Source organism: Adiantum capillus-veneris, chromosome 23 (assembly GCF_014529385.1).
Source record: "Adiantum capillus-veneris isolate H3 chromosome 23, ASM1452938v2, whole genome shotgun sequence".
Lineage (NCBI taxonomy): Eukaryota > Viridiplantae > Streptophyta > Polypodiopsida > Polypodiales > Pteridaceae > Adiantum > Adiantum capillus-veneris.
The window spans coordinates 39,761,873-39,906,051 of NC_140953.1; the positions used below are offsets into that span (position 1 = coordinate 39,761,873).

The 144,179-nt window shown below is 41.3% G+C and overlaps 1 protein-coding gene across 1 annotated transcript; it reads right to left on the minus strand.

Annotated features, from left to right (window-relative positions):
• Positions 1–116,509: 116,509 nt before the first annotated feature.
• Positions 116,510–117,141, minus strand: LOC147427676 (uncharacterized). Its single transcript, XM_086496755.1, has 2 exons — positions 116,856–117,141; positions 116,510–116,766 (listed from the first exon to the last, which is right to left on the minus strand). The coding sequence occupies exons 1-2, from the start codon at positions 117,139–117,141 to the stop codon at positions 116,510–116,512; spliced, it is 543 nt and encodes a 180-aa protein (XP_086352881.1).
• Between the last annotated feature and the right edge of the window lie 27,038 nt (positions 117,142–144,179).

Here is a 144,179-nt window from a genome sequence, read left to right on the forward strand (position 1 = left end):
ACTGCATGTGCAATGTCTGGCCTTGTCCAGACCATAGCATACATTAGAGAACCTACCGCTGCAACATATGGAACTTTAGACATATAGGCTATCTCCTCTTGTGTCTTTGGACACATATCCTTCGTTAGTTTAAAATGACCAGCCAAAGGTGTAGAAACTGGTTTTGCATTTTGCATTGCAAACCTTTCTAGTACCTTCTTGATGTAATCTTCTTGAGATAGCTTTATTGTCTTCTTCGTCCCGTCCCTTGATATTTTCATACCAAGTATCCTCTTTGCAGCACCTAAATCTTTCATTGAAAAAGATTTGGACAGCTCCTCTTTTAGGTCTTTGATGTCCTGCATGTTAGCACTTGCAATCAACATGTCATCAACATACAACATTAGGATGATGAATTTCCCATCTCCCAAATTCTCCGTATAGACGCAGTGATCCGAGTTCCATCTTGTGAATCCATGATCCAACATCCATCGATCAAACTTCAAGTACCATTGTCTTGATGCTTGCTTTAAACCATACAATCTCTTCTTTAATCTGCAAACCATTTTCTCCTTACCTTTTACTTCATACCCCTTTGGTTGAAGCATGTAGATTTCCTCCTCTAAGTCACCGTGAGGGAATGCCGTATTTACATCCATTTGCTCGAGATTTAGATCATGAGCAGCCACAAGGCTTAAGACAAGCCTAATTGAGTTCATTTTTACAACAGGAGAAAATATTTCATTGAAGTCAATACCTTTCTTTTGAGAAAAACCTTTTGCCACAAGCCTAGACTTGTACCTTTTCTTCCCACCTTCTTCTTCCTTTAGCTTGTACACCCATTTGTTTTGAAGTTCCCACTTACCTTTAGGCAACTCAACAAACTCCCATGTTTGGTTGCGATGTAGTGAGTCCATCTCCACTTGCATGCTCTTCGTCCATTCTTCTTTGGATTGATGTTGCATAGCTTCTTCATATGATTCCGGCTCTCCAGAATCTGAGATCAAGAGATGGTTGAAGGAAGGAACAAACCTTTCTGGAGGTCTACTTGCTCTTGTAGATCTTAGGGGAATAGGTTGAGGCTCCTCATTTGGTTGACGTTGTTGCACATTGTCACCGTTTGCAGTCCTTGAGTCTTCACCGTCCTCAACCTCCATGTACTCATCACCTGTTTCTTTTGTTTGTTTTCTTTCCAAGTAATCTTTGTACATATTTTGTTCGTTAAAAATTACATCCCTACTCCTTAAGATTTTACCATCTTTAGAATTCCATAGGCGATACCCAAAGTCTCCTTCTCCATAGACAATGAAGAAACACTTTTTGGACTTTGCATCTAACTTTGATCTTAGGCTTCTATCTATGTGCATGAAAGCCTCACACCCAAACACTTTGAGAAATGCATAATTCACCGGTTTACCTGTCCATGCCTCTTCTGGAACTCCCCCATCCAATGCCGTTGAGGGTGACCGATTGATTAAGTACACAGACGTACTTACAGCTTCCGCCCAAAGCTCAAGCGGTAGGCCTACATGTAGCCGCATCTTTGTGCTCGTTCCATGATTGTCCTGTTCATCCTTTCCAAAGTCCCATTTTGTTGAGGTGTCCTTGGGGTTGTCCTTTGCCTCCGAATGACATTGCTAGTACAAAAGCTTTCAAAAGCTTGGCTGCAATATTCGCCTCCATTGTCGGATCTGAGGCATTTAACCTTGGTACCTGTTTCATTCTTCACAAAGGCTTTCCACCTTTGAAATATGGAAAATACATCGGATTTATTCTTCATGACATAAACCCATGTTTTTCTAGTCGCATCGTCTATGAATGTTACATAGTACAATGAGCCACCAAGTGATGGTGTACTTGCAGGACCCCAAACATCAGAATGAACCAACTCAAGTTTTTTATTTTTTCTTTCATTTCCTGATTTTTGAAATTTTACCCTCTTTTGTTTACCATAAACACAATCTTCACAGAACTCTAAGTCCACTTATTTCAAACCTGGTAGAAGATTCTTTGTTTGAAGGATTTGCATTCCTTTGGCACTAATATGCCCAAGTCGGTAGTGCCACACCGCACTGTCAACTTCTGTAGTTGCTGCACAAGCTGAAGGTTGCGTGTTAACAGTACACAAGTAAAGTGTACCGACTTTTTCACCCTTGGCAACCAAAGATCCCTTTGATATCTTCCACCGTTTTTTTCCGAATGCAATGTTGTGACCTTCATCGTCCAATTGTCCTGTAGAGATCAAATTTTTGCGAAGAGAAGGAACATGCCTAACATCTTTAAGCTTCCATTTATTTCCGTTAGCAGTTTTGACAGAAATTGTACCTTTGCCGACAATCTCACAAGCTTCATCATCTCCCAAGTATACATACCCAAAATTACCTTTAGTGTAGTCTTGGAAATGTTGCTTGTGTGGTGTCGCATGGAATGAAGCCCCGGAATCTACTATCCAGGAATTAGACACATTGTCTAATGAGAGAATTAGAGCATCTTGCTCTACTTTACCTGCCACATTGGCCTCCGATGTTGGCTTGTTGTTTTGAGACTCTGTCTCCTTCTTCTTCTTGGACCAGCAATCCTTCTTGACGTGGCCCTTCTTGCCGCAATTCCAACATTCAAGAACTAACTTTGTGCGTGACTTGCTCCGCCTTGAGCAATCACGACCCTTTTGGTTTTTGAACCTCACCTTAAGCCTTCCTCTTGTTTCCACTGATAGTGTAGCACTTGATGATTCTCCTGTGCTTCTCCTTCGCATTTCCTCGCTTAGGAGAACACCCACAACATCATCAAACTTAAGAGTATTTGTGCCAGAGATAGAATTACTTACAGCCATCACAAGACTGTCCCAACTATCCGGTAGAGATGATAGTATAAGGAGGGCTCGCACTTCGTCATCGAAATTGATTTTCACTGATCGAAGTTGACTTATGTTTGTGTTAAAGTCATTTAGGTGTTCTGAAACTGAACCATTCTCTGCCATCTTTAGATTGAACAAGCGCTTCATAAGAAATACCTTATTGGATGCCGATGGTTTCTCGTAGAAGTTGTCAAGTGACTTCATCAAGTCCTCCGTGGTCTTCATCTCCAAAACATTGAAGGCCACCGTTGACGCCAAGCTTAACCGGATTGCTCCCAGTGCCTTTCGATCAAGGACAATCCATGCTTCATCTGCCATTGTTGCGGGCTTCTTCGCAAGACCGCCAAGTGGCAAATAGAGGTCCTTCTGGTAGAGATACTCTGCAATCTGCATCTTCCAATGTTGGTAGTTTTTTCCGTTGAACTTCTCAATCTTGAGCTTCCCTTCCTCCGCCATAACTCCCACTCAATTCAAGGAATCCTTTCCTTGAGATAATTTAGCTACGAGCAAACCTTGCTCTGATACCAGTTGTTAGGAAATAAGACGTAGCTAAATAGATAATTGAGTAGATTACTTAATGGAGAGAGACAGATTTATATACACGAGATTATAGAGTAGAGAGAGAGAGAGAGAGAGTACACACGATATACGTGGTTCACCCAATGTAGGCTACGTCCACGGGAAAGCAGCCACTCAATGGCTTTAGTACTTCAAAACAAGAAGTAGTTTACAAAGGGATTATACCCTTAATGGAGCTCCCGCCTTGCTTCACTCTCACCACCTCACACTCACCTTGTTGCATCAACTTCACACTATGAAATGTGTGTAGAAATGGCCTCCTTTTATAGGCCAAAAGGGCTGCCCTCTCTTATGAGAGACAGCCATGTGTAGCCGCCCTTGTGCGAATAAGTCCAAATCGGACCCTCCAATCCGCCCATGTGTGGCCGCCCTTGAGAAGACAAGTCTGCTTTTGAATTCGGCCACCGGCCACCGGCCATTGACTTCCGACCACCGGCCATCGGCCATTGACTATCGGCCACCGGCCCACCGATCGGTTGTTTTCCGACCACTTTCCGGCCGCCGTCCGGCCATAATATTCCTGCGAAAAAGAATATTCCTTTAAAGTTGTCCCTAATTCTTGTCCGTGAAAATTTTGGTTTCCGATGAGTGATTTTCCTTTACGCACGATGGCTTCTCCTCATAATGGGGGCCTTACAAATGTCCGCTTTTACCACAGAAAATTACAAGGGTAAATCAAGCTCCATACTTAACAGAGGGCAACGAAGACAAAATCAAGACTACCATTGTCACAACTGTGTAGAGGACGGCCATGGAATGTACTATTGTCCTCATCCAAGAAGGTAGAACTTCAATAGGGGAGTAAGGCAGAATCAAATCTCTCCACCAAGGGCGAGGCCACCACCACCCATGCAACCAAAGCCGATTCCATCGATCCAAATCCCTCGACCGCCCGTACAACCACCACTACCATCGCAACCTCTAATTCCACCTCTACCTCCACCACTTTCTAGAAACCAAGTAGTGAGTGTCATCAGTCTTGAAGCTAAGGGAAAGACGAAGGTAGAAGATCGTGTCAAAGAGAAGGACAAAGGAAAAGGAAAAGTAGAATAAGTGGATGCCATGGGAGTGAAGCATGCTAGGTACGAAGAGGCCTCGCAAAGGCACGAAAAGATGAAAGGAAAAGGAGAGCCTAGCCAACATGCGTCTAAGCCTCAACGGAAGATCAACATCGTGGATTTTTTGCTGGGTGAGTATGTTAAACCATATGACCTAGTTCAAGCTGTTTTGATGCAGGGTCCAAAAATAACCTGGCCCCAATTACTCCATCTTGCACCAAGAACGAGGAGATAATGGACAAAGATGGTAAGTACTAGAAAGTTAAGACCAAGGATAGCTGGGGCTATCTTTGGGAGGAATCTTGACAACACCTTACCTATCATGGATGCCCACATCAAGGGGCAATGCATCTTAAACATATACATAGATGGTGGCACACAAATATGCGTCATGATTAAGAAAATGATGCACCATCTAGGCCTAGAAGTAAGTAAGCTGGCACCCTTCCAAGATGAAATGGCAAATAACGTCAAAGTGAAGTGCATAGGCATAGTGAACTCAGTCAAGGTGAAGGCATTCAACACGGAAGTGAAGGTAGAGACTTTTGTCATGCCACAAAAAATCGGAGGGCTACCCTATCATTCTCAAAAGACCATGGCCCATGGCTATGGAGGCTAAGCAGGACTGGAGTACCGGAATGATCCAGATGAAGAATGCTAAAGGGAAGCCCATATTCTACAACATGAAGACTTGGAAGCAATGCAACATAATCTTGGAGATATCAAAAGATGAATTTACCAGTGACTCTTTGAGCACCTCGGGAGAAGAAACAAAAACAACTAAAGAGAGCGACATTAGCATCGAAGTGATGGGAGTCATCCTTAGAGATCCAAAGAGATTGACACAGTCTGATACCCCACCAAATAACCATGAGGAACCATCAGGTACGCAACCCTTGGTGGATACAAGTAAGTTACATTGAATACTCTCCAATGAGTTAGCTAGTGAAGAGAGAGAAGAGTACATCTCTATGCTAGGTAACTTCACCACACTTTTCATTGATGGTTATGACAAGATCATGGGATCATAGTGGTGCGACACCACATAATACTCAAGGAAGGAAGTAAGCCTATGATGCAAAAGCTCATAAGGCTTGGGTAGTTCAGCAAGAGGCATTGCTCAAAGAGGTAAGGAATTTGCTACATTCAAGTTTCATCTACCCCGTTGAAGACTTAGAGTGGGTCTCTCTAGTGGTGGTCACGCCAAAGAAGAATGATAAATGGAGAGTTTGTGTAGACTACAAACCTCTCAATGTAGCAACAAAGAGGGATCATTTTCCCCTCCCATTCCAAGACGAGATTCTCAATGAGGTAGCAGGTCATGAGCGCTACAGAGTATGTGATGGCTACTCAGGCTACTTCTAGATTAGCATTGCAAAAGAAGACCAGAAAAAGACAACCCTTAGAACACCATGGGGATGTTTTTCTTACAAAGTGATGCCTTTTGGCCTCACCAATGTTGTGGCCATATTTTAATGCTGTGTAACTTTTGTCTTCCAACCATACTTTGGTAAGTCAATATGGATTTTCATAGATGATTTATGCATCTATAGCTCTCGCTCTATCCATTTGAGAAAGGTCTATGATGGCCTGGCTAGGCTGTAGGCCTTGGGTGACCAACTTAACATAGATAAGTGTCACATTGGTGAAATCAAGGTCACTCTTCTCGGCCATGTAATTTCATCCAAAGGAATTGAGGCTGACCCAAGCAAGGTTCAAGCTTGATTATCTTTGTCATCACCCATAGCAGCTAAGAAATTGGTCTCTTTTCTTCAGAAGGTAAGGTATTTGAGTAGGTTCATTCACTTGCTCTCTCATGTGATTCTCCATTTACAACAAGTCACCCATAGAGATGTCTTCCTATGGAGTGAAGAAAATGAGCAACAATTAAGTGAAATAGATCCTGGCTTCACTTCCCACCATTGCATCCCCTAGATTGTACGAGCCATTTTATGTTAACCCCAATGTAGGAAGTGATACACTTGGGGCCGTACTAATGCAGAAGGACCCCCAAACCTCTTTCATGCTTCATATCTACTTCTCTAGTCGTGTCATGACCCCATCAGAAAAAGGATTCACCATAGTAGAGCACATGGTGCTTGCATTAATGTTTGCCACTACAAAGTTCTGCTCTTATCTATTGCCTAGGCCCTTTGTAATTCTAACAATGTAAGAAGTCTTTTCGTATGTAATGCAACACATGGATGTCTCATCTAGGATCTCTAAGTGGCTCGTTAGATTACAAGAGTTTGATTACAGTATGCAAGTGGAGAACTCCACCAGAGCTTGTCTAGCATGTATTCTTACTCATCATCACTATGAGAAAAAGCTAAAGGTCAACACAGAAGGCAAAGGAGTGACACCAATGGTGGAAGCTCCTAAGTTAGAAGGAGCTCACTCTCTTTTCTTTGATGGATCTTACAAAAGGACAGTGGACCAGGCTACAGCTGGCATTGTCATTTTCAATGAGCAAAGGGACAAGGTCTTCTCTATTGGACAGTTACTACACTCCCACTCCAACAATGAATCAGAGTATGTGGCCCTAATTCTTGGATTAGAACAATGTGTTTTGCAAGGGGTTAAGCGCCTAAATGTGTTTGGGGATGCCATGCTCTTGATAAAGCAGATAAATGGCACTTGGGTTAGTAAAAATCAAGTTTTTCTTGGCAATTATGCCAAGTTAAGGATCCTTTAAGAAAGTTTGAAGCAGTGCAGATATTTCATGTCCCTAGGGCAGAAAATCAAGAAGTAGATGCTCTAGCCAAGGATAAAATACGAGATGTTCCCATAGGAGCAATCAAATTGAAGCTAGCCCTATTTCAGGGTAGCGATGTTGTGCCTGATATCATCAGCTTCTTAGATACAGGAGAATTTCATGAAGGGTATACCAATGACCAAAAACAATGGCTTGTCTGAAAGGCAACAAGACACCACCTTAAACAACACCTTGTACTGCAAGGGCAAAGACCAGATTCTCAGACGAGTCCCAATCTCTAGAGAAATCACGAAGGTGATCTCAAGTTGCCATGATGGTGTTTGCGGTTACCACTTTGCTCTAGATATTACTAGTAAGAAGATTCTACACGTAGGATTCTCTTGGCCTAATATGAAGAGGGATGTGCATCATTGGTGTAAAACATGCACAGCTTGTCAAGTATCCAGTGATCAAACGCTAACCTATGAGCCACAGACTCCTATCATCTCATATGGCTCATTTGAGAAGTGGGGAATAGATGCAGTTGGTCCTTTACCAAGGGCCTAGTCAAGTAAACTGTACATTCTCGTTGGTTAGACTACATGACCCAATGGGCGGAAGCAGCAACCACCACACGCATTACAGCCCAAGAAGTGGTGAAGTTCATATTTGAGCACATCTGTTGCCGCTTTGGCACACCTCTGAGATAATATCTGATAGAGGGCCAGGTTTTAGAGGCGACTTGGTGGGAGAACTGATGAAAAAGCTAGGCATCACATGTTGACATTCAACTCTATACTATCCACAATGCAATGGTCTAATGGAAAAGGTAAACGGCATGATCTGTAAAATCATCACAAAACAGGTGAATAACCACACCATTGATGGGGATAAGCATCTCATGGCCGCTCTTTGGGCCTACCGCACGACATTCCGTACATGATAAGGTTTCATCACTTTCCATCCGGTATATGGAAAAGAGGCCATTTTACCCATTGAGGTGCAAATAGCCAGCTAGCGAGTCATGGCTAGCCAATTACAGAAATGCTTGGATCTAGAAAGGCTTCAGCTAGACATGGAAGATGCCATCAACTACTATGCCACGCAAGTAGAATGACGTCGGCTCACATTCAATCAAGGGCGTAAGGAAAAAGGTATGAAGAAAGGCATGTTAGTATTGAGATACGACAACAGATTTGACACTAGGAAAGATAAGAAGTTTCAACGCAGATGGGAAGGGCCATTCATTGTCAAAAGGCGATATGCCAATGGAAGCTACAAATTGATAACAGCAGATGGTCAAATTCACAAGACCAGAGTCAATGGATGGAGGCTCAAAAGGTACTTCTTTTAAGGTTTGATCCAGAGTTCATGGTAGATATTCCAGAGGAGGGAGAACCCTCCAACTCTACCCCTAGAGAATCAGAAGACAAGCTGGAGGCATGAATGCCTCTAGCTAGAAGGAGAGGGCTAATGATAGCCGATTTTTGAAGGCCTTAACCGTGGGTAATAACCCGAAGAAGGGGAGCATTATAAGTTAAAAAATATAATAAACAGAATTTTCTGTTGTTGCAGGTTGCTGCCACCAACCCCCCTCCTTGTCCTTGCGCACACAGAGGGGCCTCCACTCTGTGTGTGTGTGTGTGTGTGTGTGTGTGTGTGTGTGTGTGTGTGTGTGTGTGTGTGTGTGTGTGTGTGTGTGTGTGTGTGTGTGTGTGTCAGCACAATCAATGCAAATATATTTCTCACTCTCTTTTTCCATACACACACACACACACTAGACAAACACTTACACACACACACACACACTCATCCTCACACCTCTCTCTCCATCTCTCTCTCTCTCTCTCTCTCTCCACAAACACACACTCACACTCACAAACACATACATGTACACACACATACATACACTACAAGCATAAGCATACGCACAAACAACGCACACACACGGCACGCACAAGAAGGAAAAAGAAGCAAAGAAAACAGATATCGATGCATTGACAAACAAAGAAGGACCAAAAACACGCGATGGCAACAACGAATCAAAGAATGAGGCTGAAGGCATGTCCTAACTGGCACCAAAATGGATGAGCGCTCTACACCAACGCACCAATCAAGCCTGCGATTTTCCGTCATCTCATCCACGACGCACTTTCTTAATAATAGCTGTAGGGTAATTCATTTTCCATTTTCCAAGCCAAACTTTGTAAAAAACCATTTGTATATCCCACCTCTCTCTAGGTGATGGTCACAAAGGCCTACCTAGGAGAATATCATTTTCTTATTTCTCCCAAAACAAAGCACTAGTCAACCATTCGGGACCTGGCTACCTGCTTTGTCTCTCTAACTTAGGGCCCTAAACCTAGTTATTCTGTATTAAACTAAGTAGCTTGCACTTATAAAAGATCACTGAGAGGTCACTATGGGGAGTCAACACACTTGAAAGAGAGGTCATGCATATACACTGACTCCAAGGGTCATTATGCAGAGGAGTAGGATCTCCGCACACATGAAATTTCCCTAGAGAATACACTATGGGCTCTCTCTCTCTCTCTCTCTCTCTCTCTCTCTCTCTCTCTCTCTCTCTGTGTGTGTGTGTGTGTGTGTGTGTGTGTGTGTGTGTGTGCGGTGTGTTGTGTTAATGTTATTTGAATCGCTATTGTCCGCGTCCTAGCTGCTAAAATCTAGGTGGTGCCCCCCTTGTTCACTCCCCGTGCCGAGTTCTGCGTGCACGGTCCTGGCATAGAGGCCGCTAGGGTTCGTTTTGTGCCTGCGCTTGTCAATAGCATTTTCCAAATTTTCATTTGAAGAAGCGTCCCACAATTTTGGAAAGAAAAAGGAGAAACCTTTCAAAAGAATTGCGATTCCAAAAGAAAATCTTCAAACAAAGTGAGTCTTCAAAGAGAATGATGAAAATGGAAAGTCTTCAAAGGTTGAGAAGGGACAACACGTGAGCCACATCATCATCTGCATGCACCATTATTAATAACACCTAGCCAATGTGCATCCAATAGGCATGCAATCAAAATCATTCTCTCTATTTTTTATGGGAGGGGCATGGGATGGAAAAGGCATAGCTACCCTACCCTACTTATACGTGGTGTTCTTTTGCTTTCTCCATGTTGCTCAAGTTATCAATGGTTACCATTGTAGCATCCAAAGTGCCATCATCAATAGCTAGAGAGAGCCTCTTTAGATAGACAAGTTGCATCACTGAAAGAACTATCATTTGCTATCTTACCAAGCCCTTAATTCGATGAGAAGCCTTGCTTGCACATGTGACATTATTCCATGTACGAATTGTCTCAAAACAAGTAGCAAATCATGAAAAAATATAATGTGCTTGGTTGCACCATTGTCAACGTATCGCACCTGTTCCATAGACTCTATACTACATTCATTATGAACATTTATTGACATTGTACACAAAGAACCTATTCTAAAAAATACACAGCATTTTCCAAATTTTCAATCAAGCAAGCATCTAGTAGGTCCACACAATTTTTTTAAAAATGGGAAACCTTGCAAAAGCATGGAGATGCCAAAAGAGAATAATGAAAAATCTTCAAAGGTAGTGAGGCTTCAAAGAGAATAATGAAAATGGAAAGTCTACAAGGGTCAATAAGAAAGATCCCATGCACCACATCATCATCATCATCTACATGTACCATTAGTAACAACACCTAGCGGTTGTGCATCCAGAAGGCATGCAAGGAAAATACTTATTTCTCTTTGGGACGAGTAGGTCATGGGATGGCAAAGGTGCACCAAATTACCTTGTTTATACCCAAGTGTTCTTTTGATTCATGTATGATGCTCGAGTTGTCGATCGTTACCCTTGTACTATCAAAAGTGCCATCACAAATAGCTAAAGCTCCAAGGGGTCACTATGTATAAATTTTGTTTATCATGTGCATTCAAGGACTATTTTAAAAACTCCTTATGTGTGAATTTTTGACAAATAAAATACACCCTTTTCCTACTCAATTTGTTATTATTTTTCCCAATTTCATTTTACGATGTCGTGCAGCTTCGCTCCCATGCAAAGAAAGATGCCAAAAAAATTCACATCAAGTTTGTTTGAAGTTTACATGATTAATGAGCAGTGATTAAGGCCTGGTAACAGATCAAGTCTAATGCTGAATGTATGTCAAATGCGACAGAAAGGGCCAAAACATGCCTTAATGATGCCAAAAATAAGTATGCTTGAAATGAGCACAAATGGGATATTATGACCTAAAATTGCAGTGCTTGAAGTGCTCTATCAGACTGTCTTTACGGCTCGTTGATTGGAGCTACGTTGAAGAAGTTATGGCAGTTTGAAGTTCAAGTGGATTGTAGATCCGTATCGGAGTGGGCAACAGCATCTTAGGTGACAAAATTGAAATGAATGCATCAAGATGAAGTGCTCAATTTTTGGGGCACATCGGTCTTTTCAGATCAGTGATCGGAGTCCCGGTCGCCAAGATATTGGCCGATAAAGATTCACCGGGGGCCGGTTCCGTACTAGCCCAGCTCGCTCGATCGATGTGCCATTTGGGAATTTTTGACTTCGACCAAGTTTTGGAACATCATGCAAGAATGCGTTGGTTGATATGTTGTGCCCGACAATAATATTAGTTATTGGAGATTGCTAATGGCAGGAAAATCCCAACACGGCTATGGCTTAAACAGATACGAAGTCGAGGTTCTCTCTCAAAATGCAATCACCTATAGTAACATCTTGAAGGCTGTGTCGGGGAAAATGGTAAAAAAATTCACAATGATATTGTTAGTCAAGGACTCTTGGAGGAAGAATCCAAATGATTTTGGCCGCCCAATCGACCCATGCATACCAAATGTGGTGCCCATCAAATATTGGCCAAGGGCCATAACTAAGGCAACACTCACAATGTTGTAGCAGAGTAGTTCTCTGTGTTATCCGGAGGGAGCACCAATGAGATGATTATGAATAAAGAAAGAAGCCCAATGGACTTAACCTATGGCCGCCCACTATGGAAAGGGGTTTTTTATTTATGTGTGAATGAAAGGAGGAAACAAAGAAAGTGCAGCAGCAGGCGACGAGCAGGCAGCGTGGAAGAAAACAAAGAGACGCACAGAGCGGGGAAGCGCTCGGACGAGCTCGTGGCAGAGACGAAAAAACACTGAGGGGGCCATGGCGCACCGTTTTGGGACTGAATTGGGCGTATTTGCATCGAAGCAACGGCCGGGCTGCCACATCATTACCTTGATTCCCGCACCACGTCAGTCACGGCGCCGTGACTAATGGGTAGGGCAAAAATAAGTTTATAAAAAAAAAGAGGAGGAGAGCGTCAGGGGAAAAGGAGGGATTTTTTCTCTCTCTCTCTTTCTCGCTATCATCCTTCGCTAACCAAGGCAGATCTCGGCAAGGCGGAGCAAGCAAAGAGGAGGAGGTTCTCTCTCTTTCTCGCTATCGTCATTCGCTAACCAAAGCACAAGGCTTACTCTCGGCCTTTGCTAACCAAGGGGATACTATCTCTCTTTCGGCTTAAGCAAGGGCTTTGCAACCAAGGCAAACAAGGGGATACTCTCTCTCTTTCGGCTTAGGCAAGGAGAGACCAACCAAGGCTCGTAAGTAGTCTTCGGAGAAGAAGGCCAAGCTTCGGCATAGCAAGCAACACAAGTTTTAAGAGCTCGGAGCAAGCCAAGCATGAAGGGAAATTGGAAAGTCTAGAGCTAAAGAAAAGGCAAGATAGTGTTTGAAGACAAATCAAACAGATGGAACCAAGACAATAGGAATTTCCTCGTCAACAGGCAACCTAGTTTGATTATTTCTTTTTGATGAATTGTAGAGCCGCTAACGGCCCGGAGTGATCTTTAATGGGATTTTAAGCTCCTAAATTTTCATTAGCATTATCTAATGGTGTCCTTAACGAAACTTCTTCTTGATTGCGTATCAGTATAGTCGGTGTTACCAATTGTTCAGCAAGTTTTGTGCGTCGATAGCATTACCAAGTAATTAATTGCTGTTGTATTATGCGGTGCGACAATTTTTCACTCTCAATTTTTCCACAGCTAGCAGCCCAATGCTGACCTGGCGACACCCCTCTTAACGTGAAAATGTGAAAAAAAAATTGAAATTTTATAATAATCCCTTTTCTTGCACTCACGTGATAGTCTTAAAATTCTTAGGTGTCCCCCCCCCCCCGAGAGCTATAGAGAGCCTCTTTAGATAGAAAAGCTGCAGCACCAAGATTTCCTTCTCTCCCAACATGGGCTAGGCAAGAGGCACAAGGACAGTGACTATAGGGTAGAAAACAATTCGCTGGACGATGAGTAGGTAAGCGATGAAAGTAACTTATTGAAATTTTGAAATTGATGCACGATTACTAATGGCATGTCATATGGTTGTAGTATTGCAAGAAATATTCTAGGAATGCTCCTTCAAGACCCCCTACCTCAGATGTTGTTAGCCCCTTACACCCCCTCAGTTGGACCTGCTCAATATGCCTTGGACCCCAAGGTTGAGCTCTCAAATTAGCTCTGTACTGGCCATGGTCACAAATAAAGACCTCATTAGTTCATAAGCTAGAAGCCACAAAATATATGTGCATTATTTGCTTCTTCTTCATATGGGGCTCTTACAAATTGTGCAACATATATATATGATGATGGAAAAAATTGATATGTGTGCATTGCAGGTATACTCCCCCCTCAATCAACACCCAAAGATGCTTTATGTTGGCCATGCACCAACTCTTAGTCAATGAAGGTGTCAAAGTAGTTGGTATTCCCAATAACTCTGGTGAAGATATCTGCATAGCTATCTTCAGTAGGACAATACTCTAGCTCCACAATCTCATCCTCAAGAATCTCTCAAACATGATGACTTTTGAATCTCAATATGCTTTGTTGTTATGTTCAAACTTCCGTTTGGGAGTTATGTTCAGTTGAAGACAGCTGAAAAATTGTGGACGCTTCGCGATCACGTTTTTTTACGGATCGCTTCGCGATCACGTTTTTTTACCTTGTTCTCGCAGGTATATTGGCGCGCAAGTCGAGTCGACCGAGCGCCAAAAATAGAAAAGCGGCTATTTTAAGAGGTCGCAGGCTTTTGGAGGAGAATAGAAGGACGGGTGGTGCGTTTTGGGGGAATTCACCATTCTCTCTTATGCGAGTGCGAGTGCGAGTGCGAGTGAGACGCTGCATGCAAGCGAATTGAAGCTCGGGGGTGGTCGGGAGGTTCGAGCTCCGTACAACGGAGTGCGCCCATATATATATTTAATTGCTCCTCTGTTGTATCAAACACTATCAATACAAAGATTTCTTCCTCTGTTTTGTTGTCTATCTCTATTATTCGGTTCCCGTGACATTTCCCCTACCTCATTATCTTCCTTACTAACATGCACGAGTAGCAAGCCCATTCTCACTCATTCACCACTCCTCTCACCTTATTCTCCGACCACCCCATTCCACATTTGGGCGTGGATCTTGAAATTGTTTTCCATGGCATGCTTCATTGTGTATATGTATGCGTCCTAGCCGCATATCTTGCTAGGTGGTGCCCCTATTGTGTATCCCCCATGATGAGGCCATTGTGCATAGTCTTGGTGTAGAGGCCACCGGGTCTATTTTTCACTTTCGCCTCTCAATTGCTAGGTGTTATTACTAATGGTGCATGTAGATGATGATGTCGAAGATGTGGCTCATATGTGATCTCTCTTCTTGACCCTTTGTAGACATTTCATTTTCATTATTCTTTTGAAGCCTCACCACCTTTGAAGGATTTTGACTATTCTCGTTAGGAATCGCGATGCTTTTGCAAGGTTTCTCATTTTTTCAAAATTGTGTGGACCTGCTAGATGCTTGCTTTAATGAAAATTTGGACAATGTTGTATAGAATGCAGAATGGGCTCTTTGAGAACGGTTTCACAATAAATGTTCATGATGAATGTAGAATAGAGTTTGTGGAGCATGTGTGATACTTTGAAAATGGTGCAACCATGCACATTACATCTTTTCATGATTTTTTACTTGTTTTGTGACAATTTGTAGAGGGACTAATGTCACATGTGCAAGCAATGCTTCCCATCTTATTAAGGACTTGGTAAGATAGCAAGTGATAGTTCTTTGAGTGCTGCAACTTGTCTATCAAAAGAGGCTCTCTTTAGCTATTGGTGATTGCTCTCTTTAGCTAGTTTGTTGCACTTTCCAATTAAATGTGATATGGCTTCTTACTTGCTCTTGCAACTTGAGGAAACAATGACACATGCATGGAAAGACTATAATTTAGGCAACATGTAATGTCCTGAGTTTCTTAAGAATGGTTCTGTGTGATGGCTCTCCTCACTAATTATAGCGTGTCTAAAGTGATGTTTGTAGTCCAATGTGGGTATACATGATATTTTGGGAGTTATGTTCAGTTGAAGACAGCTGAAAAATTGTGGACTTATAAAATAAAATAAAATAAAAAAAAAAAAAAAACTAACCTCTACGGATCGCTTCGCGATCACGTTTTTTTACCTTGTTCTCGCAGGTATATTGGCGCGCAAGTCGAGTCGACCGAGCGCCAAAAATAGAAAAGCGGCTATTTTAAGAGGTCGCAGGCTTTTGGAGGAGAATAGAAGGACGGGTGGTGCGTTTTGGGGGGATTCACCATTCTCTCTTCTGCGAGTGCGAGTGAGAGTGAGAGTGCGAGTGCGAGTGCGAGTGAGACGCTGCATGCAAGCGAATTGAAGCTCGGGGGTGGTCGGGAGGTTCGAGCTCCGTACAACGGAGTGCGCCCATATATATATTCAATTGCTCCTCTGTTGTATCAAACACTATCAATACAAAGATTTCTTCCTCTGTTTTGCTGTCTATCTCTATTATTCGGTTCCCGTGACATCTAAGTCCATGAGATCTCTCCTAACCCAAAGTATTTCACAAGTTACAAAACAAGGAACTTTGTACTCCACTTTTGTTAAATAAAGAGCAATGGCTTGCTGCCTTGTGCTAATCCAAGAAAACACTCCAAAAAAAATATCTAGAAATCAACGTTCTAGAATCATAGTTTCATGTCCAATCAAAGTCACAATAACAATTTAGTGTATTCAGGTCAATGCCATAGAAAATGCCATGGCCCAAAGTACCAAATCAATCATGCCATAACTAAGTTATACCTATATTGTAGTTACTATAAGTGTAGAGACCTTGTAAACCTTATTGTATCTTACTCCCTTTTCCATTGTATTGCCTTCACCAAGTCTTTTACTCCAATTTGTATGACACAAACTTCAATGCCACGATCAGTGATTGCAACAATCAAGAGTAGATTCTTCTTGATTTGTGGCACATACAACACATTAAAGAGTTTCCTAGTTTGACGTGTAGCTGCTAAGAAAGAAAAATTTCAAGACCCTTTGGGAACTATACGAATCTTTATTAATAGTGATATGTCAAGATGTTCCACTATTTAGAATGCAAGAACCATCAACAAATGGGGTTTGAGCTGATGAGCATACCTCTTCTATGGTAGCCCATAGTTCAAGCTCTATTTTGGCATTGTTGGTGGATTCTCTTTCCTTCCAAGAAGCTTTCATGGTGCCATTCTTCTCATCTGCTTTCTTCTTTCTGTGATCTTTAACAACGTGACATTTCTTATCACAATGAAAATAGCTACCTATAAATTTCGTATTCTTGGGATTCTCTTAGAGGTATGATGTATTACGAATCCCCCTTTCTTTTTGTGTTGGCCCCATGAAAGTAGCATCACCACCACCATCGCTAGTCTTGAATCATACCTCCTCTCCAAGAAATATTGCACTCAGTTCTTCAAATGTAAGAGGGGTTGGATGAACCTCAATGTTGAGTGTTGTAACAAGACCATCATATTTAGCTGAAAGTATGCAAAATGAAACACCAAGCTAGCTCTTTTGAATAAATGAACACACCAATAACATCTAATTGATCTCATACATCCTTAATTTTATTAATAAAGGACCCAACCTTATTGACAATAGCAAGTTTCTTAATAGAAAGCTGGTTTTTCAAATTTCAAATTTTGGTGTGATTGTGTATCTCATATTGGTGAGCCAATATGATCCATGCTTCATGTCCATTAGTCTATGGAAGATAATGGTATTGAAGACCAGGATTCAGTGGAAGGATTTCACTTGATTGGAGTGCCAGAACTTAGGGCCCAGATCCAAGAAATTCAAGTGGTTGAAGGACCGAACTGGTAGGATTTTAAGAAGGCATTGCAAGAGGAATATTTTCTGGAGGATTCTCAACCGGTTACTAGACAGAGTTTTGCGAAGTGGGTGCATAAGAAGGGTAAAATTTTTTCTGGATGAGAATTGTTGCGAGAGTTTGAAAAGAAGTTTGATCAGCTATCATCAGCAGAACAACGTTCCTTGAGGGATCAAAAGGTGGAATTGCTTATTCAAGTTGCTGATCCGCGACTACAAAAGAATTTGGTGCAATTATTAGAGGATCCAGCGAGAGAATTGGGATTGACATCATATTGGAAAATATTATCTGAAGTGGTGAACATGATCGTAAAACAACAGAAGCGAGTTGATAAGAAAATCTTGAGTGAGGTACTAGATGATGATGAAGAAGAGACTAAAGAGAAGCCTCCCTCTGCATCACCCAAAGTGGAGGGGCCTGTTCTTGAAAATCTGGTTAAAGGTATTCAAGAACTGAATTTGAATTTTAAAACTGTTAAATTTAAAGGGTTAGCTGCAAAGGCGTCTACTTCTGAACCTAAGCAGCAGCAGCCACCACGTAAAAATTGGGATCTATGCATGTGGTGCGATAGTGAAGACCACACGTATGTGAGAGAGTGTAATGAGTTTGATGAAGCTTATAAGAAGAATGTGGTTTTCTCGAAAGACAAGAAGATTCATCTCAGGGCAACAGGGGAAATGCTCCGCTCGAACTTTGGCAGAGGTGGAATGAAGAAGATAGTGGAGGAAATACAACATAATGTTGCCCTTGTGGAAGCAGCTACATATGGCCTGCAAGTTTGTGGTAAGGAAGATGATGATGGTACAGGTGCAAAGGGCCAGTTGTGGCCATATGCTCTAAAGACAGCAGAAGTAGGTAAGGTAACATACGAAAAGTTATGACAGGTGGGGAATTTAATTCGAGAAACTACGTTTGGGTGGACCGATCTAGTGGATTCTCTTTCGGTATATGCTTACATTGCAAAACCTCAAGCCAATGAAGCTATGGTGGAAGAGAAGCGGAAAAGAGATGAAGAGGTGCCTGGGGCGTCAAAAAGGCCAACGAGATCCGGCAACAAGAAAGAAGAAGGGCATGCTCCTAAACCTGCTCCTGAGGTGGTTATGGAAGAGGCTCCGAAGGACAAGAAGCAAGGTAAGCCTAAAGGGCCCTCGTATAAACTCAAGTCTGATATTGGACTGGCTACAGATTTGAAGAAATTTTTTGAAGAACGTATCCTAAATAGTAAAGTGGAGCTCACCTTGGGGGATATTCTTGGAATTGCTAAGCGTGAGTTCCACGAAGAGATCATCGACATTATAAAAACAAAGCGGCAAGTACCAAGTGATCAAGAGTCAGATCCAGTTAAAAGCCAAGTGGTTCATCACATTGAAGCAATTTTGGAAGATTATGAAGAGTATTTAGTAGATCTTGAAGAAGAAGAGCCAAAGCCTATAGTGGTTTCAAGCCCGATTGTACCTAAGGTAAGAAATATGCATTTTAATGACGGTGAAGATGAAGAAGTTATACCCAAGAGTCACTTTTCGAGGACTCATTGGGCAAGAGCAACGAGAGAAACAATGGTAAAGCTTGGCAACATTGAGGAGCCGGTCTTAGCCCTCATAGACCATGGTTCAGAAATCAATCTCATGGCAAAAAATTTGCACCAAAAGGGGAAGTGGCCTATTGATGTGGATCACGGGTGGCGAATTCAAGCTACCAACATGCTTCCTGGAGATCTTTACGGTGCATGTGCAAATGTTAAGGTAACTATTGGGGATGTCTGTGACAAGCAATTTTTATATAGGAGCATTCCTCCTACCCATTGATTCTACCGGACAACCCTACATTACGGCTGTGCGGATGGAAACTAAGGTGCTAGATGATGGCTTGGCCTATGCCAGGGTTTGAAGCTGAGATGGTAAGAAAGCCGTTCAATTTCTAACTGTATGTGTTGATCATGCTAGAAACAAAGACGGTTTACGTGACCGTCCAATGCCAAAGATACGCAAGGAGTTTAAAGAACAAAGATTTGCTAAGGATTTTCTTGGGGTACCACTATAAAGCGGGACTATGGTGGTGCAAGTGAGGAGAAGTTCTCGCAAAGAGAAACCTTCTCTTCAGGATTTTTGGGGTTGACATCTGAGGGTTCAGTATTTTACAGGAAATTTAATGATTTAACTAAGTGGGAGAAACAATATGTTTCAAGCATTCAAAGTGACTTGCAGGGATGTGATGTGCTAGAACCGGATGATGTGATTTTGGGAATCTTCGAAGAGATCTCTTATGTTGATATTATGTCAGATCTTTAGGATATCAAGCAGAATAGGTTAAAATTGGAACTGAAGTTGTTAAAGTGCACTCAATGGACATGTACAAAGAGCTGGACATATACGAGGCACTTATGCATATTGAGGATGACTTGGATAAAGAAGTTGAAGCAAAGGTAGAGACGAAGTACAAAACAGTTGCAAAGAAAGTGAGACCTGTGGCTACACCTCTACTAGAGGGAAGTGATGGAGTAATTAAAGAAGCTTCTCGACAGCCTATGCTCAGAAATCCTAAGAACATTGGGCACAAATTCACTAAAGAGACATTGCAACAGCTGAAGGTGGGAGAAGATGGTTTTCTCAACGAAGAGGAAATCAAGTGTTTTCAAGGTATGCTCGAAAAACATGGTAAAGCTTTTGCCTTTGACCCAAGTGAGATTGGGTGTGTGGATCCAAGTGTTGTTGCACCTATGGTTATATTCATTGTTCCTCACATGCCATGGAGCTTACATTCTATTCCAGTTCCTAAAGCTCACTTTCCAAAGCTTATCAATTTTCTTAATGAGAAGATACAAATGGGAATCTTGGAACCATCATGTGCACCATACTCTAACCGATGGTTCACTGTTTCGAAGAAAAATGGTACTTCAAGGTTCATACAGGATATGCAACCTGTTAATAAGGTAACAATCCGCAATGTGGGTATCGGCCCAATTGTGGATGAATTTGTTGAGGCTTTTGCAGGTAGGTTAATTTACTCTATGGGTGATTTTTATTCTGGATATGATCAATTTCAGTTATCTTTGGAGAGTAAGGATCTTACTATGATGCATACACCTCTCGGATTGGTAAGGATGTGCACTCTACCAGAGGGTGCTACAAATTTTGTAGCTCATATGATGAACGGCATGAATAAGGTATTAAGGGACTTTATCCCACATGTTACTGTGCCTTTCATTGATGATCTACCGATTAAGGGCTGTGAGGAAGGCTCAAAAGATGAAGTAAAAGATCAGAGGGGTGCCAACAGTTTGTTGCTCAACATATTGCTGACTGTGATGCTATTTCATCCAGGCTTGAAAAAGTTAACTTAACACTTTTAGGGCAAAAATCAACTTTTGGTGTCAAAGAGGTTCAAATTGTAGGGCACATGTGTAGTTTAGAAGGAAGAAGGCCAAGTCTGGCTAAAGTTGAAGCTATTCAAAAGATGAAAGAAACGTGCTTTTCGGTTACTGAAGTTCGTCGATTTCTGGGTGCATGCGTATTCTATCTTATTTGGCTGCCACATTTTGCTCATGTTGCAGAAGTGCTTTACCAACTATTGAGAAAAGGTAAAAGATTTGTTTGGGAAGAAGTTCACACACAAGCTATGAGTAAATTAAAGAAGATGCTCCTTGAGGCTCCGACCTTGAGGAAAGTCCACTACAAATGCAGAAGGCCAGTAATCTTAATAATTGACACTAGCCCGATAGGTATTGGATGGGCTATAGGTCAAGATGATGAAGAAGGGAACGGGTATGCGGTTCGATTTGGAGCAAAAGTGCTCAATGCTCGCCAAAGAGGCTACCCACAGGTTAAGAGAGAACTTTGGGGCGTTGCTACTGCTCTAAGGTCTGATAAATAATACTTTATTGGAGCTTCACTCATGGTAGAGACAGATTGCTTGCCACTGATAGGGATGATTGTAAATTTCTCTACTCCGGATATTGCTATGCTACAATGGATAGCCTATATTAAATCTCTTAATCCTGAATTTTGTCATATTGCAGGTAGAGATAATCCTGTTGCAGATATGTTATCAAGAGCTAGATTTGAAGATGAAGAAGAGATGCTGACCACAAGTGATGATGTTGGCTTGAAGCTCTATTCGTCTTCTTATCTGCATGCAAATTGTGGAAATATTGCTCATACTTTTGAGGTATTTTCTAAAGAGTTCTATGAAGGAGAATGGATTTTGATTGGTCGCTACCTTAGCACTCTTACTAAGCATGAAGGGTGGACGGATCAAGAGTACAAAAAGATCAGGAAGAAAGCTTACAGCTATTTTCTAAAGGATGGGCATTATGGAAGCAGCCAAAACGCTCTAAATGAGTACCGCAGCGGGTTGTTTGTGATAAAGTGACTCAACAGGAGGTTATCAAAGAGTTTCATGAAAGTTTATGGGCTAGACACAGAGTGGTCTGGGTAACTTTTGTCAAGATTAAGGATCTTTACTAGTGGAGAGGTATGTATAAAGATGTGGGTCAGTTTGTGGAGACATGCCTAATATGCCAACAGTATTCTAACGTACGACATCAAGATGGATTGCATCCCACCTATCCACTGACTATGCAATACAAGTGGGTGATGGACCTGATTACCATGCCAGTAGGCGTCTGGCAGATGCGGTATATTGTTCTTGCCAGAGAGGATCTTACTATCAGGTGAAAGGCAGATCATTGCATACCAAAGCTACCAGTTCCGTATGCAAGTTCTTGCTTGAGGATTTTGTTTCCAGGTATGGATGTGTTGGTAGAATTACTGATGATAGAGCTAGATGCAGATGAAGCTGGGGATTTCTTTGCTCGCATGGGCATTAAATTGGCTCTCACTACATCATACAATCCAGAGGGTAATGGTAAAAGTGAAAGAGGGCATCCGCCTATTGTTAAAGATTTAGCAAAGGCATGCCAGGGACATATTGGTGATTGGCCTAAACTCCTACCATTTGCTTTATGGGCTAATCGAACTACACATAGTTCTGTTACAGGTTTTATGCCATTTGAGCTAATGTACGGGCAAAAACCCATTATGCCTACAGAGGAAGCGGTTATTTCTTGGACCGTAATGCCATGGGAAGAATGTATGTCTACAAAAGATTTTCTTGCATTGCGCATTCGCCAACTTGAGAGGCGTCAGGAAGATATTGAACAGGCTAAAGTAATGCTTAAGGAAGCAAGGTTGATGAACAAAATAGCGTTTGATGGTAAGCACAGACTACAACCTCGTGCTATTAAAGATGGGGATTGGGTCCTTGTATAGGACAGTAGCCTGGAGAACGAGTACACTACTATGCGGAAAATGGTTAAACGATGGTTTGGACCATATGTAGTACTTCATGTTTATGATAATGCAACCTACGTGTGAGCTTGATGGCACTGAGCTCAAGGTGCCTATTGCAGGGAAAAGAGTTAAGTTGTTTACGCAACGAGATGGTGAGATTAATATTGGAGACTTCAACATAGATCAACCTCCTAAAGACAATGTTATGTATGCATCAGACGATGAGTCTGATGATGCTCTTGAAGATGCTTTATAAGTACGGTTGGCACAGACTTGAGGTTGTGCAGGTTCAGAGGGGTTCGATGTCGTGTAGCTCCGCTCCCATGCAAAGAAAGATGCCAAAAAAATGCACATCAAGTTTGTTTGAATCTTACATGATTAATGAGCACTGATTAAGGCCTGGTAACAGGTCAAGTTTAATATTGACTGTATATCAAATGCAGCCGAAAGGGCCAAAACATGCCTTAATGATGCCAAAAATGAGTATGCTTGAAGTGAGCACAAATGGGATATTATGACCTAAAACTGCAGTGCTTGAAGTGCTCTACCGGCCTGTCTTTACGGCTCGTTGATTGGAGCTACGATGAAGAAGTTATGGCAGTTTGAAGTTCAAGTCAATTGTAGATCCGTACCGGATTGGGAAACTGTAGGTGAGGTGACAGAATTGAAATGAATGCATCGGGCTGAAGTGCTCAATTTTTGGGGCGCGTCGATCTTTTCAGATCAATGATCAGAGTCCCGGTCGCCAAGATATTGGCCGATAAAGATTCACCGGGGGCCGGTTCCATTCCAGTCCAGTCCGCTCGATCGATGTGCCATTTGGGAATTTTTTACTTCGACCAAGTTTTGGAACATCATGCAAGAATGCGTTGGTTGATATGTTGTGCCCGATAATAATATTAGTTATTGGAGAAAACTAATGGCAGGAAAATCCCAGCACGGCTATGGCTTAAACAGATACGAAGTCGAGGTTCTCTCTCAAAATGCAATCACCTATAGTAACATCTTGAAGGCTGTGTCGGGGAAAATGGTAAAAAAATTCACAATGATATTGTTAGTCAAGGACTCTTGAAGGAAGAAGCCAAATGATTTTGGCCGCCCAATCGACCCATGTATACCAAATGTGGTGCCCATCATATATTGGCCAAGGGCCATAACTAAGACCACACTCACAATGTTGTAGCAGAGCAGTTATCTGTGTTATCCGGAGGGAGCACCAATGAGATGATTATGAATAAAGAAACAAGACCAATCGCCTCAACCTATGCCCGCCCAAAGGAAACCAAAGGGAGACGGCCCGCCCACTATGGAAAGGGGTTTTTTGTTTAAGTGTGAATGAAAGGAGGAAAGAAAGAAAGCGTGCAGCAACAGTCGACGAGCAGGCAGCGTGGAAGGAAACAAAGAGATGCACAGAGCGGGGAAGCACTCGGACGAGCTCGTGGCAGAGACGAAAAACGCTGAGGGGGCCATGGCGCACCGTTTCGGGACCGAATTGGGCGGATTTTGCATCGAAGCAACGACCGGGTTGCCACGTCATTACCTTGATTCCCATGCCACGTCAGTCACGGCACCGTGAGTGATGGGTAGGGCAAAAATAAGTTCATTAAAAAAAAGAGGAGGAGAGCATCAAGGGAAAAGGAGGGATTTTTTCTCTCTCTCTCTTTCTCACTATCATCCTTCGCTAACCAAGGCAGATCTCGGCAAGGCAAAGCAAGCAAAGAGGAGGAGGTTCTCTCTCTTTCTCGCTATCGTCCTTCGCTAACCAAAGAACAAGGCTCACTCTCGGCCTTTGCTAACCAAGGGGATACTCTCTCTCTTTTGGCTTAAGCAAGGGCTTTGCAACCAAGGCAAACAAGAGGATACTCTCTCTCTTTCGGCTTAGGCAAGGAGAGACCAACCAAGGCTCGTAGGCAGTCTTCGGAGAAGAAGGCCAAGCTTCGGCATAGCAAGCAACACAATTTTTGAGAGCTCGGAGCAAGCCCAGCATGAAGGAAAATTGGAAAGTCTAGAGCAGAGGGAACCGAGACAACAGGAATTTCCTCGTCAGCAGGCAACCTAGTTTGATTATTTCTTTTTGATGAATTGCGGAGCCGCTAACGGCCTGGAGTGATCTATAATGGGAGTTTAAGTTGTTAAACTGTCATTAGCATTATTTAATTGTGTCGTTAACAACAATTGAGTCTTGATTGCGTATCAGTTTTGTCGGTGTTACCAATTTTCGAGCAAGTTTTGTGCGTCGATAGCATTACCAAGTAATTAATTGCTGTTGTATTGTGCAGTGCGACAATTTTTCGCTCTCAATTTTTCCACAGCCAGCAGCCCGGTGCTGACTTGGATCAACTTTCGAACTCTTATAGTCATAAAATTCTTAGGTGTCCCGCCCCCCCCCCCCCCCCCGAGAGCTATAGAGAGCGTCTTTAGATAGAAAAGCTGCAGCACCAAGATTTCCTTCTCTCCCAACATGGGCTAGGCGAGAGGCACAAGGACAGTGACTATAGGGTAGAAAATGATTCGGTGGCCGATGAGTAGGTAAGCGATGAGAGTAATTTGTTGAAATTTTGAAATTGATGCACAATTACTAAATGTCTCAAAAGCCATCTTGAATTAACCCAAAAGGAAACTAATCCCATCAACCACTAGACACCGTCCATATTACTCATGGCATGTCATATGGTTGTAGTATTGCAAGAAATATTCTAGGAATGCTCCTTAAAGACCCCCTACCTCAGATGTTGTTAGCCCCTTACACCCCCTCAGTTGGGCCTGCTCAATATGCCTTGGACCCCAAGGTTGAGCTCTCAAATTAGCTCTGTACTATCCATGGTCACAAATAAAGACCTCATCAATTCATAAGCTAGAAGCCACCAAATATATGTGCATTATTTGCTTCTCCTTCATATGGGGCTCTTACAAATTGTGCAACATATATATATGATGATGGAAAAAATTGATATGTGTGCATTGCAAGTATACTCCCCCCTCAATCAACACCCAAAGATGCTTTATGTTGGCCATGCACCAACTCTTAGTCAATGAAGGTGTCAAAGTAGTTGGTCTTCTCAATAAATCTAGTGAAGATATCTGCATAGCTCCACAATCTCGTCCTCAAGAATCTCTCAAACATGATGATATTGAACCTCAATATGCTTTGTGTAAGCATGGAAGCGAGGATTCTATGTAACTCTGGTTGTCACATTGAAGTGTTTTTTTTGAGTTAATGAGATCTCTAAGTCCATGAGATCTCTCCTAACCCAAACTATTTCACAAGCTACAAAACAAGGATCTTGAAGTGTTATTTTTGAGTTAACGAGAGCTCTAAGTCCATGAGATCTCTCCTAACCCAAACTATTTCACAAGCTACAAAACAAGGAGCTTTGTACTCCACTTTTGTTAAATAAAGAGCAATGGCTGGTTGCCTTGTGCTAATCCAAGAAAACACTCCAGAAACAATATCTAGAAATCAATGTTCTAGAATCATATTTTCATGTCCAATCAAAGTCACAATAACAATTTAGTGTATTCATGTCAATGCCATAGAAAATGACATGGCCCAAAGTACCAAATCTCTCATGCCATAACTAAGTTATGCCTATATTGTAGTTATTGTAAGTGTAGAGACCTTGTAAACCTTATTGTATCTTACTCCCTTTTCCATTGTATTGCCTTCACCAAGTCTTTTACTCCAATTTGTATGACACAAACTTCAATGCCACGATCAATGATTGCAACAATCAAGAGTAGATTCTTCTTGATTTGTGGCACATACAATACATTAAAGAGTTTCCTAGTTTGACCTGTAGCTGCTAAAAAAGAAAAATTTCAAGACCCTTTGGGAACTATACGACTCTTTATTAATAGTGATATGTCAAGATGTTCCACTATTTAGAATCCAAGAACCATCAACAAATGGGGTTTGAGCTGATGAGTGTACGTCTTCTATGGCAGCCCATAGTTCAAGCTCTATTTGCGCATTGTTGGTGGATTCTCTTTCCTTCCAAGAAGCTTTCATGGTGCCATTCTTCTCATCTGCTTTCTTCTTTCTGTAATCTTTAACAACGTGACATTTCCTATCACAATGAAAATAGCTACCTATAAATTTCATATTCTTGGGATTCTCTTAGAGGTATGATGTATTACGGATCCCCCTTTCTTTTTGTGTTGGCCCCATGAAAGTAGCATCACCACCACCATCGCTAGTCTTGAATCATACCTCCTCTCCAAGCAATATTGCACTCAGTTCTTCAAATGTAAGAGGGGTTGGATGAACCTCAATGCTGAGTGTTGTAACAAGACCATCATATTTAGCTAAAAGTATGCAAAATGCAACACCAAGCTAGCTCTTTTGAATAAATGAACACACCAATAACATCTAACTGATCTCATACATCCTTAATTTTATTAATAAAGGACTCAACCTTATTGCCATTAGCAAGTTTCTTAATAGAAAGCTGGTTTTTCAAATTTCAACTTTTGGTGTGATTGTGTATCTCATATTGGTGAGCCAATATGATCCATGCTTCATGTGCTTTAGTGATGTGCTCACTACTGAATCAAAGTGAGAACAAAATCACTTACACACATGGAAATGGTGCACATCGCATCTTCATTCCTTCTCTTACAAGCATGTGGAAGAATAGCATTTGGAGGAATTACAAGACTTGGATTTTTGGATTAGTTGTTGGAGTAGGCTCTGGTCGGCACCATTTTGCCCCAACACTTTATATAGTAACATACAAATCTGTAAGGACCAAATCTGTAAGGAATCCACCAAATATATGTGCACTATTGGCTTCTTCTCATGTGGGGGCCTTACAAACGTGCAAGATACATGATGGTGGAAAAAACTGGCAGGTGCGCATTACAAGTATGGTAATACAAAACACCTAACCATGTAGTAGCTTTAGCATTCACCACCACACTAAAGACAAAGAAACCAATGTAGATTGATCATGCATCAGACTTGTTAAACACTCTCAAGATCACAAAGAAAAGAACGGAGTTTAGTACATTGGAGCTCCAAAAATTTTGACTAGAAGAACTTGCTACGGTGTCAGCATGGTAGAAAATCTACCACCAACACCTGATCAAAATTTTAGGCTCGTAGCTAGAGTGAATAATGAAGAAGCAAGAGATGAAGAAGTTGAAGAGGCTAGATCCATGGCTACTTGCTCCAAGAGAAAGGTTCCTAGTGCCTTTCGATCAAGGCCAATCCATGCTTCATCTACGATTGTTGCGGGCTTCTTCACAAGACCACCTAGTGGCAAATAGAGGTCCTTTTTGTAGAGGTAGTCTTCAATTTGCATCTTCCAATGTTGGTAGTTTTTTCCGTTGAACTTCTCAATCTTGAGCTTCCCTTCCTCCGTCATAACTCCCACTCAATTCAAGGAATCCTTTCCTTGAGATACTTTACCTACGAGCAAATCTTGCTCTGATACCAGTTGTTACGAAATATGACTTAGCTAAGTAGGTAATTGAGTAGATTACTCTATGGAGAGAGATAATTTACACACACAAGAGATTATAGAGTAGAGAGAGAGAGAGTACACAGGATATACGTGTTTCACCCAATGTGGGCTATGTCCACGGGAAAGCATCCACTCAATGGATTTAGTACTTCAAAACAAGAATTAGGTTACAAAGGGATTATACCCTTTTGGAGCTCTTGCCTTGCTTCACTCTCACCACCTCACACCCACCTTGTTGCATCAACTTCACACTATGAAATGTGTGTAGAAATGACCTCCTTTTATAGGCCAAAAGGGCTGCCCTCTCTAATGAGAGGCAGTCATGTGTAGCCGCCCTTGTGTAGATTAGTCCAAATCGGACCCTCCAATCTGCCCATGTGTGGCCACCCTTGAGAAGACAAGTCTGCTTTTGAATTTGGCCATCGGCCATTGAATTCGACCACCGGCCACCGGCCATTGACTTCCCCAACCACAGGCCAACCGACCGGTCGGCTGATTGGGCGTTAACATTTTTGGTTTCCGGCGAGTGATTTTTCTTCACGCTGTGAGCAGGACGAAAACACACACAACGCCTCTATAACGACCCGCCATACACTCTTGGGAAGATACACACACACACTATGGGGAACCACTCGGCTTACACAACACACGTGGCCGAGATAGGGAACACACCTCTGGAGTGAGAGGAGAGAGACTATCCACTTGCCCACTCCACACACACACACACACACACACCCAAAAAACTCAGCTCAAAAGAAGAGAATTTCTGATGTTTAGATACAATTGAGCTTGGCCCAACACCAATGGGGCAAATAGCTCACACAATATGGGTAAAATAAGCCAGATACAATCACAAACTAGAGAAGAAACTTCGCTCATAGGAGAAACTTATAGAGAAAAATAGAAGGAAAAGAGTGAGGAATCTAGAAAAATGAACAGCGCCATCATGTCTGGAACGGCCCAAAACCCCAGTCTACAATGTCAAAGTGCTCAAATCCGACCTCGCATGAGCAGTTTACGGCCAAAACAAGCTCCAAAATGAGCAAAAACACACCTGCGGCTGTTCCTCCTCTCTTCTCCACGTTTTTCCTAGTCTTCTGTAACATTTAATGGCCTAATAACTTATGTGTAGCGGAAATTAGCATGAACATAGTGGGCATTTCATTAGAGTAGATTCCTAATGAGAATTACAAGAGTGCTTGGGTGGAGAGAGCAACAAAAATCATAACACCTAGTTAGATAGCATCGACAATACTTTCAAAAGAGAGAGCAATTAAGCTATTGACAACAGTTGAGGACCGGATTTTCATGGAGCCGGTCCCCCCTCCAAACGGCTTTGTATTATGGTTTCTCCCATCAAGAGAGACATTGTACAATACAATTCTTTGTGTTCCTTCAAGACTAGCTAGTGCAATGAAGATGGAAACTTCATGCACTAAGCAAAACACTTAACAAACAAAGCTTGAATTATCCCCGTTCTCAGACCCAAGACCTCACACACCTTCGAAGATGGTGAGAGCTACCAGGGTATGAGAGTAGATTGAGAGGAAGAAGGAGTATCTTACGAGAAAGATGCACATCTCCTCACATAATCACTCATATGTAGCATAGCTTAGCTTAGTAATTATCTTGGTAGAGGAGATGAGCATGCATTGAAGCTTGGCTCTTGGTTGGATTTGCATCCACATGCCAAGAGAGTGTTGATGTAGGCTTCTATCTCACAAGCTTGGAGTAGGTGATGAGTTCTCCATTAAAGCTTGGGAAGAGATAGTCTTCTCTTTCTTCACACATGAGCTTGTGTGAGTGTGTGTGATAATGCCTTGAAAAAATCAGCCCCCTCTCTCTCTTGGGCCAGCCCTCTTGCTAAATGCTCTTCCTGAAGCCTCATTTGCCCTCCCCAAGTCAAGCCAATTACAATTAAGCAGCATAAGTGATAGCCTTCTCACATGTGTCCCCCTTTCCCCTTTTGTGAGAGATTTAGGTAATTAAATAATTAAACTAAACTCTTATTGGACCCCTTTGCCTCCTGGCCAATAGGAATCAGGCAAGCCATGGGGCTTCTGAATTCTCATTGGACCCCTTGGGAGACTGCCCAATAGTCTTCTAGGAGACTTAATTCTCATTGGTTTCTTTTATTAAATGTTTTTAAATTAATTAAACTAGATTTACTCTAGCTTAATTTTCATTGGTCCACTTCAAGGGTCATCCAATAGAAATTGGGCACACCTTGTGGGCATCTGGCCTAGGGAGCTGACATGTGTCCCTCATTCCCTTTGTGTAAAGGGATCCTGTGTGTGTGTGTGTGGCTTTCTCTCTCATCCCCTACCTTTAGGGCTCGCCCCCTCCCATGTAGGGATGTGCAAGAATTTTAGGGCACACACAAAGCATCCAATTTTCCATAGGGTTGACCTTTGGACACAACCTTTGAATTTTGAAACCTTAGCATTTTGGAAGTCTTAATGGGCTGAACCTTAGGGTCTTTTTAGCCCATTGTTGCACATGGATCTTTTGCAGATGGCCCCCCCTTTGGATCCCTATTTTCCCTCCTTTGGATCCCTACTGTGGCCGGTCTGCTAGCTTAACCAATATTCTAGCTTTTTCTCCCCTGGCCTTCCCCACATTAAATGATTAGTTTAATATCAGAAAATCATCTAGGAGAATTAGATATTGATTATTATGACATTACCTCTCTCTTGAAATCATAGTCGTCCTCGACTATGGTGTAGAGAAGATAAAGCATGTTCATGAGTCCTTTTCTTAGGGGGTAGAGGATCCCTATGTTACCCTACGACATCATTCCACAATGGATGACTAGTCCATTTGGCGCTTGAGAGCCTGAGGCTGCCGCAAGCATGTCTGCACATTAGTCCTATCAATCTTCCATAGTAGAGTGACAAGCTCTACTTGGTGTTTGGGAGACGTCCTCTCTGCAAACTTGATCTAAGCATGCATACTACTTCATTTTTGCGCACAAATAAAGAAAAAGAGAGTCTTATAAGACAAAAATTTTGTTCATTTTGTACATTTTGTACATTTTCTTACTCTTGGGAAGCATTGTAAGCATTGACAAGGTTTAGGTTATCCTTTAATTGTATGCCTTGCATCCATCTAGCATCTTCAAAAGGATAATTCTTAAACTTAATAAGATATCATCGGATAGTACTACCGCCTCTTAGTACCTTGTCTTCATGTCGGAGAATGGACTTGGGCTGCAGCACCTCTTCTTGGTCCTCGATCTCCGGTGGGTCTTCAATAGTTGGTTCTTGAGGTGGCTCTCCTTTGTAAGGCTTTAATAGTCTCACATGAAAAGCATTGTGTATGAGCCAATGATTGGGCAACTTAAGTTGATAGGCCATCTCATTGATTGGCCTAAGAATCTGAAAGGGACCATAGTACCTTTTTGCTAGTTTAGCATAGTACTTTTGATGACCCGTAGGATTCTTGCCCGTTGTGTGCCTTATTGGAGCCTTGGGAAACTTTAACAAGACCCAATCGTTTTCTTTAAAGGCTTGGGCTCTTCTATGCTTGTCAGCAGTAGCCTTTTTCCTTTGCTGTGAGATAGAGATAGCATCCGTAATATTTTGGAAAGATTCTTGTAGGTCTCGGCTATACTCATCTGCAGCGAAGATCTTCCCATGTACCTTAAGTAGCAAGGGACTTTTTGATCTTCCCTCAATTACCTCGAAAGGTGCTTTTCCTGTGGAAGTATGTACAGTGTTATTGTAAGCATACTCCACTAAGGGTAAGTACTTCTCCCATTGGGATCTTTGATCTACTTCCGTTACATAGGCTTTTAGTAGATCGAGAATGGTCAGGTTAGCTATTTCACTTTGGCCATCAGTTTGTGGATGATAGGCCGAAGAGAAGTTTAGCCTTGTTCCTAAATTCTCAAAGAGACCCTTCCAGAAATTACTGGTCATTCTAGGATCTCTATCCGACACTATGGACATGGGCAAGCCATGGTACTTGAAAATTTGTGAAATAAAGAGGGTTGCCATTTGATGGACTTTGATAGTCTTTTTGATAGGTATAAAATGAGCTTGTTTACTAAACCTGTCTACTATCATCCATATTCCCGTATTCCCATGGATAGACTTAGGCAATCCAAAGATAAAATCCATGGATATGCTCTCCCATGGTGAATTAGGGATTGGCAAGGGTTGAAGCAATCCAAGTTTCTTCCCTCTATTAAATTTTGTCTTTTGGCATACCACACATTTGGAAACATACTCTTGTATGCTCACTTTCATGGTATGCCAATAGAAATATGTTTCAATTCCCTTTAAGGTAGATTGAATCCCTCAATGCCCCGCATAAGGTGGAGCATGAGATTCATACATTACTTTCTCACGTAGTGAGTTAGTAACCCATAGTCTATTGCCATAGAGAAGATAACCATCTTGTAAAGTAAATGGTTCTTCTTTCTTCCCTAATGCAAGGGCTGAAATCACATCTCTAAAATCGGGATCAATAGCATACTCATCTATCATTGAAGATAGATCATTGTGAGTTGCTATGGAAACCGCATTCACTCTCGGCCGTCTTGAGAGTGCATCAGCTACTTGATTATGCTTGCGAGCAATGTGAGCAATATGAAAATGAAATTGCGACAGGAAGTTTGCCCACCTCATTTGTTTGTCGGAGAGCTTGGTCTGTGTCATGAAGTACTTAAGACTTTGGTGATCCGTTCGCAGAATGAAAGGAGTCCCCAATAAATAATGCTTCCATGAGTCTAAGGCATGTAGAACTTCAAGGAGTTTTTTTTCGTATATGCCTAGAGCTTGCTCAACAGGGTCGAGCCTTCGACTCTCATAGCCTATGGCATACCCTTCTTGGAGCAAAACAGCTCCAAGGCAATCACCACAAGCATCGCATTGGACCTCAAATGGTTTTGAGAGATCCGGTAGTGTAAGCACAGATTGAGAGATAAGCTTTTCTTTAAGCTTTTTGAAAGCATTGTTCTCCTTAGCAGACCATGTATACCTAACGCTTTTCTTTGTTAGGTCATTTAATGGTCCCGCAATTTGTGAGAACTTTTCTATGAAGCATCGATAGTATGCACACATACCTATGAAGCTTCTTAGTTCATGCAGATTCCTTGGTTTAGGCCATCCTTTTATTACCTCTAACTTGGATGGATCCATTTGGATGCCATCTTGAGAGATAATGTGACCTAAATACTGAATCTCTTGCAAGAGAAATTCACTTTTCTTTCGATTAACTTAAAGTTTAGTCTCTCTTAAAACTTGAAATATTACCTGGAGGTGTTGCTTGTGTTCCTCCAATGAATTAGAGTAGATGATAATATCATCAAAGAACACTCCAGTGAAGGTTTGATGAGGCCTGAACAGCTTCTCCATCAAGCGGTTGAATGTGGCTGGTGCATTGGTCAATCCAAAAGGCATGACAATGTATTCGTAAAGACCAAATGTAGTACGAAATGCGGTCTTTACAATGTCTTGATCAACTATCCTTATTTGATGACAACCACTTTTTAGGTCAACCCTACTGAAGTAGGTCGATCCTTGTAGCTTATCAAATAGGTCTTCTACCCATGGAACGGGAAACCTATTCTTGATAGTGATCCTATTTAGTGCTCTATAGTCGACACACATACGATATGTGCCGTCTTTCTTTTGCACTAATAGCAGAGGTGAGCAAAATGGAGATGAGCTTGGCCTAACCATACCCTTCTCAACTAACTCATGCACTTGCCGCATAATCTCCTCTTGTTGAGCTTGAGAAAATCTATAAGGAGGTTTATTAGGCAGTGAACTTCCTGGAAGAAGTTCAATTGCATGGTCATCATTGCCTCGTTTAGGAGGTAGCTCACAAGGGATGTCGTCAATAAAAACATCTTGAAACCCCTTGAGAAAATTGGATAACTCTAATTCCTTTTGGTTGCTTTTATTTTCTTTTGCTAAAGCATTAGGTTCATTTTGAGATCTTTAACAAAAATCATGTACACGGAAATAGAGCTCTTTATTGACTTGTTGAAAGCTGGTGTATGTACAATGGGGATGGTGTTACCCATTTCCTTAGCATCTATATACATGTCTTTTTCCTGAACTTAAAGAGATTCTCCTTTCAGCAAATTTAACATCGGCAGCCAGCGGTCAAACCATGGTGCCCCTAGGATTACATCCTCATGCTTGAGAGGAGAGATAAAGAAGTCCTCTTTGTCCTCATAGCCTTGGACATGAAGCCTCAATTTCCAAATTAAGGGAGTGATTGAAGCTTCTTGCCCCTTGAAGGCACTATCTGCGGGTAGGACATCTCCCATCTCGTAGGATTGTATTCCTAGCTTGGTGGCCAACTCTATAGATATAAAATTGTGAGTAGAACCAAGGTCAAAGAGAATAAAAGCATCATGTTCTCTTACCTTTCCCCAAGCATGGCATAGAGGAGATCCTTTGTGGTGAGTTTGGTGAGTCTCCTCCTCTTGGATTTCAACTAAGGAAGCTCTAGGAGGATCTTGGCGGTTGTTCTTTTGGGGACAAGCGCGGTACGCATGCCCTTGTTCGCTGCACTTGAAATACCGGTTATCCTTACGATAACGCTCAAGCTCTTCAGGAGAGAGTTTATTCTTACCTTTGTAAACTCCCTTCTCTGTAGCTTTGTTGGAGTTGCCGTTCGGAGACTTTTGGACATTGTCCTTCCCCTTAGGCTCATTGGAACCCTTATTTTCCGGGGGCTTATTATTTCTTTTTGCCCCCGTTTGGAAAGTGATTCGAGAGGCGACCATAGTGTGGTGTATTACCGCCGATATGGTACGTGGTCTTTGGGAGTTGACATACTCCGCCATTTCTTCAGTTAAGCCCGCACAAATTCTTGCTTTTGCTCTCCAAAATCCAACTTTTTGAAGACAGTGGCTTTGAGTTGTAGGTCCCAAAACTTGTCTACATATTTGTGGATAGATTCATTGGGAGAGAGCTTTAAGCTTCGCCATTCGGTGAGTACTTTGTCTTTGGCAGCTCTTAATGGAAGCTCTTAAAGCTTTCCATGTTCGTGGAGCTTCACCGTTGGCTCGTAGGCTAGACCACCATTGTCTGGCGGACTTTTGAAAGTGCATAGCTACATGGCGTAGCTTAGAGGACTCCGTGAAGCCCTCATCTCCAAACGCCGCATCGAATTGTTGGATAAAGGCCAAGAATTTGTCCGTAGCACCAAAGGTACCATCATACGTAAGGAAAGAGATGCTCTTCCCTCCCTCTTTGAATTTCTTCAACTTGGACGACCTCTTCCATGCGGCATAGGATTTCCTATGACCTCTTCTTTTTGATGGTTCAAAGGTTGCACCATCACTTTCTTCAGAAGGTGAAAAATTTGAAGAAGGTGGAGAAGAGGGTGACCTCTTTCTCCCCTTTTTCTTGTCTTGATCTTTGTCGTCTTCACCATAGCTTTCATAAGAGGAAGAGGATGAAGAAGATGGAGAAGAGGGTGTCCTCTTTCTCGCCTTTTTCTTCTCTTGCTTTTTATCACCCCTCTTTGAATTATGGCGTGGAGAAGAGTGTGATGGTCTTGTCCGCTTTGGTGGTGATGGAGAGCGTTTAGCCCGCCGTCTTCGTGGAGCCATCTCCGCCGAGGTGGCGGGAGCCTCGTTTCTTCAGTGGAGGCTCTTGAGTTCTCCTTTGGGAAGGAGATGCATCATCAAGAAGTAAATTCTTGAGCCCTTCATATGGATTCTCTTTCTTCCCGAATCGGAGAGAGACCTCTTTGGTAGTCTCACAAGGAGGCTTCCTAGGTGTTCTCTCGTCATGGTGATGAGCTTGGAGAATCCCGTGAGCACGGAGCTGCCGTTGCACTTCACTTTGAAGAGATGGATTGCCCATGGCTTGTTGAAGCCTAGAAACAAGATAGTTAACAAGCATTGAAGCATCATTAGTAGCTTGCTCATGAGCAAAATCAAAGTTATCAACATTAATTTCACTCTCTTTACTATTGTCAGCCATTCTAACAACTTTTAGGTGTACTTTGGCACTTCAAGCCATAGTTGCTACTCCTCTTTACCCCTTTACCCGCGGCTCAAATACCATTAATTGCAAGGAATAGAAGAGAGGGTCTTTCGACACCAAAACAGCACCGGCTCTAGTGATGCTTCTAATAGCTCAGTAGTGGTTAAAGCTGTAGGCAAGCCCCGTAGGAGTCCACTATTAAGACCATAGCTCTCGACGGTGATGCCCTGTTAACTGCACGAAGGCAGGCGCACTGCAAGGCCGAATAATCCCTATTCTACTTACTCACCAACCATTTGTAGCTAGCTTGAGGACCTCCCTTCTTGAGCAAGAAAAGAGAAACCTTGAGCTCGACGGTCACACAATTTCATACCACATTTTCGTAGAACGTCAAGCGTTCTAGTGCATATCTTACTTTAGCACAAAAGATTCAAGAGTGCTTCGGTGGAGAGTGGAACAAAAAACATAACACCTAGTTAGATAGCATCGACAATACTTTCAAAAGAGAGAGCAATTAAGCTATTGACAACAGTTGAGGACCGGATTTTCATGGAGCCGGTCCCCCCTCCAAAAGGCTTTGTATTATGGTTTCTCCCATCAAGAGAGACATTGTACAATACAATTCTTTGTGTTCCTTCAAGACTAGCTAGTGGAATGAAGATGGAAACTTCATGCACTAAGCAAAACACTTAACAAACACAACTTGAATTATCCCCGTTCTCAGACCCAAGACCTCACACACCTTCGAAGATGGTGAGAGCTAGCAGGGTATGAGAGTAGATTGAGAGGAAGGAGTATCTTATGAGAAAGATGTACATCTCCTCACATAATCACTCATATGTAGCATAGCTTAGCTTAGTAATTAGCTTGGTAGAGGAGATGAGCATGCATTGAAGCTTGGCTCTTGGTTGGATTTGCATCCACATGCCAAGAGAGTGTTGATGTAGGCTTCTATCTCACAAGCTTGGAGTAGGTGATGAGTTCTCCATTAAAGATTGGGAAGAGATAGTCTTCTCTTTCTTCACACATGAGCTTGTGTGAGTGTGTGTGTGATAATGCCTTGCAAAAATCAGCCCCCTCTCTCTGTTGGGCGAGCCCTCTTGCTAAATTCTCTTATTGAAGCCTCAATTGCCCTCCCCAAGTCAAGCCAATTACAATTAAGCAGCATAAGTGATAGCATTCTCACATGTGTCCCCCTTTCCCCTTTTGTGAGAGATTTAGGTAATTAAATAATTAAACTAAACTCTCATTGGACCCCTTTGCCTCCTGGCCAATAGGAATCAGGCAAGCCATGGGGCTCCTGAATGCTCATTGGACCCCTTGGGAGACTGCCCAATAGTCTTCTAGGAGACTTAATTCTCATTGGTTTCTTTTATTAAATGTTTTTAAATTAATTAAACTAGATTTACTCTAGCTTAATTTTCATTGGTCCACTTCAAGGGTCATCCAATAGAAATTGGGCACACCTTGTGGGCATCTGGCCTAGGGAAAATCATAGTCGTCCTCGACTATGGTGTAGAGAAGATAAAGCATGTTGATGAGTCCTTTTCTTAGCGGGTAGAGGATCCCTATGTTACCCTACGACATCATTCCACAATGGGTGACTAGTCCATTTGGCGCTTGAGAGCGTGAGGCTTCCGCAAGCATGTATGCACATTAGTCCTAACAATCTTCCATAGTAGAGTGATAAGCTCTACTTGGTGTTTGGGAGACGTCGTCTCCGCAAACTTGATCTAAGTATGCATACTACTTCATTTTTGTGCACAAATAAAGAAAAAGAGAGTCTTATAAGACAAAAATTTTGTTCATTTTGTACATTTTGTACATTTTCTTACTCTTGGGAAGCATTGTAAGCATTGACAAGGTTTAGGTTATATTTATTTGTCCATTTTAAAAAATATATTCATATAAAGGCCATTATATGCCATATTCTTGAATAATGATCGTATACCCGCTTTTTTTCCTTTTGATCGAATTCTATTTCAATTGAAGAATACTGCGATCAAAGAAAGAACTTAAAAAAGAAACAGTTACAGATTTCGATCCAAATCAACGACAGCTACTTCAATTGCCAGATTTCTAGAGACTGCCTAGAGGAGTGGTCACCTAGCTGCAGTGTAGTCACCGACGTGCAAAGCACTACTGAGGTATATTTTTTCACTTATTTTTGCATGCTAACTTGTTTTTATCTGTTGTGTCAAAATCATGTGGTGCAGTAGTTTCTCTCTCACCACAGAGTTGGCTTGCAGGCTATAGGCCACTTCTTGGTGTGGAGCCATACGGCTCACTCCAGAAGTGAGTACGATTTATTCACTCTTCCCATGATGTGTAGCCGCATGGATCACTTTAGGGAAGGGTTTTAGGACAAAGTTATATTCTAACTCGTGGGGTGCAGTAGTTTATCTCTCACCACAGAGCTGAGTTAGAATTTAGTGATCGACTCATGGAGTGCAGTAGGCATGATGCTACACCTCTCACTTCATAGTGACCTATAGGATTCTTGATTTTAGATCAGGAAACATCATTGTTTGTACACAGAAACGCAAGAGAGAATCTTATCAAAGAGACAGTGGCGAAATGCATACTTCATGCCCTTTTCATCTTTGTGTGACGCATTGTTTACCCTTGTGCTTCAAACTCCATACACACATCATTGTTCATCACTAGATGACTTGGTGTTGTCTTGGATGTAGATATATACGATATTTGGCTTGTATCTAAGGAACTTTGGCCCTTAGTTAAGAGATTGGTAGGTAAATTACACTGTCATTGTGCTAGGCTATGGTCATATGTGGCTAACTCACTTCAATATTCTTTATCCTCATATATGGTTAGCAATAATAATCAAAGCCTATTAGTATTCCTCTACCCTAACTCATGTGCTATTCTGGTATGCAAAGATGACAATATTGTACAATTGGTCTCATAGGTGTAAAGCATGCAAGGAAATTGAACAACAAATAGTCCACTTTGGGCCATCTTCAATTTTTATTGGTAGAGTAGTTTATTGGCTTGGACATCTTAGTTACAAAATTGTGTTAGTCAATCTACCAAAGAGGCTGAGTATGTTGCTACATGTTGTTGGAGCTATATATACCAACCCCTATGCTATATATACCTAGGAGTCCCCACTATATATGTGTCCTCAGTGTGTGCTCTCTAAACACTTTGGGGTTTGCATATGATGGTGTCGTCTGTCTCTCTCTCTCTCTCTCTCTCTCTCTCTCTCTCTCTCTCTCTCTCTCTCTCTTCTTGTCTACCTGCGCTCTCTCCCTTTGGTTCAACATAGTATGAGGGTTGCGGAGAGCACGACCATAAGAAGACCATAAAGAGGAAATGTTTGGTCTCAACAAATCATGAAGATAAGTTAATACTTGTACAAATTATCGTTCAATATTCTGTCTAAAATTGATGTTGTAGTGCTCAATTTTATCTCTATTTTGGGTTCGAAACTTATGAGCGACCACGAGATCATACAATTCTGTTGTGGGCTCTCCAAAGTAGTGTTGTGGGTGATGGTAATCTCCAGATGATACAAAACCGGAAAAAACGGGCTCTACATAAAGATAATTTGATTGAAAACCAAAAGCAGTATATAGAAAAACTCCAAATCATACTTATGGGCTAGCGCAAAATTAAGCAGACAACACCACGTTCGAAACTTATAAGCGACCAGGAGCAGGTGTCTATGTGTGGAAGCGCTTGCAAGAGTGTGTGTAGCTCTGAACATGAGCAGACATCTATGTTTGCAAGTTGTTGCAAGAGAGTGTTGGAGCACCGATAAGCTCACAAACTCATAGTCCTATTCTAGGGGAAGCAGATGGAACCCAAGGAATGTGGTGACGCAAGAAAAAGAATTTAGAACAAACGAGCAGTTTGAGAGTTTGTAGGAGCAAGTAGAGGTGGTGGTAAAAATAGAAATAGTATGTCCCTATTCTGAGCGTGCACCCCTATTTTTGAGAGTCTGGAGCAATGAGCAAGGGTAGAAACAGTACGCCCCTACTTTTAGTGTGCGCTCCTATTTTATTTTCAATGTGTGTCCCTATTTTCAACAAAGGCAAGTTTAGTTAAAGTGTTTGGCCATTTCTTTTGCCATGGTTTGGATGTGATGATACGCCTGCTATGTTTAGGGTCGTCTCTTGTGGAGGCAATTGGAGTTGTGTAACTTTTTTATTTGTCTTCTGCTAGATATAACTTTTAGGAAACAATGTGCTTCAACAAACATAAACTTGTGGCCATAGCCCCGTGCTGCTTTTCTGATTAAAAGAGGGACTCAAGAAACCTGCACCACCTCGTTTTGATAGTGATGGACTGTGTTTTATTCAGTTGAAGACCTACCCACCTTTGATCATGGCATGTTTGCGTCGTATTGTCACGTAGAGGAAATTTGGCCTTTAGGTGAAAGTCCACCGTCATTGTGCTAGGCCAAGGAGGATCCCATATGTTGTTTGAGACTACTACTGCCCACTTTGCCTCAGGCCACTGTAGCATCCAATGTTTGTTAACAAGCATCCAAGCCACAAGGCATTACCAACTAATGCAAGCTCACTCTTCATTTGTAAAGTTCTTGAGAATAACTACATCCAGGTTTCAAGATTTATATGAGGGACAACCCATGGATCTTTTCACAAGGGGTACTCTATCCTTTGAGTATTTTTCATCCTGCATGCCTCCCTCTATGATTATGGCATATTTGCGTAATATTGTCACGTATAAGAACTTTGGCCTTGAGGTAAGAGATTAGTAGGTAAAGTCCACTGCCATTGTGCTAGGCCAAGGAGGATCCCATATGCTGTTGTGAGAACCAATCCGCATTAATTGTAGCTTTTCATTTGATGTGTTATTAATTGTAGATTTCTGGGTGGAAACTGATAAATGCAACGTTGAGTTTTTGAAGGTGAAAAACTCTACCAAAACTCTTGCCTTTGAAAACCAGCTACGCCACTAGATGATTCCCGATGGCCTTAATAACGTGCCGGGTACGTTTCAGGACTGCGTGTGCTTTTCTAGCCCTAAATGTAAAGAAATGGGGTTTAGCTCCACAAGGACGTCGTCGACAAGGCCCTGCGTAAGCTGTGGACAGATCACTGTCGTCCGGATTTAGCGCAACTTGCTGCTGCTGCTGAAGCTGAAGGCCACCATCGCCACATCATGGACCGTCTCTAAGTCATCGTGCTGCATGGGCTCCTCATGTGGTTGGGCATGGGACTATGCATGCCTCTTGGCGTCATTCTCATTCGATTCCTGAGGAACGCTCGCCAAGAAGGTAATGCGTTGTTGAGCGGACGCATAGCTAAAGGCCACATCGTTGTGCAAAGTTTGGGGTTGCTTCTGGCGGTGGGGGGCGGAGGGCTGGCCTTGGCCGAGTTTGGGGCGGTGGGGCTTGCTCACACACATGGGAGGTTGGGCTCGGCTCTGCTGTTGGCGCCTTTGGTGGTGGCGTTTCTGGGGGTGGTGCGGCCGGATGTGGGAGCTGGGTGGAAGAGGGGTATGTGGTACGCCGCCCATTGGATCCTTGGCACTTCGCCAGGTGCAGTGGGCCCTCCCTCAGGCTGCTGCTTCTACAGCGGCGCCATTGACGGCCCATGATGAAGAAACAGGTATAAGCAAAGGAGATCAGCTGGCCGTGCAGGAAGTGAGCATATCATGCGGCTCAGGATCTGCGCCAGCTGCTGCATACTGAAGAACTGTGCATGCTGCCTCCAACATTAATAATATTTAAATTTATTCTCTATTAATAACCCTGTACTAGCTAGCCATGGCGACAGCAGCCAGCTTAAATTTTGCGTACAAACATCATCGTTGGTGGCTCGTAGCTTGTAAAAACTCATGATGAAGCAATATACAACGCTGATTTTTGTGGCAGCAATTTTGTCATCCCCCTTAATTATTGACATTATACTGAGAATTGAGTTTTGAACACAATCTATGTATTGCAGCTTTACTTGTAGATTGTCTCCGTGGGTCCTTGTGAGAGAGAGAGAGAGAGAGAGAGAGAGAGAGAGAGAGGGGGGGGGGGTAACTATTGTCAAGTTGTCGATGGTTACCCTTGTATTGTCAAAAGTGCCATCACCATTAGCTAAAGAGAGCCTCTTGAGTAGACAAACAAGTTGCAGCACCAAGATTGCCTTCTTCCTACATGGGCTAGGCGAGAGGCACAAGGACAATGGATGTAGGATAGACGGAGATTCTGTGGCTGATGAGTAGATAAGCGATGAAAGTAAGTTGTTGAAATTTTCAAATTAATGCACGATTATAAGTGAATGTCTCAAAATTCATCTTGAATTACCACCAAAGGAAACTAATCTCATGGACTAGTAGCCACCAACCATAGTACTAATGGCATGTCATATGGCTTTAGTATCGCAAGAATGATTCTAGGAATAATCGTTTAAAATTTTCCTGGAGAGAGCTACACATGAACCCCTACCGGCCTCGGGTTAATTACAACTTAATTGTTGATTGTCTCCTTGCATCACACACACACACACACAACTAATTTCAAGTTGTGATGCATTGAGCATGCATTGGCACTCATGTATGTGTGCCTCATTGGGACTTACATCTGTACTCCCACCATTAAACAAAGTCAATGATGTATCATACACATTCTTTGAGCTCACATCTGTTTCCATGGTGTATGCTAATAAAGATTGAACTGCATCTTCCAACCAAATCTTGTCAAATCACTTTCCCCTTAGTTTGCAAATGATACAAACTCTATCCTTTTCTTTCTGAACAATAACCAATAAAACTATATTGCATTGGCTTAACATCCAATTTTTTGGCTATGAATTTATCATGCATTAAACCATAAGCCACACGGCCAAAGACGTACTATAGTTGGCTTCTTGCCTGCATGTCAAGATCTAAATGGAATGTCCTCATGGAATACTATATTGCTTCATTGCACACCTGTTTAATACATATCAATATACATCTAATATCCTCAAGCCAAAACACATTTAGCTTTTGACCATGCATTTTATGATCTCTATGACATGTTTTTCTCCTCATTAATGTCATTTTTCTGAGGGGTGTGTGGCACTACACATTGGTGCTTTTTTCAATCACTCACCAAAATGAATTTCTCCATTCATAACATAGACTCGGGCCCTCCTCAAACAGAATAGAGAATATGAACACTTTTGACTCAACCTTGAACACTAGATACACACATACATACCTTGAGAGATTCTTACTACATTTAAAAATTTAAAAAAATTGCTCCCAAAATATGATGTATACCCACATTGGACCACAAACATCACTTTAGACACGCTATAATTAGTGAGCATAGCCATAGCACACAAAACCATTCTTAAGAGACTTAGGACATTGCATGTTGCCTAAATTATAGCCTTTCCATGCATGTGTCATTGTTTGTCAAGTTGAAAGAGCAAGGAATAAGCCATATCACATTTAATTTGAAAGTGCAACAAACTAGCAAAAGAGATCCATCACCAATAGCTAAAGAGAGCCTCTTTTGATAGACAATCTGCAGCACTAAAAGAACTATCACTTGCTATCTTACCAAGTCCTTAATTGGATGAGAAGCATTGCTTGCACATGTGACATTAATCCCTCAATAAATCGTCACAAAAACAAGTAACAAAACATGAAAAGATGTAATGTGCATGGTTGCACCATTTTCAAAGTATCACACATGCTCCACAGACTCTATTCTACATTCATCATGAACATTTATTGTGAAACCATGTTCAAAAACCCCATTCTGCATACTATATAACATTGTCCAAATTTTCATTAAAGCAAGCATCTAGTAGGTCCACACAATTTTGAAAAAATCAGAAACCTTGCAAAGCATCGAGATTCCAAAAGAGAATAGTCAAAATCCTTCAAAGGTGGTGAGGCTTTGAAAAGAATAATGAAAATGAAAAGTCTACAAAGGGTCAAGAAGAGAGATCACATATGAGCCACATCTTCGACATCATCATCTACATGCACCATTAGTACTAACACCTAGCAAATGTGCATCCAAAAGGCATGGAAGGAAAATCCTTCTCTTTCTTTGTGATTGAGCGGTCATGGAATTGCAAAGTTGCATGACACTACCAAGTGTTCTTTTTCTTCCTCCATGATATTGCTCAGGTTGTTGATGGTTACCCTTGTAGTGTCAAAAGTGCCATCACCATTAGCGAAAGAGAGCCTCTTGAGATGAACAAGTTGCAACACCAAGATTGCCTTCTTCCTACATGGGCTAGGCGAGAGGCACAATGACAGTGGATGTAGGGTACACGGCGATTCTATTGCCGATGAGTAGATAAGCGATGAAAGTAAGTTTTTGAAGTCTTGAACTTAATGCATGATTAGTGAATGTCTCAAAATTCATCTTGAATTACCACAAAAGGAAATTAATCTCATGGAGTAGTAGCCACACCACAAACGTCACTTTGGATGCGCTATAATTAGTGAGGAGAGCAAGCACATAGAACCATTCTTAAGAAACTTAGAACATTGCATTTAGTCCCAATCATAGCCTTTCCATACATGTGTCATTGTTTCCTCAAGCAAGAGCAAGCACGAAACCATATCACAATTTTGAAAGTGCAACAAACTAGAAAAATTTAGATGAACAAATTTTGCATGCCAAAGTTTTGCATCAAAAATAGCCTTAGAATTAAGAACACACATGCCAAAATTTTGACATATTTATTATAATAATTGAGCTTATACAAACTATCAAATTAAGTATTGGCCAACATCGTAGTATCATGCATATATTACATCTATTATCCCCAAATCTCACTATAAGGTCAATTTCTGCAAGTGTATATTTAGACTAAAGATTCTTCTTGATCCTTAATACATAAAAAGTATTAGGAAATCTAAAGGGATTGATCCCTGATACATATAAACTAGTGGTAAGTCTAAAGATTCTTCTTGATCCCTGATACATATAAAGTATTAGTAAGTCTCAAAGAACTATCACTTGTTATCTTACCAAGTCCTTAATTGGGTGAGAAGCATTGCTTGCATATGTGACATTATTCCCCCTACAAATTGTGTCAAAACAAGCAACAAATCATGAAAAGATATAATGTGTTGGGTTGCACCATTTTCAAAGTAGCGTTCCATAGACTCTGTACTACATTCACCGTCAACACTTATTGAAACTAAGCACAAAGAGCCCATTTTGAATATTATACAACATTCTCCAAATTTTCATTTGAAGAAGCATCTACTAGGTCCCCACAATTTTGATAAAAATGGAGAAGCCTAGCAAAAGAATTGCAATTCCAAAAGAAAATAATGAATAATCTTCAAACACGGTGAGGCTTCAAAGAGAATGATGAAAATGGAAAGTCTTCAAGGGTAGAGAAGAGAAGAGAGAGCACATGAGCCACATCATCATCTACATGCACCATTACTAGTACCATGCCACCTAGCCAATGTGCATCGGTAAGGCATGCAAGCAAAATCCTTCTCTCTGTTTTTGATCAAGCGGGTCATGAGATGGCGAAGGCATAACTGCCCTACTCTGCTTATGCCACGTGTTATTTTGCTTCCTCCATGTTTCTCGAGTTGTCGATGGTTTCCCTTGTAGCATCAGAAGTGCCATCACCAATAGCTAAAGAGAGACTCTTTAGATAGAAAAGTTATAGCAATGAAATAACTATCACTTGTTGGGTGATAGCATGTTTAGGTGGTACCAAAAAGGAGTGTCTTGGACACTCCTTTGGGAGGAGATGAAATGGGTGGTGGGTTGTTCATTTGAATTTTATGTAAAGGAAAGATAAAATCTTTTTGGCTAAGAGGTTGGTAGGCGGGATGGAAATTCCATTTCACTTTAATACTAAATTTTGAAGTAGCAAACTGCCTGCACATTTAAATTACCTCTTGCCGCCACGCCTCTGGGCTCTCTGCAGCGTTTCCTCAATGGGTCCTTCCGCCTCTTGTGCCCATTCTCTTTCGCCCCCCCCTCTCTCTCTCCATAGCCTCCGTTGTCGGGCTCGTGCAGCATCTGTAGGGTTGCGGGCTCGGTGCTCTCTCTCTCTCTCTCTCTCTCTCTCTCTCTCTCTCTCTCTCTCTCTCTCTCTCTCTCTCTCTCTCTCTCTCTCCTTCTCTCTCTCTCTCTCTCTCTCCTCCATAGCCGCTATAGGTGCTTGCGGGTGTAGCACAAAGCCATATCAGCCAGCTCCTCATTGCCAACCATATTCAGCTTCAATGAAGCCTCTCTCTCTCTCTCTCTCTCTCTCTCTCTCTCTCTCTCTCTCTCTCTCACACACACACACACACACACACACACACACACACACACACACACACACACACACAGAGTACTATGACATTGTTTTGAATGTCTTCATTTTTGTGTCAATAGAATCCTCTCACGTTCCACATGGAGTCACATAATACTGATACTGGCAGTACAAACCCACTTTACCTTCCTCCATTATCTGCTACACAGCATATCCCAAGGGATCTTCTATCGAGTGTACAAAACTACTGGGCTGCAATGAAGAGGGGACAAAGAAACTTGCGAAAAAGGATGGCACTAGTGCAAGAGGATGGTGACATTGATGAGCAGGAGGCTTTTCCAGGGTCTTCAATGGAGCATTCTACAGCAACTTCTCAGTCATCCAACGTTCTCAGTGTTGAAACCCATATCGGAGATAGTTGGGAAGTTAATTTTCTCTAACATTTTTCATACATTGTTTGAGGTGAAGACTCCTCATTCAAACAATGAGCTATTTTTGAAATGGGCTACTATCATGACATGCCTCAATGGAGTCAATGGGGCTGACAATGTAATGAGCAATGAAACTAGCAAAGACTACTGAAACTAGCAGGAAAATGAAATCAGCCCGATTGGAGCTCTGTGGAGAATAAATAATGAGATGTTGTATTTGCAAAATATGAGGAAGAAGTAGACAACCTGCCACAATGAGATAGGCTAATAGAGAGTAGAAACCAAAGAAGGCCCACCAAATCTAGCCAGTTTTCTTCAAGGCAACCTCCCAGCTAGCTTGGAAGTTTTGCTTTTCTTCCTTGGAAAATACACTAAAGCCGATCCTATGTGACCATTGGAGGGTAGGGATGAGAGGGTGTGAGGGTAGGGGCGAGGGATGGTGAGGGGGTGGGTAGGGTTAGGGCAAAAGTGGGTAGGGATTAGGGGTGAGGGGGGGTGGGTACAGTCGAGGAAAGGGTGGGTAGGGACGAGGGATGAGCGGGGTGGGTAGGGGCAAGAGATGAGGGGGGTGGATAGGAACAAGAGACGGTAGTGAGGGGCGAGGGATGAGGAGGGGAGAGCTAGGGGGTGGGGGAAGGGACATCATAGGATGCACATAGTGCAGTGGTGCAGAAAGCTGACTTTTTCCAGATTTTGAATAAAACACACCATTTGTGGTATGCCTATCCTAGACAAGCCAAGATAGCCGTACACTTACTAGTCTTCCTAAAGGTTTGAGGAAACAGTCTCTTTCAAAGCCATGAGTGCTTGAATTTGCTCTAACTTTGAGTGAGTCTATCCTATCTTATGTGACACAGACCATGAAATATAAGACTTTTTTATATGCATCTTGTCTAGCAGTGAGGGGTAGGCATCAGAAACACCAAAGTTTGATCCCTTTTTTGGGTCTCTAGATGGCGTTGCTGAATATTTCACTGCTGATGAAGAAGTTTCCACGTCTAGGAGTAGAGAAACATCATGAGACAGGTCCTATACTTTGAAATCAACATCTTTTTGCGCTAAACCTCCTTGAAGAAGCTTGGTGAAGGGTAGTACACCAGGCACAGAGAAGAATTTTGGCTTGATCAAAAAGTCTGACACAGATGGGACTGAGGTTGAGTTGTGTATGGACTCTAGTAGATCCTCCACAATTGTTGTTGGCTCACGTGGCTCATTGGGCTCAGGTATTGTTTCCTTGGGCAAATATTGAATAGAGACTCCATAACAAGGCATACACTTGGTAGCTTCCAACCACTACAATAGGTCTTCTTCTAACCTTTCAAGTGGAGTAGGCTGTTCTAATTCAAGGTGGGTTTCCATTGTCAAAGAACTATGTTGCACTACGGGATCCATGCCTCCTTCTAGGCAAATGGGTTGCATTGGGGTGCCAGGAGTGCGTATCCACATTGCGTCATCTCCCCAATCATGCAGTGCTTTAGTGTGTCGTAGACATGGTCTACCGATGAGTAAAGGAAATATTCCCCCAACCTGGGGAAGACGAACCACAAAAAAATCCAAGCTAAAGGTGAAGTCTTTACCTGCAGAGGCACCTTGTCCACTATGACCAATGGATAGACTGTCCAATGGTCGCCCAACGTCACTGTGAAGAGAGCAGGTCATGTAGGGTGCAAACCTAAATCCAACATAGTGAACTTAGGCATCAAGATGATGCCAGATCCACCATCCACTATCACTCCTGAGAATTTCCACCCCAAGATGGACACAGTGAGATGAGGGCTTATATAGTCAATGAGGCGAGCAGCAGGATGTGATATCATATAGGACTTTGATGGTTGCACTGGGAGGTGCCCGCCATTAGTACCTACTCTAGGGTAAAGCAATTGAATAACTGCATATCTACAGCACCCGGTGCACGGAGGTGGAGGTGTAGGCGAAGAAGCTTTGAGGGGCTGAGGGAGCATTTGCATGATAAAAGCTTTGAGAGGGAAAAGTGCCCTACATATCTTGGATAGGAGGGGTTGTCAGAAATGGAGGCCTCTGGTTTGGATGGCCATAGGAGGAAACCATGTTGGATGCAGGTGCTAACCATTGTTGAAGAGTAGGACCTGTTCGGAGTCCGCTTGAGGTCATCTAAAAGGCCAAGGTGACCAACTAATAAATCTAAGTGTGGGAACTGAAAAAACAGAGAGAAGATGTCATAATAATCAATATCTAATTCTCCTAAATGATTTTCTCATATTAAACTGATCATTTAATGTGGGGAAGGCCAGGGGAGAAAAAGCTAGAATATTGGTTAAGCTAGCAGACCGGCCACAGTAGGGATCCAAAGGAGGGAAAATAGGGATCCAAAGAAGGGGCCATCTGCAAAAGAGCCATGTGCAACAATGGGCTAAAAAGACCCTAAGGTTCAGCCCATTAAGACTTCCAAAATGCTAAGGTTCCAAAATTCAAAGGTTGTGTCCAAAGGTCAACCCTAGGGAAAATTGGATGCTTTGTGTGTGCCCTAAAAGTCTTTGCACATCCCTACATGGGAGGGGGCGAGCCCTAAAGGTAGGGGATGAGAGAGAAAGCCACACACACACACACAGGCTCCCTTTACACAAAGGGAATGAGGGACACATGTCATCTCCCTAGGCCAGATGCCCACAAGGTGTGCCCAATTTCTATTGGATGACCCTTGAAGTGGACCAATGAAAATTAAGCTAGAGTAAATCTAGTTTAATTAATTTAAAAACATTTAATAAAAGAAACCAATGAGAATTAAGTCTCCTAGAAGACTATTGGGCAATCTCCCAAGGGGTCCAATGAGCATTCAGGAGCCCCATGGCTTGCCTGATTCCTATTGGCCAGGAGGCAAAGGGGTCCAATGAGAGTTTATTTTAATTATTTAATTACCTAAAGCTCTCACAAAAGGGGAAAGGGGGACACATGTCAGAAGGCTATCACTTATGCTACTTAATTGTAATTGGCTTGACTTGGGGAGGGCCAATGAGGCTTCAGGAAGAGCATTTAGCAAGAGGGCTCGCCCAAGCAAGAGAGGGGGCTGATTTTTGCAAGGCATTATCACACACACACACACTCACACAAGCTCATGTGTGAAGAAAGAGAAGACTATATCTTCCCAAGCTTTAATGGAGAACTCATCACCTACTCCAAGCTTGTGAGATAGAAGCCTACATCAACACTCTCTTGGCATGTGGATGCAAATCCAACCAAGAGCCAAGCTTCAATGCATGCTCATCTCCTCTACCAAGCTAATTACTAAGCTAAGCTATGCTACATATGAGTGATTATGTGAGGAGATGTACATCTTTCTTGTAAGATACTCCTTCTTCCTCTCAATCTACTCTCATACCCTGCTAGCTCTCACCATCTTCGAAGGTGTGTGAGGTCTTGGGTCTGAGAACGGGGATAATTCAAGTTGTGTTTGTTAAGTGTTTTGCTTAGTGCATGAAGTTTCCATCTTCATTGCACTAGCTAGTCTTGAAGGAACACAAAGAATTGTATTGTACAATGTCTCTCTTGATGGGAGAAACCATAATACAAAGCCTTTTGGAGGGGGGACCGGCTCCATGAAAATCCAGTCCTCAACTGTTGTCAATAGCTTAATTGCTCTCTCTTTTGAAAGTATTGTCGATGCTATCTAACTAGGTGTTATGATTTTTGTTGCTCTCTCCACCCAAGCACTCTTGTAATTCTCATTAGGAATCTACTCTAATGAAATGCCCACTATGTTCATGCTAATTTCCGCTACACATAAGTTATTAGGCCTTTAAATGCTACATTGGTATCAGAGCTCAAGGTTTCTCTTTTCTTGCTCAAGAAGGGAGGTCCTCAAGCTAGCTACAAATGGTTGGTATTATTAATTGCCTGTGAGTAAGTAGAATAGGGATTTTTCAGCCTTGCAGTGCGCCTGCCTTCGTGCAGTTAACGGGGCATCAGCGTCGAGAGACATGGTCTTAATAGTGGACTCCTACGGGGCTTGCCTACGGCTTAACCACTATTGAGCTATTAGAAGCTTGACAAGAGCCGGTGCTGTTTTGGTGTCGAAAGACCCTCTCTTCTATTCCTTGCAATTAATGGTATTCGAGCCGCGGGTACAGTAGCTTGAGTGCTTTTTCTAAAGGGGTAAAGAGTAGTAGCAACTATGGCTTGAAGTGCCAAAGTACACCTAAAAGTTGTTAGAATGGCTGACAATAGTAAAGAGAGTGAAATTAATGTTGATAACTTTGATTTTGCTCATGCGCAAGCTACTAATGATGCTTCAATGCTTGTTAACTATCTTGTTTCTCGGCTTCAAGAAGCCATGGGCAATCCATCTCTCCAAAGTGAAGTGCAACGGCAGATCCGTGCTCACGGGATTCTCCAAGCTCATCACCATGACGAGAGAACACCTAGGAAGCCTCCTTGTGAGACTACCAACAGAGGTCTCTCTCCGATTCGGGAAGAAGAAGAGAATCCATATGAAGGGCTCAAGAATTTACTTCTTGATGATGCATCTCCTTCCCAAAGGAGAACTCAAGAGCCTCTACCGAAGAAACGAGTCTCCCGCCCCCTCGGCGGAGATGGCTCCACGAAGACGGCGGGCTAAACGCTCTCCATCACCACCAAAGCGGAGAAGACCATCACACTCTTCTCCACGCCATAATTCAAAGAGGGATGATAAAAAGCAAGAGAAGAAAAAGGCGAGAAAGAGAACACCCTCTTCTCCATCTTCTTCATCCTCTTCCTCTTATGAAAGCTATGGTGAAGACGACAAAGATCAAGACAAGAAAAAGGGGAGAAAGAGGTCACCCTCTTCTCCACCTTCTTCAAATTTTTCACCTTCTGAAGAAAGTGATGGTGCAACCTTTGAACCATCAAAAAGAAGAGGTCATAGGAAATCCTATGCCGCATGGAAGAGGTCGTCCAAGTTGAAGAAATTCAAAGAGGGAGGGAAGAGAATCTCTTTCCTTACCTATGATGGTACCTTTGGTGCTACGGACAAATTATTGGCCTTTATCCAACAATTCGATGCGGCGTTTGGAGATGAGGGCTTCACGGAGTCCTCTAAGCTACGCCATGTAGCTATGCACTTTCAAAAGTCCGCCAGACAATGGTGGTCTAGCCTACGAGCCAACGGTGAAGCTCCACGAACATGGAATGCTTTAAGAGCTTCCATTATGAAGCAGTTTTCGGCCACCGATGCCAAAGACAAAGTACTCACCGAATGGCGAAGCTTAAAGCTCTCTCCCAATGAATCTATCCACAAATATGTAGACAAGTTTTGGGACCTACAACTCAAATCCACTGTCTTCAAAAAGTTGGATTTTGGAGAGCAAAAGCAACAATTTGTGCGGGCTTAACTGAAGAAATGGCGGAGTATGTCAACTCCCAAAGACCACGTACCATATCGGCGGTAATACACCAAACTATGGTCGCCTCTCGAATCACTTTCCAAACGGGGGCAAAAAGAAATAATAAGCCCCCGGAAAATAAGGGTTCCAATGAGCCTAAGGGGAAGGACAATGTCCAAAAGTCTCCTAACGGCCACTCCAACAAAGCTACAGAGAAGGGAGTTTACAAAGGTAAGAATAAACTCTCTCCTGAATAGCTTGTGCGTTATCGTAAGGATAACCGGTGTTTCAAGTGCAGCGAACAAGGGCATGCGTACCGCTCTTGTCCCCAAAAGAACAACCTCCAAGATCCTCCTAGAGCTTCCTTGGTTGAAATCCAAGAGGAGGAGACTCACCAAACTCACCACAAAGGATCTCCTCTATGCCATGCTTCGGGAAAGGTAAGAGAACATGATGCTTTTATTCTCTTTGACCCTGGTTCTACTCACAAGTTTATATCTATAGAGTTGGCAACCAAGCTAGGAATACAATCCTACGAGATGGGAGATGTCCTACCCGCAGATAGTGCCTTCAAGCGGCAAGAAGCTTTAGTCACTCCCTTAATTTGTAAATTGAGGCTTCATGTCCAAGGCTATGTGGACAAAGAGGACTTCTTTATCTCTCCTCTCAAGCATGAGGATGTAATCCTAGGGGCACCATGGTTTGACCGCCTGGCTGCCGATGTTAAATTTGCTGAAAGGAGAATCTCCTTTAAGTTCAGGGAAAAAGACATGTATATAGATGCTAAGGAAATGGGTAACACCATCCCCATTGTACATACACCAGCTTTCAACAAGTCACTAAAGAGCTCTATTTCCGTGTACATGATTTTTGTTAAAGACTCTCAAAATGAACCTAATGCTTTAGCAAAAGAAAATAAAAGCAACCAAAAGGAATTAGAGTTATCCAATTTTCTCAAGGGGTTTCAAGATGTTTTTATTGACGACATCCCTTGTGAGCTACCTCCTAAACGAGGCAATGATGACCATGCAATTGAACTTCTTCCAGGAAGTTCACCGCCTAATAAACCTCCTTATAGAGTTTCTCAAGCTCAACAAGAGGAGATTATGCGGCAAGTGCATGAGCTAGTTGAGAAGGGTATGGTTAGGCCAATCTCATCTCCATTTTGCTCACCTCTGCTATTAGTGCAAAAGAAAGACGGCACATATCGTATGTGTGTCGACTATAGAGCACTAAATAGGATCACTATCAAGAATAGGTTTTCCGTTCCATGGGTAGAAGACCTATTTGATAAGCTACAAGGATCGACCTACTTCAGTAGGGTTGACCTAAAAAGTGGCTATCATCAAATAAGGATAGTTGATCAAGACATTGTAAAGACCGCATTTCGTACTACATTTGGTCTTTACAAATACATTGTCATGCCTTTTGGCTTGACCAATGCACCAGCCACATTCAACCGCTTGATGGAGAAGCTGTTCAAGCCCATCGAACCTTCACTGGAGTGTTCTTTGATGATATTATCATCTACTCTAATTCATTGGAGGAACACAAGCAACACCTCCAGGTAATATTTCAAGTTTTAAGAGAGAATAAAATTTATGTTAATCGAAAGAAAAGTGAATTTTTCTTGCAAGAGATTCAGTATTTAGGTCACATTATCTCTCAAGATGGCATCCACATGGAGCCATGCAAGTTAGAGGTAATAAAAGGATGGCCTAAACCAAGGAATCTGCATGAACTAGGAAGCTTCATAGGTATGTGTGCATACTATAGACGCTTCATAGAAAAGTTCTCACAAATTGCGGGACCATTACATGACCTAACAAAGAAAAGTGTTAGGTATACATGGTCTGCTAAGGAGAACAATGCTTTCGAAAAGCTTAAAGAAAAGCTTATCTCTCAAACTGTGCTTACACTACCGGATCTCTCAAAACCATTTGAGGTCCAATGCGATGCTTGTGGTGATTGCCTTGGAGCTGTTTTTCTCCAAGAAGGGCACGCCATAGGCTATGAGAGTTGAAGGCTCGACCCTGTTGAGAAAGCTCTAGGCATATACGAAAAAGAACTCCTTGCAGTTCTACATGCCTTAGACTCATGGAAGCACTATTTATTGGGGACTCCTTTCATTCTGCGAACGGATCACCAAAGTCTTAAGTACTTCATGACACAGACCAAGCTCTCCGACAAACAAATGAGGTGGGCAAATTTCCTTTCGCAATTTCATTTTCATATTGCTCACATTGCGGGCAAGCATAATCAAGTCGTTGATGCACTCTCAAGACAGTCGAGAGTGAATGCGGTTTCCATAGCAACTCACAATGATCTATCTTCAATGATAGATGAGTATGCTATTGATCCCGATTTTAGAGATGTGATTTCAGCCCTTGCATTAAGGAAGAAAGAAGAACCATTTACTTTACAAGATGGTTATCTTCTCTATGGCAATAGACTATGGGTTACTAACTCACTACGTGAGAAAGTAATGTATGAATCTCATGCTCCACCTTATGCGGGTCATAGAGGGATTCAGTCTACCTTAAAGGGAATTGAAACATATTTCTATTGGCCTACCATGAAAGTGAGCATACAAGAGTATGTTTCCAAATGTGTGGTATGCCAAAAGAAAAAATTTGATAGAGGGAAGCAACTTGGATTGCTTCAACCCTTGCCAATCCCTAATTCACCATGGGAGAGCATATCCATGGATTTTATCTTTGGATTGCCTAAGTCTATCCATGGGAATACGGGAATATGGACGATAGTAGACAGGTTTAGTAAACAAGCTCATTTTATACCTGTCAAAAAGACTATCAAAGCCCATCAAATGGCAACCCTCTTTATTTCACAAATTTTCAAGTACCATGGCTTGCCCATGTCCATAGTGTCGGATAGAGATCCTAGAATGACCAGTAATTTCTGGAAGGGTCTCTTTGAGAATTTAGGAACAAGGCTAAACTTCTCTTCGGCCTATGATCCACAAACTGATGGCCAAAGTGAAATAGCTAACCTAACCATTCTCGATCTACTAAAAGCCTATGTAACGGAAGTAGATCAAAGATCCCAATGGGAGAAGTACTTACCCTTAGTGGAGTATGCTTACAATAACACTGTACATACTTCCACAGGAAAAGCACCTTTCAAGGTAATTGAGGGAAGATCAAAAAGTCCCTTGCTACTTAAGGTACATGGGAAGATCTTCGCTGCAGATGAGTATAGCCGAGACCTACAAGAATCTTTCCTAAATATTACGGATGCTATCTCTATCTCACAGCAAAGGAAAAAGGCTGCTGCTGACAAGCACAGAAGAGCCCAAGCCGTTAAAGAAAACGATTGGGTCTTGTTAAAGTTTCCCAAGGCTCGATTAAGGCACACAACGGGAAACAATCCTATGGGTCACCAAAAGTACTATGCTAAACTAGAAAAAAGGTACTATGGTCCCTTTCAGATCGATTCTTAGGCCAATCAATGAGATGGCCTATCAACTCAAGTTGCCCAATCATTGGATCATACACAATTCTTTTCATGTGAGCCTATTAAAGCGCAGATGAATATATAAGTAGAGACTTGTGTTAGGCTAGCGGTTATCCTTAATAAAAACCTTACTGACAATGTTTCTTAGTTTCTCTCTAAACCTAAAACAAACAATGGTTCTATGAACATTGTACTCTAGTAGGAGTTGTAAAGGATTTGTGAGTGAGTATCAGGCAATGTTTTGGTGAATGTTGCAATCCCTTTGTGAGCCAATACTAGAAAGTGTTTTTCTCAGCATTATATTGGAATGGAGTTTTAAGGGTTTGTACGCTAGTATTGTATACATGTCTTGTCACATGTTTTCAATTAGAAGAAATCCTTTTTGAGTGAAGTCAAATTGATAGCTCCTACATCTTAAAACAGTACATGTCATGACATAATAATGAATGGGTAGGAATCCCTTCACAAAACATTCCACACCACCTAAGACCTTCCTACCTCCTCAAAGAAAATATTGGCAATGGGCGTATACATCATTGTGTGGTGATAAATGCTTAAGATCATTGTCTTAGCTAACTCTAAAATTTCAAGTTACCTTTGTGTCTTTAAGTGTGTGTTTTTGTTATTATCAAAATGCTTATTCATAAAAGAACGCTTTTATATGTTTGAAAGACACATAACTCCTGATTTCAGTATATCACTCCTGATATATTGAACATTTCTCTTTTGAAGATGGCCCTCCCTTTGGATCCCTACTGTGGCCGATGTGCCAGCTTAACCAATTTTCTATCTTTTTCTCCCCTGGCACTTCCCCATATTAAATGATCAGTTTAACATGAGAAAATTATTAGGAGAATTAGATGTTAGTTATTATGACATTACCTCTCTCTTGAAATCATAGTAATCCTGGACTATGGGATAGAGAAGATAAAGCATATTCATTAGTCCCTTTTCTAGCGGGTAGAGGATCCCTATGTTACCCTAGGACATCATTCCAGAATGGATGACTAGTCCATTTGGCGCTTGAGAGCCTAAGCTGCCGCAAGTATGTCTGCATATTAGTCCTATCAATCTTCCATAGTAGAGTGACAAGATCTACTTGGTGTTTGGGAGACGTCTTCTCCGCAAACTTGATCTAAGCATGCATACTACTTCATTTTTGTGCACAATAAAGAAAAAGAGAGTCTTACAAGACAAAAAATTTGTTCATTTTAAACATTTGTACATTTGCTTACTCTAGGGAAGCATTGTAAGCATTGACAAGGTTTAGGTTATCCTTTAATTGTATGCCTTGCATCCATCTAGCATCTTCAAAAGGATAATTCTTAACTTAATAAGATATCATCGGATAGTATTACAGCATCTTAGTACCTTGCCTTCGTGTTGGAGAATGGATTCGGGCTGCAACACCTCTTCTTGGTCCTCCATCTCCAGTGGGTCCTCAATAGTTGGTTCTTGAGGTGGCTCTGCTTTGTAAGGCTTTAGTAGGCTCACATGAAAGTCATTGTGTATGAGCCAATGGCTTGGCAACCTGAGTTAATAGGACATCTCATTATTTGGCCTAAGAATTTGGAAGGGACCATAGTACCTTTTCACTAACTTAGCATAGTACTTCTGGTGTCCCATAGGATTCTTGCCCGTCGTGTGCCTTAATCGAGCCTTGGGAAATTTGAGTAATACCCAATCATTTCCTTTAAAGGCTTGGGCTCTTTTGTACTTGTCAATGACAAACTTTTGCCTTTGCTGTGAGATAGAGATAGCATCCTTAATATTTTGGAAAAATTCTTGTAGGTCTCGGCTATACTCATCTGTAGTGAAGATCATCCCGTGTACCTTGAGTAGCAAGAGACTTTTTGATCTTCCCTCAATTACCTCGAAAGGTGCTTTTCCCTTGGAAGTATGTACAGTGTTATTGTAGACATACTCCACTAAGGGTAAGTACTTCTCCCATTGGGACCTTTGATCTACTTCCGTTACATAGGCTTTTAGTAGATCAAGAATTTCTAGGCTAGCTATTTCACTTTGGCCATCCGTTTGTGCGTGATAGGCCGAAGAGAAGTTTAGCCTTATCCCTAAATTCTCAAAGAGACCCTTCCAAAAATTACTCGTCATTCTAGGATCTCTATCCGACACTATGGAAATTGGCAAGCCATGGTACTTGAAGATTTGTGATATGAAGAGGGTTGCCATTTGATGGGCTTTGATAGTCTTTTTGATAGGTATAAAATGAGATTGTTTACTAAACCTGTCTACTATCGTCCATATTCTTGTATTTTCATGGATAGACTTAGGCAATCCAAAGATAAAATCCATGGATATGCTCTCCCATGGGGAATTAGGGATTGGCAAAGGCTGAAGCAATCCAGGCTGCTTCCCTCTATCAAACTTCGTCTTTTGGCATAGCACACATTTAGAAACATACTCTTGTATGTTTTCTTTCATGGTAGGCCAATAGACATATGTTTCAATCCTCTTTAGGGTAGACTGAATCCCTCTATGCCCCGCATAAGGAGGAGCATGAGCTTCATACAGTACTTTCTCACATAGTGAGTTAGTAATGCATAGTCTATTTCCATAGAGAAGATAACCATGTTTTAAAGTAAATGTATCCTCTTTCTTCCCTAGTGCAAGGGCTGAAATCACATCTCAAAAATTGGGTTCAATAGCATACTCATCTATCATAGAAGATAGATTATTGTGAGTTGCTATGGAAACCGCATTCACTCTTGACTATCTTGAGAGTGCATCGTCTACTTGATTATGCTTGCCAGCTGAGCAATGTGAAAATGAAATTGCGAAAGGAAATTTTTCCACCTCATTTGTTTGTGGGAGAGCTTGGTCTTCGTCATGAAGTACTTAAGACTTTGGTGATCCGTTTGTAGAATGAAAAGAGTCCCCAATAAATAGTGCTTCCACGAGTCTAAGAAATGTAGAATTGCAAGGAGTTCCTTTTCATATATGAATAGAGCTTGCTCAACAAGGTCGATCCTTCAACTATCATAGGCTATGGCGTGCCCTTCTTGGAGCAAAATAGCTCCAAGGCAATCACCACAAGCGTCACATTGGACCTCAAATGTCTTTGAGAGATCCGGTAGTGTAAGCACATGTTGAGAGATAAGGTTTTCTTTAAGCTTTCCAAAAGCATTGTTCTCATTGGCAGACCATGTATACCTAACATTATTCTTTGCTAGGTCATGCAATGGTCTTGCGATTTGTGAGAACTTTTCTATGAAGTGTCTATAGTATGCACACATACCTATAAAGCTTCTTAGTTCATGAAGATTCCTTGGTTTAGGCCATACTTTTATTACCTCCAACTTTGATGGATCCATTTGGATGCCATCTTGAGAGATAATGTGACCTAAATACTGAATCTCTTGTTAGAAAAATGCACTTTTCTTTTGATTAACATAAAATTTATTCTCTTTTAGAACTTGAAATATTACCTGGAGGTGTTGCATGTGTTCATCTAGTGAATTAGAGTAGATGATAATATCATCAAAGAACACTCTAGTAAAGGTTCGGTGAGGCCTGAATAGCTTCTCCATCAAGCGGTTGAATGTGACTGGTGCATTGGTCAAGCCAAAAGGCCGGACAATGTATTCGTAAAGACCAAACATAGTGAGAAATGTGGTCTTTACAATGTCTTGATCAACTATCCTTATTTAATGGTAGCCACTTTTTAGGTCAATCCTACTGAAGTAGGTCAATCCTGGTAGCTTATCAAATAGATCTTCTACCCGTGGAACGGGAAACTTATTTTTGATAGTGATCCTATTTAGTGCTCTATAGTTGACAAACATATGATATGTGCCGTTTTTCTTTTGCACTAATAACACATGTGAGCAAAATGGATATGAGCTAGGCCTAACCATGCCCTTCTCAACGAACTCATGCACTTGCGGCATAATGTCCTCTTGTTGAGCTTGAGAAACTTTATAAGGAGGTTTATTAGGCGGTGAACTTCCTGGAAGAAGCTCAATTGCATGGTCATCATTGCCTTGTTTAGGAGGTAGTTCACAAGGGATGTCATCAATAAAGTCATCTTGAAACCCCTTGAGAAAATTGGATAACTCTAATTCCTTATGAGTGTTTATATTCTCTTTTGCTAAAGCATTAGGTTCATTTTGAGAATCTTTAACAAAAATCATGTACATGTAAATAGAGCTCTTTATTGAATTATTGAAAGATTGCGTATGTACAATGGGTATGGTGTTCTCCATTTCCTTAGCATCTATGTACATATCTTTTTCCCTGAACCTAAAGTAGATTTTCCTTTCAGGGAATTCAACATTGGCAGCCATGCGATCAAACCTGACGCCCCTAGGATTACATCCTTGAGCTTGAGAGGAGAGATAAAGAAGTCTGTTTGTCCACATAGCTTTGGACATGGAGCCTCAATCTCCCAATTAAGGGAGTGACTGAAGCTTCCTGCCCCTTGAAAGCACCGTCTGCGGGTAGGACATCTCCCATCTCATAGGCTTGGATGCCTAGCTTGGTGGCCAACTCTATGGATATAAAATTGTGAGTAGAACCAGGGTCAAAGAGAATAAAAGCATCAGGTTCTCTTACCTTTCCCCAAGCATGGCATAGAGGAGATCCTTTGTGGTGAGTTTCCTCCTCTTGGATTTCGACCAAGGTAGCTCTAGGAGGCTCATGGTGGGTGTTCTTTTGGGGACAAGCACGGTACGCATGCCCTTGCTCGCCACACTTGAAACATGCAATTGTTATCCTTGCGATAACGCTTAAGCTCTTCAGGAGAGAGTTTGTTTTTGACTTTGTAAATTGTCTTCTCCTTAGCTTTGTTGGAATTGCCCTTAGGAGACTTTTGGACGTTGTCCTTCCCCTTTAGCTGCATTGAAACCCTTGTCTTCCGTGGGCTTAGAATTTCTCTTAGCCCCTGTTTGGAAATTGATTTGAGAAGCCACCATAGTATGTTGTATAACCGCTGATATGGTGCATGGCCTTTGGGAGTTGAAATACTCCACCATTTCTTTAGCTAAGCCCGCACAAAATTGCCGCTTTTGCTCTCCAAAATCCATCTTTTTGAAAACAGTGGTTTTGAGATGTAGGTCTCAAAACTTGTCTACATATTTGTGAATGGATTCGTAGTGAGAGAGATTCAAGATTTGCCATTCGGTGAGTACTTTGTCTTTGGCATCGGTGGCCAAAAACTGCTTCATAATGGAAGCTCTTAAAGGTTTCCATGTTCTTGGAGCTTCACCACTGGCCCGTAGGCTAGACCACCATTGCCTGGCGGATTTTTGAAAGTGCATAGCTACATGGCATAGCTTAGAGGACTCCGTGAAGCCCTCATCTCGAAACGCCACATGAAATTGTTGGATAAAGGCCAAGACTTTGTCTGTAGCACCAAAGATGCCATCGGTAAGGAAAGAGATTCTCTTTCCTCCCTCTTTGAACTTCTTGAGCTTGGACGACCTCTTCCACATGGCATAGGATTTCCTATGGCCTCTTCTTTTTAATGGTTCAAAAGTTGCACCATCGCTTTCTTCAGAAGATGAAGAATTTGAGGAAGATGGAGAAGAGGGTGACCTCTTTCTCGCCTTTTTCTTGCCTTGATCTTCTTTGTCTGTACCATCACTTTCAAAAGAGGAAGAAGATGGAGAAGAGGGTGTCCTCTTTTTGGCCTTTTTCTTCTCTTTCTTTTTGTCATTTCTCTTTGAATTATGGTGTGGAGAAGTGTGTGATGGTCTTCTCTCTTTAGGAGGTGATGGAGAGTGTTTTACTTGTCGTCTTCGTGGAGCCATCTCCACCGAGGTAGCAAGGGACTCACTTCTTTCTCGTTCCTTTGGTGGGGGCTCTTGAATTCTCCTTTGGGAAGGAGGTCTGTCATCAAGAAGAAAATCTTTGAGCCCTTTGTAGGGATCCTCTTCTTGTTCCCGAATCGGAGAGAGGCCTCTTTTGGGAGTCTTGCAAGGAGGCTTCCTAGGTACTCTCTCGTCATGGTGGGGATTTTGGAGAATCCCATGAGCATGAAGCTGCCATTGCACTTCATTTTGAGAGATGGATTGACCATGGATTGTCAAAGCCTAGAAAAAAGGTAGTTAACAAGCATAGGGGCATCATTAGTAGCCTGCTCATTAGCAAAGTCAAATTTATCCACATCAAATTCACTCTCTTTACTATCGTCAGCCATTCTAACAACTTTTAGGTGTAAACATTTTTAGGTGTACTTTGGCACTTCAAGCCCTAGTTGCTACTCCTCGATCTTTACCCCTTTAGGAAAAACACTCAAGCTACTATACGCGTGGCTCGAATACCATTAATTGCAACGAATAGAAGAGAGTGTTGTTCAACACCAAAACAACACCAGCTTCTAATAGCTCAATTGTGGTTAAGCCCCGTAGGACTCCACTATTTAGACCATAGCTCTCGACGGTGATGCCCCATTATCTGCACGAAGGCAGGCGCACTGCAAGGCTGAAAAATCCCTATTCTACTTACTCAATTTCAATTAATAGTACCAACCATTTATAGCTAGCTTGAGGACCTCCCTTCTTAAGCAAGAAACGAGAAATCTTGTGCTCTAATACCAATGTAGCATTTAATGTCCAAGTAACTTGTGTGTAGCGGAAAATAACATGAACATAGTGAGGATTTCATTAGAATAGGTTTCAAATGAGCATAACAAGAGTGCTTGGGTGGAGAGAGTAACAAAAATCACAACACCTAGTTAGATAGCACGAACAATACTTTAAAAGAGAGAGAAATTAAGATATTGAAAACAGTTGAGGACCGGATTTACATGGAGCCAGTCCCCCCTTCAAAAGGCTTTGTATTATAGGTTTCTCCCATCAAGAGAGACATTTTACAATACAATTCTTTGTGTTCCTTCAATACTAGCTAGTGCAATGAAGATGGAAGCTTCAAGCACTAAGCAAAACACTTACAAAGCACAACATCAATTCCCTCACGGTTTCAAACCCAAGACCTCACACACCTTCGAAGATGGTGAGAGCTAGAGGGGTATGAGAGTAAATTGAGAGGAAGAAGGAGTAGTCTTATGAGAAAGATGTACATCTCCTCACATAATCACTCATATTAGCATAGCATAGCTTAGTAATTAGCATGGTAGAGGAGATGAGCATGCATTGAAGCTGGGCTCTTGGTTGGATTTGCATCACAAAGCCAAAATTTGTTGGTTGTAGGCCTCCCTTCTCACAAGCTTGGAGTAGGTGATAAGCTTCTTATTAAATCTTGAGAAGGAGAGAGAGTCTTCTTGCTTCACACATTAAATATTGAGAAGGAGAGACAGAGTCTTCTTGCTTCACTCATGAGCTTATGTGTGAGTGTGTGAGATAATGCCTTTGAAAATTCAGCCTCCTCTCTCTCTTGGTCGACCCCTCTTGCTATTTGCTCATGCTACCACCCCATTGGACCTCTCTAGGCTTAGCCAATAGGATTTAAGGAGCATAAGTGATAGCCTTCTGACGTGTGAAATGTGTGCAAAAAATGTGTGAAACATGTGACTGTCTATTTGTAGACACTCAAGCATACACAACTCTCACTCTTGCAAGAGTGGGTACACGAACACCAAACTGTGTCCAAGCTAAAAAAACCTGACAAAAACCTGTCAAAGTGAGAGTAAACACTCGATCACTGACAAAGTGGGAATATATCAACCACTGTACAAGATGGCATAACACTGTAAACTTTTATGGCGAGAAGATGGGGAAAAACAAATAGAGTTTCCTTTGTAAAATGAACCAAAACTCAACGCAAACCAGACAAGGAAAAAAACTACAAATAACTACCAGAGTGGGAGTAAACTTGACCACTAAATCATCAGAGAGTAAACTGTGAATACGCATAAACTGTGGCAAGGATCTGGGAAAAATACCGTAGAATTTCCCTTGTATTTTGAGCAAAGACGCAAAAAATGTCACCAAAAATTGCACATTTCTACAAAACACCTATAAACCTACTACTTGCGAGCTATGCCGAGCTCAAGTTCTATCCACAAATGCATACATAGCATGAAACTACACAAGGCCGTGTCAAAAATCTCTCTGGAATGCTCCACACAATCATACATGAGTACTACATGTGCCACATAAGCTGTACTACAAAGACTGTGTGACCTGTGAGCAAAAAGGTAGCGAAACTAGCACACACTTCCTCATAAATCTATAAACTCGTCGATCGAAACACCTGCCAAGAGATGAGCACGCTCAAGGGAAAACCATCTCCGAAATGGGTCGTCAGAGGTGTATGCATGTGGTGATGTGTGTGGCCGTCAAAGACAAACACTCGAGAATTGTCAAATTAAGGCCGCTCTGGATGGGGGTTAGAGGAGAGCCGATGCCGTTCTCTCTTTATCATCTCCTTCTATGTCAAGGTTGGTAAACCGAAATTGTCCGACGGAGCCACGCCAGTTCCGAAATGGGCCATATAGCTCTCACTCACTCTCACTATGTAGAAGCCAAGGAAAATGCTCCAGGCCGCCTTCTGTTTGTTGGGTGAAAGCATGCTAGCCGAATAGCCACCTAATCGGTGTCAAAATCGATGCGTTGAGCTGTCAATGCTCAAAGTTGGTGCTAAGCTGTCAATGCCGAGTCGTAGAGGAAAACCAACAAAAGTCGATGTCGTAAAGAGTGTCGTCAAGGCCGAGCCACCAAATCAGTGTCAAAAACGCATGCCGAGGCCGCCTCCCGAGGCCGCCAAAATTGAGCCGATGTCGGGTGATGCCCGGGCTTACTCGCCACTTGTGTTTGCACACGCCTATGTATGTGTGTGTGAGCGCACACCAAGAGTGCTCTCTCTCTCTACCTCTCTGAGTGGATTGTCGTGCCTTTGATGTCGCTTATTCTCTTGCTTTCTCTTTCTCTCACTTCCTTTTTGAGAGAAGATATCTCTCTTTGTCATCTGGTGTGTACACATGTGTAAATGGGGGCTTGATTGCCATAAGTGTGTTCATTGCTCGCTGATTCGACTTCCCCCAATGTCACAAACTTGCTTCGTGCTTCTCAGAAGTGTCGAGACCTGTCGATTTCCTACTGGATATCTGCTGGTCATTGGTGGCTCCTTAGGAGATACATATGTGTGGTTGGTTCCAACTGTCAGATACACTATCATCATCTACTTTGTGTGGTCATTTGTTGAGAGTCTAGCATCTTGAGTTCACATACATCACGCCTGCACCATCTCTGCACAGTTAAGCCTCGACACCCCATTGTATCTAGGAGTTGTAGGGCTGAAGTTGAGAGTGTTGCCATGCTAGAGTCTGTATTGGTATCTTTGAGTTAGTTGATGTTTATGCCGTTTAGGTTCCATTGCTAAGTCTTGTGTTGTTGCTCTATTATTCATTTTCTTCTGTGTTTTCATTTTGAGTAGTGATATCTCATGCACATTGCACTGAGGAGCACCCACTATAGAGAGAACGACACATTATCTTTGCTACAGGTGCTCTCATTTTTGGCACACCCGATGGGACCTCAGCTGAAGTCTCACTCCTTCAAGAGTCAAATCGAGGCGTCTGTGCTAATCTGCTCGTTTTGATAGGTCTGGTGTAGGTTCAACTTTGCCATTACAAAGAGGATGGGGTATAGGAGGGCTTCTTTATTTGCCATGAGATTATGGAGGTGATTAAAAGTTTGACTAATAGATGTATGCCATGTGTGCAAGAATGGTGGGTGTGTAAGAGAGGTGTAAGAGTGGTCAAAGGATGCCCCTTCCCCCCCAAAAAGGGAATGGAAAACTTTATGATTTTCAGCCTTCCATAAGTCCTACATATGATCTCTGATTTGAGCGGAGATTGTAGATCTAAAATCTATGTTCCATGATATAGTTTTGTCCACTAGATTTTAAATTTCATTTGGGGGGAATAATTTAGATTCAAATGAACTAGCTGTTTTGCATGTTTAAATTCAAAAGTTGTCCTTTGATTGCTTTATTAATACTAGAAAGGGTTGACTCCTTTAAACTGCCGAATAAAGAGGCCCTCCTAGAGTCTATCCTCTTTCTAATGCTTGTCTAGCTTGGTCTAGACCAACTTCTTCTTCCTAGACCAGCTTCGCCTCACCCTAGACCAGCTTTGCCTCACCCTAGAGTAGTTTGGTCTAGACTAGCTTCTTTGCCCTAGTATACGAGCTTCGCCTTCTTTGCCCCAGACTAGCTTGGTCTACACCAGCTTCTTCACTATAGACCAAGTTGGTCTAGAAAAGATTCTTTGCCCTAGACCAGCTTGGTCTAGACCAACCTTGCCTTATCCAACTTGGTCTAGCAGGTCTAGTCTCTTGCCCCTATTCAACACGAGTTTTCTAGGGGGGTCAAGTCTAGCGCGTCTAGACTATCCAGCAAGTTCAAGGATCTCGACATCTAGAGGTTGTTGGATAGGTTGATGTTACTGCATGACACATACAAGGTAGTCTAAAGATCAAGAAATCCCACTACTGAGCCCTCTAAAGTACTGCCACAGATAGTGTCAACCTTTTCTGCCAAGTAGAAGTCCACTAGCCTTGTTCCCCCTAACCTCCTATGCAGCTCCCTCCATTCCTTCAACTAGTTTTTCACCTCTGAGGTCACGTTACCCAGTAAAGCTCTCAACCATTGTGTTACAATGACCTCTTGAGAAGCAAGCTCATGAGAAAATATCCATGATGGGAGAGCTTACAAGCGTTCTAGCTAAGGTGAACATCAAGTTTTTGACTTTCACAGGTCTCTCCACAGAGGATGCCGACAACCATGCTCAGAGATTTGTATCCCTCTGTAGGGGTCGTGGCCTCAACAGAGAAGATTCCTACTTAGTAACAATAAAGATGCAATTAACCGGAGGTAGGGGTTCACATGTAGCTCTCTCGAGAAAAGTTTAAAGAATTATTCCTAGAATTCTTGTGATACTTATAAAGCCATATGACATGCCATTAGTAATATGGTTGGTGGCTACTAGTCGATGATATTAGTTTCCTTTTGTGGCAATTCGTGATGAATTTTGAGACATTCAATAATTGTGCATTGATTTCAATATTTCAACCAGTTACTTTCATCGCTTATCTACTCAGCGGCCACAGAATCGCCATCTACCCTATATCCATTGTCTTTGTACCTCTCGCCTAGCCCATGTAGGAAGAAGGCAATCTTGATGCTACAACTTGGTTATCTAAAGAGGCTCTCTTTAGCTAATGGTGATGGAAATTTTGACACTACAAGGGTAACCATCGACAACTTGAGCAATATCATGGAGGAAGCAAAAGAACACTTAGATAGTGTCATGCAGCTTTGCAATTCCATGACCCGCTTAATCACAAAGAGAGAGAAGGATTTTTCTTCCATGCCTTCTGGATGCACATTTTCTAGGTGCTATTACAAATGGTGCATGTAGATGATGATGTGGAAGATGTGGCTCATATGGGATCTCTCTTCTTGACCCTTTGTAGACTTTCCATTGAAGCGGTCCGGGGCGGGCAACAAGAAGAGCAACCTCTAGACACCCTTCAAGGCTCCCGTGCTGCTCAATGGGGCTGGGGCACAACACAACACAAACCAAAACAAGAAATCCACAAACAAATCCCAACCACACAAGGGGCACCACCTAGTTTAAGAGCGAACTAGGACGCAAAAGAGGAGAATCGTTAGAGCAACCCACAAACAAGCAAGGAATTTACACTAACCCTAACACCAATGGAACACTCTCACACACTAAAACACGAGAGAGAGAGAGAGAGAGAGAGAGAGAGAGAGAGAGAGAGAGAGAGAGAGAGAGAGAGAGAGAGAGAGAGAGAGAGAGAGAGAGAGAGAGAGAGAGAGATGGTGCTCGGGCTGCTTTGAAGTGTATCGTTAATGATCAAGCAAACATAAATATATATATGTAAGAAAGAGAGAGAAGGGGGAAGGGGGTGCTTGTCGCACTAATGCCTTTTTACAAATCTGTCATGACCAATCAAAGTGAGATTAGTATTTGTTCAACATAGCCTGAGTAAATTACACCACAACACATCACAAGAAAAAAGCCACCCCAATCACTGTCTTCAGGCCAGGGGAGTCCTCTCCACCCTGTCGCCCTCTTACAGCATGTGGGATTTATGGCTAAATTGATAACAATACCCGGAGACAAGCTATCAAGAAGTTAAATAAAACACCACGACACTTACACATCATTATTGTCCATGACCTTACCTTGGAAGGGAGACAAGGTATCCATGCTTAGTCCAAATTCACCCTCCTTGATTCAACAAATGTTGGGCTTACACTAGTAGGAGAAATGATAGATTTCCTACTCTCAATTGAATGATCACTCTCTCTTACAATGGCATAGAGTTCCCTTGCTAATCACCCCTAATACAACACATACATATGTCTAATGCCAATGAGATTCCACTCAAGAGCTCCTTCTCAAGAGGTTGAGCTTGGCTTCTCAAGCTATAGCATAGTGCTCTTTCTTCTCCCCTTTTGTGCTAGCTACACCCTCCTTTTATAGCAATTTTGAAGGCTAGGGTTACTCCTCTAACCATGGTTGGGTTAGATTTTCAGCAATTTACCTAATTTCTTTTGCTTGGAATTATCAAGAAGTTGGTGGGGAAAGAGAGAGGAGAGAAATGGAGGTGATAGGACTTTATATAGTGGGTTAGTGTTAGTAGAGTTAGTATTAATTTACAAATGGAATTGGATATTTACAATGGGAGTATCCATGTAGGATACAAATAAGGAAGAAAAACTCTTAAGAGGTAAGAAAAGGTGGATTTCTTACAAAGTTGATGCTCCAAGTGTCTTGAGTAGGGCCAATTTTGACGCTTGTTGACGGTCCACTAGCTTTGACGGTACATTTTTTCTCCACTCTTGACCTTCCTTGAGAGACAAGGTAATTGAAGCTGAGTAATCAACCACCATGATGCTGTCTTTTAAGAGAAGAGACTGAATTTTGTGGTTTTTTGATAGATATGGGTAATTTGGAGGAGGAAAAATGAGACTAGGTGGTCAATTTTGGAATGGAATTGTGTGTGGGAGGTATGAGTTCACCATGGTTTCTCTTATTCTTCAAGGTTGAGGAGAAGGTGAGTAGGGTGCAGAGAGGAGTGGTGAGAGAGATGGAGATGATGAGTGGAGAAGTGTGTGTGAAAGAGGAAAATGATAAAGTGGAAGAGAGAGTGTGGCTGCATAGCATGGGAAAATTGGGGTCCACTAATAAAATCATAACTCACAGGTCGTAGCTCAAAAAAATATGAAAAAATTTGAGGCAAAATTTCAGCCCACGAGCTACAACTTTTGTTTGTATCACCTTTTCAAATTCGGAGAGCAAGTGAACTTTAAAAATTCAGCAAAACCGACTGTTTTTTTCCATTGCACAAAGTCCTTGTGGGGTCGTTCTTTGGATGATTCTTTTGAATACCTCCAAGAGTGAGCCCTCCATAGTGCATGTATGCATGCCACCTACCCTTGAGCTTATTTGGTAGGTCTATAATTGAAGATATTGTTGAGATCATGATATAAGTGAATAGTACAACTAAGAAAATCAAATATTGTGGGGTCTAAAAAATATGTACATGTCAAATATAAATAATATAAGTGGAAAAAATATAAAGGGGTCAAAAGAAATCTCTCTCATTATGAGGCTACCATAAAAAGATAAATATTTTTGGTGTTCTAATTTTTTAGAAAAAAAACAAAATAGATGTAGGAAGGGAAAAATCACAATAGTGAAAAAATATACACATAAATAAAACTAGTTTTTTTGGATTTTTGTTGGGGTGGAGTTACACCAAATATAAGAGAAGCTTACATGAAAATATTTCTATATGGAATAAAGAGTATGAAAAATGGTAAGAAAAATTGTGGTAATGGTGAGGCAATGTACAGAGCATAAATAACACACACCTAGGTAGAAATATTTAAATAAATACCAAAATAATTATGAAAAAATCTTTTATTTAGGCCCTATATACAAAGAAATATTTACATACGCATGGGCCATAATATACTTATATTTTTTATTTTTTTGGCTCAACTAGCCCAATGACTAGCTAGTTGAGGGTTTTTAATTTCAGTAAGGAGATATGAGAAAAGTCCCCTAACTCACACGCGCCTATGTACAGTGAAAGGGTGAGGGTAACCACAGTGTTTGAGTGATTTGATAGGAAAAATATGAGGTTAGAGTATGTACATATTGGCAAAAAATATAATTATGGTGTAAGAGGATGAAAGAAGGTGTACATAGGTTTAATAAAACACACACCTAAGTAGAAATATTTAAATAAAATACCAAAATAATTATAAAAAATCCCTATATTTAGGCCATATATACAATGAAATATTTACACACAAAGAGGCCATATATACTTTTATTTTTTTATTTTTTTTATTTTTTTGGCTCAACTAGCCCGGTGACTAGCTAGCTGAGGGTTTTTAAGAAGATATGGGAAAAGCCCCCTAACCCACACACGCCTATGTACAGTGAAATGGTAGGGATAGCCATAGAGTTTGGGTGAATTTGGTAGGGTGGAGTAACTTACTATGGCAATTACAAAGAGCCGAAAAACGGCTATCATTAGCCCTCCCCCAGGATGATGGTATATTCATGTACCATCATAAAGAATCTTTTCCAAAGAGAGTGCTTCAGAGTCTTTGACAAGATCTTCAATGTTTGGCCCCTTGGAATTTTGGTTTGTGTTACACTCATGCTTCATGGAACAATACTTACATGAGATAGTTGCCTTTTGCTCTGGTAGATCCTTTGGTAGAAGGCGACTCAAGTAAGGCTTCAAGCGATAGCCGTTTACCTTCCTAGAGTGCTCTTTCCCATTCAAGTCCATAAGGTTATAGTAACTTGAATTGAAAGCCTTCTTGACTATGTATGGCCCCTGCCATCTTGTTTCAAATTTGGCATCAAAACGATTATCGAGTCGATTGTCATACCTTAGCGCAAGATCTCCTTCATTGATGCCTTTGTCCTTCAGTTTCTTGTCAAGCTTCTCCTTTATCTGTGTGGCTTTCCTCTTATAGCACTCGTATGTTGCTTCTCTTTTCCACTCAAGCTCAGCTAAGGTAAGAAGTCGATCCATCCATGCTTCTTGATCATCTTGTGCTGATTTGCCATGAAGTCGCATTGTTGGAATGTTTAGCTCAATTGGCTGTAAAGCCTCTTGACCATAGACCAAGAGAAATGGTGTGAACTCCGTGGCTTCCCTATATGTGGTTCGATACGCCCACAAGGCACCATCCAAGAAGTCATCCCACAACTTTGTCTTGTTTTTCACCATCTTTCTAATGATGCCTGCAATGACACCATTAGCTTTTTCTACCAAACCATTTGATTGGGGATAGTAGGGTGTATTGTGACGATGTAGAATGTGAAGTTCTTCACAGACTTCTGTGAGCAATCCCTTTCTAAACCCTGGACCATTATCAGAAACAATCTCCAAAGGTGTGCCAAATCTACAACAAATGTGAGTGTAGACGAATTTGCTCACTGTCCTCTCATTTACCTTTGCCACACTTTGTGCTTCCACCCACCTAGTCATATAGTCTACAGCCACTAGAATGTAGAGTTTACCATTTTTTGTCCTAGGTAGAGGACCCATAGCATCAATGCCCCACTTTTCAAAGGGTCCATTTGCAAGCACGATTTGCCGTGGACCATAAATCAATCTTCTATTCCCATTTACCTGACAATTGTGACAACTTTTACACCAATGTTGGACATCCACATGCAGACTTGACCAGACATACCCCGCAAGCAAAATCTTCTTCACAGTTAATTCTTGGGAAAAATGACCACCACATGCCTCTTCATGCAAACCTTTTAGAATGGCTGGAATTTCCGCGATAGTTGGTACTCTTCTGCACACTTTATCCTTCCCTCTTTGATAGAGGGAGCCTTCTAGGAAGAGATACATGCTTGCCTTCTTCATGAGTCTCCTCTTCTGAGCTTTTGTAAAGTCTGGTGGAAACTCACCCTCCAAAATGTAGCCAATGATGGGAGCCAATGACTCCAATCCCTGGTACCTCGGTTGCTTCACAACAGCCGCCACCATGATGACCTGCACTTCTTTCTTTACACATGCAATGGCTTGTTGTGCAAGTAAATCGGCATCTTCATTTTGTTTCCTAGGAATATGATATAATTGCACCTCCTCAAATTGATTAAATAGCCTACGGATGGTATGAACTTTGGCCCTTAGTCTTTCATTTTTGCATGCCCAAATGCCTAAAATCTGCTTCACAATGAGAAGTGCATCCCCTTTTACCATGAGACGTTGTATACCATGGCCAATGCATATTTTTAAACCATGAAGTAGTGTGTCATATTCTGCTTCATTGTTGCTAGCTGAACTTGGTAGATTGAACTTCTCTTTCATGACCACCTCTCCACTTGGGTTGAGCAACACTAGCCCTCCCCCTGCTTTTCCTGTGGCTCGATGAAAAGCTCCATCAAAGAACAAGGTAAAAGCATGAGGAATACTTTTTGGTGGTGGCAATGGTAGGGTCTTTACTTCAGGCACCTTAATCTCCTTTTCATGCACCCTATAAGTGAGAATCTCTGCCAATTGTGCACGCACACTATCTTCTACCTTGAAAGAGTATTGAAACTCTTGCAACTCCATAATCCACTTTGAGATCCTAGTACTAAGATTCATTTGAGATGACACCCAAGGGAAAAAATTCTCTGCGGTGAGGATTACAAAAGGTTTTGGGAGCAAGTAGGATCTAAAATTCCTTATCGCAAACATGAGAGAAAGCATCATGAGCTCTGCCTCCGTGTAGCCTCTCTCTAAAGCATTCATGACCCTACTAGCAAAGTAGATGGGCCGCATCCTGGTACTATAGGGATCTTGTTGTAACAAAACTGCACCAATTGTTTCTTTCCCAGCACTAGAGCTAACAAAGAATGTGTACTCCCAACAAGGAGGCATGAGTGTTGGTAGCTCTGACAAAATGGCTTTATTGTTACAAAAGTACTCTTCAAGCTCATCAGACCATGCAAATTCTACTTGTTGTGTCAACTTTTGCAAAGGGTGAAGTAACTCCGAGGCTAAGTGAATGAAGCGTGACATATACTTCACCTTTTGAATGAATGAGATGACCTCCTTAAGACTCTTGGGTGATGGTAGCTCAATAAGAGCCTTTGCCTTTGAAGGATCCACTTCAATGCCTTTGTAAGAAACTTTATGACCAAGCAAGATTACTTCATCCTCACCTATATGGCACTTGTCGGGGTTGAGTTGACCTCCCATGTCGTAGAGCTTCTTTAAACCTTCTTCTACCCTTTGTAGATGCAATGATTTTGAGCTATAAATATAGAAATCATCAATGAACACCCTAATTGACTTTCCAAAGAATGCTTGAAACACCATATTCATGAAACGTTGGAATGTTGCAGGAGCATTTTTCAGACCAAATGGCATGACTCTAAAAGCATAACAACCCCAAGGAGTGATAAAGGTTGTTTTCAATTGATCCTCCAATGCAATCCCTATTTGAAAGTAACCTGAGTAACCATCGCACACAGTGTACTTCTCATGACCAGCTACCTCATTTAGTATCTCATCCTGGAATGGGAGGGGAAAGTGATCTCTTTTTGTTGCCTCATTGAGGGGACGGTAATCCACACACACCCTCCACTTGCCATTTTTCTTAGAAGTGACAACAACAGGAGAGACTCACTCTGAATTCTCCACTGGATAAATGAAACCTGCTGCTAGAAGCTTTCTTACCTCCTTGAGTAGAGCCTGCTCCTTTATAACTCCTAGCCTTCGTAGCTTCTGAGCTTTAGGTGTGGCCTCAGGCTTTAACTCAATCTTGTATTGAACAACATCTACCCCACGCACGTCGGTGTAGTCTTTAGCAAATAGCCTAGGAAACTTCCTTAGCACACATTTGAACTCCTCTCTTTCATCCTTTGTAAGTGTTGTTGATAGCATACCTTCCAGCATCCCTTCATCTTGAACACCTTCGTTCTCTTGAGGACCTACCTCCTCCAAGCCTTGACAAGAGGTCTCTTGGTTGCTTGGCTTAAACCTTACCCCCATGACTTCGATGGAAGACTCCTCTTCAGCAATGCTGCCGCTACTTTCTTCTTCTGAAGTGCTATCGGTCCAACCTTCTTCCGTCTCACTTTGAGATGATTCTTCATGGAGCTCCTCTTGGCGTTTCTCCTTCATGTCAAAGACAACCTTCTTATGATTGTCATTCCTGCAAATTAGCTTTCCACTCTCCCAATCCTGCAAAGCTCGCATTTTCATTAGCCATGGTCTCCCTAGGATAAATGGGTAACCATTTCCTTTGGTAGACATGACATAGAAATCCACTGCCTTCTTAATGCCAAAGGCCTCCACAAAAACATTTTTACAAATGCCTACGCACCTAGCCTTGCTATTGTTTGCCATCTTGACCTTAATTTCAGGTGTCTCATGGATGTGCATGCCTAGTTTTTGCATGAGTCCCTCTGTCATGATGCAAATTTGTGCACCCCCATCCACTAGACCTTTCCTAACCAATCTCCCTTTTATGTAACAATCTAGCACAGGTGTAATGTCCTCATTCATTTCAACTTGTGAAATTTTTACAACAGGCACACTCTCTTTCACCTTTCTCCTAGTGCTAATTGCCCTTGTTTAATCCCTCCTAACTTGTGGACATAATGCCAGAAATTGAGGCCATGAGATATCAAGACCCTTACCTCTCATGTCTTCCAACAGGTTGTATGGAGCCATTCCATGTCCAAGAGGAAAGTCTTAGAGGTTGATACGATGTCGAGTCCTCTTGGCTTCCTTGGTCTCCTTTGCCTTCTTTTCTCGTCCATGGTCACTTTGTGATGTAACTCCTTCTTTCTCCTTACCTTTTCCTCGGTCACGCTTAATGCCATTTGCTTCCATGTCAACCTCTCTTAAATTTGTCACCTCTACCACATGCACGTTTGGGTCTGGCAAAGGTGGAACTCCTTCCACTCCTTGTGGAGGTGGTCTTGCTCCATTTGTCCTTTGTATAAGCCGTGGTTGCTGACTAGTTCCTTCACCTGCATTCATCACTGGGTAATTCAAGTTAGGTCTCCCTAGCTCCCCACGGGGCCAAGGACAATTATACATCCCATGTTCAGACTCACCGCAATTCCAACATTGCAAGACTCTCCTAGTTCGTGGCTCTCTCTCTTCTGACTTCTTTGCTTGTCCCTTTGGACCTACAGCTTGTGCAAGGTGAATTGACAGGCTGCTTAAAGATTCATTTAACTTCTCAATCACTTCAGCCGTTACCTCAGGAAGCTCCCTAGATGTTGATGCTTGTGACTTACCTTTGGGTCTAAGACCTTCTATTGGAACCTCTCCCCTTAAGCACTTGAGTTTCCTATACTTCTCAGCAAGCCTAGTTTCCGCTGCATCAAAAGTAGCAGGTGCACCCGCCTCAACTTTTACCTTAAGGTCAGGAAAGAGTCCCGCTATGAACCTCTCCTTCTTTAAAAATTCTGCACCATCACCAGGGTTAGCAACATTTTGTATCCATAGAGCCCAAAGACGTAGAAACTCTTGCTTGTACAAGTAGTAGTCATCTAAGTCTTTTTGCTTATGAGAAACAATGTCTTGCCATAATTTCTGAGTGTTTTGGGGATCAAAGAAGTATTTCTTGAAACAATTCAAAACTTCCGTGTAATTCCCTTTAACTTCCTCAGGCAAAGAGTCAAACCAAGTGCTAGCATCTTTCCTAAGGACCACCTCAAACATTTCTACACGTTCTTCATCAGTTACTATCCTCTTGATACGGCAAGACATCTTGAAATTCGCTAGAAATAATTCTGCATCCTCTCCAGGCTCTCCAAATAAAAGAGGAAATCCCGACATTTGGCGTTGGCTCTCCATTGAATTGATTTCAAAGTGACGCGTTTTTGTTTTTTCTTTCTTTAAAAGATTTACACAATAATATTTTCTAAATTGCAATCTATTCTACAACAAAATAAAAATATTTACATCAAATGACCTATGATAATCAATAAGAGGTAGAATGACAGGGTTTGGTGACGCGAGAATTTCTCCTACTCTTTGGGCACCAAACATGAATACCATACGTTGTTGAAAATGAATTTCTCTACTAATTGCAATGTTTACTCTAATGTGTGGAGTGAAATGAAAGGGAAAAACCTGTATTCCTGGGCCATTATCCATGGTCTATGCATGACCTAATTCTTAAAACAAAACAAAAATATAGACGTCCAAACTAAGGTCGTACCTAATGAGAGGCAAAATAAAAGGATTTACTGATGCGTTTATCTCCACCAACCTAAGAGGACCTAAAATTCTACGAATTACTCGCTGAAATTGCAACTTAGTACTAACAATTATGTGTACCTTTTGCCTTGCAATGGGAATGAAGGGATCATACAAATTCTCGTGATTCATGCAAGCTACTTGATTATGCTAAAGGTTGAGCCTTCACAAAACATAGACAAAAGAGGAGAATCGTTAGAGCAACCCACAAACAAGCAACGAATTTACACTAACCCTAACACCAATGGAACACTCTCACACACTAAAACACGAGAGAGAGAGAGAGGGAGAGAGAGAGAGAGAGAGAGAGAGAGAGAGAGAGGAGAGAGAGAGAGAGAGAGAGAGATGGTGCTCGGGCTGCTTTGAAGTGTATCGTTAATGATCAAGCAAACATAAATATATATATGTAAGAAAGAGAGAGAAGGGGGAAGGGGGTGCTTGTTGCACTAATGCCTTCTTACAAATCTGTCATGACCAATCAAAGTGAGATTAGTATTTGTTCAACATAGCCTGAGTAAATTACACCACAACACATCACAAGAAAAAAGCCACCCCAATCACTGTCTTACGGCCAGGGGAGTCCTCTCCACCCTGTCGCCCTCTTACAGCATGTGGGATTTATGGCTAAATTGATAACAATACCCAGAGACAAGCTATCAAGAAGTTAAATAAAACACCAAGACACTTACACATCATTATTGTCCATGACTTCACGTTGGAAGGGAGACAAGGTATCCATGCTTAGTCCAAATTCACCCTCCTTGATTCAACAAATGTTGGGCTTACACTAGTAGGAGAAATGATAGATTTCCTACTCTCAATTGAATGATCACTCTCTCTTACAATGGCATAGAGTTCCCTTGCTAATCACCCCTAATACAACACATACATATGTCTAATGCCAATGAGATTCCACTCAAGAGATCCTTCTCAAGAGGTTGAGTTTGGCTTCTCAAGCTATAGCATAGTGCTCTTTCTTCTCCCCTTTTTTGCTAGCTACACCCGATGGGACCTCAACTGAAGTCTCACTCCGTCAAGAGTCAAATCGAGGCATCTGTGCTAATCTGCTCATTTTGATAGGTCTGGTGTAGGTTCAACTTTTCCATTACAAAGAGGATGGGGTATAGGAGGGATTCTTTATTTTCCATGAGATTATGGAGGTGATTAAAATTTTGACTAATAGATGTATGCCATGTGTGCAAGAGTGGTGGGTGTGTAAGAGAGGTGTAAGAGTGGTCAAAAAATGCCGCTTCCCCCCCAAAAAGGGAATGGACAACTTTATGATTTTTAGCCTTCCATAAGTCCTACATATGATCTCTGATTTGAGCGGAGATTGTAGATCTAAAATCTATGTTACATGATATAGTTTTGTCCACTAGATTTTAAATTTCATTTGGGGGGAATAATTTAGATTCAAATGAACAAGCTGTTTTTCCTGTTTAAATTCAAAAGTTGTCCTTTGATTGCTTTATTAATACTAGAAAGGGTTGAATCCTTTAAACTGCCAAATAAAGAGGCCCTCCTAGAGTCTATCCTCTTCCTAATGCTTGTCTAGCTTGGTCTAGACCAACTTCTTCTTCCTAGACTAGCTTCACCTCACCCTAGACCAGCTTCTTTGCCCTAGAACAGCTTTGCCTCGCCCTAGAGTAGTTTGGTCTAGACTAGCTTCTTTGCCCTAGTAGACGAGCTTCGCCTTCTTTGCCCTAGACTAGCTTGGTCTAGACCAGCTTCTTCACTATAGACCAAGTTGGTCTAGACAAGCTTCTTTGCCCTAGACCAGCTTCTCCCTAGACCAGCTTGGTCTAGACCAACTTTTCCTTATCCAACTTGGTCTAGCAGGTCTAGTCTCTTGTCCCTATTCAACACGAGTTTTCTAGGGGGGTCAAGTCTAGCGCGTCTAGACTATTCAGTAAGTTCAAGGATCTCGACATCTAGAGGTTGTTGGGTAGGTTGATGCTACTGCATGACACATACAAGGTAGTCTAAAGATCAAGAAATCCCACTACTGAGCCCTCTGAAGTACTGCCACAGAAAGTGTCAACCTTTTCTGCCAAGTAGAAGTCCACTAGCCTTGTTCCCCCTAACCTCCTATGCAGCTCCCTCCATTCCTTCAACTAGTTTTTCACCTCCGAGGTCACGTTCCCTAGTAAAGCTCTAAATCATTGTGTTACAATGACCTCTTGAGAAGCCAGCTCATGAGAAAATATCCATGATGGGAGAGCTGACAAGCGTTCTAGCTAAGGTGAACATCAAGTTTTTGACTTTCACAGGTCTCTCCACAGAGAATGCCGACAACCATGCTCAGAGATTTGTATCCCTCTGTAGGGGTCGTGGCCTCAACAGAGAAGATGCCTACTTAGTAACAATAAAGATGCAATTAACCGGAGGTAGGGGTTCACGTGTAGCTCTCTCGAGAAAAGTTTAAAGAATTATTCCTAGAATTCTTGCGATACTTATAAAGCCATATGACATGCCATTAGTATATATGGTTGGTGGCTACTAGTCGATGATATTAGTTTCCTTTTGTGGCAATTCGTGATGAATTTTGAGACATTCACTAATCGTGCATTGATTTCAATATTTCAACCAGTTACTTTCATCGCTTATCTACTCATCGGCCACAGAATCGCCATCTACCCTATATCCATTGTCTTTGTACCTCTCGCCTAGCCCATGTAGGAAGAAGGCAATCTTGATGCTACAACTTGGTTGTATAAAGAGGCTCTCTTTAGCTAATGGTGATGGCACTTTTGACACTACAAGGGTAACCATCGACAACTTGAGCAATATCATGGAAGAAGCAAAAGAACACTTAGGTAGTGTCATGCAGCTTTGCCATTCCATGACCCGCTTAATCAAAAAGAGAGAGAAGGATTTTTCTTCCATGCCTTCTGGATGCACATTCGCTAGGTGTTATTACAAATGGTGCATGTAGATGATGATGTGGAAGATGTGGCTCATATGGGATCTCTCTTCTTGACCCTTTGTATACTTTCCATTGAAGCGGTCCGGGGCGGGCAACAAGAAGAGCAACCTCTAGACACCCTTCAAGGCTCCCGTGCTGCTCAATGGGGCTGGGGCACAACACAACACAAACCAGAACAACAAATCCACAGCCAAATCCCAACTACACAAGGGGCACCACCTAGTTTAAGAGCGAACTAGGACGCAAAAGAGGAGAATCGTTAGAGAAACCCACAAACAAGCAAGGAATTTACACTAACCCTAACACCAATGGAACACTCTCACACACTAAAACATGAGAGAGAGAGAGAGAGAGAGAGAGAGATGGTGCTCGGGCTGCTTTGAAGTGTATCGTTAATGATCAAGCAAACATAAATCTATATATGTAAGAAAGAGAGAGAAGGGGGAAGGGGGTGCTTGTTGCACTAATGCCTTCTTACAAATCTGTCATGACCAATCAAAGTGAGATTAGTATTTGTTCAACATAGCCTGAGTAAATTACACCACAACACATCACAAGAAAAAAGCCACCCCAATCACTGTCCATTAGAAGAAATATGAACCTTGCATGGGCCTTGTAAGGAATCCTAATTTTTAGGGATTAAGGCTAATGTTGTGTAGGGTTAAGGGGACAAGGGCATTCAAAAAGCTAGTTTTGAGTAGACTTTTCTAGCCTTTTTTTAGACACATGTAGGATGTGGACCTAAGAGGTCACTTTCTCTCTCTAGCTTTTGGAAAGTGAAGGGAGTAAAGGGGTGTGGCCACATCAGCAAAAACGTGGGTCACTAAGACCCAAAATTTGACTTTTTTTCAAAAAAGTTATTTTTACTTATTTTTTACTTCAAATTCCCTCCCAACATATATACACATCAAAAAATCATTTTTTGACATTTTTTTAAACCTACAAACACTAAAAGTCCACTTTTTCAAAAAAAAATCCCCCCCAAAAAAAAAACCTTTGTTCTCTCCTCCTCCTTCCTCCTCTCTCCCTCTCCTCTCCCTCCCTACCCCCTTCTCTCCTCCTCCTCCCCTCTGCCCCCTTCTCTCCTCCCATGTTCCTCCCTCTCCCTCCCCCCTCTTTCTTTTCATTCTTTGCTTCCTCATGCAACAACTGCCATGGTGCTCACGGACATCACAATTCGTATCCCTCCACCACCATGTACTCCGCACAACAAAAGTGTACATATTGCTTGTCCGCGGTGTTTGCACCGAAAGCCGCACGTGAGGGTGAGCAGAGGTCATCCCAAGATCGTCATACTGTTGGTGAGACGAATGTGTATGGTTCTTCAATATCTTGGGAGGGGAGAAGTAGGCTTGTTAGGCTATTGCAATTGGTTGTGTAGGGGTGCAGGTGCTTCTTTGCATTCGTGGATGCACGAATGTCAATCTCTTCAGCTCAAAACAGTGGCATTACAAGAAACAGTGGGTGCAGGTTAGAGAGGTCAAGTGTCACCACTTTTCCTCTAAAATAGCCTTCTTTGTTACATCTTGCAGGTAGGTGCTTCAAATCCATCCTTATTAGAGGTGGGTAATCTCATCCTAATGCAAGAATGGCTCAAGGAACTAGCATAACATGAAGCTTTTACGGTGGCACAAAGCTCTCCTCAAGCAATGTGGCTCCCACTACACCAAAAATCACTATGCTAACATGGAGAGATCCCTAGTAGGACAATACAACAACTTTTCATCAGCAGCACACCCTTTCCTAACATGAGGGCACCCCCACCAGAGATATTTTTATATGATAGGTCACCCCATGAGCATACCATGTCATGGAATGGATGTAAGAACTATGACTGCACTACCCCTTGGAAGTTGTTCATGAATGTATGTTTATCAAAGTTAATGAGAAGAAGTTTGGACTTTTTTGTTTGTTGATGTGTAAGAGCACTCTTGGTCTACCATATTTTAGATTGTTTGATAAGTTAAATAAGATTTGTAGTCATTTAACGTATCATTTTTTTTTTGTAAGATTGTGTTGAGCTTATATGTGAAGCTACTCAATATATGGCTTCTCTATATATGGCACCCAGGTCCCCTCTATATATACATCATCTTATGTGTGTATTCTACACACTTTGGGTTCTACTTCTGTGCTCTCTCCTTCTCTCTCAACATGGTATCAGAGCAGTACGTTTTTGTTTTCAATTTTTCTCCTGATCGGAATCGATGTGGTCTACAACTTTGCAGAAGGAAGTTTCTTCAAATTCTGCATCGATTTTGAGTTATCGTTCACGGACTGCGTACATACCTGAAAAACAGCTTTTGCGTTTTGTTTTTTATTTTTCTGCTAATTGGAAATGATTTTGCAGAAACTACCCGCTGGAGAGAACGGAATCGATGTGGTCTACAACTTTGCAGAAGGAAGTTGCTTCAAATTCTGCACCGATTTTGAGTTATCGTTCGCGGACTGCGTACATACCTGAAAAACAGCTTCCGCGTTTTGTTTTTGATTTTTCTGCTAATTGGAAACGATTTTGCAGAGACAACTCGCGCAGGAGACTGGAATCGATGTGGTCTACAACTTTGCAGAAGGAACTGTTTTCAAATTCTGCACCGATTTTGAGTTATTGTTCGCAAACTGCGTATATACCTGAAAAGCAATTTTCGCTTTTTGTTTATTATTTTTCTGCTTATTGAAAACGATTTTGCAGAAACTACCCACGAGAGAGAGACCGAAATCGATGTGGTCTACAACTTTGCAGAAGAAAGTGATTTCAAATTCTGCACCGATTTTGAGTTATCGTTCGCGGACTGCGTACATACCTAAAAAGCAATTTTCGTTTTCTGTTTTTTATTTTTCTGCTTATTGAAGACGATTTTGCAGAAACTACCCATGTGAGAGACCGGAATCGATGTGTTCTACAACTTTGCAGAAGAAACTACCCGCGATGGGGATTGGAATCGATGTGGTCTATAACTTTGCAGAAGAAAGTTTCTATAAATTCTGCACCGATTTTGGGTTATCGTCTCGGACTGCGAATATGTTTGAAAATCAAAATTTTACTTTTTGCTTTTGATTTTTCTCATAATTGAAAACTTCTCAATTATATTTTTCTTTATCAATTATATATTTGTTACTGACGTAACTTTGCTGCAGAAGCCAGTTACACATCGTTCCGATTCAGTCGAGCCGTTGATGATCGTCCAAATTCTATCGAGCTACTGTTGGTACATGATCTTTTGTTCTATGATATACTCGTTCATTGATTCTTGTATAATTATTCTTTTAGAGATATAGTTTACATCGTTTTATTGATAATTTCTCATTGATACCATAGTGATTTTGATGGTACCATGATGATGTTTTGTTAATACTTTGGTCATGGTAATTTTCGTTGATACCATGATGATATGTCATTGATACCATGGTTATTCTCGGTGGTGCCATGATGATATTTCGTTGATACCATGGTTATTCTCGATGATTCCATGATGATATTTCGTTGATTCCATGGTGATTTTTGTTGATACCATGATGATGTTTTGTTGATACCATGGTTATTCTCGGTGATACCATGATGTTGTTTCGTTGATACCATGGTTATTCTCGGTGATGCCATGATGATGTTTCGTTGATACCATGGTTATTCTCGGTGATGCCATGATGTTGTTTCGTTGATACAATGATTATTCTCGGTGATATCATGATGCTTTTCGTTGATACCATGATCATTTATTCATTTTTATTGATATAATGATGATATTTTGTTAATACTTTGATGGTATTCATTGATCACTACATTGATAAATGTTGTTTTATGTAGTATATACACATATCATTTGTATCACGTAATCACACATTTTGTACTTTTATGTTTATACTTTACGTACCATATGTTGTCGTGCGTATATATGTCGTCAAAAGAGTGGCGTCGCGAACCATCTCTTATGGCATTGTGAACGTAATTATTTCATTAACGATGCTAATAATATTCATGACATGTTTTTTTTTTTGGAGTCTATGATCTATGTAGGATTGATCAAAGAATTGATTTTATGAAGACAAACTTGGTGACAATAAAAGATTTATGAAGATATGTTTGGTGATGCCATATTGATGACAACATGAAGACATGTTTGGTGATGCGATATTGATGACAAGCTACACAGCAGATTCACGGAGACACTTTTGATTACAAGCTAATCGATAGCTTTTACACCTCTTTATTGAACCTTTGTATTCATTATTGTATTTGATAGGATAGGAGTAATGTAACTCCTCATAAAACATTCATTGTAAAAGGAGTGATGTAGCTCCTCGTAAACATTTGTATATTCAATGATTTTTATAATATAACGGTGGGTGTATATAGAGCTGTGGGTTTTTCCCTTGATCCCCCAAGGGTTTTTTCATCCACAGTTAGGGACCCTTATTTGAGCGGGGGTGTTGAGCTTATATGTGAAGCTACTCAATATATGGCTTCTCTATATATGGCACCCAGGTCCCCTCTATATATACATCATCTCATGTGTGTATTCTACACACTTTGGGGTTCTACTTCTGTGCTCTCTCCTTCTCTCTCAACAGATTGTACATGAGAAGACATGATAAAGTACAAGAGATCTTGATGGAATAAACCTCAATAAGATTCCCACCATGCACTTGTGACACCATACCTCTCCTTGAACCCTTTGACTTCTATCGTTGTGGGGAGTCCAATGGGGGGCTATTTTCAAATTTTTAGCATAAATTTTTTTAAAAGGAAATTTTGGTTATTCTAAAGTTTATACACAGTCTAGAAGTTCATTCCGATTGTTTTTCTTCAGTTTCAAATTTTGACCGAGTACACTCCTTCGAAGCCACTTTTGAAGGTGTTAGGGCGAGATTTTGGGAAAGTTTTGTAAGTAGGAAATACAGTCCTTAACACAATAAAAAACAATGGTTCTTTGAGTATTTTCAGATTCCATGGTTTTAATGCTCGTTGGAGCCCGTAGATTAAGAAAAAAGTAAAAAATGTATGTTTTACATCATTTTTAAATAAATTGTCAACTTGCACATTGATTTTTGGAGAATGCGAGCAAGATATGATTTTTTCTCATCACATGATGGTCGAAGAACGCGATGAGACGAACAAATTCATGTGAGACAAGCCCAGACAGATTCGGAGCCGATTGAAATCTAGAAGCTGTTGAAAACAACCGAAAAGTTCAACACTTAAAAATAAAATAAAAAAACTTAACACTTGAATCATGGCCATGCATCAAAAATATGCTCACACGGTGAAGGAGGTGCTTCAAAGCTATGGAAATCAGTATAAAATGCAAGCAATAGCGTTGGAGGCTATTCAAGAAGTTGTAGAGGCTCACATCATTTCAAATGACTTTGCAATGACAAAATGATTAAGAGTTGTGTCTACTGTCTCCATAGTTATTTGGCTTTTCGGTTTATCCATGTGTTTTAAGTTAAGTGGTTTTGGCCATGAAGAGTTAAATTTAAATTAAATATTAACATTTTTGCCATCCTAAGGGGCAAACAAAGCTAGAAAATGCAAAAAAAAGGGTGGCCACAAGGGCGCGCAGATGGCCCATCCAGCAGTTTTGGATGGCTCATCTGCGCGCCCTTGTGGCCACCCTTTTTTTTTGCATTTTCTAGCTTTTTTTGCCCTTTAGGATAGCAAAAATGTTAATAGCTGATGAAACCAGATGTTTATGTAGCATGAGACTAGATTTTTATATTGTCCAATGTGATTTGGCCTTTTGGTGCAGGGAACTAGTAAGTTGAGTTGAAGGAAGGCATAATGTGCTTGAAAAGTTAAATTTTACATTCATCTCACCTTTTCCAAGGTCCTGGAGTGCAACAATAGCCTAATTATGCAAAAAAAAGGGTGGACACAAGGGCGCACAGATGGCCCATCCAACAGTTTTGGATGGCTCACCTGCGCGCCCTTGTGGCCACCCTTTTTTTTGCATTATATGGCCTTGTCTGCCCCTTATAATAGCAAGAATGTTAATATTTGATGAAACCAGATGTTTATGCAGCATGAGACTAGATTTTATACTGTCCAATGTGATTTGCCCTTTTGGTGCAGGGAACTAGTAAGTTGAGTTGAAGGAAGACATAATGTGCTTGAAAAGTTCAATTTTAGGTTCATCTCATCTTTTCCAGGGTTCTGGAGTGCAGCAATAGCCTAATTATGCAAAAAAAGGGTGGCCACAAGGGCCCACATATGGCCCATCCAGCAGTTTTGGATGGCTCACTACGCGCGCTTGTGGCCACCCCTTTTTCTGCATTATATGGCCTTGTCTGCACCCCAGGATACCAATTTTTTTTTAGATTAAGTGAAAGCAAATCTTTATGCAACATGACAGTACAAATTCCACTTCTTTTCACTCAGATGTAATTAGAGCTCCCCCCCCTTTCTTTGTGTTCAAAGGTCCAGAGCATTCACTATGTAAAATTTTCCTATATCACGTGCGTTCACTAGAATGAATTAAAAGTACCCCTTATCTACACATGTTTCTGCAAACTTTACAAGAATATAAAATCCCTTCTGTTGAACACATGTGCTATGTTACATATACTTTAGTGAACTCCCCATGTCAACGGCCTCACAAATCCTGTGCACTAAACATTAAACACTAGAAATCGACCAAACAAGGAGCCAATTTTTACTTCCTTGTGTCCACCTAGTGTTGTTGTGAAACATTGCTAATGATATATATTCAACATCCCCAAATGAGGACATCTTGACAAAGTTTATGATCCACTTTAATAAGAATAACCATTAATGATTAAACTGAAATCAAAATATTGCTTGAATTTCTTCAAGGTGGAGTGATTAAGACTTGCGACTTGAATCATCGTACAGGCAAATCAAAATATCCATAAAAGTAAACAATATTTCTCAGATCTGTATGAAACTTCAGTAATCTAAATTAAATACTCTCACTCAATGCGACACCATTTAACAAAAAAACATATTTATGTTGCATTTATAGAGGAATCCAGCCTCATGAAAAATAATTACAAATGGAGACAATGTTGTTGCTGTTAGGCTTATCTTACAAGTATTTGTCTTCCTCATCTAGAGATTCATATACACTTGAGTATTTGTGTGTCTATGACACTAGGGAAGATAGTAGTACTATATGGATGGCTTCTATGAGAGCTCCTAGAGAGTCCCTATTGGTTCAAGATTCTAAAAAACACCTACTATTCTTATCAAAATCTTTTAACATGGTAGTGAAAGGTTCCTCAAGGAACAAAAATAGAGTGATTTCCATCTCTGCACATGATTGCTTGCTCATGTCCTCTTAAAACAAGTTGAATCTGTAAGTAAACAAAAGATTATGTGAGCACAAAGTTATAAAGTACAAAATGATATCATTCCAATTATCTAATGACAATTATACGAAGAATAAATTACAAGAAAAATCTTTGACGACTCTCCATAGATAACACAACTTACTTACATTGTGAGACTCAAATCACATGCTACACAACTATAGATGGTGCACCAAAGTCATCAACAAAATAGCACCACCCATTGTTATGAGGTGTGAAGCCTAAACACTCAAATCCATAAAGAGGTTAATTCTCTCCAGCATGATAAACTTAAAGATGGAGATGATGTTAAGCTCTGAATGTAAGCTACAAGGGTAGTTTTCTTACCATTCTATCTTTATGTTGGAGATGAACCCTTGCAATGCCCACGCGATATTCACACGTCCTATTGTTGTGGTATGCAACTCATGTGAGATCATACTTTTGCCACCTTCAGGAGTAGAGGTTTCCATGTAGTGTGAGTGAATGAAAGTAGAAGGACTAGAATCTTGTTTCATGTTGTAATGGAGATGAGAGAAGGGAGAGGAGCTAGCTTGGTGTGAAACTATGTGGTGGGTAAGGGGAAGAGATGGAGGAGGAGCTTGCTTGGGGCTACAATGGAGGTGGGAGAAAGCTAGCAGAGAGATAATGATGGACTATAGGGGGTGCATGTGGTTGTTGCAGCAATGGAGAGCTTGGAAAAAGGTTTGTAGAGAGAGAAAAACACTTTTTAGCTATAGAATAGGTTTGGAAAGACTTTAGAGGGTGAAAATGATGTTTTGATTTGTTTTTTTTAAAAATCAATTTTTTGGAGTTTTTAGTGCACGTTTTTAACTTTTGAAGGTCAAAAATACTTTTTTGACCATGAAATAGGTTTGGGGACCTTTTAAGGAGGGAAAACTTGAAATTTGAAATTTTTTGAAAATTTGAAATTTTTAAATCCCGGCCAAAAAGTGGGGGAAAAGAGGTCAAAGTGGTCCCCCCTCCCCCCCCCCTTCTCTCCCCTAGCCACCTCCCTTACCTTCTCACTAGGTAAGAGACAATTAAGAGGTGTAAGGCTACCTTGTCCCCCTACTTTTTTGAGGGTATAGAGTGTGTCCACCACCCTCTTCCTATTGGCTGACCTCTAATTAACCTTAATCCCAAAGGGCCCTTAGAGGGTTCATATTTTTCCTAATGCTTAAGGCCAGGGGAGTCCTCTCCACCCTGTCGCCCTCTTACAGCATGTGGGATTTATGGCTAAGTTGATAACAGTACCCGGAGACAAGCTATCAAGAACTTAAATAAAACACCAAGACACTTACACATCATTATTGTCCATGACTTCATGTTGGAAGGGAGACAAGGTATCCATGCTTAGTCCAAATTCACCCTCCTTCATTCAGCAAATGTTGGGCTTACACTAGTAGGAGAAATGATAGATTTCCTACTCTCAATTGAATGATCACTCTCTCTTACAATGACATAGAGTTCCCTTGATAATCACCCCTAATACAACACATACATATGTATAATGCCAATGAGATTCCACTCAAGAGCTCCTTCTCAAGAGGTTGAGCTTGGCTTCTCAAGCTATAGCATAGTGCTCTTTCTTCTCCCCTTTTGTTCTAGCTACACCCTCCTTTTATAGAAATTTTGAAGGCTAGGGTTACTCCTCTAACCATGGTTGGGTTAGATTTTCAGCAATTTACCTAATTTATTTTGCTTGGAATTATCAGAAGTTGGTGGGGAAAGAGAGAGGAGAGAAATGGAGGTGATAGGACTTTTCATAGTGGGTTAGTGTTAGTAGAGTTAGTATTAATTTACAAATGGAATTGGATATTTACAATGGGAGTTTCCATGTAGGATACAAATAAGGAAGAAAAACTCTTAAGAGGTAAGAAAAGGTGGATTTGTTACAAGGTTGATGCTCCAAGTGTCTTGAGTAGGGCCAATTTTGACGCTTGTTGACGGTCCACTAGCTTTGACGGTACATTTTTTCTCCACTCTTGACCTTCCTTGAGAGACAAGGTAATTGAAGCTGAGTAATCAACCACCATGATGCTGTCTTTTAAGAGAAGAGACTGAATTTTGTGGTTTTTTGATAGATATGGGTAATTTGGAGGAGGAAAAATGAGACTAGGTGGTCAATTTTGGAATGGAATTGTGTGTGGGAGGTATGAGTTCACCATGGTTTCTCTTATTCTTCAAGGTTGAGGAGAAGGTGAGTATGGTGCAGAGAAGAGTGGTGAGAGAGGTGGGGATGATGAGTGGAGAAGTGTATGTGAAAGAGGAAAATGATAAAGTGGAAGAGAGAGTGTGGCTGCATAGCATGGGAAAATTGGGGTCCACTAATAAAATCATAGCTCACGAGCTACAACTTTTGTTTGTATCACCTTTTCAAATTTGGAGAGCAAGTGAACTTTAAAAATTCAGCAAAACCGACTGTTTTTTTCCACTGCACAAAGTCCTTGTGGGGTCCTTCTTTGGATGATTCTTTTGAATACCTCCTAGAGTGAGCCCTCCATAGTGCATGTATGCATGCCACCTACCCTTGACCTTATTTGGTAGGTCTATAATTGAAGATATTGTTGAGATCATGATATAAGTGAATAGTACAACTAAGAAAATCAAATATTGAGGGGTCTAAAAAATATGTACATGTCAAATATAAATAATATAAGTGGAAAAAATATAAAGGGGTTAAAAGAAATCTCTCTCATTATGAGGCTACCATAAAAAGATAAATATTTTTGGTGTTCTAATTTTTTAGAAAAAAAACAAAATAGATGTAGGAAGGGAAAAATCACAATAGTGAAAAAATATACACATAAATAAAACTAGTTTTTTTGGATTTTTGTTGGGGTGGAGTTACACCAAATATAAGAGAAGCTTACATGAAAATATTTCTATATGGAATAAAGAGTATGAAAAATGATAAGAAAAATTGTGGTAATGGTGAGGCAATGTACAGAGCATAAATAACACACACCTAGGTAGAAATATTTAAATAAATACCAAAATAATTATGAACAAATCTTTTATTTAGGCCCTATATACAAAGAAATATTTACATACGCATGGGCCATAATATACTTATATTTTTTATTTTTTTGTCTCAACTAGCCCAATGACTAGCTAATTGAGGGTTTTTTATTTCAGTAAGGAGATATGGGAAAACTCCCCTAACTCACTGTTACCATATACATGTGGTAGTGATGTGTGTGAACACACTAGGACCGCCGGGGCATTTTTTCCCTCTTTAGGAGGTTTTTTCCCCCGTGCATTGTATATACGCCCATCACTCTAGGGCTATCTATCTTTCCATTGCACACTAAGGAATACACTCTCTATTGTGTACCTTGAGCTTCCTTCGTCTTCTCCAAGCTGTGTGTGTTTCTCTGCAACCCTAATTCCAACAATTGGTATCAGAGCAGGTCACGTCCTCCCGGGCTTAGTCGCCAGCTGCTCCAGCACACGCCTGCTCACTTTCTCCGATTTCAGTGAGCTTTGGCAAGCGTTCGCAGGTCGACAAATATTTTGGGTGAGCTCGAAGAGCCCCGTCTGCTCAGAATTTTGATTTGGGCTCATTTCGGCCTCCGTTTCCACTACGGGCAGTACTGCACAGGTTATTTCGTCATTTAGTGCAGATTTTCAGTCAGTGCCGTTTTCTGCATAACAGGTGCCTTATAGTCTTCTACGGTTTGTGCTATATAACACAAGTTGTTCCCGCTCCATTTCTCCTATTTTCGGGCAGTTTTCACATCAGGTGCAGCATTTACCATGGCTGACAACAACAACACAGATGTGTTCAAGATGTTTGCTGCTGAGGACAGGTTGGATGGGGACAACTACCCTATGTGGGCTTATATGATGCAACACGTTCTTGTGTCAAAAGGTGTCTGGAACATTGTGCAGGGCATTGATGTACGTCCTGGTTCTGAAGATGTAGGCGATATTGAGGATGTTGCAGGTCTTGCTGCAAGGATTGCAGCTGTTAGAGTTGTTTTGCCTACAGCAGAACAAGCTCGTTGGGATGTTAAGGATGCGCAGGCTCATGCATTGATTGCGTTGTCTGTGAAGCGCACCATTATTCCTCACATCCGTTCAGCAAAATCTGCAAAACAGGCTTGGGATATTCTAGCAGGTCTTTATGCAAGCCGCAATGAGGCTAAAATTGCTTTGCTGCGTAAAGAGCTAGAGTCGAAGATTATGCATGAGGAAGATGATATGGACACTTTCCTTGCTAGTGTCAAGGATATCAATGAGCAACTCATTTCTGCAGGTGAAGTCATTTCTGACAGTTCCCTTGTGCAGACTGTTCTTGATGCCTTACCAGATTCCTACCAGACTTTTGCTAGTACTTGGAGACTGATGACCCAAGGAAATCCTGAAGTTGTCAAGTTTGATGCATTATGCACATTGCTGTTGCAAGAGTCACTTTCTAGAAAAAACAGGACTAGGCAGCGTGCAGTTGAACAGGCTTTTATTGCTTCTCAAAGAAAGGGTGGTAACAGTAATGCAGCCACTTCTTATGGTTCTGCTACGAGTGGCAAAAATTCTGTTCCTAATGCTTCTGCTGGCAGCACTTCGTCTGGAAATTCTGGTGATAAGGGCAAAAAGAAGATGCGTTGCCATTATTGTAAAGCCAATGATCACTTGATCAAGTCGTGTCCTAAGTTGAAGGCCAAAGAGGCTAAGAAGAAAGAGGGTGGTTCCACTGCAAATGCTGGTTCCACTACAAATGCAGCCATTGTTGAGTCTTCTGTGAAAGGAGATTGTGATGCTGATGTTGATGCAGAATGGGCTTTTAGCGCAGAGTGCACTTACAATCCTGCTGTCCATGATGCATGCTTGTCAGTTGCTGCAGATTCACATGTGTGGTATTTCGACAGTGGTGCTACAAAGCACATTACCTCACATCGTGAATTGTTTACCTCTCTCGAGTCTGTCCCTCATGGGAATTCAGTCACTTGTGCCAACAACGCCTCTTATCCAGTTCAGGGAGTTGGAAAGATTGTGCTCACTGCTGCTAATGGCAGTTCCTTCACACTTGTTGATGCACTTTATGTACCTGGGATCAAGAAGAATCTCTTGTCTGTATCCGCACTTGCTAGACTTGGACTTGTAGTCAAATTTGTGGATGACAGATGTACAGTTCATGATCTCAGTTTTGGTGATGAAATTGTTGCATCTAGGCTTTTGTGCCGTGGGCTGTATAAGCTCACTTTGTATGACAAGTGTGGACAAAATTTTGCAAATGCTGTTGCAGATTCAAGGGCTATTTCAGATGCAAAACTTTGGCATGCACGTTTTGGTCATCTGAATTTTGCTAGTTTGCTGCGTTTGCAGAAATCTGATATGGTTGCTTCTTTGCCGCCTCTTGAAGCACCTATCAAACATGTTTGTGAAGGCTGTATTCTGGGTAAAATGCAGCGTTCTAAGTTTCCAAAGGATGGTTCAGTTAGGGCCACATGCAGGTTGCAGCTTGTGCATAGTGACGTTTGTGGGCCCATGCAAACTCCGTCCTTGGGCAATTACCTGTACTTCGTGACTTTCATTGATGATTACTCCAGGCATGCGTGGGTATTTCCGCTTAAAGCGAAGTCCGAAGTTTTTATGTGCTTCAAACAATTTTTGGCTATGGATGAAAATGTCTCAAAATGTACTATGGGCACCCTCCGTTCCGATCGAGGGGGGGAGTATATGTCTCATGAATTTAATGCATTTCTGGCTAGTCGTGGGATAAAACACCAATGTACAGTGCCTTATACACCTCAGCAAAATGGTGTTGCTGAGAGGAAAAACAGGTCACTAACGGAAATGGCACGATGTATGGTCAAAAGTCAAGCTTTGCCGCATTCTTTTTGGCTTGAGGCCATCATGTGTGCCACTTATGTACTTAACAGGTGTCCTACGAAAGCTTTGCAGTCTATTACTCCATATGAAGCATGGCATGATAGAAAACCTTCTATTGAGCACATGCGTGTTTTTGGCTGTTTGGCATATGCTTTGGTGCCACAAGTGCAGCGCAGAAAATTGGATGATAAGGCTGTCAAATGTATTTTTGTTGGTTATAGTGCTGAAAGCAAAGGTTACAGGTTGTATCATCCGCAAACAAAACGTATTTTGGTTTCACGGGATGTAGTGTTTGTGGAAGATTCTGTTCAACCCTTGCTGTCATGTACTAGAGACAGTAATGTAAGCTCACAGGACATTTATGACACTTTGTTGCCTCTTTTCAGTGGTGGAAATACGAATGTAAGTTCCAATGAGGCAAATGTACAGCCTATGGGGGTTTCTGAAAATGTTTTAGAACAGCCTATTACTGATGCAGATGTACATAATGTACTTGATGAGGAAAGGGCTGAAAATGAGCAGGCTAGAGGTATGCCAAAATGGCTGGTGCACACTTTGCGTGACAGTAAATTGGATGCACCTTTATCTAGTCGTACTCGTTCAGGCTCTCGCCATGCATCTTATGCATCAGATTGTTATGCTTTGGCTGTGTCTAGTTTACATGATGTTGAGGAGCCTCTGTCTTTTGATGAAGCACAGAATTCAGAAAATTGGATTGCTGCCATGAAATCAGAATATGATGCACTTATAGAGAATGACACATGGACTTTATGTGATTTGCCTCCTGGCAAAAAGGCCATTGGTACCAAGTGGGTTTACAAGTTGAAACGCAAGCCGGATGGTGAGATCGATCGCCATAAGGCTCGACTTGTTGCAAAGGGTTATGCACAACAAAAAGGCATAGATTATGAAGAGACTTTTGCTCCCACTTGTCGTATGACTACTGTGCGTTTTCTATGTGCATTGGCAGCTCATTTTGGTTGGGATGTACATCAATCAGACATTGTTACTGCTTTCTTGAATGGTGACATATTTGAGGAAGTTTATGTAACGCAGCCTCGCGGTTTTGTCATAAAAGGACAAGAGGACAAAGTGTGCAAATGTAAGAAGGCTTTGTATGGGTTGAAGCAATCTCCTCGTGCTTGGTATGAGAAAGCTGACACTCATTTGGTTAAACGAGGCTTTCGTAACAGTCCAACAGAAAGCACATTGTATGTAAAGCGTGAGGATGATGTATTTCTCATTGTGGTTCTTTATGTTGATGATTTGCTGATCACTGGACCAAATGAGAGACATATTGCTGAATTTAAGGCTGATTTGAATGCTACTTTCAAGATGAAAGATTTGGGGCTGTTGCATCATTACTTGGGTATACAGTTTAAGCAGTGTGATGGTGGTATTGCCTTGTGTCAGAAAAGTTACATAGAGACATTGCTATGTAAGTTTGGACTTGAGGATTGCAAACCTATTGCCACTCCCATGGAAACAGGTTTGAAGTTGAGTCTACATGATGCTGGCGATCCTGCTGATGTCACTCTTTACCAAACTGCTGTTGGCTGCCTCATTTATGTATGCAACACGAGGCCAGATATTCAGTTTGCAGTCTCGCAGGTCAGCAGATTTATGCATAGCCCAGGGTCTAAGCATTGGCAGGCTGTCAAGAGGATTTTCCGCTACCTTAGTGGCACTTTACATCTTGGCTTGTTTTATCCCAAGGGGGGATCATTGCCGCCAGACTTACATGCTTTTTCGGACTCAGATTGGGCTGGTTGTTTTGACACGGGAGTGTCCACAAGTGGTTTTTGTTTCATGCTTGGCAGTTCATGTATATCATGGTTGAGCAAGAAGCAACCTACTGTGGCCACTTCGAGTTGTGAGACTGAGTACAGGGCAGTCTTCACAGCTACGGTTGAGTGTGTATGGCTCAGACGCCTTATGGCTGACTTGGGTGTTGGACAGGACACTGCCAACACTATCTACACTGACAGTCAGAGCGCATTGGCAGTTGCGAGGAACCCAGTTTTTCATGCTCGCACAAAGCACATTGAGGTGCATTACCACTATGTCAGGGAGAGGCTCTCAGCAGGAGAGATCAGCTTGGCTTATGTGCCAACACAGGACAACCTTGCAGATCTTTTCACAAAGGCATTGTCTCGTGAGAAGCTTGAAGCTTTCCGCAAAGCTTTGGGCTTACTCCCCTTTGTGGACTGATCCTGTCCTCAGGGCATGGCACTTCCCTTTACTCATGTGCCAGCTCTCGTTCACCGCATCACTCCAGGGGGGATTTGTTACCATATACATGTGGTAGTGATGTGTGTGAACACACTAGGACCGCCGGGGCATTTTTTCCCTCTTTAGGAGGTTTTTTCCCCCGTGCATTGTATATACGCCCATCACTCTAGGGCTATCTATCTTTCCATTGCACACTAAGGAATACACTCTCTATTGTGTACCTTGAGCTTCCTTCGTCTTCTCCAAGCTGTGTGTGTTTCTCTGCAACCCTAATTCCAACACTCACACGCACCTATATACAGTGAAAGGGTGAGGGTAACCACAGTGTTTGAGTGATTTGATAGGAAAAATATGAGGTTAGAGTATGTACATATTGGCAAAAAATATAATTATGGTGTAAGAGGATGAAAGAAGGTGTACATAGGTTTAATAAAACACACACCTAAGTAGAAATATTTAAATAAAATACCAAAATAATTATAAAAAATCCCTATATTTAGGCCATATATACAATGAAATATTTACACACAAAGAGGCCATAATATACTTTTATTTTTTTTATTTTTTTGGCTCAACTAGCCCAGTGACTAGCTAGCTGAGGGTTTTTAAGAAGATATGGGAAAAGCCCCCTAACTCACACACGCCTATGTACAGTGAAATGGTAGGGATAGCCATAGCGTTTGGGTGAATTTGGTAGGGTGGAGTAACTTACTATGGCAATTACAGAGAGCTGAAAAATGGCTATCACCATTTTCATTATTCTTTTTGAAGCCTCACCGCCTTTGAAGGATTTTGACTATTTTCTTTTGGAATCTCGATGCTTGTGGAAGGTTTCTCATTTTTTTTCAAAATTGTGTGGACCTGCTAGATACTTGATTTAATGAAAATTTAAAAAATATTGTATAGTATGCAGAATGGGCTCTTTGAGCATGGTTTCAAATAATGTTTATGATGTACGTAGCATAGAGTTCATGGAGCATGTGCAATACTTTGACAATGGTGCAACCATGCACATTACATCATTTCATGATTTGTTACTTGTTTCGTGACAATTCCTAGAGGGACTAATGTCACATGTGCAAGGAATGATTCTCATCGAATTAAGAAATTGGTGAGATAGCAAGTGATAGTTCTTTTAGTGCTGCAAATTGTCTATCAAAAGAGGCTCTCTTTAACTATTGGCGATGACACTTACATGAGTGCCGATGCATAATATATGCTGAATGCATCACAACTTGACATTAGTCACCTATCTCTCTACATCTTTCTCTCTCTCTCTCTCTCTCTCTCTCTCTCTCTCTCTCTCTCTCTCTCTCTCTCTCTCTCTCTCTCTCTCTCTCTCTCTCTCTCTCTCTCGCTCGCTCTCTCTCTCTCTCTCTCCGAGATGTGTGTGTGTGTGTGTGTGGGATGCAAGGAGACAATCAACAATTAAATTGCAATTAACCTGAGGTAGGGGTTCACGTGTATCTCTCTCTAGAAAAATTTTAAACGATTATTCCTAGAATCATTCTTGCGATACTAAAGCCATATGACATGCCATTAGTACTATGGATGGTGGCTACTAGTCCATGAGATTAGTTTCCTTTTGTGGTAATTAAGGATGAATTTTGAGACATTCACTAATCATGCATTAAGTTCAAAATTTCAAACAATTACCTTCATCGCTTATCTACTCATCGGCAACAGAATCGTCATCTACCCTACATCCACTTTCGTTGTGCCTCTCGCCTAGCCCATGCAGGAAGAAGGCAATCTTGGTTCTGCAACTTGTTCATATCAAGAGGCTCTCTTTAGCTAATGGTGATGGCACTTTTGACACTACAAGGGTAACCATCGGAAACCTGAGCAATATCATGGAGGAAGCAAAGGAACACTTGGGTAGTGTCATGCAGCTTTGCCATTCCATGACCCGCTCAATTCACAAAGAAAAAAAAAGGATTTTCCTTCCATGCCTTTTGGATGCACATTTGCTGGGTGTTAGTACTAATGGTGCATGTAGGTGATGATGTCAAAGATGTGGCTCATATGTGATCTCTCTTCTTGACCCTTTGTAGACTTTCCATCTTCATTATTCTTTTTAAAGCCTCACCACCTTTGAAGGATTTTGATTATTCTCTTTTGGAATCTCGATGTTTTTGCAAGGTTTCTCATTTTTTCAAAATTGTGTGGACCTGTTAGATGCTCGCTTTAATGAAAATTTGGACAACGTTGTATAGCATGCAAAATGGGCTCTTTGAACATGGTTTCACAATAAATGTTCATGATGAATGTAGAATAGAGTTCGTGGAGCATGTGTGATACTTTGAAACTTGTGCAAACCATGCACATTACGTCTGTTCATGTTTTGTTACTTGTTTTGTGACTATTCTTTGAGGGACTAATGTCACATGTGCAAGAAATGCTTCTCATCCAACTAAGGACTTGGTAAGATAGGAAGTAATAGTTCTTTTAGTGCTGCAACTTGTATATCAAAAGAGGCTCTCTTTAGCTATTGGTGATGGATCTCTTTTGCTTGTTTGTTGAAATTTCAAATTAAATGTGATATGGCTATAATTTAGACAACATGCAATGTCCTAAGTCTCTTAAGAATGGTTTTGTGTGTTGTGGCTATCTTCACTAATTATAGCGTGTCTAAAGTGATGTTTGTGGTCCAATGTGGGCATACATAATATTTTGGGAGCAATGTTTTTATATTTTCAAGTGTAGTAAGAATCTCTCAAGCTATGTATGTGTGTATCTAGTGTTGAAGGCAAAGTCAAAAGTGTTCATATGCTTTCAACTATTTTTGCTCATGGCCAAAAATGTATATGGTTGTGTTGTGAGCACGCTCTATTCTGATTGAGGAGGGCCCGAGTCTATGTTAATGGGGAAATTTATTTTAGTGAGTAATTGGAAAAAGCACCGATGTGTAGTGCCACACACCCCTCGGAAAAATGGCATTAGTGAGGAGGAAAACATGTCATAGAGATCATAAAATGCATGGTCAAAAGGTAGATGTATTTTTCCTTGAGGATATTAGATGTATATTGGATATGTATTAAACAGGTGTGCAATAAAGCAATATAGTATTCCATGAGGACATTCCATTTAGATCTTGGCATGCAGGCAAGAAGCCAACTATAGTGGTTTCTCGGAAGTCTTTGGTTTCGTGGCTTATGGTTTAATGCATGATAAATTCATAGCCAAAAAATTGGATGTTAAGCCAACGCAATATAGTTTTATTGGTTATTGTTGAGAAAGAAAAGGATAGAGTTTGTATCATTTGCAAACTAAGGGAAAAGTGATTTGTCAAGATTTGGTTGGAAGATGCACTTCAATGTTTATTAGCATACACCATGGAAACATATGTGAGCTCAAAGAATGTGTATGATACATCATTGTCTTTGTTTAATGGTGGGAGTACACATGTAAGTCCCAATGAGGCACACATACATGAGTGCCAATGCATGTTCAATGCATCACAACTTGAAATTAGTTACATGTGTGTGTGTGTGTGTGTGTGTGTGTGATGCAAGGAGATAATCAACAATTAAGTTGTAATTAACCCGAGGTAGGGTTTCACGTGTAGCTCTCTCCAGGAAAATTTTAAAGGATTATTCCTAGAATCATTCTTGCGATACTAAAGCCATATGACATACCATTAGTACTATGGTTGGTGGCTACTAGTCCATGATATTGGTTTCCTTTTGTGGTAATTCAAGATGAATTCTGAGACATTCACTTTTAATCATGCATTAAAATTTAAATTTCAACAACTCACTTTCATCACTTATCTACTCATCGGCCACAGAATCTCCGTCTATCCTACATCCAGTGTCCTTGGGCCTCTCACCTAGCCCATGTAGGAAGAAGGCAATCTTGATGCGGCAACTTGTTTATCTAATTAAGAGGCTCTCTTTAGCTAATGGTGATGGAACTTTTGACATTACAAGGGTAACCATCCACAGCTTGACATTAGTTACCTCTCCCTCTCTCTCTCTCTCTCTCTCTCTCTCTCTCTCTCTCTCTCTCTCTCTCTCTCTCTCTCTCTCTCTCTTTCTCACAGGGACCCACGGAGACAATCTACAATTAAAGCTGCAATACATGGATTGTGTTCAAAACTCAACTCTTAGTATAATGTCAATAATTAGGGGATGACAAAATTGCAGCCACAAAAATCAACGCTATATACTGCTTCATCATGAGTGTTTACAAGCTACGAGCCACCAACGATGATGTTTGTACGGCGCATTTTATTGGTAAGTGGCAAATTGTACTTCTTTAAACAACATCTACTAATTCAATTAGCCAGTGGTTCAACATCTAGGAGGGACAACTTAATTGCTCCACATGGAGATACATCTTCAATGATAAACGGTCCATTCCCCTTTTTCTTAAACTTGGGAATGTGTTGCTTAAGGGAATAGACTAAAACTAAGTCCCCTTTTTTGAAGATTTTTGTTTCCGTTTTTATGCATAGATTTGAGCTACAGCTGTTAGCCTTTGCTCATCAAGATTTTCTAAATCTTCAAGCCTCTCTAACAATTCAGGTCCATTCCACTCAAGATCCTTAGCTACCCTTAGTGTTGGCAATAGAAATTCTATTGGCAGTATGGCATCAAGACCATAAACAAGATTAAAGGGTGTAGCATTTAAAGCTGTCTTGAATGAAACTCTATAAGCCCATAGAGTGGCATGAAGATTCATTTCTTAATCGGTCCATCTTGAACTAACCACTTTAGTTAATACCGATCTAATAATTTTATCCGTATGCTCAGCTTGTCCATTTGCTTGTTGGTGATAGGGAGCTGACTTGTTATGGAGGACCATAAATTCATTAAGCAGATACTCAATTACTTCATTCAGGAAATGAGTTCCCCTATCACTGACAACAATTTCTATTAGCATTCCATATCTTGTGAACACATTCTCATAGAAGAATGCGGTTGTGGTTCTGGCATCATTCTTTTGGGTTGCTTTAGCCTCTGCCCACTTGATCAAATAGTCCGTAGCTACAATAATATAGTGAGCTTGGGTTCTATAAGTAGGTGGATGTATTGGACCAACGAAGTCTATACCCCATTTTTCAAAAGCTCTTGCCCCCGTCATTGGTCTTAAGGGCATGCTATCTACACGGTTTGGCATTTTAGTTCGTTGACATGCATCAAACCTTTGAACATATTCTTTTTCATCTGCAAAAAGTGTTGGCCACCATATGCTTGCCATTAATATTGCTCTTGCGGTGGTTTCACTCGAAAAGTGACCTCCAGCAAATCGAGCATGTGCTTGTTCTGTAATGGAAATATTTGCACAAAGACGCAGATGTTGATCTTTTCCTCTTCGATACAATTGGTTTCCAATAAGAGCATAGTCTCTTGCTTCAGTTTCAATTGCTCTTTGGTGGAATTTACTCATATCCTCAGGAAATGTTCGGCTTGATAAGTAAGTAACTAGATAGTTACTCCACTTAGGAACAAGTGATATTTGGAACAATGTCACATGAGATATGGGTGCTTGTTTTTGGCATTGAGGACAATTTTTTACTAATGAGTGAACATCACCCCTCACCATTGGCCAAAACACACCAAGTCTCAGGATCCGTTGCATAGTTTTCTTCCAGAAAGTGAATTCCCTACTATGGTAACATGTGCTCGACTTAGGTATTGGGATTTCTCCTTAGGATTAATACACAAAATAAATATTCCATCTCGACTTCTTTTGTTTAGCCTTCCAGCTAGTAATTGATACATAGCCGATTGCTCAATTAATCTAATTGTAATAGGAAGTGGTATTTGTGAATCCACTTGAGCTATGGTCATCAATGGTACCATGTTTTCCAACCATCGAGGTATCATTTCCACTAAGAACAGATATGCATTTGATAGATCATCATCTACTCCCTTTGGTGGTTCTCCTGATATAATCCTTGACAAATGATCTGCTTTTTGGTGAATGGTGCCCTTTTTCACAACTACAGTGAAATCAAATTCCAAAAGAATAATGAACCATCTCATGTTCTTCGTGTGTTGCATGGCTTGTTAACCAAGTACAATAAGGCGTAGTGGTCCACAAAGAACACGAATTTGTTAGCTAATAGGTAATGTCTATAGTTTTTTTACGGCATAGATCATTCCTAATCCTTCCCTTTTGGTGGTTGTATAGTTCTTCTCTTCCATATTCAACTGTCTACTAGCATAAGAAATAGGAAAATCAATTTTCTCATCTCCTGGTTTAGCTAATATACACCCAATGGCAAAATTGGAAGCATCTACATGTATGTGGAATATCTTATTCCAATCTGGTGCTTTCAATATTGGAGTTGAAGTGAAAGCTTCTTAAGCTTCATCAAGGATTCTTCACACTCATCAGTCTATTTAAAGAGTGTAATCAATCTGTACATGGGTTTTGCAATTATAGCGTACATGTAAATGAATCGTCTATAATATCCACAATGTCCCATGAAGGTTTGAATCCCTTTGACTGTTGTCAGTCTAGGCAAATGAAGAATAACATGAATTTTATCCATATCAGTAGCTATGCCATTTTTAGACACTATATGTCCAAGAAATTTTCCTTGTCTACCCATAAATGTGCACTTTTCAAGATTTAAGCAAATCCTATAAAGTCTATATTTTTTGAATACCTTTTTGAGGTGTTCAAAATGATCAGCCCGGATTGATGAATGTACACATAGATTCCATGTATACTTACAATAAATTCTAAAGATATTCTTTAAAAGCATGCCTCATCAATCTTTGAAAGGTGGAAAAAGCATTAGTTAACACAAAAGGCATAATCCGATTCAGTTGCAAAGGGATCAACCAAAAGTTGATTGTATCCCGAAAATCCATCTAAAAATCTGTAAGATTCTTTTCCTTCAACTCGTTCTAAAACATGCTCAGTGATTGGAAGAGGAAAGTTGTCTCTAGTGGTACCTGCATTCACTTTCTCAAGATTGACACACAACTCATTTTGACACATGAGGCTCCACGGGGGCTCCGCAAATCCAAATAGGTGTGTCTTTGTTCGACCAAGATGGAAGCTTAGTTTGAGTCAAAGAGACTAATTCAAATTCTTGTGTGGGCGCTTTCATGGCATCTCTATAAGTGTGATCTTTTAGATTAACCCTTGTTATTGATCCCACTTGCTTTAAATACGAATAATTGTTTTCCAAATCCTGGATAAGTTGTACTTGTCGCATGAAAGGTCTTCCCAAGATGATTTCATAATTGAGTTTCTTTTCGAAGTCGACTATTGCAAAAGTATGTTGATAATCAATCCCACAGGAATTAAATATCACTTTTTCAAGCAGTCCTAAGGGTCTTTCAATGTGTCCATCAGCCAATTGCAATTTCATTTGAGTTTGTCTAATGGATGGTTGTCCCCATGATTCCCATACTGCTTTTGTGGCTATGGCTATGCGTGCCCCACTATCCAGTATTGCCATAGTTTCTATATCATTATATCTCACTGGAAGGGTTGTGTTTACTTCTTCCCCCTCGTGGTATTCTCCGACTTTGTTCATTGGAACGGATCGAATCTCTTTGTTATCCATTTCGTGTTTCAACTTTTCTAAAATTTTCACGATTAGCCCTATTATCCCCACCTTCTCTAGAGTTTTCAGTAGATCATTCTATATATATGGTCTAATTTCTAACAATTCTCCTAAAGTAAGAGTGCATTGAATGGGTGTAGACATGATTGAATGGATGTTGTCTACCTTTAGGGTTTGCTTTGGTCTTTTTACCTGAGTGGTTTTACACACTATGGATTCATCTTCATTATCTCCCAAGTAAGAGGGTAGTGTTTTCAAAGTCAATGGTTTAGACATTCCCAAAGCTTCAAGCAATCCCCATACAAGGATTGTACATCCATGTCCATATTAGGACGTACATTGTCTAACCAAACTTCCTGTATAGGAGCTGAATTCAGAGTTAGGCTCCCATCATTAATCTCTTTAACTTTTCCCACAAATGTCCTGGCTAGTCTTCTTCTACAAATGGAATTCCATCTAAGACATCTTCAATGTCAGGCACTTTGAGTTCTGGCTCTTTTGTTTCAAGGTGGGGATCTATCAACACTTCAGATTTTTGTTTACATGTTCCTTCCACAAGCTCCTCAAGTTTTGCCATACTCTCGAGCTTGGGTTTTTGTTTTTCGAGCATCTCTTGAGTAATTCTTACCAAATTTTGATAAGCTTCAAGCTTAGCTGCTTCCATATCTAGAGAAGGATAGTTTTTCCATTTGTTTTCCATGTTTTGGCCTGCTTTAAGTTTCACTTGGTAAGCGTCCAAGGCTACATTGATTGGCTCAAAAACTTTGTCTACCAAAATTTATCCTTCAGATTTCACTGTGGTTTCCTTGATTTCGCTTCCAGCTTCTTTCACTTTTTCTTGGAATAGTTTCTTTGATTTCTCCTCGATTTCAACCCTTGTTTTTGTTTTCTCATCTCATACCTTTTACTTCTGCTTCTCTTGGTCTTTTGAGAGGAAATTTTAGTATTCTTTGAATCATCAGAGGAGTTATGTTTCTTTTTCTTAGCCTAAGATGTGGTGATTACCTTGATTTGAATAATAGGTTCACTCTCTGATGAGCTACTAGATATCACTTGGACTACGTTCACTACTAATTTACCTTTATTTAAAGGATTTTTTGGACAATCTTCAGGGAAGCGTCCTCCCTTTTTGCCACATTGCATACAAAAGGCTTCAACTCGCTTAATATTCTTGTCCGGATCTAGGCATTCACTTTTCTAGTGATCATCTGTAGCACACTTATAGTTATGGTTATGGTTATGGTTTTGAAATTTTGTGATGGTTATGGCTATGGTTATGATTATGGTTTGTAAATTATCTTACTATGGTTATGATTATGGTAGATGTCGCTCGTCTTCTTCTTCATTGTTAAACAAAGTTTAAACTAAGTGCAAGAAATGATACAACTCTTAGATGCATCCATGCAAACAAAATTATCAAGAAATAAAGAATTTTGAATATGTTTAACATTTCTTTGAGCCTATCATTTGTTATCTATGTCAAACTTCAAAAAACCCTTAGCAAACTATATCCTACTAAGTAGGAAAAAGCTTTTGTGATCAAAAGTATTAGGTATAAAACTTAATTTATTTACAATAAGCCATCAAGATGTAGTGACTACCTCTTAATATATGTTGAGGTTCCATCACTTTTCAAAGGATTTTTTGTATTTCATCTTTTTTGGTCATAAATGCTCACAAAAACTTGTTGTAAACTAGGTCTCTTGGAGAATAATATTACCTAATCTAAAAATTGTAAACATCATAACTAAAAAGTTTCCATCAACTATCTCAACTGTAGCTATAGAAGTGTCAGAACACTTATCACCGACTATCTCTACTCTAGCTGTAGAAGCATGTGGCTCAGCATCATCATCAGATACCTAGTTGGATTTGTGCTTGTTCTTGTAGAAACAGTCTTTCTCAACATAATTAGTACCACCATAAATTGAACAATTGAGCATAGATTTCTCTTCATTATCTTTGGCATTATTCTTGTAAAATTTTGGTTGCCTTGTATTTTACTCAGCACCAAGTGCAGAAGAGTAAATTCATCTCCCAATTGTGAAGTGCAGAATCTGAGAGAGAGAGAGAGAGAGAGAGAGAGAGAGAGAGAGAGAGAGAGAGAGAGAGAGAGAGAAGAGAGAGAGAGAGAGTGCACCTCCTAGACGTAAGTGCTACGTCGGCGTGATGGGAGAGAAGATAGGAGAGGAGAGGAGAGAAGAGAAGATGACATAGACCAGAGTGCTACGTCGGCATGATGGGAGAGAAGATAGGAGAGGAGAGAAGAGAAGATGAAATAGATAGTGGGTGCAATCGCCACCCGTGCAAGAGTGAGATTTTTCTCTTGCATGTTTTTATTTATAGATTGATCAATGCTAAAAAATGATTACAAATTGGATGCTTGGACATAAATTGATCTTAGCTTATAAAGAGCTCTTTAATTACAAGATACCCAAATATTTTTCTATCCTTTTTCATAGTCCATCACTTTAATTTTGAACGTATTCCTTGTAATTTCTAATGTGATTGATATGATCTATGTGGCCAAGTGAGGTTGTTTCTCTAAATGTTCTTGCCAGGCATTTGGAGTATCCAATTGGATGGAATGTCACTCATACTCAAAAAGTGGATTGGGTTATGTAACACTTGAATGTCAAATTGCATTACTGGAAATTACCCCCCTCATACTCAAAAAGTGGATTGGGTTATGTAACACTTGAATGTCAAATTGCGTTACTGGAAATTACCCCCCTCATACTCAAAAAGTGGATTGGGTTATGTAACACTTGAATGTCAAATTGCATTACTGGACATTATCCACATGACCAATACATGTTTGCCTACAAATGGTTCAATGTGTCTTGACGGCTTACATTCAATATTATTTTCCATTGTCGTATTGACGTCAACATCATCTCACTTCTCTTATGTCAAATATTTTCTCTCATTTGTGGCAAACCCATGCTCATAAAAAGGCTTGCGTTTGATGTTGATAGAAGAACTTTGCACTCCTAAGCACTTTGGTGGAATCAATAGCTTGGACTTGCGCAGGGATGTCCTTTTTAGAAAGTCCATGTTGTTTCCTACCCTTGTGCACCAAACTTAGTCTTGGACTCGTATGCTTGCTACTTTTGTCAGCATGTTACTTCAAAAGAGATTGTTAGTCACTTGCTTTGATATTACTGTTGTTAAACCCATAGTTAGTATTCTTTTACTTTGCAATAAAGTATTTGTAGACTTTCAAGCTATTTTCAGTATTTGTAAAGGAAAAAGGCCTAATGCCTCTTAAAATCAGGATACGACATTATCCTCATTGTTTGTAACATCTTGATGTGTATGGAATGAAGGAGAAAAAGGGGCTTTGCTATTGTGTGATGATGTTTACTATGTTTCTAGTTTTTAATCACGGTTCACGTTCCTGAATGTTTCCTAAATTTTGTTCCAAAATTGCAAGCTCGGGGGGTTCACCATTCAATATCCCCCTATATAATGTGCGTTCGTGGGGTATTAACAAAACCCCTCTTTAACATGTTTAAATGAATAAAATGACCCCTTCTTTTAGGATTTTTCCCCAAAATTTTAGAAAAACCCCTCCTTTCAAACTCACGTTATACATTAACATGATTACATCTAAAACAATGGCGCCTAATGTGTCCTGTGTGACCACAAGTCCAACAACATAAGTATTTGAAACCATAATTCAATGTCAAGAAACTATGGCACAAAATCCTTGGAGAAATCCTACAGAGTCTCCCCTGTAAATTGAGTAAAACCTCAAGTACAATCTCTACCATATACCATGCCAAAATGACAACAAAGTGGGAGATAACTTGACCACTACACAATCATGAAAAAAACCATGACCAATCGCATCAAGACTGATGCTTGCATATGCATAAAACAACTCCACAATCTATTATCTACAAGTATGAATTGGGACAAATTGCTCAACCAAGCGTAAAGCACATAACCATATACGCAAGTAGAGAGCAAACTAGCTCAAAACGCATCCCACAAGAGAAATTGACTGCAAAAATATGCAAAAAATGTGTAAAACATGTGACTATCTATCTATAGCCACTCAAGCATACGCAATCCTCACTCTTGCGAGAGTGGGTACACAAACACCAAACTGTGTCCAAGCTGACAAAACCTGTCAAAGTGAGAGTAAACACTCGATCGCTGTCAAAGTGGGAATATATCAACCACTGTACAAGATGGCATAACACTGCAAACTTTTATGGCAGGAAGATGGGGGAAAACAAACAGAGTTTCCTTTGCAAAATGAACCAAAACTCAACACAAACCACACAAGGCAAAAAACTACAAATAACTACCAGAGTGGGAGTAAACTTGACCACTAAACCATCAGAGAGTAAACCTACGAACCTACTACTTGCAAGCTATGCGGATCTCAAGCCTCTATCCACAAATGCATACATAGCATGAAACTACACAAGACCATGTCAAAAATCTCTCTAGAATGCTCCATAAAATCGTACATGAGTACTACATGTGCCACATAAGCTGTAATACATAGACTGTGTGACCTATGAGAAAAATGATTGGCAAACTGGCACACACTTCCTCATCGATCGAAAACACCTGCCAAGAGCTGAGCATGCTCAAGGGAAAGACCTGCTCCAAATTGGGCCGTCAGAGGTGTATGTGGTGATGTGTGTAGCCGTCAAAGACAAAACACTAAAAAATAGTCTAAGTAAGGCCGCTCCGGATGGGGGCTAGAAGAGAGCCAATTCCGCTCTCTTTCTATCATCTCCTGCTATGTCAAGTCGGTAAACCGAGGATGTCTGTCGGAGCCAAAACAGCTCTGGAATGGGCCCTATCGCTCTTGCTCACTCTCACTATGTAGAAGCCAAGGAAAATGCTCGAGGCTGCCTTCCTTCGTCAGGCGAAAGCATGCTAGCCGAATAGTGGCCTGATCAATTTCAAAACCGATGCGTCGAGCCGTCAATGCTCAATGTCGGTGCTAAGTTGTCAATGCCGAGTCGTAGAGGAAAAACACCAAGAGTCGATGCCGTAAAGAGTGTTGCCAAGGCCGAGCCACCAAATCAGTGTCAAAAATGGATGCCGAGGCCGCCTCCCCCACCGCAGATGGGAGTCTCGAATGCCGGAGCAGAACAACAAAATTAAGCTGATGTTGGGTGATGCCCGGGCTTACCTGCCACTTGTGTTCGCACACGCCTATGTATGTGTGCATGAGCGCACACCAAGAGTACTTTTTCTCTCTCTACCTCTCTATCTGGCTTGTCGTGCCTTTGATGTCGCTTATTCTCTTGTTTTCTCTTTCTCTTACTCCCTTTCTGAGAGGAGATCTCTCTCTTTCTCATCTGGTGTGTGTAAATGGGGGCTTGATTGCCATAAATGTGGGCATTGCTCGCTGATTCGACTTCCCTCAATGTCAAAAACTTGCTTCGTACTTCTTACAAGCGTCGAGACCTGTCGTTTTCCTACTGGATATCTGATCGCCATTGGTGGCTCTTTACGAGATACATATGTGTGGTTGGTTCAAGTTGTCGGATACACTCTCATCATCTACTTTTTGTGGTCACTTGTTGAAGAGTCTAGCATCTTGAGTTCACACACATCACGTCTGCACCATCCTTGCACAGTTAAGCCTCGACACCCCCATTGTATCCAGGAGTTCTAGGGCTGGAGTTGAGTGTGTTTCCATGCTAGATTCTGTATTGGTTTCTTTGAGTTAGTTGATGTTTATGTCATTTAGGTTCCAGTGCTGAGTCTTGTTGTTGTTCCTCTGTTATTCATTGTCTTATTTGTTTTCATTTTGAGTAGTGAGATCTCAAGAACATTGCACTGAGGAGCACCCACTATAGAGAGAATAACACATTACCTTTGTTGTAGGTGCTCTCATTTTTGGCACACCCGATGGGACCTCAAATGAAGTCTCACTCCGTCAAGAGTCAAATCGAGGCGTCTGTGCGAATCTGCTCATTTTGACAAGTGTGGTCTAGCTTCAGCTTTGCCATTACAAAGAGGATGCCGGTCTAGGAGGGACTCTTTATTTGCCATGAGATTATGGAGGTGATTAACATTTTGACAAATAGATGCATGCCATGTGTGCAAGAATGGTGGGTGTGAAAGAAAGGTGTAAGAGTGGTCAAAGGATGCCCCTTTTCCCCCAAAAAGGGAATGGACAACTTTATGATTTTCAGCCTTCCATAAGTCCTACATATGATCTCTGATTTGAGTGGAGATTGTAGATCTAAAATCTACACGCCGAGCTCTTTCCATAGATATGTTACATAATATAGTTTTGCCCACTAGATTTTAAATTTCATTTGGGGGGGAAAATTTGAATTCAAATGAACTAGTTGTTTTGCCTGTTTAAATTGAAAAGTTGTCCTTTGATTGCTTTATTAATACTAAAGGTTTGACTCCTTTAAACTGCCAAATAAAGAGGCCCTCCTAGAGTCCATCCTCTTCCTAATGCTTGTCTTGCTTGGTCTACACTAGCTTCTTCTCCCTAGACCAGCCTCCTCACCTCACCCTACACCAGCTTCTTTGCCCTAGACCAGCTTTGCCTCACCCTAGAGTAGTTTGGTCTAGACTAGCTTCTTTGCCCTAGACCAGCTTCGCTTCGCCCAAGACCAGCTTCTTTTCCCTTGACTAGCTTGGTCCAGAGCAGCTTCTTCACCATAGACCATCTTGGTCTAGACTAGCTTTGCCTCATCCAACATGGTCTAGCTGGTCTAGTCTCTTGCCCCTATTTAGCACGAGTTTACTAGGGTCTGTTGGGGTCTGGTCTAGCGCATCTAGACTATCTAGCAAGTTCAAGGACCTCGACACCCAGAGCTTGTTGGGTGGGTTGATGCTACTGCATGACACATGCAAGGAAGTCTAAAGATCAAGAAATCCCACTACTGAGCCCTTTGAAGTACTACCACAGAAAGCGTCAACCTTTTGTGCTAAGTAGAACTCCACTATCCTTGTTTCCCCTAACCTCCTATGCAGCTCCCTCCAATTCCTCAACTAGTTTTTCACCTCCGAGGTCATGTTCCCCAGTATAGCTCTCAACCATTGTGTAACAATGACCTCTTGAGCAGCAAGCTCATGAGAAAATATCCATGGGAGAGCTGACAAGCATTCTAGCTAAGGTGAACATCAAGTTTTTGACTTTCAAAGGTCTCTCCATAGAGGATGCCGATGACCATGCTCAGAGATTTGTATCCCTATGTAGGGGTCGTGGCCTCAATAGAGAAGATGCCTATTTAGTACTCTCCCCATCCACCTTGGATGGCTTAGCAGTAGATAAATTTTACAATCAATTTGCAGAGAACTCTTTTACGACTTGGGCCACATTATGACAGCATTTTTGTGAAGCTTTCGGACCAGGGGACTTCCAAGAGAAGGTTCTAGACGAGTTGGCCAACCTGGTGCTCTAGCCACATGAGACTTTTGTAGAACTCATGACTAGAACCAAGTCTCTAGTCTCGCTAAGCTTCCTCAATAACCAGGTGAATTTATGATTCAGAAGTGGGTGGAGAAGGCTCTTCCCAAAACCTCTCAGCAAAAACTCTGAGAGAGTCTCTAAATTGACGCCACTTTGGAGGAGTTTTGTCACAGCTGCGTCGCAGATAGAAGGGGCTAGGAAGCTATTCACCAACCCCACTCAGGTAGAGAGCACCTTAATCTTTTTGGAAAGTCCTTCTAATCCTTTGATGTCTTTATGCAGGGAACTCAAAGCCCTGAAGTTACAACGAGCTCTTCAAGAGGAAAGATATTTCTCTCTTCAACAGAAGAAGCCTCCACATCACCAGACTTTGGACCAGATCAAGCGTGAGATAGGGGAGCTCAGGTCTCAGCAGAAGACTAAGGCTATGGTAGGGTGTAGCTCATGCAGCTCTCCATGGCACACTCCACAAGAATGTGCCCTTCGGGCTTAGTGCCACTTCTATGAAATGTCTAGACATGAGGACAAGGATTGCTACTACCTCAAGGGATTGCAAACAACATGGTTTGCCCCTATGGCCATCCAAACCACATGCCACCATTTCTGAAAACGCCTCCTATACAAGATATGTAGAGCACTTTTCCCGCTCAGAGCTTTTATCATGCAAATGCTCCCTCAGCCCCTCAAAGCTTCTTCGCCTACACCTCCACCTCCATGCACCAGGTGCTGTAGATAGATGTGAATTTTTGGAGTAATGGCCTTGTAGTTATTCAATTGCTTTACCCTAGAGCAGGTACTAATGGCAGGCACCTCCCAGTGCAACCATGAAAGTCCTATATGATATCACATCCCGTTGCTCGCCTCATTGACTATAGAAGCCCTCATCGCACTGTGTCCATCTTGGGGTGGAAATTCTTAGGAGTGATAGTGATGGTGGATCTGGAATCATCTTGATGCCTAAGTTCACTATGTTGGCTTTAGGTTTGCACCCTACATGACCTGCTCTCTTCACAGTGACGTTGGGCGTCCATTGGACAATCTATCCATTGGTCATAGTGGACAAGGTGCCTCTGCAGGTAAAGACTTCACCTTTAGCTTGGATATTTTTGTGGCTCGTCTTCCCTAGGTTGGGGGAATATTTCCTTTGCTCATCGGTAGACCATGTCTACGACACACTAAAGCACTGCATGATTGGGGAGATGAAGCAATGTGGATACGCACTCCTGGCTCCCCAATGCAACCCATTCGCCTACAAGGAGGCATGGATCCCGTAGTGCAACATAGTTCTTTGACAATGGAAACCCACCTTGAATTAGAACAGCCTACTCCACCTGAAAGGTCAGTAGAAGACCTATTGTAGTGGTTGGAAGCTACCAAGTCTATGCCTTGTTATGAAGTCTCTATTCAATATTTGCCCAAGGAAACAATACCTGAGCCCAATGAGCCACGTGAGCCAACAACAATTGTGGAGGATCTACTAGAGTCCACACACAACTCAACCTCAGTCCCATCTGTGTCAGACTTTTTGATCAAGCAAAAATTCTTCTCTGTGCCTGGTGTACTACCCTTCACCAAGCTTCTTCAAGGAGGTTTAGCGCAAAAAGATGTTGATTTCAAAGTATAGGACCTGTCTCATGATGTTTCTCTACTCCTAGACGTGGGAACTTCTTCACCTGCAGTGAAATATTCAGCAACTCCATCTAGAGACCCAAAAAAGGGATCAAACTTTGGTGTTTCTGATGCCTACCCCTCACTGCTAGACAAGATGCAGATAAAAAAGTCTTATATTTCATGGTCTGTGTCACATAAGATAGGATAGACTCACTCAAAGTTAGAGCAAAGTCAAGCACTCATGGCTTTGAAAGAGATTGGTTCCTCAAACCTTTAGGAAGACTAGTAAGTGTACGGCTATCTTGGCCTCTCTAGGATAGGCATACCACAAATGGTGTGTTTCATTCAAAATCTGGAAAAGGTCAGCTTGCTCCACCACTGCACTATGTGCATACTATGAAGTCCCTTCCCCCACCCCCTAGCTCTCCCCTCCTCATCCCTCGCCCCTCACTACCGTCTCTTGTTCTTATCCACCCCCCTCATCTCTTGCCCCTACCCACCCCGCTCATCCCTCATCCCTACCCACCCTTTCCTCGACCGTACCCACCCCCCCTCACCCCTAATCCCTACCCACTTTTGCCCTACCCCTACCCACCCCCTCACCATCCCTCGCCCCTACCCTCACACCCTCTCATCCCTACCCTCCAATGGTCACATAGAACCGGATTTAGTGTATTTTCCAAGGAAGAAAAGCAAAAATTCCAAGCCAGTCGCCTTGAAGAAAACTGGCTAAATTGGGTGGGCCTTCTTTGGTTTCTTCTCTCTATCAGCCTATCTCAGTGTGGCAAGTTGTCTACTTCTTCCTCATATTTTGCAAATACAACATCTCATTATTTATTCTCCACACAGCTCCAATCGGGCTGATTTCATTTTCCTGCTAGTTCCAATATTCTTTGCTAGTTTCATTGCTCATTACATTGTCAGCCCCATTGACTCCATTGAGGCATGTCATGACAGTAGCCCGTTTCAAAAATAGCTCATTGTTTGAACAAGGAGTCTTCACCTCAAACAATGTATGAAAAATGTTAGAGAAAATACTTCCCAACTATCTCCGATATGGGTTTGCAACACTGAGAACATTGGATGACTGAGAAGTTGCTGTAGAATGCTCCATTGAAGACCCTGGAAAAGCCTCCTGCTCATCAATGTCACCATCCTCTTGCACTAGTGCCATCCTTTTGTGCAAGTTTCTTTGTTCCCTCTTCATTGCAGCCCAGTGATTTTGTACACTCAATAGAAGATCCCTTGGGATATGCTGTGTAGCAGATAATGGAGGAAGGTGAAGGGGGTTTGTACTGCCAGTATCAGTATTATGTGACTCCATGTGGAACGTGAGAGGATGCTATTGACACGACAATGAAGACATTCAAAACAATGTCATAATACTCTGAGAGAGAGAGAGAGAGAGAGAGAGAGAGAGGCTTCATTGAAGCTAAATATGGTTGGCATTGAGGAGGTGGTTGATATGGCTTTGTGCTCCACCCGCAAGCACCTATAGCGGCTATGGAGGACAGAGAGAGAGAAGGAGAGAGAGAGAGAGAGAGAGAGAGAGAGAGAGAGAGAGAGAGAGAGAGAGAGAGAGAGAGAGAGCACTGAGCCCGCAACCCTACAGATGCTGCACGAGCCCGAAAATGGAGGCTATGGAGAGAGAGAATGGGCACAAGAGGCGGAAGGAGCCATTGAGGAAACGCTGTAGAGAGCCCAGAGGCATGGTGGCAAGAGGTAATTTAAATGTGCAGGCAGTTTGCTACTTCAAAATTTAGTATTCAAATGAAATGGAATTTCCAGCCCGCCTACCAACCTCTCAGCCAAAAGGATTTTATCTTTCCTTTACATAAAATTCAAATGAACAACCCACCACCCATTTCATCTCCTCCCAAAGGAGTGTCCAAGACATTCCTTTTTGGTACCACCGAAACATGCTATCACCCAACTAGTGATAGTTATTTCATTGCTATAAATTTTCTATCTAAAGAGTCTCTCTTTAGCTATTGGTGATGGCACTTCTGATGCTACAAGGGCAACCATCGACAACTCGAGAAACATGGAGGAAGCAAAATAACACGTGGCATTAGCAGAGTAGGGCAGTTATGCCTTCGCCATCTCATGACCCGCTTGATCAAAAACAGAGAGAAGGATTTTGCTTGCATGCCTTCCCGATGTACATTGGCTAGGTGTTACTAGTAATGGTGCATGTAGATGATGATGTGGCTCATGTGCTCTCTCTTCTCTTCTCGACACTTGAAGACTTTCCATTTTCATCATTCTCTTTGAAGCCTCACCGTGTTTGAAGATTATTCATTATTTTCTTTTGGAATTACAATTCTTTTTCTAGGCTTCTCCATTTTAATCAAAATTGTGGGGACCTAGTAGATGCTTCTTCAAATGAAAATTTGGAGAATGTTGTATAATATTCAAAATGGGCTCTTTGTGCAGCTTAGTTTCAATAAGTGTTCACGGTGAATGTAGTACAAAGTCTATGGAATGCTACTTTGAAAATGGTGCAACCCAACACATTATATCTTTCATGATTTGTTGCTTGTTTTGACACAATTTGTAGGGGGAATAATGTCACATATGCCAGCAATGCTTCTCACCCAATTAAGGACTTGGTAAGATAACAAGTGATAGTTCTTTCAGACTTACTAATACTTTATATGTATCTGGGATCAAGAAGAATATTTAGACTTACCAATAGTTTATATGTATTAGGGATCAATCCCTTTAGATTTCCTAATACTTTTTATGTATTAAGGATCAAGAAGAATCTTTAGTCTAAATCTACACTTGCAGAAATTGACCTTGTAGTGAGATTTGGGGATAATAAATGTAATATATGCATGATACTACGATGTTGGCCAATACTTAATTTGATAGTTTGTATAAGCTCAATTTTATAATAAATATGTCAAAACTTTGGCATGTGTGTTCTTAATTCTAAGGCTATTTTTGATGCAAAACTTTGGCATGCAAAATTTGTTCATCTAAATTTTTCTAGTTTGTTGCGCTTTCAAAAATGTGATTTGGTTTCGTGCTTGCTCTTGCTTGAGGAAACAATGACACATGTATGGAAAGGCTATGATTTGGACTAAATGCAATGCTCTAAGTTTCTTAAGAATGGTTCTATGTGCTTGCTCTCCTCACTAATTATAGCGCATCCAAAGCGACGTTTGTGGTGTGGCTACTACTCCATGAGATTAGTTTCCTTTTGTGGTAATTCAAGATGAATTTTGAGACATTCACTAATCATGCATTAAGTTCAAGACTTAAAAAACTTACTTTCATGGCTTATCTACTCATCGGCAACAGAATCGTCGTCTACCCTACATCCACTGTCATTGTGCCTCTCGCCTAGCCCATGTAGGAAGAAGGCAATCTTGGTATTGCAACTTGATCATCTCAAGAGGCTCTCTTTTGCTAATGGTGATGGCACTTTTGACACTACAAGGGTAACCATCAACAACCTGAGCAATATCATGGAGGAAGCAAAAGAACACTTGGTAGTGTCATGCAACTTTGCCATTCCATGACCCGCTCAATTACAAAGAAAGAGAAGGATTTTCCTTCCATGCGTTTTGGATGCACATTTTCTAGGTGTTAGTACTAATGGTGCATGTAGATGATGATGTCGAAGATGTGGCTCATATGTGATCTCTCTTCTTGACCCTTTGTAGACTTTTCATTTTCATTATTCTTTTCAAAGCCTCACCACCTTTGAAGGATTTTGACTATTCTCTTTTGGAATCTCGATGCTTTGCAAGGTTTTTGATTTTTTCAAAATTGTGTGGACCTACTAGATGCTTGCTTTAATGAAAATCTAGACAATGTTATATAGTATGTAGAATGGGCTTTTTGAACATGGTTTCACAATAAATGTTCATGAGGAATGTAGAATAGAGTTTGTGGAGCATGTGTGATACTTTGAAACTTGTGCAAACATGCACATTACATCTTTTCATGTTTTGTTACTTGTTTTTGTGACGATTTATTGAGGGACTAATGTCACATGTGCAAGGAATGCTTCTCGTCCAATTAAGGACTTGGTAAGATAGCAAGTGATAGTTCTTTTAGTGCTGCAGCTTCTCTATCAAAAGAGGCTCTCTTTAGCTATTGGTGATGGATCTCTTTTGCTAGTTTGTTGCACTTTCAAATTAAATGTGATATGGCTTATTCCTTGCTCTTTCAACTTGAGGAAACAATGACACATGCATGGAAAGGCGATAATTTAGGCAACATGCAATGTCCTAAGTCTCTTAAGAATGGTTCTGTGTGTTGTGGCTATCCTCACTAATTATAGCGTGTCTAAAGTGATGTTTGTGGTCCAATGTGGGCATACATCATATATTGTGAGCAATTTTTTTATATTTTCAAATGTAGTAAGAATCTCTCAAGGTATGTATGTGTGTATCTAGTGTTGAAGGCAAAGTCAAAAGTGTTCATATGCTCTATTCTGATTGAGGACGGTCCGAGTCTATGTTATTAATGGAGAAATTCATTTTGGTGAGAAATTCATTTTGCCACACACCCCTCAGAAAAATGAAATTAATGAGGAGAAAAACATGTCATAGAGATCATAAAATGCATGGTCAAAAGCTAGATGTGTTTTGGCTTGTGGATATTAGATGTGTATTGATATGTATTAAACAGGTGTGCAATGAAGCAATATAGTATTCTATGAGGACATTCCATTTGGATCTTGACATGCAGGGAAGAAGCCAACTATAGTAGTTGCTTGGACGTCTTTGGCTGTGTGGCTTATGGTTTAATGCATGATAAATTCATAGCCAAAAAATTGGATGTTAAGCCAATGCAATATAGTTTTATTGGTTATTGTTCAGAAAGAAAAGGATAGAGTTTGTATCATTTGCAAACTAAGGGAAAAGTGATTTGACAAGATTTGGTTGGAAGATACAGTTCAATCTTTATTAGCATACACCATGGAAACAGATGTGAGCTCAAAGAATGTGTATGATCCATCATTGCCTTTGTTTAATGGTGGGAGTACAGATGTAAGTCCCAATGAGGCACACATACATGAGTGCCAATGCATGCTCAATGCATCACAACTTGGAATTAGTTACGTGTGTGTGTGTGTGTGTGTGTGTGTGTGTGTGTGTGTGTGATGCAAGGAGACAATCAACAATTAAGTTGTAATTAACCCGAGGTAGGGCTTCATGTGTAGCTCTCTCCAGGAAAATTTTAAACGATTATTCCTAGAATCATTCTTGCGATACTAAAGCCATATCACATGCCATTAGTACTATGGTTGGTGGCTACTAGTCCATGAGATTAGTTTCCTTTTGTGGTAATTCAAGATAAATTTTGTGACATTCACTTATAATCGTGCATTAATTTGAAAATTTCAACAACTTACTTTCATCGCTTATCTACTCATCGGCCACAGAATCTCCGTCTATCCTACATCCATTGTCCTTGTGCCTCTCGCCTAGCCCATGTAGGAAGAAGGCAATCTTGGCGGTGCAACTTGTTTGTCTAATCAAGAGGCTCTCTTTAGCTAATGGTAATGGCACTTTTGACATTACAAGGGTAACCATCGACAACTTGACAATAGTTACCCCCCCCCTCTCTCTCTCTCTCTCTCTCTCTCTCTCTCTCTCTCTCACAGGGACCCACGGAGACAATCTACAAGTAAAGCTGCAATACATAGATTGTGTTCAAAACTCAACTCTCAGTATAATGTCAATAACTAAGGGGGATGACAAAATTGCTGCCACAAAAAACAGCGTTGTATATTGCTTCATCATGAGTTTTTACAAGCTACGAGCCACCAACGATGATGTTTGTACGCAAAATTTAAGCTGGCTGCTGTCGCCATGGCTAGCTAGTACAGGGTTATTAATACAGAATAAATTTAAATATTATTAATGTTGGAGGCAGCATGCACAGTTCTTCATCATGCAGTAGCTGGCGCAGATCCTGAGCCGCATGATATGCTCACTTCGTGCACGGCCAGCTGATCTCCTTTGCTTATACCTGTTTCTTCATCATGGGCCGTCAATGGCGCCGCTGTAGAAGCAGCAGCCTGAGGGAGGGCCCACTGCACCTGGCGAAAGTAGGCCCACCGGTCCTGGGCCAGGTATACTAGTGCCATCATCGCCACCTGTACGCTAAAGGCCACATTCACACGAAATAGGGGCGGGCGCTGATGAGCTCCAGCACATGCAAGCCAATGAAAATATTTACAAGTGCCAACAGGATGGTCCCGGTGCCAAGGATCCAATGGGCGGCGTACCACATACCCCTCTTCCACCCAGCTCCCACATCCGGCCGCACCACCCCCAGAAACGCCACCACCAAAGGCGCCAACAGCAAAGCCAAGCCCAACCTCCCATGTGTGTGAGAAAGCCCCACCGCCCCAAACTCGGCCAAGGCCAGCCCTCCGGCCCCCACCGCCAGAAGCAACCCCAAACTTTGCACAACGATGTGGCCTTTAGCTATGCGTCCGCTCAACAACGCATTACCTTCTTGGCGAGCGGTCCTCAAGAAGCGGATGAGAATGACGCCAAGAGGCATGCATAGTCCCATGCCCAACCACATGAGAGCCCATGCAGCACGATCACTTGGAGACGGTCCATGGTGTGGCGATGGTGGCCTTCAGCTTCAGCAGCAGCAGCAAGTTGCGCTAAATCGGGACGACAGTGATCTGTTCACAGATTACGCAGGGCCTTGTCGACGACGTCCTTGTGGAGCCAAACCCCATTTCTTTACATTTATATAGCTCCCGTAATCAGCGCGTAAAGCACGCGCTTAGGGCTAGAAAAGCACACGCAGTCCTGAAACGTACCCGGCACGTTATTAAGGCCATCGGGATCATCTAGTGGCGTAGCTGGTTTTTAAAGGCAAGAGTTTTGGTAGAGTTTTTCACCTTCAAAAACTAGACGTTGCATTTATCAGTTTCCACCCAGAAATCTACAATTAATAACACATCAAATGCAAAGCTACAATTAATGCGGATTGGTTCTCACAACAACATATGGGATCCTCCTTCCTCCTTGGCCTAGCACAATGGCAGTGGACTTTACCTACTATACTCTTACCTAAAGGCCAAAGTTCTTGTACGTGACAATATTACGCAAATATGCCATGATCATAGAGGGAGGCATGCAGGATGAAAAATACTCAAAGGATAGAGTACCCCTTGTGAAAAGATCCATGGGTTGTCCCTCATATAAATCTTGAAACCTGGATGTAGTTATTCTCAAGAACTTTACAAATGAAGAGTGAGCTTGCATTAGTTGGTAATGCCTTGTGGCTTGGATGCTTGTTAACAAACATTGGATGCTACAGTGGCCTGAGGCAAAGTGGGCAGTAGTAGTCTCAAACAAGATATGGGATCCTCCTTGGCCTAGCACAATGACGGTGGACTTTTACCTGAACGCCAAATTTCCTCTACGTGACATAGAGGAGATCCTTTGTGATGAGTTTCCTCCTCTTGGATTTCGACCAAGGTAGCTCTAGGAGGCTCATGGTGGGTGTTCTTTCGGGGACAAGCGCGGTACGCATGCCCTTTCTTGCCACACTTGAAACAATTGTTATCCTTGCGATAACGCTCAAGCTCTTCAAGAGAGAGCCTCTGTTTGGAAATTGATTTGACAAGCCACCATAGTATGTTGTATAACCGCTGATATGGTGCATGGCCTTTGGGAGTTGACACACTCAACCATTTCTTCAATTAAGCCCGCACAAAATTGCTGCTTTTGCTCTCCAAAATCCATCTTTTTGAAAACAGTGGTTTTGAGATGTAGGTCTCAAAACTTGTCTACATATTTGTGAATGGATTCGTAGGGAGAGAGCTTCAAGATTCGCCATTCAGTGAGTACTTTGTCTTTGGCATCGGTGGCCAAAAACTGTTTTATAATGGAAGCTCTTAAAGGTTTCCATGTTCTTGGAGCTTCACCACTGGCCCGTAGGCTAGACCACCATTGTCTGGTGGATTTTTGAAAGTGCATAGCTACATGGCGTAGCTTAGAGGACTCCGTGAAGCCCTCATCTCGAAACGCCACATGAAATTGTTGGATAAAGGCCAAGACTTTGTCTATAGCACCAAAGATGCCATCGGTAAGGAAAGAGATTCTCTTTCCTCCCTCTTTGAACTTCTTGAGCTTGGACGACCTCTTCCACATGGCATAGGATTTCCTATGGCCTCTTCTTTTTGATGGTTCAAAAGTTGCACCATCACTTTCTTCAGAAGATGAAGAATTTGAGGAAGATGGAGAAGAGGGTGACCTCTTTCTCGCCTTTTTCTTGCCTTGATCTTCTTTGTCTGTACCATCACTTTCCAAAGAGGAAGAAGATGGAGAAGAGGGTGTCCTCTTTTTGGCCTTTTTCTTCTCTTTCTTTTTGTCATTCCTCTTTGAATTATGGTGTGGAGAAGTGTGTGATGGTCTTCTCTCTTTAGGAGGTGATGGAGAGTGTTTTGCTCGCCGTCTTCGTGGAGCCATCTCCACCGAGCTAGCAAGAGACTCACTTCTTTCTCGCTCCTTTGGTGGGGGCTCTTGAATTCTCCTTTGGGAAGGAGGTCTATCATCAAGAAGCAAATCTTTGAGCCCTTCGTAGGGATCCTCTTCTTGTTCCCGAATCAGAGAGAGTCCTCTTTTGGGAGTCTTGCAAGGAGGCTTCCTAGGTACTCTCTCGTCATGGTAGGGATTTTGGAGAATCCCATGAGCATGAAGCTGCCATTGCACTTCACTTTGGAAAGATGGATTGACCATGGATTGTCAAAGCCTAGAAAAAAGGTAGTTAACAAGCATAGGGGCATCATGAGTAGCCTGCTCATTAGGAAAGTCAAAGTTATCAACATCAGCTTCACTCTCTTTACTATTGTCAGCCATTCTAACAACTTTTAGGTGTAAACTTTTTTAGGTGTACTTTGGCATTCCAAGCCCTAGTTGCTAATTTTCTTTACCCCTTCAGGAAAAACACTCAAGCTACTATACGCGTGGCTCGAATACCATTAATTGCAACGAATAGAAGAGAGTGTCGTTCAACACCAAAACAACACCGACTCCTATCAAGCTTCTAATAGGACTCCACTATTTAGACCATAGCTCTCGATGGTGATGCCCCATTATCTGCACGAAGGCAGGCGCACTGCAAGACTGAAAAATCCCTATTCTACTTACTCAATTGCAATTAATAGTACCAACCATTTATAGCTAGCTTGAGGACCTCCCTTCTTAAGCAAGAAAAGAGAAATCTTGTGCTCTAATACCAATGTAGCATTTAATGTCCAAGTAGCTTGTGTGTAGCGGAAAATAACATGAACATAGTGAGTATTTCATTAGAATAGGTTCCAAATGAGCATAACAAGAGTGCTTGGGTGGAGAGAGCAACAAAAATCACAACACCTAGTTAGATAGCACGAACAATACTTTAAAAGAGAGAGAAATTAAGATATTGAAAACAGTTGAGGACCGGATTTACATGGAGCCAGTCCCCCCTTCAAAAGGCTTTGTATTATAGGTTTCTCCCATCAAGAGAGACATTTTACAATACAATTCTTTGTGTTCCTTCAATACTAGCTAGTTCAATGAAGATGGAAGCTTCAAGCACTAAGCAAAACACTTACAAAGCACAACAGCAATTCCCTAACGGTCTCAAACCCAAGACCTCACACACCTTCGAAGATGGTGAGAGCTAGCGGGGTATGAGAGTAAATTGAGAGGAAGGAGTAGTCTTATGAGAAAGATGTACATCTCCTCACATAATCACTCATATTAGCATAGCATAGCTTAGTAATTAGCATGGTAGAGGAGATGAGCATGCATTGAAGCTTGGCTCTTGGTTGGATTTGCATCACAAAGCCAAAATTTGTTGGTTGTAGGCCTCCCTTCTCACAAGCTTGGAGTAGGTGATAAGCTTCTTATTAAATCTTGAGAAGGAGAGAGAGTCTTCTTGCTTCACACATTAAATCTTGAGAAGGAGAGACAGAGTCTTCTTGCTTCACTCATGAGCTTATGTGTGAGTGTGTGAGATAATGCCTTTGAAAATTCAGCCTCCTCTCTCTCTTGGTCGACCCCTCTTGCTATTTGCTCATGCTACCACCCCATTGGACCTCTCTAGGCTTAGCCAATAGGATTTAAGGAGCATAAGTGATAGCCTTCTGACGTGTGAAATGTGTGCAAAAAATGTGTGAAACATGTGATTGTCTATTTGTAGCCACTCAAGCATACGCAATTCTCACTCCTGCAAGAGTGGGTACACGAACACCAAACTCTGTCCAAGCTGACAAAACCTGACAAAAACCTGTCAAAGTGAGAGTAAACACTCGATCACTGTCAAAGTGGGAATATATCAACCACTGTACAAGATGGCATAACACTGTAAACTTTTATGGCGAGAAGATGGGGGAAAAAAAATAGAGTGTCCTTTGCAAAATAAACCAAAACTCAACGCAAACCAAACAAGGCAAAAAACTACAAATAACTACCAGAGTGGGAGTAAACTTGACCACTAAATCATCAGAGAGTAAACTGTGAATACGCATAAACTGTGGCAAGGATCTGGGAAAAATACCGCAGAATGTCCTTTGTATTTTGAGCAAAGACGCAAAAAATGTCACCAAAAAGTGCACAAAAATAGACACTTAATGTCTCAGCCAAAACCCCTAGCAAAACATCTGAATCCTAACCGAGTGGCTTTATGGGCGTACACATTTCTAGAAAACACCTGTAAACCTACTACTTGTGAGCTATGCCGAGCTCAAGTTCTATCCACAAATGCATACATAGCATGAAACTACACAAGGCCGTGTCAAAAATCTCTCTGGAATGCTCCACACAATCGTACATGAGTACTACATGTGCCACATAAGCTGTACTACAAAGACTGTGTGACCTGTGAGCAAAAAGGCTAGGAAACTGGCACACACTTCCTCATAAATCTATAAACTCATCGATCAAAAACACCTGCCAAGAGATGAGCACGCTCAAGGGAAAACCATCTCTGAAATGGGCCGTTAGAGGTGTATGCATGTGGTGATGTGTATGGCCGTCAAAGACAGAACACTGGAGAATTGTCAAATTAAGGCCGCTCTGGATGGGGGTTAGAGGAGAGCCGATGCCGCTCTCGCTTTATCATCTCCTGCTATGTCAAGGTTGGTAAATCGAGGATGTCCGACGGAGCCACGTCAGCTCCGAAATGGGCCATACAGCTCTCACTCACTCTCACTATGTAGAAGCCAAGGAAAATGCTCGAGGCCGCCTTCTGTTCGTCGGGTGAAAGCACACTAGCCGAATAGCCACCTGATCGGTGTCAAAATCGATGCGTCGAGCTATCAATGCTCAAAGTCGGTGCTAAGTTGTCAATGCCGAGTCGTAGAGGGAAACCAACAAGAGTCGATGCCGTAAAGAGTGTCGCCAAGGCCGAGCCACCAAATCAGTGTCAAAAACAGATGCCGAGGCCACCTCCCAACGCCGCGGATGGGAGTCTCGGATGCCAGAGGAGAATGCCAAAATTGAGCCGATGTCGGGTGATGCCCGGGCTTACTCGCCACTTGCGTTTGCACACGCCTATGTATGTGTACGTGAGCGCACACCAAGAGTGCTCTCTCTCTCTCTACCTCTCTGACTGGCTTACCGTGCCTTTGATGTCGCTTATTCTCTTTCTTTCTCTTTCTCTCACTCCCTTTTTGAGAGAATATCTCTCTCTTTGTCATCTAGTGTGTGTAAATGGGGGCTTGATTGCCATAAGTGTGTTCATTGCTCGCTGATTCGACTTCCCCCAATGTCACAAACTTGCTTCGTGCTGAGTCTTGTTGTTGTTCCTCTGTTATTCATTGTCTTATTTGTTTTCATTTTGAGTAGTGAGATCTCAAGCACATTGCACTGAGGAGCACCCACTATAGAGAGAACAACACATTACCTTTGTTGCAGGTGCTCTCATTTTTGGCACACCCGATGGGACCTCAACTGAAGTCTCACTCCGTCAAGAGTCAAATCGAGGCGTCTATGCTAATCTGCTCGCTTTGATAGGTCTGGTCTAGGTTCAACTTTGCCATTACAAAGAGGATGGGGTATAGGAGGGCTTCTTTATTTGCCATGAGATTATGGAGGTTATTAAAATTTTGAACAATAGATGTATGCCATGTGTGCAAGAAATGTGGGTGTGTAAGAGAGGTGTAAGAGTGGTCAAAGGATGCCCCTTCCCCCCCAAAAAGGGAATGGACAACTTTATGATTTTCAGCCTTCCATAAGTCCTACATATGATCTCTGATTTGAGCGGAGATTGTAGATCTAAAATCTATGTTACATGATATAGTTTTGTCCACTAGATTTTAAATTTCATTTGGGGGGAATAATTTGAATTCAAATGAACTAGCTGTATTGCCTGTTTAAATTCAAAAGTTGTCCTTTGATTGCTATATTAATACTAGAAAGGGTTGACTCCTAAAAACTGCCAAATAAAGAGGCCCTCCTAGAGTCCATCCTCTTCCTAATGCTTGTCTAGCTTCGTCTAGACTAACTTCTTCTCCCTAGACCAGCTTTGCCTCACCCTAGACCAGCTTCTTTTCCCTAGAACAGCTTTGCCTCGCCCTAGAGTAGTTTGGTCTAGACTAGCTTCTTTGCCCTAGTAGATGAGCTTCGCCTCACCCTAGACCAGCTTCACCTCGCCCTAGGCCAGCTTCTTTGCCCTAGACTAGCTTGGTCTAGACCAGCTTCTTCACCATAGACCAAGTTGGTCTAGAAAAGCTTCTTTGCCCTAGACGAGCTTCGCCCTAGACCAGCTTTGTCTAGACCAACTTTGCCTCATCCAACTTGGTCTAGCAGGTCTAGTCTCTTGCCCCTATTCAACACGAGTTTTCTAGGGGGGTCGGGTCTAGCACGTCTACACTATCCAGCAAGTTCAAGGATCTCGACATCTAGAGGTTGTTGGGTGGGTTGATGCTACTGCATGACACATACAAGGTAGTCTAAAGATCAAGAAATCCCACTACCTAGCCCTCTGAAGTACTACAACAGAAAACGTCAACCTTTTGTGCCAAGTAGAAGTCCACTAGCCTTGTTCCCCCTAACCTCCTATGCAGCTCCCTCCATTCCTTCAACTAGTTTTTCACCTCCGAGGTCACGTTCCCCAGTAAAGCTCTCAACCATTGTGTTACAATGAACTCTTGAGAAGAAAGATCATGAGAAAATATCCATGATGGGAGAGCTGACAAGCGTTCTAGCTAAGGTGAACATCAAGTTTTTGATTTTCACAGGTCTCTCCACAGAGGATGCCGACAACCATGCTCAGAGATTTGTATCCCTCTGTAGGGGTCGTGGCCTCAACAGAGAAGATGCCTACTTAGTAACAATAAAGATGCAATTAACCGGAGGTAGGGGTTCACGTGTAGCTCTCTCGAGAAAAATTTAAAGAATTATTCCTAGAATTCTTGCGATACTTATCAAGCCATATGACATGCCATTAGTAATATGGTTGGTGGCTACTAGTCGATGATATTAGTTTCCTTTTGTGGCAATTCGTGATGAATTTTGAGACATTCACTAATCGTGCATTGATTTCAATATTTCAACCAGTTACTTTCATCGCTTATCTACTCATCGGCCATAGAATCGCCATCTACCCTATATCCATTGTCTTTGTGCCTCTCGCCTAGTCCATGTAGGAAGAAGGCAATCTTGATGCTACAACTTGGTTGTCTAAAGAGGCTCTCTTTAGCTAATGGTGATGGCACTTTTGACACTACAAGGGTAACCATCGACAACTTGAGCAATATCATGGAGGAAGCAAAAGAACACTTAGGTAGTGTCATGCAGCTTTGCCATTCCATGACCCGCTTAATCACAAAGAGAGAGAAGGATTTTTCTTCCATGCCTTCTGGATGCACATTCGCTAGGTGTTATTACTAATGGTGCATGTAGATGATGATGTGGAAGATGTGGCTTATATGGGATCTCTCTTCTTGACCCTTTGTAGACTTTCCATTTTCATTATTCTTTTTGAAGCCTCACCGCCTTTGAAGGATTTTGACTATTTTCTTTTGGAATCTCGATGCTTGTGGAAGGTTTCTCATTTTTTTTCAAAATTGTGTGGACCTGCTAGGTACTTGCTTTAATGAAAATTTGGAAAATGTTGTATAGTATGCAGAATGGGCTCTTTGAGCATGGTTTCAAATAATGTTTATGATGTACGTAGCATAGAGTTCATGGAGCATGTAAATACTTTGACAATGGTGCAACCATGCACATTACATCTTTTGATGATTTGTTACTTGTTTTGTGACAATTCCTAGAGGGACTAATGTCACATGTGCAAGCAATGCTTCTCATCGAATTAAGAAATTGGTGAGATAGCAAGTGATAGTTCTTTTAGTGCTGCAAATTGTTTATCAAAAGAGGCTCTCTTTAACTATTGGCGATGACACTTACATGAGTGCCGATGCATAATATATGCTCAATGCATCACAACTTGACATTAGTCACCTATCTCTCTACCTCTTTCTCTCTCTACCTCTTTCTCTCTCTCTCTCTCTCTCTCTCTCTCTCTCTCTCTCTCTCTCTCTCTCTCTCTCTCTCTCTCTCTCTCTCTCTCTCTCTCTCTCTCTCTCTCTCTCTCCCCGAGATGTGTGTGTGTGTGTGGGGGGGGGGGGGGGGGGGGGGATGCAAGGAGACAATCAACAATTAAATTGCAATTAACCTGAGGTAGGGGTTCACGTGTATCTCTCTCTAGAAAAATTTTAAACGATTATTCCTAGAATCATTCTTGCGATACTAAAGCCATATGACATTCCATTAGTACTATGGATGGTGGCTACTAGTCCATGAGATTAGTTTCCTTCTGTGGTAATTAAAGATGAATTTTGAGACATTCACTAATCATGCATTAAGTTCAAAATTTCAAACACTTACTTTCATCGCTTATCTACTCATTGGCAAAGAATCGTCGTGTACCCTACATCCACTTTCGTTGTGCCTCTCGTCTAGCCCATGCACGAAGAAGGCAATCTTGGTTCTGCAACTTGTTCATATCAAGAGGCTCTCTTTAGCTAATGGTGATGGCACTTTTGACACTACAAGGGTAACCATCGAAAACTTGAGCAATATCATGGAGGAAGCAAAGGAACACTTGGGTAGTGTCATGCAGCTTTGCCATTCCATGACCCACTCAATTCACAAAGAAAGAAAAGGATTTTCCAGCTTCCATGCCTTTTGGATGCACATTTGCTGGGTGTTAGTACTAATGGTGCATGTAGATGATGATGTCGAAGATGTGGCTCATATGTGATCTCTCTTCTTGACCCTTTGTAGACTTTCCATCTTCATTATTCTTTTTAAAGCCTCACCATCTTTGAAGGATTTTGACTATTCTCTTTTGGAATCTCAATGTTTTTGCAAGGTTTCTCATTTTTTCAAAATTGTGTGGACCTGTTAGATGCTCGCTTTAATGAAAATTTGGACAACGTTGTAAAGCATCAAAATTGGGCTCTTTGAACATGGTTTCAACAATAAATGTTCAAGAAGAATGTAGAATAGAGTTCGTAGAGCATGTGGTGATACTTTGCACATTACATCGTTCATATGTTTTGTTACTTGTATTTGTGACTTTTTTTGAGGGACTAATGTCACATGTGCAAGCAATGCTTCTCATCCAACTAAGGACTTGGTAAGATAGAGGAATGTAATAGTTCTTTTAGTGCTGCACTTGTATATCAAAAGAGGCTCTCTTTAGCTATTGGTGATGGATCTCTTTTGCTTGTTGGTTGAACTTTCAAATTAAATGTGATATGGCTTATTCCTTGTTCTTGGAAAAAAAAAAACCTTTTTTTGGGAAGGAAACAATGACACATGCATCGGAAAAGGCCAATAATTTAGACAACATGCAATGTCCTAAGTCTCTTAAGAATGGTTCTGTGTGTTGTGGCTATCCTCACTAATTATAGTGTGTCTAAAGTGATGTTTGTGGTCCAATGTTGGCATACATCATATTTTGGGAGCAATTTTTTTTAAATTTTTAAGTGTAGTAAGAATCTCTCAAGCTATGTATGTGTGTATCTAGTGTTGAAGGCAAAGTCAAAAGTGTTCATATGCTTTCAACAATTTTTTCTCATGGCCAAAAATGTATATGGTTGTGTTGTGAGCACGCTCTATTCTGATTGAGGAGGGCCCGAGTCTATGTTAATGGGGAAATTCATTTTAGTGAGTAATTGGAAAAAGCACCGATGTGTAGTGCCACACACCCCTCAGAAAAATGGCATTAGTGAGGAGGAAAACATGTCATAGAGATCATACAATGCATGGTCAAAAGGTAGATGTATTTTTCCTTGAGGATATTAGATGTATATTGGATATGTATTAAACAGGTGTGCAATGAAGCAATATAGTATTCCATGAGGACATTCCATTTAGATCTTGGCATGCAGGCAAGAAGCCAACTATAGTGGTTTCTCGGAAGTCTTTGGTTGCGTGGCTTATGGTTTAATGCATGATAAATTCATAGCCAAAAAACTGGATGTTAAGCCAACGCAATATAGTTTTATTGGTTATTGTTGAGAAAGAAAAGGATAGAGTTTGTATCATTTGCAAACTAAGGGAAAAGTGATTTGTCAAGATTTGGTTGGAAGATGCACTTCAATCTGTATTAGCATACACCATGGAAACAGATGTGAGCTCAAAGAATGTGTATGATACATCATTGTCTTTGTTTAATGGTGGGAGTACAGATGTAAGTCCCAATGAGGCACACATACATGAGTGCCAATGCATGCTCAATGCATCACAACTTGGAATTAGTTACGTGTGTGTGTGTGTGTGTGTGTGTGTGTGTGTGTGTGTGTGTGTGTGTGTGTGTGTGTGATGCAAGGAGACAATCAACAATTAAGTTGTAATTAACCCGAGGTAGGGTTTCACGTGTAGCTCTCTCCAGGAATATTTTAAAGGATTATTCCTAGAATCATTCTTGCGATACTAAAGCCATATGACATGCCATTAGTACTATGGTTGGTGGCTACTAGTCCATGATATTAGTTTCCTTTTGTGGTAATTCAAGATGAATTTTGAGACATTCACTTTTAATCATGCATTAAAATTTAAATTTCAACAACTTACTTTCATCACTTATCTACTCATCGGCCACAGAATCTCCGTCTATCCTACATCCATTGTCCTTGTGCCTCTCGCCTAGCCCATGTAGGAAGAAGGCAATCTTGGTGCGGCAACTTGTTTATCTAAATAAGAGGCTCTCTTTAGCTAATGGTGATGGCACTTTTGACATTACAAGGGTAACCATCCACAGCTTGACATTAGTTACCTCTCTCTCTCTCTCTCTCTCTCTCTCTGTTTCTCACAGGGACCCATGGAGACAATCTACAATTAAAGCTGCAATACATGGATTGTGTTCAAAACTCAACTCTCAATATAATGTCAATAATTAGGGGATGACAAAATTGCAGCCACAAAAATCAGAGCTATATATTGCTTCATCATGAGTGTTTACAAGCTATGAGCCACCAACGATGATGTTTGTACGCATTTTATTGGTAAGTGGCAAATTGTACTTCTTTAAACAACATCTACTAATCCAATTAGCCAGTGGTTCAACATCTAGGACGGACAACTTAACTGCTCCACATGGAGATACATCCTCAATGATAAACGGTCCGTTCCCCTTTTTCTTAAACTTGGGAATGTGTTGCTTAAGGGAATAGACTAAAACTAAGTCCCCTTTTTTGAAGATTTTTGTTTCCGTTTTTATGCATAGATTTGAGCTACAGCTGTTAGCCTTTGCTTATCAAGCTTTTCTAAATCTTCAAGCCTCTCTAACAATTCAGGTCCATTCCACTCAAGATCCTTAGCTACCCTTAGTGTTGGCAATAGAAATTCTATTGGCAGTATGGCATCAAGACCATAAAAAAGATTAAAGGGTGTAGCATTTAAAGTTGTCTTGAATGAAACTCTATAATTCCATAGAGCGGCATGAAGATTCATTTCCCAATCGGTCCGTCTTGAACTAACCACTTTAGTTAATACCGATCTAATAATTTTATCCGTATGCTCAGCTTGTCCATTTGCTTGTTGGTGATAGGGAGCCGACTTGTTATGGATGACCATAAATTCATTAAGCAGATACTCAATTACTTCATTGAGGAAATGAGTTCCCCTATCACTGACAACAATTTCTATTAGCATTCCATATCTTGTGAACACATTCTCATAGAAGAATGCGGTTGTGATTCTGGCATGATTCTTTTGGGTTGCTTTAGCCTCTGTCCACTTGATCAAATAGTCCGTAGCTACAATAATATAGTGAGCTTGGGTTCTATAAGTAGGTGGCTGTATTGGACCAACGAAGTCTATACCCCATTTTTCAAAAGCTCTTGCCCCGTCATTGGTCTTAAGGGCATGCTATCTACACGGGTTGGCATTTTAGTTCGTTGACATGCATCAAACCTTTGAACATATTCTTTGTCATCTGCAAAAAGTGTTGGCCACCATATGCCTGCCATTAATATTGCTCTTGCGGTGGTTTCACTCGAAAAGTGACCTCCAACTAATCGAGCATGTGCTTGTTTTGTAATGGAAATATTTGCACAAAGACGCATATGTTGATCTTTTCCTCTTCGATACAATTGGTTTCCAATAAGAGCATAGTCTCTTGCTTCAGTTTCAATTGCTCTTTGGTGGAATTTACTCATATCCTCAGGAAATGTTCGGCTTGATAAGTAAGTAACTAGATAGTTACTCCACTTAGGAACAAGTGATATTTGGAACAATGTCACATGAGATACGGGTGCTTGTTTTTGGCATTGAGGACAATTTTTTAGTAATGAGTGAACATCACCCCTCACCATTGGCCAAAACACACCAAGTCTCAGGATCTGTTGCATAGTTTTCTTCCACAAAGTGAAGTCCCTACTATGGTAACATGTGCTCGACTTAGGTATTGGGATTTCTCCTTAGGATTAATACACAAAATCAATATTCCATCTCGACTTCTTTTGTTTAGCCTTCCAGCTAGTAATTGATACATAGCCGATTGCTCAATTAATCTAAATGTAATAGGAAGTGGTATTTGTGAATCTACTTGAGCTATGGTCATCAATGATACCATGTTTTCCAACCATCAAGGTATCATTTCCACTAAGAACAGATATGCATTTGATAGATCATCATCTACTCCCTTTGGTGGTTCTCCTGATATAATCCTTGACCAATGATCTTCTCTTTCGTGAGTGGTGCCCTTTTTCACAACTACAGTGAAATGAAATTCCAAAAGAATAATGAACCATCCCATGTTCTTCCTGTGTTGCATGGCTTGTTAACCAAGTACAATAAGGCGTAGTGGTCCACAAAGAACACGAATTTGTTAGCTAATAGGTAATGTCTATAGTTTTTTTTATGGCATAGATCATTCCTAATCCTTCCCTTCTGGTGGTTGTATAGTTCTTCTCTTCAATATTCAACTGTCTACTAGCATAAGAAATAGGAAAATCAATTTTCTCGTCTCCTGGTTTAGCTAATATACACCCAATGGCAAAATTGGAAGCATCTACATGTATGTGGAATATCTTATTCCAATCTGGTGCTTTCAATATTGGAGTTGAAGTGAGAGCTTCTTAAGCTTCATCAAGGATTCTTCACACTCATCAGTCCATTCAAAGAGTGTAATCAAGCTGTACATAGGTTTTGCAATTATAGCGTACATGTAAATGAATCGTCTATAATATCCACAATGTCCCATGAAGGTTTGAACCCCTTTCACTGTTGTCGGTCTATGCAAATCAACAATAACATGAATTTTATCCATATCAGTAGCTATGCCATTTTTAGACACTATATGTCCAAGAAATTTTCCTTGTCTACCCATAAATGTGCACTTTTCAGGATTTAGGCAAATCCTATAAAGTCTATATTTTTTGAATACCTTTTTGAGGTGTTCAAAATGATCAGCCCGGATTGATGAATGTACACATAGATTCCATGTATACTTACAATAAATTCCGAAGATATTCTTTAAAAGCATGCCTCATCAATCTTTGAAAGGTGGAAAAAGCATTAGTTAACACAAAAGGCATAATCGGATAGGCAAAAATACCCCATTCAATCGCAAAGGCAGTTTTATGCTGATCTTTGGGATCAACCAAAAGTTGATTGTATCTCGAAAAGCCATCTAAAAAGCTGTAAGATTCTTTTCCTGCAACTCGTTCTAAAACATGCTCACTGATTGGAAGAGGAAAGTTGTCTCTAGTGGTAGCTGCATTCACTTTTTCTTCGGCACTACCACAGTTGGAGATACCCAATCCGTGTGTTCAATTTCATAAATGATTTCGAATTCCTTTAACTTGTCTATCTCTTCTTTGATCTTTCTGGAAATTGTCTCCTTGGTTTTGCATCATGTCTCATAGGTATGGTATGTTGATAGAGTTTTGGATCAACACCCTTGAGATCCTTATAAGACCAAGAAAAGATATCTCGGTATTCTTTTAGTTTGTTTGACAAAGATCTTCTTCTTCTTCTCTCAGGTTGTTTCCAATGTAGGCAGGTCTAAGCTCTTCTCCTCGTTCAACAGATCTATCTTTTTTGCATTTTCAGGTCCTTTGCAGGACTGCCCTGTTTTTGTAGTTCCCTGACAGGTTGTTCGACTATGATTTTTCGGTCCCTGAGAGTATATTTCTTGTAATGGGATGGAACACTCATTACATATTTACCTTCTTCCTCAGTTGTTTCCATTCCAGTGGTATATATCTCTTTTAGACCTTTCTTCAACTCTTGATACTTTTTTCTTCGTTCAACTCGTGTCATGGTTGAATCCTTGTCCTAGTATTTAGGTTTTTCTTGAGTTTCCTTTCTTGTTTTTCTCAATGTTTTTGATATTTCCTGCTTTTTGTTTAAATGATATCTACCAGTGAGTTTGTCTTTGACACAATCATGTGCGTCTATTTGAATCAAAAACTGTGTTCTACTCGAGACTGATGGCATAGGTCTAGATTTCAAGTTTCTCGTGTATCTTTTTTTGTTATACCATGTCTTCTTGATTTCTGGTTTGGAAAGTCAAAAACAATTTCCTCCCCTCCTGTCATGAGTAGTTTAGCTCTCACACGTTATTTTTCTGCCCCTCAATCATCTGGGGTAGCTAAATGTTCTTTTAACTCATTTTTTGCATCACAGTAGAGGTCTAAAAAGACGTGTTGAGCCATCATTAAGTCCTTGGATTCTTGAATTTTGTCTTCAATGTGAAGGGTTGAAATCATTTGTATGGGAATTATGTCATAGCCGTCCTCATTGCAAAATTTAGTAGGCATAGACGTATTTACACACACATCCATTGTTGCCAAAATTTGAGTCCACTCAAATGGTTCAAAAAAATGCTCAAGAAAGGGTTCATGTACATAAGATTCATCTGTGCAATCCCTTTCTAAGATATATTCTTCTCGTTTTAAGCTCTCGTTTTTTGAGGCTCCACGGGGGCTCCGCAAATCCAAATAGGTGTGTCTTTGTTCGACCAAGATGGAAGCTTAGTTTTAGTCAAAGAGACTGATTCAAATTCTTGTGTGAGCGCTTTCATGACATCTCTATAAGTGTGATCTTTTAGATTAACCCTTGTTATTGATCCCACTTGCTTCAAATACGAATAATTGTTTTTCCAATCCTGGATAAGTTATACTTGTCGCATGAAAGGTCTTCCCAAGATGATTTCATAATTGAATTTCTTTTCGAACTCCACTCTTGCAAAAGTATGTTGATAATCAATCCCACAGGAATTAAATATCACTTTTTCAAGCAGTCCTAAGGGTCTTTCAATGTGTCCATCAGCCAATTGCAATTTCATTTGAGTTTGTCTAATGGATGGTTGTCCCCATGATTCCCATACTGCTTTTGTGGCTATGGCTATGCCTGCCCCACTATCCAGTATTGCCATGGTTTCTATATCATTATATCTCACTGGAAGGGTTGTGTTTCCTTCTTCCCCTTCGTGGTATTCTCCGACTTTGTTCATTGGAACGGATCAAATCTCTTTGTTATCCATTTCGTGTTTCAACTTTTCTAAAATTTTCACGATTAGCCCTATTATCCCTACCTTCTCTAGAGTTTTCAGTAGATCATTCTATATATATGGTCTGATTTTGAACAGTTCTCCTAAAGTAAGAGTGCATTGAATGGGTGTAGACATGATTGAATGGATGTTGTCTACCTTTAGGGTTTGCTTTGGTCTTTTTACCTGAGTGGTTTTACACACTATGGATTCATCTTCATTATCTTCCAAGTAAGAGGGTAGTGTTTTCAAAGTCAATGGTTTATACATTCCCAAAGCTTCAAGAAATCCCCATACAAGGATTGTACATCCATGTCCATATTAGGACATAGATTGTCTAACCAAACTTCCTGTATAGGAGCTGAATTTAGAGTTAGGCTCCCATCATTAATCTCTTTAACTTTTTTCACAAATGTCCTGGCTAGTCTTCTTCTACGAATGGAATTCCATCTAAGACATCTTCAGTGTCAGGCACTTTGAGTTCTGGATCTTTTGTTTCAAGGTGGGGATCTATCAACACTTCAGATTTTTGTTTACATGTTCCTTCCACAAGCTCCTCAAGTTTTGCCATACTCTTGAGCTTGGGTTTTTGTTTTTCCAGCATCTCTTGAGTAATTCTTACCAAATTTTGATAAGCTTCAAGCTTAGCTGCTTCCATATCTAGAGAAGGATAGTTTTTCCATTTGTTTTCCATGTTTTGGCCTGCTTTAAGTTTCACTTGGTAAGCTTCCAAGGCTACATTGATTGGCTCAAAAACTTTGTCTACCAAAATTGATCCTTCATATTTCACTGTGGTTTCCTTGATTGTGCTTCCAGCTTCTTTCACTTTTTCTTGGAATAGTTTCTTTGATTTCTCCTCGATTTCAACCCTTGTTTTTGTTTTCTCATCTCATACCTTTTACTTCTGCTTCTCTTGGTCTTTTGAGAGGAAATTTTAGTATTCTTTGAATCATCAGAGGAGTTATGTTTCTTTTTCTTAGCCTGAGATGTGGTGATTACCTTGATTTGGGCAATAGGTTCACTCTTAGATGAGCTACTAGGTATCACTTGGACTACGTTCACTACTGTTTTACCTTTATTTAAAGGATTTTTTGGACAATCTGCAGGGAAGCGTCCTCCCTTTTTTCCACATTGCATACAAAAGGCTTCAACTCGCTTAATGTTCTTGTCCGGATCTAGGCATTCACTTTTCTAGTGATCATCTGTACCACACTTATAGTTATGGTTATGGTTATGGTTTTGAAATTTTGTGATGGTTATGGCTATGGTTATGATTATGGTTTGTAAATTATCTTAGTATGGTTATGATTATGATCATGATTATGGTAGATGTCGCTCGTCTTCTTCTTCATTGTTAAACAAAATTTAAACTAAGTGCAAGAAATGATACAACTCTTAGATGCATCCATGCAAACAAAATTATAAAGAAATAAAGAATTTTGAATATGTTTAACAGTTCTTTGAGCCTATCATTTGTTATCTATGTCAAACTTCAAAAAACCCTAGACAAACTATATCCTACTAAGTAGGAAAAAGATTTTGTGATCAAAAGTATTAGGCATAAAACTTACTTTATTTACAATAAGCCATCAAGATGTAGTGACTACCTCTTAATATATGTCGAGGTTCCATCACTAAACATCATAACTAAAAACTTTCCATCAACTATCTCAACTGTAGCTATAGAAGTGTCAGAAAACTTATCACCGACTATCTCTACTCTAGCTGTAGAAGCATGTTGCTCAGTATCATCATCACATACCTAGTCGGATTTGTGCTTGTTCTTGTAGAAACAGTCTTTCTCAACATAATTAGTACCACCATAAATTGAACAATTGAGCATAGATTTCTCTTCATTATCTTTGGCATTATTCTTGTAAAATTTGGTTTCCTTGTATTTTACTCAACACCAAGTGCAGAAGAGTAAATTCATCTCCCAATTGTGAAGTGCAGAACTTGAGAGAGAGAGAGAGAGAGACAGAGAGAGAGAGAGAGAGAGAGAGAGAGAGAGAGAGAGAGAGAGAATGAGAGAGAGAGTGCACCTCCTAGACGTAAGTGCTAGGTCGGCGTGATGGGAGAGAAGATAGGAGAAGAGAGGAGAGAAGAGAAGATGACATAGACCAGAGTGCTACGTCGGCATGATGGGAGAGAAGATAGGAGAGGAGAGAAGAGAAGATGAAATAGATAGTGGGTGCAATCGCCACCCGTGCAAGAGTGAGATTTTTCTCTTGCATGTTTTTATTTATAGATTGATCAATGCTAAAAAATGATTACAAATTGGATGCTTGGACATAAATTGATCTTAGCTTATAAAGAGCTCTTTAATTACAAGATACCCAAAGATTTTTCTATCCTTTTTCATAGTCCATCACTTTAATTTTGAACGTATTCCTTGTAATTTCTAATGTGATTGATATGATCTATGTGGCCAAGTGAGGTTGTTTCTCTAAATGTTCTTGCCAGGCATTTGGAGTATCCAATTGGATGGAATGTCACTCATACTCAAAAAGTGGATTGGGTTATGTAACACTTGAATGTCAAATTGCATTACTGGAAATTACCCCCCTCATACTCAAAAAGTGGATTGGGTTATGTAACACTTGAATGTCAAATTGCGTTACTGGAAATTACCCCCCTCATACTCAAAAAGTGGATTGGGTTATGTAACACTTGAATGTCAAATTGCATTACTGGACATTATCCACATGACCAATACATGTTTGCCTACAAATGGTTCAATGTGTCTTGACGGCTTACATTCAATATTATTTTCCATTGTTGCATTGACGTCAACATCATCTCACTTCTCTTATGTCAAATATTTTCTCTCATTTGTGGCAAACCCATGCTCATAAAAAGGCTTGCGTTTGATGTTGATAGAAGAACTTTGCACTCCTAAGCACTTTGGTGGAATCAATAGTTTGGACTTGCGCAGGGATGTCCTTTTTAGAAAGTCCATGTTGTTTCCTACCCTTGTGCACCAAACTCAGTCTTGGACTCGTATGCTTGCTACTTTTGTCAGCATGTTACTTCAAAAGAGATTGTTACTCACTTGCTTTGATATTACTGTTGTTAAACCCATAGTTAGTATTCTTTTACTTTGCAATAAAGTGTTTGTAGAATTTCAATCTATTTTCAGTATTTGTAAGGAAAAAAGGGCTAATGCCTCTTAAAATCAGGATACGACATTATCCTCATTGTTTGTAACATCTTGATGTGTATGGAATGAAGGAGAAAAAGGGGCTTTGCTATTGTGTGATGCTGTTTACTATGTTTCTAGTTTTTAATCACGGTTCACGTTCCTGAATGTTTCCTAAATTTTGTTCCAAAATTGCAAGCTCGGGGGGTTCACCATTCAATATCCCTCTATATAATGTGCGTTCGTGGGGTATTAAAAAAACCCCTCTTTAACATGTTTAAATGAATAAAATGACCCCTTCTTTTAGGATTTTTCCCCAAAATTTTAACAAAAACCCCTCCTTTCAAACTCACGTTATACATTAACATGATTACATCTGAAACAATGGCGCCTAATGTGTCCTGTGTGACCACAAGTCCAACAACATAAGTATCTGCAACCATAATTCAATGTCAAGAAACTATGGCACGAAATCCTGGGAGAGATCCTACGGAGTCTCCCCTGTAAATTGAGTAAAACCTCAAGTACAATCTCTACCATATACCATGCCAAAATGGCAACAAAGTGGGAGATAACTTGACCACTACACAATCATGAAAAAAAACATGACCAATCGCATCAAGACTGATGCTTACATATGCATAAAACAACTCCACAATCTATTATCTACAAGTATAAATTGGGACAAATTGCTCAACCAAGCGTAAAGCACATAACCATACACGCAAGTAGAGAGAAAACTAGCTCAAAACGCATCCCACAAGAGAAAATGACTGCAAAAATCTGTAAAAAATGTGTGAAACATGGATTGTCTATCTATAGCCACTCTAGCATACGCAATCTTCACTCTTGAGAGAGTGGGGACACAAACACCAAACTGTGTGCAAGCTGACAAAACCTGTCAAAGTGAGAGTAAACACTCGATCGCTGTCAAAGTGGGAATATATCAACCACTGTACAAGATGGCATAACACTGTAAACTTTTATGGTAGGAAGATGGGGAAAAACAAACAGAGTTTCCTTTACAAAATGAACCAAAACTCAACGCAAACCACACAAGGCAAAAAACTACAAATAACTACCAGAGTGGGAGTAAACTTGACCACTAAACCATCAGAGAGTAAACTATGAATACGCATAAACCGTGGGGAGGATTTGGGAAAAATCCGACAGAATTTCCCTGTATTTTGAGCAAAAACGTAAAAAATATCACCAAAAACTGCACAAAAATAGACACTTAATGTCTCAGTAAATAGATCCACAAATGGCATCCATAGCACTGTCAGAACCCTAGCAAAACATCTCAATCCTAATCGAGTGGCTCTATGCGCGTATACATCAAAAAACACCTGTAAACCTACGAACCTACTACTTGCAAGCTATGCCGATGTCAAGCCTCTATCCACAAATGCATACATAGCATGAAACTACACAAGACCGTGTCAAAAATCTCTTTGGATTGCTCCACAAAATCGTACATGAGTACTACATGTGCCACATAAGCTGTAATACAAAGACTGTGTGACCTGTGAGAAAAATGACTGGGAAACTGGCACAAACTTCCTCATCGATCGGTAAACTCGTCGATCCAAAACACCTGCCAAGAGCTGAGCATGCTCAAGGGAAAGACCTGCTCCGAAATGGCCCGTCAGAGGTGTATGTGGTGATGTGTGTAGCCGTCAAAGACAAAACACTGAAAAATCGTCTAAGTAAGGCCGCTCTGGATGGGGGCTAGAGGAGAGCCAATTCCGCTCTCTCTCTATCATCTCCTGCTATGTCAAGTCGGTAAACCGAGCATGTCTGTCGGAGGCAAATCAGCTCTGGAATGGGCCCTATCGCTCTTGCTCACTCTCACTATGTAGAAGCCAAGGAAAATGCTCGAGGCTGCCTTCTTTCGTCGGGCAAAAGCATGCTAGCCGAATAGTGGCCTGATCAATTTCAAAACCGATGCGTCAAGCCATCAATGCTCAAAGTCGGTGCTAAGTTGTCAATGCCGAGTCGTAGAGGAAAAACACCAAGAGTCGATGCCGTAATGAGTGTTGCCAAGGCCGAGCCACCAAATCAGTGTCAAAAACGGATTCCGAGGCCGCCTCCCTCGTCGCAGATGGGAGTCTCGAATGCCAGAGCAGAACAACACAATTGAGCCGATGTTGGGTGATGCCCGGGCTTACCTGCCACTTGTGTTCGCACACGCCTATGTATGTGTGCATGAGTGTACACCAAGAGTGCTCTCTCTCTCTCTCTCTCTTTCAGGCTTGTCGTGCCTTTCATGTCGCTTATTCTCTTGTTTTCTCTTTCTCTTACTCCCTTTCTGAGAGGAGATCTCTCTCTTTCTCATCTGGTGTGTGTAAATGGGGGCTTGATTGCCATAAATGTGGGCATTGCTCGCTGATTCGACTTCCCTCAATGTCAAAAACTTGCTTCGTGCTTCTTACAAGCGTCGAGACCTGTCGTTTTCCTACTGGATATCTGATCGCCATTGGTGGCTCTTTAGGAGATACATATGTGTGGTTGGTTCAAGTTTTCGGATACACTCTCATCATCTACTTTGTGTGGTCATTTGTTGAAGAGTCTAGCATCTTGAGTTCACACACATCACGTCTGCACCATCCTTGCACAGTTAAGCCTCGACACCCCCATTGTATCCAGGAGTTCTAGGGATGGAGTTGAGTGTGTTTCCATGCTAGATTCTGTATTGGTTTCTTTGAGTTAGTTGATGTTTATGTCGTTTAGGTTCCAGTGCTGAGTCTTGTTGTTGTTACTCTGTTATTCATTGTCTTCTGTGTTTTCATTTTGAGTAGTGAGATCTCAAGCACATTGCACTGAGGAGCACCCACTATAGAGAGAACAACACACTACCTTTGTTGCAGGTGCTCTCATTTTTGGCACACCCGATGGGACCTCAAATGAAGTCTCACTCCGTCAAGAGTCAAATCGAGGCGTCTGTGCGAATCTGCTCATTTTGACAAGTGTGGTCTAGCTTCAGCTTTGCCATTACAAAGAGGATGCCGGTCTAGGAGGGACTCTTTATTTGCCATGAGATTATGGAGGTGATTAACATTTTGACAAATAGATGCATGCCATGTGTGCAAGAATGGTGGGTGTGAAAGAAAGGTGTAAGAGTGGTCAAAGGATGCCCCTTTTCCCCCAAAAAGGGAATGGACAACTTTATGATTTTCAGCCTTCCATAAGTCCTACATATGATCTCTGATTTGAGTGGAGATTGTAGATCTAAAATCTACACGCCGAGCTCTTTCCATAGATATGTTACATAATATAGTTTTGCCCACTAGATTTTAAATTTCATTTGGGGGGGAAAATTTGAATTCAAATGAACTAGTTGTTTTGCCTGTTTAAATTGAAAAGTTTTCCTTTGATTGCTTTATTAATACTAAAGGTTTGACTCCTTTAAACTGCCAAATAAAGAGGCCCTCCTAGAGTCCATCCTCTTCCTAATGCTTGTCTAGCTTGGTCTACACTAGCTTCTTCTCCCTAGACCAGCCTCCTCACCTCACCCTACACCAGCTTCTTTGCCCTAGACCAGCTTTGCCTCACCCTAGAGTAGTTTGGTCTAGACTAGCTTCTTTGCCCTAGACCAGCTTCGCGTCGCCCAAGACCAGCTTCTTTTCCCTTGACTAGCTTGGTCCAGAGCAGCTTCTTCACCATAGACCATCTTGGTCTAGACTAGCTTTGCCTCATCCAACATGGTCTAGCTAGTCTAGTCTCTTGCCCCTATTTAGCACGAGTTTACTAGGGTCTGTTGGGGTCTGGTCTAGCGCATCTAGACTATCCAGCAAGTTCAAGGACCTCGACACCCAGAGCTTGTTGGGTGGGTTGATGCTACTGCATGACACATACAAGGAAGTCTAAAGATCAAGAAATCCCACTACTGAGCCCTTTGAAGTACTACCACAGAAAGCGTCAACCTTTTGTGCTAAGTAGAACTCCACTATCCTTGTTTCCCCTAACCTCCTATGCAGCTCCCTCCAATTCCTCAACTAGTTTTTCACCTCCGAGGTCATGTTCCCCAGTATAGCTCTCAACCATTGTGTAACAATGACCTCTTGAGCAGCAAGCTCATGAGAAAATATCCATGGGAGAGCTGACAAGCATTCTAGCTAAGGTGAACATCAAGTTTTTGACTTTCAAAGGTCTCTCCATAGAGGATGCCGATGACCATGCTCAGAGATTTGTATCCCTATGTAGGGGCCGTGGCCTCAATAGAGAAGACGCTTATTTAGTACTCTCCCCATCCACCTTGGATGGCTTAGCAGTAGATAAATTTTACAATCAATTTGCAGAGAACTCTTTTACGACTTGGGCCACATTATGACAGCATTTTTGTGAAGCTTTCGGACCAGGGGACTTCCAAGAGAAGGTTCTAGACGAGTTGGCCAACCTGGTGCTCTAGCCACATGAGACTTTTGTAGAACTCATGACTAGAACCAAGTCTCTAGTCTCGCTAAGCTTCCTCAATAACCAGGTGAATTTATGATTCAGAAGTGGGTGGAGAAGGCTCTTCCCAAAAACTCTGAGAGAGTCTCTAAATTGACGCCACTTTGGAGGAGTTTTGTCACAGCTGCTTCGCAGATAGAAGGGGCTAGGAAGCTATTCACCAACCCCACTCAGGTAGAGATCACCTTAATCTTTTTGGAAAGTCCTTCTAATCCTTTGATGTCTTTATGCAAGGAACTCAAATCCATGAAGTTACAACGAGCTCTTCAAGAGGAAAGATATTTCTCTCTTCAATAGAAGAAGCCTCCACATCACCAGACTTTGGACCAGATCAAGCGTGAGATAGGGGAGCTCAGGTCTCAGCAGAAGACTAAGGCTATGGTAGGGTGTAGCTCATGCAGCTCTCCATGGCACACTCCACAAGAATGTGCCCTTTGGGCTTAGTGCCACTTCTATGAAATGTCTAGACATGAGGACAAGGATTGCTACTACCTCAAGGGATTGCAAAAAATACAACAAAGTCTTGGTCCTACTCTTCAACAATGGTTAGCACCTGCATCCAACATGGTTTCCACCTATGGCCATCCAAACCACATGCCACCATCGCTGAAAACCCCTCCTATATAAGATATGTAGAGCACTTTTCCCTCTCAGAGCTTTTATCATCCAAATGCTCCCTCAGCCCCTCAAAGCTTCTTCGCCTACACCTCCACCTCTGTGCACCGGGTGTTGTAGATAGATGTGAATTTCTGGAGTAATGGCCTTGCAGTTATTCAATTGATTTACCCTAGAGCAGGTACTAATGGCGAGAACCTCCCAGTGCAACCATCAAAGTCCTATATGATATCACATCCCGCTGCTCGCCTCATTGACTATAGAAGCCCTCATTGCACTGTGTCCATCTTGGGGTGGAAATTCTCAGGAGTGATAATGATGGTGGATCTGGAATCATCTTGATGCCTAAGTTCACTATGTTGGCTTAAGGTTTGCACCCTACATGACCTGCTCTCTTCATAGTGACGTTGGGCGACCATTGGACAGTCTATCCATTGGTCATAGTGGACAAGGTGCCTCTGCAGATAAAGACTTCACCTTTAGCTTGGATTTTTTTGTGGTTCGTCTTCCCCAGATTAGGGGAATATTTCCTTTGCTCATCGGTAGACCATCTCTACGACACACTAAAGCACTGCATGATTGGGGAGATGATGCAATGTGGATACGCACTCCTGGCTCCCCAATGCAACCCATTCGCCTAGAAGGAGGCATGGATCCCGTAGTGCAACATAGTTCTTTGACAATGGAAACCCACCTTGAATTAGAACAACCTACTCCACTTGAACGGTCAGAAGAAGACCTATTGTAGTGGTTGGAAGCTACCAAGTCTATGCCTTGTTATGGAGTCTCTATTCAATCTTTGCCCAAGGAAACAATACCTGAGCCCAATGAGCCACATGAGCCAACAACAATTGTGGAGGATCTACTAGAGTCCACACACAACTCAACCTTAGTCCCATCTGTGTCAGACTTTTTGATCAAGCCAAAATTCTTCTCTGTGCCTGTTGTACTACCCTTCACCAAGCTTCTTCAAGGAGGTTTAGCGCAAAAAGATGTTGATTTCAAAGTATAGGACCTATCTCATGATGTTTCTCTACTCCTAGACATGGGAACTTCTTCACCTGCAATGAAATATTCAGTAACGCCATCTAGAGACCCAAAAAAGGGATCAAACTTTGGTGTTTCTGATGCCTACCCCTCATTGCTAGACAAGATGCAGATAAAAAAGTCTTATATTTCATGGTCTGTGTCACATAATATAGGATAGACTCACTCAAAGTTAGAGCACAGTCAAGCACTCATGACTTTGAAAGAGATTGGTTCCTTAAACCTTTAGGAAGACTAGTAAGTGTACGGCTATCTTGGCCTGTCTAGGATAGGCATACCACAAATGGTGTGTTTCCTTCAAAATATGGAAAAGGTCAGCTTGCTCCACCATTGCACTATGTGCATACTATGAAGTCCCTTACCCCACCCCCTAGCTCTCCCCTCCTCATCCCTCGCCCCTCACTACCGTCTCTTGTTCTTATCCACCCCCCTCATCTCTTGCCCCTACCCACCCCGCTCATCCCTTGTCCCTACCCACCCTTTCCGCGACCGTACCCACCCCCCTTCACCCCTAATCCCTACCCACTTTTGCCCTACCCCTACCCACCCCCTCACCATTCCTCGCCCCTACCCTCACACCCTCTCATCCCTACCCTCCAATGGTCACATAGAACCGGCTTTAGTGTATTTTCCAAGGAAGAAAAGCAAAAATTCCAAGCCAGTCGCCTTGAAGAAAACTGGCTAAATTTGGTGCGCCTTCTTTGGTTTCTGCTCTATATCAGCCTATCTCATTGTGGCAGGTTGTCTACTTCTTCCTCATATTTTGTAAATACAACATCTCATTATTTATTCTCCACAGAGCTCCAATCGGGCTGATTTCATTTTCCTGCTAGTTCCAGTATTCTTTGCTTGTTTCATTGCTCATTACATTGTCAGCCCCATTGACTCCATTGAGGCATGTCATGACAGTAGCCCGTTTCAAAAATAGCTCATTGTTTGAACGAGGAGTCTTCACCTCAAAAAATGTTAGAGAAAATTAACTTCCCAACTATCTCCGATATGGGTTTGCAACACTGAGAACGTTGGATGACTGAGAAGTTGCTGTAGAATGCTATTGAAGACCCTGGAAAAGCCTCTTGCTCATCAATGTCACCATCCTCTTGCACTAGTGCCATCCTTTTTTGCAATTTTCTTTGTTCCCTCTTCATTGCAACCCAGTAGTTTTGTACACTCGATAGAAGATCTCTTGGGATATGCTGGGTAGCAGATAATGGAGGAAGGTAAAGGGGGTTTGTACTGCCAGTATCAGTATTATGTGACTCCATGTGGAACGTGAGAGGATGCTATTGACACAAAAATGAAGACATTCAAAACAATGTCATAGTACTCTGAGAGAGAGAGAGAGAGAGAGATAGATAGATAGATAGATAGATAGATAGATAGTTCTATTATCGTCCTTGGAGGTCAAATATGACCTATGGGACCAAATGAACATGTCACGTGGTGTGAGTGGAGTTCATAAGTGACTCTCGATGCTCAAAAATGGTTGAAATGAGCGTCGCAATAGAGAGTCCACATCGTGGTTGGGAGAGGAAGGTATGTAGGCTAAATATATGGGGAAAAGAGGACCTAATGTGGTCAAAAGCTGAGCACTCAAGTAGTGTGTGGTACTCACTCTCTCGCACTTGACGAGGGCATAAGGTGCAAAGTCGATGACACTCCTTGCCAGTGCCCCAACGTCCTGTCTCGCAGCGTAGAGAATGGGAGCTAAGACGAATGGAGGCAATGGTGCGGATCGCACTCAACGGGATGGGCTCAAGGATGTAGGAATGGGTTCGGTTACCTCGTTCCGAGAAGAAGAGAGATTTGTAGTTTGGGGCAACGTGTGTGGTGTAATGGCTGAAGCGAGAACCTCCAGATTTCTCCCAAGCCGTGATACATTGGCGTTGTAAGAAGGCCTCATTAACTTGGGAGTCGATTGACGCATCCTTGACCAAGTGACATGCATCCCATCTTCCAAACCATTTCTTGATATCAAGCATCCACCCCGAACTTAGTATTTTGCTCTTGCATGTCTTTTGAACCATTTGACTTGCTTCATATGCGATTCTAGGAAGTCCATGCAAAGGGCTACGTTGTGTCTTACGCATGTACTCCATAACCCTTTGCATGCCCAAGACCTCAATGGGAAGCAATCCGGACTCAAGAAGTAAGAGCATGTAGGGTGTTTGTGTCTTGACTCGGAGAAAGTTGGTGAGAAAACGCTTTTGGACATTCTCAAACTCTTTCCAAGTAGACTTCCCGATGCTTCCACCCCACACCTCCACTCCATAAAGAAGCACCGGTGTCACCAATGTGTCAAAGAGGTACTTTTTGAGAGCCCAACACTTGATCTCTC

Excerpts from the sequence above, each read along its gene's own strand:
- LOC147427676 (XM_086496755.1), bottom strand. The coding sequence starts at position 117,141 with ATGGGACTATGCATGCCTCTTGGCGTCATTCTCATCCGCTTCTTGAGG. Across the intron at positions 116,767-116,855 it reads GGGAGCTGGGTGGAAGAGGG|CTCATCAGCGCCCGCCCCTA; the intron begins GTATGTGGTACG and ends CATGTGCTGGAG.